This window comes from Myxocyprinus asiaticus, chromosome 22 (assembly GCF_019703515.2).
Source record: "Myxocyprinus asiaticus isolate MX2 ecotype Aquarium Trade chromosome 22, UBuf_Myxa_2, whole genome shotgun sequence".
In the NCBI taxonomy this organism is placed as follows: Eukaryota; Metazoa; Chordata; class Actinopteri; order Cypriniformes; family Catostomidae; genus Myxocyprinus; species Myxocyprinus asiaticus.
Window position 1 is genome coordinate 20,181,524 of NC_059365.1, and position 144,179 is coordinate 20,325,702.

Here is a 144,179-nt window from a genome sequence, read left to right on the forward strand (position 1 = left end):
TATCTTACCTAACACTTTTATTGTAACTAACATGTTAACATATAAAAACAAAACGGTTAATAATGTGTTTATTTACATTAAATAGTATTTAATGGGGGGCCTGGGTAGCTCAGCGAGTATTGATGCTGACTACCACCCCTGGAGTCGCGAGTTAGAATCCAGGGCGTACTGAGTGACTCCAGCCAGATCTCCTAAGCAACCAAATTGGCCCGGTTGCTAGGGAGGGTAGAGTCACATGGGGTAACATCCTCGTGGTCATGATTAGGGGTTCTCGCTGTCAGTGGGGTGTGTGGTAAGTTGTGTGTGGATCGCAGAGAGTAGTATGAGCATCCACATGCTGTGAGGCTCTGAAGTGTCATTCACAGCGAGCCACGTGATAAGATGCGCAGATTGACTGTCTCAGAAGTGGAGGCAACTGAGACTTGTCCGCAACCGCGCCACCACGAGGACCTACTAAGTAGTGGGAATTGTGCATTCCAAACTGGGAGAAAAGGGGATAAAAAAAAAGAAATAAACAAAAAAGATTTTGCTTAAACAAAATCATTATGTTTCTGAAGAACTTTCTCATGCTTCCTCAGAGTACCATTTATTATTACCCATTGGTCAATTTGGCCTTTGTACTTTCTCTCCACCAAAAGTATCGCATTGTTCTGAAAGATCATCTTTTGGCATTGTCATGGGTAGTCATAAACATACAACATTGTCATGCACAGAACCTTTGAAAGGTAAAAGATGCTATTATAACAATTTAAAGTAAATACAGTTTGAATACAGTTCCCATTCAAACCAATGTCCCACGTCAACATGGGAAACCAGATGTTACCCAGTGAAACCATGTTAAAATCACAAATTCATTGGAACAGACATCGACCACACAAAGAGGGTTAATAATGATACCAACATTATTTATTATGTGCAAAATGCCTTTTCTTTGCTCCTTGGCAATTTACATTGAACGAATCTGCTGAAAATGCAAGTAAAATTATTCACGTGCAGGCGCACATCCCCAGTTAACACGATCCCCAGTTGATCCATAACACCAGCTCAAATATCTATAGAAAATGGATCTACAAAAAAATTAAAAAAACTCCCAGATAGTATAACATTTTAAAAATATTTTTAGGACAATAATAAAATAAAATATATCTTGACATATTTTATTTTTCATATATCAAAGAGATAATGCAACAAATCAGGACAAATCTAGAACAGGATTCATTATTTTCACACTGAAATGTCATGAGACGCAACTGGCTGTCAAACACATATAACATGGATACACATAAGTTATAGAAGTATCTTCTCAGGCACTTATTGAGTCTAAATAGATGCACAACTTGCATAATTTCAGTAGTACACACAAAATAACAATAGCCAAATCTGTTCATGTGTTGTACTTGTTATAGTTCACTTCCATGTTGTTTCTTAATCAAATAGCAATGTCAAATGTAATTCAAGTCAAGAAATAGCATGCATATGAAATAATTAAAAAAAATATAATTTATGGAAGTGCAAAAAAACAAAAATAAATAAATAAATAAGAAGAACAACAACTTTTTTTTTTTTTTTTTTTACAGTATTTAGTATAGATAGATTGAAGAACACTAAACAGGAGTGGGCACAACTCCAAAAAAAAAAAAAAAAAAAAAAAAAAAAGGATGAGGTACAGGGGTTGAAATGAGGCCTAAAGACCAGAGGTGTGCGTTCAAGTGTTAATTATATTATTAATAACGTATCAATCTATTAGTTAAATTCTACATACATAGGTTAAAATGTACCAACCAAAAAGCCTTTTTTCATTTCTTCCTAAAGAAACTGGAAACTATACTATAATGATCAAGTACTAACAGAATTAACAGCAATTAAAACTCATTTTTTGCATTGCTTTTAAGATTTTTGAGTCATTAAGGTCTTGTGTGTGTTTAGTGATTTTTTTTTTACCCCTGACTACTTTTTGTTGTTATGAACCGAGCGTTATAAAAATGGACTGTTCATGGTGTTTTGGCGACCCCTTATGTACGATCTCAAACTTCAAGCCTTCTGCTTAACCAGCGCGCCTCAACAGCAGCTGCGCAGGCGGATTTTTTGAATGCAGATCTCAGATATCGATGGAGATACTGAGTGGAACGGAAAGACGCAGGGTGGCGGAAGGGAGAATGGCGTGGGAAGATATTTCGGATGGCGACAATAATCAAGACATGGATTATCAGGAAGTAAGATATACTAAAAGGAATAAGGAAAGCAGCATGGTGATGGATTTGATTGTGAGCAAACAATTAATAAATTGAGAAATATAAGAAATGAAGCCGGTAAGGAGATGGTAGAAAGAGAAATCAAAGTGATTGTTACTTTTGCTAAACAATCAGAACAACAAAAACATCCTGTTAAACTATCAAAAGCAATTGAGAAAGAGATAGGAATAGTGAACGCTGTATCCTGTCTCAGTAACGGAAGAATAATGATCAAATGCAAGGACGAGAAGCAGAAATAAAAGATTCTTAAAAATGAAAACAGTAGCAGGAGATAAGGTAGAACAGAAATAGGCGATAAAACAAGAAGGGTCATTTCAGGAGTACCTCTTAACGTAAGTATGGATGGCATCAAAGGAGGTTTGGATGGTGGCACAGTCATTTCTGCTAGAAGATTGCAGACGTGGAAAGACAATAAAAGGTGTGACAGCATGAGCGTGTTGATTCAATTTGAAGGAAATACCCTACCGACAAAAGTGAAGCTAAGATTTATAAGCTTTTCGATGTGCAAAATGCGGAGGAGAACATGACTGTGGGGGAGGCTATAGCGCTGCGTATGCAGGATGCCCCATACAACAAGAAGCTCGGGAAATACAAAAAATAATGAAAAAATGTAACATATGCAGAAGCTACCCGTAAAATAAAAGGCATAGCAGAAACAAAGAGAATAAATGTGCAAGGAATCAATGTGGAATCTTCCATCCAGAATAATGTAAATCCTGCAAGAAATGAATCAGATGTTCTGCTTGTGATGAACAAAATTGATTTTGTGGCATTTATTTGTGCAGTGGTAAATGGTACAGCTCACAGAAAGGAAATCGGACAAGTTAAAGGTAATTGTAGGATGTGCTAATAAATTCCTAAAGTTAACAGGAATTTCAGCTGAGGAAGTCCATGAGATTTTAAAAGCGAAAGAAGAAACTGTTGCTTTGGACATGACTCAGAGTAACAATACATAATCCTATAATGTCTTTTTATTACATTGGAATGCCAGGAGCTTAATAGCAAATGGGCAAGAATTTAAAAAACATATCACAGAAATGGGAAAAACACCAGATAATATTTGTATCCAAGAGACATGGTTAAATAGCTCCTTGGAATTTAAGATCAATGGATATGTAGTAGAGAGGAAAGACAGAGAAAATGGCAGAGGTGGAGGGTGTGCAACATTTATTAAAGAAAGCATAGCATATAAAAGAATATATAAAAATAGTAATGCAGAAAACATACATATAGAAATAATGGGAATGAATGAAGTAATCAGAATTATACATTTGTATAATCCATGTAAAGTAATAAGTAATACTATTTTAAAAGAGGTGATGGGTGACACACAGAGCAAAATTATTATGTGTGGGGATTTTAATGCAAATAATGGTTTATGGGGTAGTAAAAACACTGATAATAACGGGGAAATAATAGAAGAATTTATAGAAGAATATTCACTGGTTTGTTTGATGGGAAGCCAACAAGAATGGATATAACAAGAGGTAGCACGTCATGTTTAGATCTCACAATAATGTCAGCAGCATTAGCTGGTAAATGTACTTGGACAGTGCATGAAGATAATATGGGCAGTGATCACTGGCCAGTAATATGTGAAATTCAAAATGCAGTACAAAAGCAAAATATTAATCAATGTGTAAGATAGAGATTTAAACAGGCAAGAAATTTTCAATAATATGAAATTGGAAGGAAGTGTTGAGGAAAAATATAATAAAATAGTAGAAGGAATTATCTTTGCAGCAAAACAGTCTATTCCTTTAATAAGAGATAATGGAAAGAAAAAGAAAAGTGTACCATGGTGGTCAGAAGAATGAACAGTGGCAATTAGAGAAAGAAATAAGGCATTTCAAATTTTAAAAAGATTAATAACTCAAGACACAATAGTAGAGTATCAGAAGAAAAGGGCAATTGCAAGAAGGGTAATTCAAAATGCAAAAAGAAAAGCGTGGCAAGAGTTCTGCAATACAACTGGGAGAGAGACTGAAATGCATGTGGTATGGAGAATGATTAGGAAAATGAATGGTATTAATAACTATAAACAGATCCCTGTAATTGAAGAAAAAGTGAAAATGGCCATTACAAATAAGGAAAAAGCAGAAGTCTTAGCTACAACATTCGCTAAAATCCACAGTATTGAAAATTTGGATGATACGTTTTTAAAAAGAAGACAAGAAATAAGCAAAATATATAAGAATGTCCATATGAAAAAACAAGGAGTAGATAGCAATATGGATGAAGATTTTAATTCTTTTGAGTTAAAAATAGCCATTAACAATTCAAGGAATACAACACCAGGGAGAGACATGGTCAGTTACAGTATGTTCAAAAACTTACCAGAGATAGCCATTAAAGCATTATTGGATTTATGTAATCATGTATGGAATGAAAGTACTTTACCCAAAGACTGGAAAAGTGCAATATTGATACCAATAGTTAAACCAGGGAAAGATGCAACAAAATCTAACAGCTATAGACCAATTGCACTCACATCTACATTGTGCAAGGTAATGGAGAAAATGATAGTAAGAAGGTTGAATTACTTTTTGGAGAAAAAAAGAAATATTATCACCAGATCAGAGTGGTTTTAGGAAAAAGAGATCTACAATGGATGCTTTGATATTATTTGAAAATGATGCAAAAAAAAAAAAAGCACTTATAATGAGAGAATATCTTGCTGCAGTTTTCTTTGATACTGAAAAAGCATATGACACTTTATGGAGGGAAGGACTTTTAATTAAACTAAATAAACTTGAAATGGGGGGAGAATGTATAGCTGGGTATTAGATTTCCTATTTGAACCTACATTCCAGGTAAGAATAGGGGAAGAAATGTCAGCACTGTATGATATTATAAATGGGACTCCACTCATCAGTCCAATTTTATTTAACTGAATGATTAATGATATATTTGAAAAAGTTCAACCAAATATTGGAAAGGCATTATATGCCAATGATGGAGCAGTATGGAAAAGAGGTAGGAATTTAAGAAATGTTGTTAAAGGAATACAAGAAACAATAAGTGAAGTTGAAGAATGGTCAATAGACTGGGGATTAAAATGTTCAGTACCAAAGACTCAATATATGATTTTTACAAAGAAAAATGGAACAAATGTTTCTGAAATTATATGATCAACCACTAGAAAGAATGACAGAATTTAAGTATCTTGGATTAATCTTTGATGAGAAATTAACATGGAAGAGACATATTAAGGAAACTGAAAACAAATGTAAAGGTATAATAAATTGCATGTCTTCAATAGCCAAGTATGAATGGGGAGCCAGCAAGAGTTTACAGCAGATTACATGTATATCAAGCCTTAATACGTTCTAGTATAGACTATGGGTGTGCAGTGTATGGGGCTGGATCTAAATCAGAATTGAAGAAACTAGATAATTTACAATCTAGAGCACTTAGAATCTGTTGTGGAGCAATAAGATTAACCCCTTTAGATGCCATCAGGTTTGAAATGGGGGAGATGCCATTAGACTTAAGAAGAGAAAAACTAGCTATGATGTAATGGGTTAACTTGCAAGGAAGTGACAATAATCATTGCACACGCACAGTTTTAAAAGATTGCTGGGAATACAAAAATAATGGAGGAAATAGCTTTGGATGGAAGTATGAACAGTGGGTCAAGGATTGTGGTCTGGAGAATGAAGTCAGCTCCCCTAAAATGCCATTACATGGTGTGCCAGTATGGAACTTTCCTGAACCTATTGTTGAAATGAGATTATTAGAGGCCCGGGAAAAAGCAGAAGAAGGGTATAGTAGTAGTAATGAAATCAATGTTTTCATAAGAGACAAATTTTACTCTTATGCAGATGTTTACAGATGGATCTAAAGATCATTAATCAAAATGTTGGTATAGGAGTATATATTCCGAGATTTAAGACAAAAATAAGTCTAAGATTAACTGATAAATTGTCTGTATATTCCACAGAGTTAATTGCTATAATAGTAGGGCTACAATGGATTGAACAGACTAAGCCAATTAGGACTGTAATTTGTTCAGATTCATCATCAGCTCTTAAAAGTATAATGTCTACAAGAACTGACAGAGAAGATCTACTGATGGAAATCTATACATTATTGTACAGATTGAAAGCAGAGGGTATAACAGTGTACTTTTGTTGGATACCAGCACACATTGGGATAGCAGGGAATTAAATAGTTGATAAGTTAGCAGAAAAAGCATTAAAGAAAAACTTGGTAGATATTAAAGTACACCTGGGGAGAAGTGAGGTAACAAATATGACGATCAACATAGTAGTCTATTTAATAATATAAAGATAGACGGGCATATAAAGATAAATGTCACGGACCTCTTGGGAAAGGGTTTGAGAGATTCTCAGACATATAGGGCTGTTTTAACTTTTTTAAAGAATACAGGACTAGAGCATAGGATATAATGTATGGGGATCGTGGTGCTTCTGCCCATCCTGGAGGTTGAGGAGCCCAGTGTGGAAGCTGGAGGGGCTGAACACGTGAGGCGTGGGCACTGATCCTCTGGGGTGGGTGGGGCATTACATCCTCATATATATATATATATATATATATATATATATATATATATATATATATATATATATATATATATATATATATATGAGATGTAATCCAATTACATCCAATTGGATTACATCCAATATATATGCATTGTTTTCTGCATAAATATATGTATTATATATATATATATATATATATATATATATATATATATATATATATATATATATATATATATATATATATATATATATATATATATAAAATAAAATACAGACGCATCACCCATGTAAGCTATACAGTAGGTGGCGGTAATACTCCTAAGGAGTGAGCGGCCATTAACAAGACAAAGAAGAAGCAGTGCGCACGCCAACGGTCGCAAGTACTTCCGGCGGGTCAGCTTCGCCTTTTCGAGAAGTTATTATTTTCCAGCAGACTTTTCCTCAAAAATAAAACACAAAGCCATCTCTCGAGCAGAAAGACAACGTCCAGCAGAATGTTTTAACACAAACAAGAGATTGCGAAAAGGAGTTGTAAATCCAATAGACTTTGTGCACCGCACAGGACTGTGCTCGAGAGAGAGGAAGCAGTATTCAACCATCTTTCCTCTGCTGGCAATAACAAGAACGGAGAAGAGGGTCCAAGTGGGGGCTACACTTCTCCATTTATCCTCATTTCTCCTTATTCAAACACGGAGTCGTGAGGTTGGACTTTCCCCGACCGAGACCGAGGAATATAAAGCATCCACTCTCGGGATCGTAGCATTAGTAGACTAGCTATTTGATTTAGAATTTCTTTTTTAATGTTTCCAACAGGTTTACCTTCCCCTAATGCCCCACCGCCAGCCCAAGAGCCCAGACCGGCAGCTTCTGATGTTCACATCGACAGTAGCTTAACATCTTCTAAAAAGAGGAAAATAAACAGTTCCGATAAGGAGGACATTGATTCAATAGCTTTGTCTCCTAAAGCCATTTGCAATTCCTCCTCCACAACCACCACGTCCTGCTCTCCCACTTCTGCACAGCAGCACATCCAGAAGAAGTTGAGGTTCGAGGACCCGGTGGATTTGATCGGACTGGATGTGAAGATGGCCGAAGAGTCGTGTATCCCCGCTGCATCGTGTTCAAAAGCGAAAAACTCGTTTCTGTCCGGAGGTGTAGATCATCACTCGAACGGACTGACCAAGTCTGCGGGCTCCGCCACCTTCTCTAATAATAAACCCGGTGCTGCAAAAAAACTTGTTATCAAGAACTTTAAAGGTAGTGAAAGTGCGAGCACTGTATGAATGGTTTCCCTCATCTTCCATGTGGTGTCTGTACCCAACATTTCATCTTTGAAAACACCATTGGCTGTGCTTCAAAACACAGTGAGCTGACTACCTAGACAGCGTTTACGCGCATCGAACCGCCTTTGATGGCCACATATGCTGTCTAGGTAGGTAGCTCAATCGGTTTTGATACACAGCTATTATCGCTTGAATTCAGAAGGCGTAAACAACTTGAATCACAGTTTTACTAAATGAAATGGTCTTGCTTTAACTTTTTTCTGTGTGTAGATTTTGTTAAATAGCTTCTTTTTTTTTTTTTTTGGATAACGTGTTTCTCCTTCATTTATGTAAACAAAAGAAAAGAAAAAAATCAGATTTTCCTGAAGCACACTTTTTATATTTCTTGCACTGTCATTTTTATTTATTTTTTTTAACCACAAATCCCTTTCCTGTAACATTTGTTGTGAATGTGTACTTTATCAGAAAAGCCAAAATTACCAGAGAACTACACAAATGAGACCTGGCAGAAGCTGAAGGAGGCAGTGGAGGCCATACAGAACAGCACTTCAATAAAGTACAATCTAGAGGAGCTCTATCAGGTAGGATATTCATTTAATGTGAATATTGCTGAGATTTTTTTTTTTCTATTCATATTGTCATTTAGTAAACAGGTAAAAGTTTGTGCACCCAAAAGTAAAAGTTCTGTCATCATTTACTCACCCACATGTTGTTACAAAACTGTAACTGACTCAGTCACCATTAGTAGTGGGCGATTTGACCAAAATCTTATATTACAATATGATTAATTTTATATCACGATAATGATATATATCACAACTTAGTACATTTTATGAAAATCAATAAAATCAATAATCAGTTAGAATATGAAATAACGATATTGTACCTATTTTTGGATAATCCAGTGTGTGAATTAAATACTTCAGAATATTGCCTCTTATATAATTTTCTCTTGATTTGGAACTTGACAATCGTAAAAGTAAAAAAAAAAAAAAAAAAAAATAGAAAAAAAGAAAAAAAAACAACTTGGTTTTAAATCATTCTTACCATGATGCTAAATTTCGCATTATGCCACATTTCAGTCTATGTTGTTTGACCAATATTCTTCTTACTATTTTCATAAGCTTATCAAGAAACTCAAGATGTTCCCAAAGCAATGCAACAAAGAATATGTAAAAAAAAATGTATGTATTTAACAAACTACTTACAGAGAAGACACAGTTCAACTCCGCACCGCTTAACTCCGCCCTGTCTGCAGAGCCACCATCAGCTCAGAGTCAGCTCTGTAAACAATGGAGTCGGAGCACACTCTGCTGGACAAACTACGCTATGACACCAATTCTAAAGCATTGTTTTCTGCATTATATTTTCTGAAAAAACTTTTCATATCTGCGCATATTGGTAAACATATGCCGATACCGATATATCGGTGAAAGGCTAATATCAGCCGATAATATCGGCCGACCGATATATCTAAAATTGGAGACAAGTTAGGACTGCAGGCAGGCCAATCTATCACCCACACTCTCTGCTTACACAGCCATGCACTTGAAATCTGGGAAGTATGTGGTTTGAATTTGTCCTGCTGGAAAATGCAGGGATGTCCCGGAAAAGACGGTGCTGGATTGCAGTATATGTTGCTCCAAAATTTTCACATATCTGTCTGCATTCATGGTGTTCTCACAGATGTGTGAGCTACCCATGCCATGGGCACTGTCACACCCCTGGCCCATACAAACACTGGCTTTTGGACCTGACACTAATAACAGCTTGGATGGCCCTTTTCCTCTTTGGCCCGGATAACACGACGGCTTTGTTTTTCAAAAACTTTTTGAAATGTGGACTCTTCAGACCAAAAAACACAGTTCCACTGTTCTACTTTCCATCTAAGATGAGATCGAGCCCAGAGAAGTTGGCAGCGCTTCTGGATAGTGTAAATGTAGGGCTTCTGCTTTGCGTAGTAAAGTCTTAACTTGCATCTCTGGATGCAGTGGCGAGTGTTGTCGACTAACAAAGGTTTACTAAAGTTATCCCAAGCCCATGTTTATTATATACATTACCGATGAATGCCGTATTTAAGACAGTGATATCTGAGGTATCAGAGATCACGTACATTCAGAAGTGGTTTTCGTCTTGCCCTTTACGCACCGAGATTTGACCAGATTCCTTGAATCTTTTAACTATATTGTGCACTGTAGAGGGTGAAATGCCCCACATCCTTCCAATTTGTCTTTGGGGAACATTGTTCTCAAAGTGCTGGATTATTTGCTGAAGCAGTTGTTGGCAAATTGACAAGTCTCGAATGATCCTTGCTCTTGAAAGACTAGGCTGTTTTTGGAGGCTCTTTATATACTATGACACGATTGCTTCACCTGTTCAAAATCTCCTGTTTCACATAGCCTTATTTCAACTCGTCAAATTGTTATTAGTCTAAAATTGCCCCTGTCTCAACTTTTTTGGAGCATGTTGCAATCATCTGATCTGAAATTACTGTACATTTTCAAAAAACAATGAAATTCACAAGGAAAAAAAAATCATGTGTCGTTGTAGTGTTTTCAATATAGCAAAGGGTGAATATAATTTACAAATCACTCCTTTTTGTTTTTATTAGCATTTTTCATACTGTCCCAACTTTTTTGGAATTGGGGTTGTATTACGAGTGATGATTGTTGTGCGACACAGTTTGCAGATTAAATTTTTCTGCTCTGTGTTGACTTTTGTGAACCTCACCACAGATGTCAAACCTGTTTAAATAACAAGCTCCTTCATTTTCTTGACGTATTTGGGAGTTGTCCCGTTCTTTGGAAATGTCAGGGTTTGTCCTGGGTAAAAAAATTGAGTAGCGCGAGTTAACCCGTTCTGTACTCTCCTGTAAAAATGGGGAAACCTGCTGGACTCGTACACTCTTGCGTGCTCCAGAGATAGCGCACTCGACACTCACATGAAACACAGATGACCTTGTCAGATGAGAAGCACATTAAGTGCTTATGAAGTTCTGTCATTAAATTTGCCATAATTTAATGCCATATAAACCCTATCCATGTTTCTTAAATCCTCTCAGTCTCATGTGAAGATCTGTCCATTGATAAGCCCATGCTGCATACATTGATATTTACATATCGCGATATAGCAAAATCTCTGTTGATTGACAGTGTATATCATCCCCATTAAATATATATAGTCATATTGCCCAGCCCTGTTCACCATTCACTTGTAGTGTATGGGAAAAAAAAAAAAAAAAATGCAATGAATGTGAATGGGGACTGAGACTAACATTTTACCTAACAACACCTGTTGTGTTCCACAGAAGACAGTAAATCATAGTGATTTGGGACCACATGATGGTGTGTAAATGAAGACAGAATTTTCATTTGGAGTGAACTATCCCTTCAAGAAGAGAATTATATCCTGTTCACAGGATCTACTGTTTTTATCTTTCAGGCTGTTGAAAACCTGTGCTCTCATAAGATATCTGCCAAGCTCTATAAACAGCTCAGAGTGGTCTGTGAAGACCATATCAAGGCACAGATTGACCAGTTCAGAGAATATCCTTTTAATCATAACTTATTTATCTTGCATTTCTAACAGTATTGCTAAAGTATTCCTTGCAGCATAGCAATTGAACAGCCATGGAAGCAACAAGTAGTAAGAACAGTCCTGCCTATGACACACATCAACAATGAGAACATATGAGCTAATATATGAATTGTGATTGTCATTGATAATATAAATGAAAGACTTTCTGATTATGTAAAATCAAAACAGAAAACCCATTTTTTTCCTCTGTACTGCAACTATTTCTTAACTCTTGCTCTACGGATGCCCTAGACAGTGTACTATTCCTGAAGAAAATAGACAAATGTTGGCAAGATCACTGCAGACAAATGGTTAGTGAAATAATCTCAATATACCTGGTTTAATTTATTTGTTGTGAACAAGTGGGGCATTGAAGAAAGATACTATTTTGTGCCCCTGCTATTTATCTGTGTTCAAAAACGACTTTACTATTAAAAATGAATAATGCTTCTTCACCCGTTTCTCTTTTCTTTTCTTCTAGATCATGATTAGGAGTATATTTTTGTTTTTGGATCGCACATATGTTTTACAAAATTCAATGCTGCCATCAATCTGGTATGTGTCCTTTCTTGCTAATAGAAGTTTGACCTGTATATTGGAGGAGTCACTCCTGCTGTCTTACTACCTGTTCCTTTTTCCTCCTGCCACTGGCAATTAAAGATACACTTGTGTTTCATCTTCAGGGACATGGGTTTGGAGTTGTTTCGTTTTTATATCATCAGCGACCTGAAGGTGCAAAGTAAGACAATTGATGGAATCCTGCTTCTTATTGAAAGGGAGCGGAGCGGGGAGGCTGTAGACCGCAGTCTCTTGAGGAGTCTACTGAGCATGCTCTCAGATCTGCAGGTTAGGTCTCATGCTTTCTCATTTTTGAACAACCTTGGTCTCAGTACTTTTCATAGAGTGAGAAAATGTGTTTTTCATGTGCTTGTACATGATATAGATGGGTTGATTTTTCATTGCCGCAGTTTGGTCAAGAACAGGTTTGATATGTGAGAAGTCTCTTTTTGTGACTTCTTTTGTGTATTTGAATGCATGAATGAAAGTTAAAGCTGATGTATGTAACTTTTTCAGTGTTAAAATACTTCTATTCCAGCTTAAAATGCAGAGACAACAATAGGTAGGCCATTCATAGGCTAATTTTCTTGATAACTGTAAACACTGTCTCTGTGTTTGTTTTGAGAGATCCGCTTAGTCCTGCCCCAACAACGTTAGTCATCCAATGGTGAGAGTTGGGGGCGGGAATAACTGACTATTTGAACAACTGCAGGCGAGGGGCATATTCAGAAAGCTTTTTTAAAGCTGAAGTATATAATTTCTGTGCCAATAGCGCCACCCAATGGAATTGCAAAAGTAAACAATGTTTTCAAAACAGCTTTCTGAATACACCCTTTATCTGCCAATGGTCAAACAAAGAGATAGTCCCGCCCCCTATTCATGCCATTGGTTGAGTAACATTGTTGGAGTGGGTCTAAGCGGGTCGCTCAAAACAAACAGTAGTTTTTATAGTGCCACAGAGGCACAGTGTTTGAGTGCCTCTGTGTTTTCTCACAGTTTTTGAGAAAATTAACCTATGTATGGCTTAAAGTTGTTTCTGCATATTAAGCTGGGAAAGGAGAAAGTATTTTAACACTGAAAAAGTATCATACTTCAGCTTTAAGGAGAAGATTATGAGCATAGTAAAGTAAACCACAATATCTTTATCCAGTTTAATGCCCACGGTTGATTTTTGGGAAAAAATACAATAACAATTTTATGACTGAAATCATTCAACCCTTGAATTATGTCTTCAATACAAGACTATTGTGCACATGGAATGGATGTAATCGCACCTTTGCTCCTTTTTTGACAGATTTATCAGGATTCATTTGAGCAGCGCTTTCTGGAGGAGACAAATCGGCTGTATGCTGCGGAGGGCCAGAGGCTCATGCAGGAGAGAGAGGTGAGTTTTACATCAGGGGAACAGAATGATGTTATGCTTTATCTGGAAATGTCCTCTGTTATCTGGAGCTTCTCTGTGAGCAATTAAGTATCAACGTGTCTCATTAAATGGAAGTAACTGAAGTTTTGCTACAAACCAGACTTAATTATCTGTGTATCTACCTAATTTAGGAAGATAACATTTCAGTTTTTTATGCATAACATGATACATATTGTCTTTGCAGGTGCCACAGTATCTTCATCATGTCAATAAACGGCTGGAAGAGGAGGCAGACAGAGTTATTACATACTTGGACCAGAGCACACAGTAAGTATACAGATAATATGTCTAACATAGAGAAAACAGGGGCCTTATTTTAAAAAGTTCAGTTTGTGAGTGAAGTTTATTGTCTTTGTTTGTAGAAAACCCCTTATTGCCACAGTAGAAAAGCAACTGCTTGGAGAACACCTCACTGCAATACTTCAGAAAGGTATCACACTCATCGAATGAACGTTTGAATAGTTAACGATGCTGTGGTTTGGGGTCCACTTAGCAGTGGTTTTCTTCTCAAATACTAGGTTTGAATAACCTGCTGGATGAGAACCGTATTCAGGATCTGTCTCTGCTGTATCAGCTCTTTAGTCGTGTGAGGGGGGGCGTGCAAGTTCTGTTGCAGCATTGGATCGAGTACATCAAGGTAGGAATGGGACCCGTTTGGTACACCACAGTTCTGGGTGTTGTGTACACTTGGTTTCAAGTCTTTTTTTTAATTTTTTTTTTATGCCTCAGGCCTTTGGAAGCACAATTGTCATCAACCCTGAGAAAGACAAGACAATGGTTCAGGAGCTTCTGGATTTCAAGGATAAAGTCGATCACATCATTGACATATGTTTCATGAAGAATGAGAAGTTTGTAAATGGTATGAAGGAGGCCTTTGAGACTTTCATCAACAAACGGCCCAACAAACCTGCAGAGCTCATAGGTCAGCTATCACACTTTCCCCACCAATAATTGAGTTGTATTGTTCAAGAGCTTGCAGCTGATTGGATCAAGGAGAATAGTGATATTCACTGATGTTGTGATTTATGTTGTATAGCAAAATATGTGGATTCAAAGCTACGTGCAGGAAACAAGGAAGCAACTGATGAGGAACTTGAGAAAATGTTAGACAAGATAATGATCATTTTCAGGTTTATTTATGGTAAGATATTTCAACTTAATGCTCCTTTCCAAAGGCCTAGATGGGTTTCAATTTTTGACTGAAGAAAAACTTTCTCATTTTTCATTTTAAGGCAAAGATGTTTTTGAGGCCTTCTACAAGAAAGACCTTGCAAAGAGGTTACTGGTTGGAAAGAGTGCCTCTGTAGATGCAGAGAAATCAATGCTGTCAAAACTGAAACATGGTAAATTACATTTCAACCTTATGTGATAAATGGGTTTTTTAAACCATCCCATCATGGTGCAGATGCCTCAACAGACTGCACAGTAAAAACTGAATTATCTTTGTCCTTCAGAATGTGGAGCTGCATTTACCAGTAAACTGGAAGGAATGTTCAAAGACATGGAGCTTTCAAAAGACATAATGGTGCAGTTCAAACAGGTAACGATAGCTTTTATTTGTACTTTTTATGTACCTTTTCTATTGTTTTTTTTATTTTATTTTTTTTTATTTTATGGTTAGATTTCTCAAATGTCTCCTCCTTTTGAATCTCCGTCTTAGCACATCCAATGCCAAAATATTCCCGGAAACATCGAGCTGACTGTGAACATTCTCACTATGGGTTATTGGCCAACTTACATCCCCATGGAAGTACATCTGCCTCCAGAGGTCTGTTCTGATCAATTTTGAACACCCAGATCTGATTACTTCATCAAAGCAGTAATAATATTACCTTTTTATCACCCTTTACTCTCCAGATGGTTAGATTACAGGAGATTTTCAAGACGTTTTACCTGGGCAAACACAGTGGGCGGAAACTACAGTGGCAATCAACATTAGGACATTGTGTGCTAAAGGCTGAATTCAAAGAAGTAATGCAGAATTTATTGTGAAAAGCAACTGGCGATGAAAACCTGTTAGCTGATATAATATAAACAAAGATTTTAAGATAAAAAAACTGCATCCTTCCCAAAAGGCTTTAAGAAATAAGTGACTATAAGGGAACATTTTCTTTGTTTTTCCAAGGGCAAAAAAGAGCTGCAGGTGTCACTGTTTCAGACATTAGTTCTGCTAATGTTTAATGAAGGGGAGGAGTTTTCTCTGGAGGACATCAAACTGGCTACAGGCATAGGTATGGATGAATGTGTCAAGCAACCTTTGTCTTAAACATGTAAAGATTATATAACAATTTAATTAAGAACCACTCTTACATTCAATACTGATTTTCAGCATTTTATATGTAATTTATAAGTGTGTGTTTTCAAATATCATGCTAAGTTGAAAACCTCAGGTAAATAATAAAAAATAAAAAATAATATTTGCAGAGGACGGTGAGCTTAGGCGGACTCTGCAGTCTCTGGCCTGTGGAAAGGCACGTGTCCTTACCAAAACTCCAAAGAGCAAAGACGTGGAAGATGGAGACAAGTTCTCATGTAATGATGATTTCAAACACAAACTCTTCAGGATTAAGATCAACCAGATCCAGATGAAAGAGACGGTACTGTCTGGCACACTGACACTTTGATTAATTGTACATAGCAGCATAGAAATCAGGTGTTGGAGAGTTCTTGGTACTCTGTCTCATGTTTGATTGCTGTACCTCACAGGTGGAAGAACAAGCCAGCACTACTGAGAGAGTATTTCAAGACCGTCAGTACCAAATCGATGCTGCCATTGTTCGAATCATGAAAATGAGGAAGACTCTAAGCCATAATCTTCTGGTTTCTGAGGTGTACAACCAACTCAAATTTCCAGTCAAGGTAAGGTCAGATTTGATTGTGAATTTGAAAACACTGATTTTACATAAAAGTTGACAGATAAAACAATATATCGTCTTTAGCCTCAAGCTATAAAGCAATATCACAAATTTGCGAGAGCAGTTTCCACTCCCCGCTCATAATCAGTCCTTTTAAGCTCCAGTTCGGGTTTTCTAGTTCCTACTTGCTGGTGTAAGAAATCCCACTCCTAGCAACTCTGGAGAGTGAACTCCATTCTGGCTATATATATATATATATATATATATATATATATATATATACACACACCGATCAGCCACAACATTAAAACCAACTGCCTAATATTGTGTAGGTCCCCCTCATGCCGCCAACACAGTGCCAACCCGCATCTCAGAGTGGCAGAATAGCAGATGAGATGCTATTCATCTCACCACAATTGTACAGAGTGGTTATCTGAGTTACCATAGACTTTGTCAGTTTGAACCAGTCTGACCATTCTCTGTTGACCTCTCTCATCAACAAGGCATTTCCGTCCACAAAACTGCCACTCACTGGATGTTTTTTGTTTTTGGCACCATTCTGTGTAAACTCTAGAGACTGTTGTGTGTAAAAATCCTAGGACATCAGCAGTTACAGAAATACTCAAACCAGCCCCATCTGGCACCAACAATCATGCCACGGTCCAAATCACAGAGATCAAATTTTTTTCCCATTCTGATGGTTGATGTGAACATTTGCTCCTGACCCGTATCTGCTTGATTTTATGCACTGTACTGCTGCCCCAAGATTGGCTAATTAGATAATAGCATTCATGATTGTTGGTGCCAGACAGGCTGTGAGTGGCAGTTCTGTGGACAGAAATGCCTTATTGATGAGAGAGGTCAACAGAGAATGGCCAGACTGGTTCGAACTGACAAAGTCCATGGTAACTCAGATAACCGCTCTGTACAATTGTGGTGAGAAGAATATAATCATGGAACATGTACTATTCTGAGATGCGGGTTGGCGCTGTTTTGGCGGCACGAGGGGGACCTACACAATATTAGGCAGGTGGTTTTATTGTTGTGGCTGATCGGTGTGTGTGTGGTATGCATGTATGCATGCATGCATGTTTTGAGACCAATACCGATTACAGATATGGTGGCCAATATATTAAATTTTTGAGCTGGAATGAAAACAGACCTTTTCTATGTGGATTTTGCACCGATATGACTATGCAAAGGTACTCAGAAGGCTGCTTTCTTAAACATATTTTTTTATCAAAATATTTGACATTATTATGATACATTGTCAACAAATTCTAGAAATGAACACTGACAAAATAAAAGAATAAATAAAAATACAATAAATAGCTAAATAAACATCAGTACTGTTTAGTATCAGTCAAATGCTGACTATATTAATACTGCCGAGTCAAGATAAACAGCAGCAGTGGTGTTACACCATATTCTGTTATACAAGTTCAGGGGAAACTTTCAATGGTGGAAAACCAGACTTTTAAATATTACATTTTATAAATGCAACGACTGAAATTGTTCAGTTGAAGGGGGTACCAAACTATGATTCCTGAACAAAACAATTTGGTGAATACATGTTTACACATTAGCTTCCACTCAGCTGACAACAATGAAAGTAGCAACGTAATTATCTAGTTAGCTATAAGCTCGTTGACACGGAGAGTAAAAGACAGACGTTGTTTATTTTACTTTCCAGCATTGTGTCTCACCAACTAGGTAATAACATAGCATGAAATCAACACTCATCAGGCACAATCCATCACTGCACCGTTGTCTGATGAGCTGCAAAAAGATGCTCTTATGTTTACGTTTCAGTCTGCTACATTACTGACTGCACTGACAAACTAGCTGGCTAACAGCAAACTGACATGAGTGACATGGTTGTCAGGGACAGGGTTAATGTTATATTAGTTATATTGAAAAGGGAAAATGATGGGGTCATTTTTATAAAGTTTTCAGTATGTATTTAACAGACTAGTTAACTTACCGAGACACTGCTGAACTCCACCTTGTCTGCAGAGCCACCGTCAGCTCTGTAAACAATGGAGTCGGAGTGCGCTCTGCTGGACAAACTACGCTATGACACCAATTCTGAAGCATATACAGTTGTGCTCAAAAGTTTGCATACCCTGGCAGAAATTGTGAAATTTTGTCATTGATTTTGAAAATATGACTGATCATGCAAATAAAACTGTCTTTTATTTAAGGATAGTGATCATATGAAACCATTTATTATCACATAGTTGTTTGGCTCCTTTTTAAATCATAATGATAACAGAAATCACCCAAATGGCCCTGATCAAAAGTTTACATACCCTTGAATGTTTGGCCTTGTTACAGACACACAAGGTGACACAGACAGGTTTAAATGGCAATTAAAGGTTAATTTCCCACACCTGTGGCTTTTTAAATTGCAATTAGTGTCGGTGTATAAATAGGCAATGAGTTTGTTAGCTCTCACATGGATGCACTGAGCAGGCTAGATACTGAGCCATGGGGAGCAGAAAAGAACTGTCAAAAGACCTGCGTAACAAGGTAATGGAACTATATAAAGATGGAAAAGGATATAAAAAGATATCCAAAGCCTTGAAAATGCCAGTCAGTAATGTTCAATAACTTATTAAGAAGTGGAAAATTCGGGGATCTCTTGATACCAAACCAAGGTCAGGTAGACCAAGAAAGATTTCAGCCACAACTGCCAGAAGAATTGTTCGGGATACAAAGAAAACCCCACAGGTTTTTACCCTCAGGAGAAATACAGGCTGCTCTGGAAAAAAGACGGTGTGGTTGTTTCAAGGAGCACAATACGACGATACTTGAACAAAAATGAGCTGCCATAAATTGCCATGATTGAGAAGGGCCAATGTGGGGAATCTGGCCAGGACACCGGGGTTATACCCCTTCTCTTTTCGAGAAGTGTCCTTGGATTTTTAATGACCACAGAGAGTCAGGACCTCGGTTTAACGTCTCATCCGAAGGTTAGAGTGGGCAAAGAAACAGACATTGGACAACAGATAATTGGAAAAGTGTTATAGATCTTAACCACATTGAGCTTTTGTGGGATCAGCTAGACTGTAAGGTGCGTGAGAAGTGCCCGACAAGACAGCCACATCTATGGCAAGTGCTACAGGAAGCGTGGGGTGAAATGTCACCTGAGTATCTGGACAAACTGACAGCTAGAATGCAGAGGATCTGCAAAGCTGTCAGTGCTGCACGTGGAGGATTTTTTGATGAGAACTCTTTGAAGTAGTTTAAGAATTTATTTATTTATTTATTTATTTATTTTTTTTACAATTGTAATAGTAATTTTTCACATTATTACTGTCCTGACTATACATTGTGATCAGTTGAATTGCACTTTGGTGAATAAAAGTACAAATTTCTTTCCATAAGAGTAAAATCTGTACATTATTCCAAACTTTTGGCCGACTGTGTGTGTGTATGTATGTATGTATGTATGTATGTATGTATGTATACATATATATTAGTGCTGTCCGTCGATTCAAGTTTTTAATCGCGATTAATATTTTTTTTTTATAGTTAACCACAATTAATCTCAGATTTGGAAAATGCTGAAATTTGACAATATATACTTCCTTTTCTGTCAAAATGCATTTGTTTCAATCTTGGGTAAGAAAAAAATCAATATTTAATAGAGGTCGACCAATAGTAGATTTTGCCGATAACTAAGGTGGTGGAAAGGCTGATAACTGATTAAACAGAGCAACATATCTACAGTACATAGGTGAGAATATCGATTATTATTGTAGATTGTAGTGTTACAGCTTGTCGAATTTGCCAAACAATAGCGTCATGTCCAGGTGCTACAATGCATCAAACATGTTGTTTTATTTATGCCGACATCACCGTGCAAATCGGTGGATTTGCGGAGGCAGAAACAGCAGCAGCAAAGTTGCATTTAACATCCAGCCTCTCCTAGACGACATGGAGCTTGACACCGAGTAAGACGCTCGTAAGTAACAAAAACAAGCTTATTCAAAAATCTGTGAGGAACTTGCGATTACGTGACACTTATTATTCTCTGCTTTTGACATTGAAATGTAAAAGGGTATGAGCACAACACTTGTGCAGATGTTATATGCCGGTAATAATGCCGGTAATGTTTACATGCAAAATGAAATGGGGGAAGAGGCCAAAAACATTATTTGTTCCGATCGGTTTTTGCTCAGGCCGCTAAGTAATATTGGATTATGTACATTTATCTGAAAACCAGAGTTTTTTTCTTTTTTTTCCATTTTTTTTTTTTTTCACCACTAAATAACATTGAAAGATGTTTTTTCCTTGCTACAGTCACATTAGCTTGATCACTGGGGGATTTAATACACTAAGGCATGATTTTTCTGAAAAGTGCTATACAAATGACTTGTGTAGACATTGGTCTACCTTATAATATTTAACAATATAATGCTTTATTAACATTTTCCAAACAAAGCCATCCTCAGTATAAAGAAAGAAATGCACTAAAATAGCACCAATTCAAGTAACATAACGTAAACGTTTCACAAAGTCTAAGTGGGAGTTTGACTGATTGAAAGAACTAGTCTCCCCATAGGTTGTATATTCATTGCAATGCGCAGTAAATATCTTAAACTCTTATCTGCCACAATATTAATCTTACGGCAGACTGTGGCTATCCGCTTTCCTACAGCAATCGTGAAGTCGCATTCATGATTCGCGTCAGCGTCAAGTGCCGCTTTGAACTCCACATGAAAATCAAACAGAGGGAAACAAACAGGAAAGTGTCCTAGAGCTATTATACTAAATATCAGCACTCTTGGAACTTTGCTTATCCAGTCAAATTAGTGGACTGGAACTAACTGTTCTATAATTTGAAGAAAGTTTTCTGTTTAGCACTAATTAAAAATGGAATTTATCACAGGACTCTGCAGCCTAGAACATTTCACTGCCAATAATTTTTTTTTTCTCCTTCCAGCCTGCTGATCTGAAGAAGAGGATAGAGTCACTAATTGACAGGGACTACATGGAAAGGGATAAGGAGAATCCAAATCAATACAACTATGTGGCTTAGAGAGCGAGAGAATAAAAGGGGTAGATTAGGGATGGAAGAAATGACAGGAGGAGGCTGTTCTCAGTGACGTTGTTTACTTCCCTTTGCACATGGAACATCTTGTTCCAGTTTTTGTTCACTTTACCATCTTCACCCCACTGACCAACAACTGAATCAGTTTTCTCTTCATGGCTTTGTCAGGGTGTCTCCCCCCCCCCTTAGAATGTCATGTCTGATTTATAAAAAACAAAATGATACAAAATGATTTTGTTAAAATGCTTCTAAACAAAAATTTGACTAACTTGAGTGTACAAGGCAACTATTAGAAAAGAAATGTATTTATTTTCAGACATGATTCAGTGGCTTTTTTTTTTTTTGGCCTTTGCCATGTTTTTCCCCCGTCGTTTATCACATGCAAATGTCACCTAGCATATTGGTGTATTGCCTGTACAAAGAAAACCAGAACCAGATTGATCAAAGTCAGTGTTATATTAGGTACCAGTGTATGAACGTTGAAAGTAGGATTTCCTTTGCCAATGTTTGATAAATTTGTACAATGAAAAGAAGATTCAGCTGGTTGGTCACAAGCAATTTATGTTCTGTGAATGTGATTTATTGCTAAATAGAACAATTGAGACTAATTGGAAATGTCACATATTGTGCCAAGATTAGATAAACCAAGCACTTGTTTTGTTGTAGAAATGTTAACGCTGCTAAACACTAACTTGTACATCTTCCTTTTCCCTCCCTGCTTATACCTTTTCATATTTCCTCTTTATTTTGTAAATACATTTTACACACAACTTAAAATTTCATGTTTGACACTTGTCAACTACATTGCAACCGAATTGTTTCTCCAGAAAATTCAAACAAGCACCGTTTTATCCACCTAGTGTTTCCACATTTATATATATATATATTCCTTATGTTCTCAATTAGGCTTATATACTGAGAAACTCCTCTTTGTGGCATCACTGGATCTGTGGATTTTTGGCAGTGGTGTTTTGAGAAATCATACTTAAGTGGACAGATGTCCAGTGTCTGGAAAAAGTATGCCTGTTTTTATTGCCTCAGAATAAACAACTGTATGTGTTTCCATGATCTTGTCCCTCTATTCAATGATGAGTTCGGTACTACTTAAAAAAAAAAGAAAAAAAAAAATCTAAATAATAGGGGTAGTTAGCTCAAATACATTATAAATGGGCAGTAATCACAGCTTGCATGAAGAATAGGTTGAAAAAAATATTTTCGGTAGCAACAACCATGAAAGAAGATTTGTTTTTCTTTTTATTTATAGTAATGAATATGAGATTAGGCTAATATTGTAATTGGATCAGTAATGTAATACTGCTAAAACATGTATGTAAAAATGTTAAGCGAAATCCTGATCAGTAAAATCTATTATAACTCTAGCCAAGTCTTTTCATACTGTTATTTCAGCCATGAGTTTTAATGTAGTTTCGATATCAAATTAAGTAAATACCTGTACTACGCTTTTCAAAACGACTTCTAATTAAACAATCAAACTAATAGCTCTTGCCATAAAACGTTTACCACTGTCGTAATCGTAAACAGGAGTCGCCTGCAGTTGACGGGAAGCGTGGACTTCATTTACCATCTTCAACTGAGTATTTACATTTTATTTGTAGATTCAGGAGATTTTACAGTTTCGAGCTATAAGATCACACCGATAGTTGGAAACGAGCGACCAATAACGACCCGCAAGGATGTTTAAAAAGTAAGCTTGAGTCGTTGTCAACCTTATAAAGACTTGCTAACACAACTTAGCATTGTTACAGTCATTGGAGTGTTCCATTAAACGAGTGGCGTTGCCATGTCAATAGAGATAGAATCTGTGCATTTATGAACTTACCACTTTGTATATGGCATGTTAACTTAATATGTGCTCTATATGAGTCAGCAACCTATTTAGCAACCCTGCTAACTGATCATCAGGTCTATCACAACTCATTTGTATGGTTTATTAATAACGATATACTCTAGCATTTCTTTAAGAATCAAAAGTAACATTTATTCACAATTGTAAGCGCTGGTCCAAAATACTTTAAATATTTCTAACTTGAACAGCTGATAAGCAAACTGAATGTATAACTTGTATTTTATATATATATATATATATATATATATATATGTGTGTGTGTGTGTGTGTGTGTGTATGTATGTGTGTTTTTAATTATGTCAGGTGTGTAAGTTGTTTGACATTAAAGGAACAGAACACGACTATATTTTCAATAATATAACCTTTTTGGGCTATTATGTATTGTTACTACATCAGACTAAAATCTTCGTTTTGCAGTACACCGTGTGCAATACTTTAAAGGAATAGTTCGAATTCTCTCATCATTTACTCACTCTCATGCCATCCCAGATGTGTATGACTTACTTTCTTCTGCTGAACACAAATGAAGATTCTTAGAAGAATATTTCAGCTCTGTAGGTCCTCACAACACAAGTGAATGGTGACCAGAACTTTGAAGTTCCAAAAAGCACATAAAGGCAGCATAAATGTAATCCATAAGACTCCTGTTGTTTTGTCCATGTCTTCTGAAGTGATCCAGTCCTTTTTTTGAGGTGAGAACAGACCAAAATGTAACTTACTTTTCACTATAAAATATGACATCAGCAGTCTCCTTGTTGACCATGATTTCAAGCTCAGTTACGCTTCCTAGCGCCATCTAGAGCTCTGCACATACATCAAGCACTAGGAAGTGTAATCGAGCTTGAATTCATGATCGTGCCTAGAGACTGCAATGGCAAAAAGTACAGTGAAAAAATAATTTAATTTGGTTTGTTGTCACCCAAAATTGATTAGATTGCTTCAGAAGACATGGAGTCATGTAGATTACTTTTATGCTGACTTAATGTGCTTTTTGGAGCTTCAAAGTTTTTGTCATCATTCACTTGCATTATATGGACCTACAGAGCTCAGATGTTCTTCTAAAAATCTTTGTTTGTGTTCAGCAGAAGAAAGAAAGTCATGCACATCTGGGATGGCATGAGGGAGAGTAAATAATGAGAGAATTTACATTTTTGGGTGAATTATCCCTTTAAGAAAAATTGTAAAGTAAAATGGTGTGCATTTATGCCATATAGACTCTTCGAATGTGCTTTCTCTTTGTCAACATAGATTTGATGAAAAGGAGAATGTTTCAAACTGTATCCAACTGAAGACGTCTGTAATCAAAGGCATTAAGAACCAACTGTTAGATCAGTTTCCCAACATCAATGAATGGCTCAACCAGATCATGCCCAAAAAGGACCCTGTCAAAATTGTGAGATGGTAAGAGTTACACCACACTCACAGTGTCATCAGTATTTATTGATATGGACTACCATAATGCAGTACTAATCAGGCATGTGCTGTTTTTATGTTTGTAGTCATGAGCATATTGAAATTCTTATGGTAAATGGAGAGCTGCTCTTCTTCAGACAGAGAGATGGACCATTCTATCCCTCCCTCAGACTTCTACACAAATGTAAGACACTTTTCTCTTTTCATTAATAGCAGTGAGATGTTTTCTCTGCAGTATGAATTTTGGTGCTTATGCTTATGTCAGAAAGTACATATGTTGCAGTTAATTTTTTTCAGGCTAATACCTGTTAATCATGTGCCTGCTTTCTAGTTCCCTTCATTCTCCCACACCAACAAGTAGATAAAGGAGCCATCAAATTTGTTTTGAGTGGAGCCAATATCATGTGCCCTGGCCTTACATCACCAGGAGCTAAACTCTACCCTGCTGAAACAGACACAGTAGTTGTATCTTTCCAACTGATCTATGTCCCCCTGCATTTTCAAATAGTTTCTTATAGTTTTAAAGATGCATCCTGAATAATGCATTCAATTATTTTATTTGAATAGCCTTGATACTTATGTGTTGTATAGTACAGGATGTTGTCCTTAAATATATGTTCTCAGGCCATAATGGCAGAAGGCAAGCAACATGCGCTCAGTGTGGGAGTCATGAAGATGTCAGCTCATGACATGTAAGTGTCTTTATGCATCTCTTGCATTCTGAATCCCTAATTTGATTTTTGAATGCAGAATATACGCATCTATGAATCTACTAAAATGGAACAATTTTCTGTATGTTTGTTTTTTCTTAATTATGTAATTGATGTTATCTGCATGTTATCAGTTTAAAGAGATAGTTCACCCAAAAATGAAAATTATCTCACCATTTACTCACCCACATGCCATCCCAGATGTGTATGACTTTCCTTCTTCTGCAGAACTTTGAAGAATATTTCAGCTTTGTTGGTCCATACAATGCAAGACAATGGTGACCAGAACTTTGAATCTTCAAAAATCACAAAGGTAGCATAAAAGTAATCCACGTGACTCCAGTGGTTAAATCTATATCTTCAAAAGCGATATGATAGCTGTAGGTGAGCAACAGATCAGTATCTAAGTCCTTTTTTTCTATAAATCTACAACTTAACCAGCCCCGACCAGTAGGTGGCGATATGCACGAAGAATGCGAATTGAAAGTGGAGATTTATGGTAAAAAAAAAAGAAAAAAAAAAAGGGCTTAAATATTGATCTGTTCTTCATCCACACCTATCATATCACTTCTGAAGATATAGATTTAAACACTGGACTTTTATGATTTTTGGAGATTACAATTTCTGGTCACCATTCACTTGCATTGTACAGCTAAAGAGCTGAGATATTCTTCTAAAAAATGTTGTTTGTGTTCTACAGGAGAAGGAAAGTCATACACATCTGGGATAGCATGAGGGTGATTAAATGATGATAATTTCTAAGAATGTATACAGTATACTATAGATTTCTCTTACACATAGCATGTATAAAATTACACAAAGCATTGTGCATGAGGTCGGTCAGAGTTTCAGTTTTGTGTATGATTGGAACAGAAATTCTGACTTAAGTTTACAGAAAAAGGGTTTACAGCTATGATGGTTTATTGTAGTGTTATTGAGATAATAATGCAAACTCTTAAAACAATGATTTCTTGTCTCGCTTCACTAAACAGAGAGAAAGTAAACAAGGGAATTGGAATCGAGAATGTTCACTATCTAAATGATGGACTATGGCATATGAAGACGTATAAGTAATGACAGATATGAGGATGTAGTGGAATCATTTGGATCCCGTGTCACCAGGCTGCCCATCTACTGTTTACATGAATGGACTCAACTGTGTACCATGCAGAAAGCTTTAAAAGCAACCCCATTTTAATGCACAAATAAAATCTGCATTCACATCATTCCAAACTTGAAGTATGGTTTGCAAAAATGTTTTCTGTTTAAACAACTGTATTTGTATGTAGACTTCCCTGCTGTCCAAGGCAGACAACTGTTTTGCATTTCCTGAGATGGATTTAGGCTACTGATTCCAAAAAGTCTACTATTATTTTGAAAAAGATGAGCTTCCCCCAAATTCTACCTTCATACAGATGTTCAGCTTTGTCATAACGCACTGAACCGTTTACGGTCCATTTTAAGAAAGTGATTCAAAGCTGGAATCCTAGTCCTGATAACTCTAAAGTGATCACTAACTTATTAAGGTTTCAAATTTATTGTCAAGGCATTGAAAAATAATGTACAATAGCATGACTAAATACATGCCATCAAACAGATATTTTCTCATCTGTCCCATAAAACTGTTGAAAGGTAATCAATTCTTTAAAAATACAACTAAAAAAGCACATGTGAACCCTTTTGTACCATTTAAGGAAACACTATTTCTTTGTATGGAAAAAGTTCACCCCACCAATAATACTGGAACAAATGACCAAGCTTGGAATCAGGTGCACCAGGTCCAGAAGGTTAGAACATTATTAGTAAGTATTTTGGAAAATTGGTTTTAGCAATTGAGGCATGTGGCCCCAACATGCCCAGATCAAAGGAGCTCTCAGAAGATTGTTGAGTCTGGCAAGGGATTCAAAACCATTATAGTACAGAGAAAATATCAGATCTCTAGCAATATATCATCAAATTTAGTTTTTTTCTTAAAAACATTTTTAAACATCCATATAGACGTTTACATTTTATGGGTGCATGTAGGGCTGCACAATTAATCAAATAAATAATCGAGATTACGATTACAGCTACCACAATTAACTAATTGTGAAAAGTGTCAATTATAGCAGTCCATGTAGGTCTGTTGTGTCAAAATTTTCCATTTAATTTTTTATTTTACGTACAGGGATGCAAACAACAACCTTATCGGCCAAAGACACATTTTTAAGATAACACTATGTGACACAATTTTCGTTCCTGGGTAGTAAGTGTTATTTCCTAATTGCTTATACCTCAAAAGTATAGAAAATGGCTATTATTCCCATTTCATTGGAAATAGGTAAATTTCAAAATATCACTGTCCTGGTCACAAAAGCAAAGTTTGTGGGGAATAATAACCATTTTCTATACTTCTGAGGCATAAGCAATTAGGAAATAACACTTACTACCCAGGAACAAAAAAAATAAATAAAAATGAACAAATTTGTTACACAATGTATAATTTGCCCAAATTTTTTTGGTACAATTTTCTGTTCTGAAATCATTTGAAATGGGGTAAGCTTGGACACTTTACACAATACAACAAACCGAAAATACAAGTTAACTGAAAATTTACTCCAAGAACATCTGCTACAACTTTCTCACCTCAAGAGTTTGCATCCCTGTACGTGTTTTTGCAGTGGTTGATCATTTTAACCAATCAGAGACATGTCCATTGCTCACTTCTCTGTATGATTTATTCCAAATTTGAATAACAGCTTAGTTTTTTATGCTTCTGAGAGGGCAAATGTAAAGTTGACAGTTTAGGGAACTAGTCTTGATTACTGATGTATAAAACAGCAATAAAGTCATTCAGGAACACAGTTCTGACTATGATATAATCGACAATTATGATTTTTTTCATGATCATGCAGCCGAAGGTGCATGTACTTATTCACTGCACTACATCATGTGTGTACTGTACTCTTTTATTTGTAAACTTTCCTTTGTCCAGTACTGTTTTAAAAGCAGGTGAGAAAGAACATCTTAAACCTATGAATCCTTCTGAATGCTGATGTTTACATTATGGTGGAACGATATCAAAAATGTCACTAACCAGTATATGATGTAGTAGCTCTAAATTATACAAACAATATTTTGTTGTTTAAATAAATAGACAATTTTCAATTCAAAATTAACTTCATACGTATATTTGGATTACACTTTTAAACCACATTCATACACTGATCAGCCACAACATTAAAACCACCTGCCTAATATTGTGTAATTCCCCCTCTGCTGCCAAAACAGCGCCAACCCGCATCTCAGAATACCGTAGACTTTATCAGTTCGAACCAGTCTGGCCATTCTCTGTTGACCTCTCTCATCAACAAAGTGTTTCCATCCACAGAACTAGCACTCACTGGATGTTTTTTGTTTTTGGCACTATTCTGAGTAAATTCTAGAGACTGTTGTGCGTGAAAATCCCAGGAGATCAGCAGTTACAGAAATACTCAAACCAGCCCATCTGGCACCAACAATCATCCATGTGATTATCTAATCATCCAATCGTGTGGCAGCAATGCAGTGCATAAAATCATGCAGATACAGGTCAGGAGCTTCAGTTAAAGTTCACATCAACAATTAGAATAAGGAAAAATGTGATCTCAGTGATTTGGACTGTGGCATTATTGTTGGTGCCAGATGGGCTGGTTTGAGTATTTCTGTAACTGCTGATCTCCTGGGATTTTCACACACAACAGTCTCTAGAGTTTACTCCGAATGGTGCCAAAAACAAAAAACATCCAGTGAGCAGCAGTTCTGCGGATGGAAACACCTTGTTGATGAGAGAGGTCAACAGAGAATGGCCAGACTGGTTCGAACTGACAAAGTCTACGGTAACTCAGATAACCACTCTGTACAACTGTGGTGAGAAGAATAGCATCTCAGAATGCTGTTCTGAGATGCAGGTTGCCGCTGTTTTGGCGGCATGAGGGGGATCTACACAATTTTATGCAGGTGGTTTTAATGTTGTGGCTGATCGGTGTATGAAGTTTTTTTAACTTTTGCTCTTCACTGTAAATAAGTAATGGAAATAGCTTTTTCAATGCTTGACAAACTACATCCAAACATACTTCATTTAAAAGTTCATCAAAATAATCACATCACATGTTCTGAAAGCCTTTAGATCTCATGATTTAACTCCCAGCTAATCCCTCATTTAAAAAAAGAAAATGTTATAATTAAAACAGCTTAGAATTAAGAAGTAGATTATATACAGTACTCATTGAACATGTTCTTGTATCTTATACATTTTTATTATTATTATTGTTAAAAGCAAGTTTTTAAAACAGCTGGAATTTCATTTGGCATCACAGTGCATATTTGATCCTTTGTGCCTTTCGAAATCAAAGACTTATTTAATTAAAAATACTCCTATGTGCGCAAAATTATCCAGTATGGGCCCCCATGTTTAAATTATGCTCATCTTGAATACCAAACACCAACCTTCAAAGCACATAATCGGAAATAAAGTACATACTTCACATTAAAGCTAATTTAGCCCTGCATCCAGTTTATAAAATACCCATTTTAATCAACATTCCTTGAATTGATCTGTGTAGAACAGTAATAGTCCAAATACAGTAATCATGAAATGAATCAGTCATTGTCTGAGTTTTTAGGAGGCAAAAATGTCAAAGAATCATGGAAGTCATGTCCATACGGTCGAAGTCTGTAGACGCCATACATCATGACCTGCATCTGGCTCGCAGACATGCCACCGAACGTGATAGCCATGTCAGAACAACACGCCTCCACAACATCGGCTGGGTTTTGGTTCATGCTGTCAGAAATCAAGGTGCTAATGCTTTTCTTGTTAAAAAGTCCTTTACCTTGTGCATCCTCTCCATTTTCAGCAAACACCCCACTGTACTTAAGACAGGTGGCAAGCTGCTGCTCCTCAGGCATCTTCCACAAGGCACGACCTCTCTCTGGGCATTTGTCCTCATCTTTGAACATCTCCACCAGCCTCCTCACTGCCTCAAAACTAAACACAATCCCACCGTCATATTCCACGTAGTCCAGCTCTCCAGACTTTTCAGTGTGGCCAATGTAAAAGGGCTGGCTTGGGTCTTTATCCAATACCAAATACTTGAGGTTCTCAATAATTGCAAAAGTGGTGGGCCGTGCCACAAAGAACCAGCGCAGGTCTCCGGCATTCTCGAAGGCATGTTTGATGGCTTTGCGAAGCCTTGCCCACTCGTCCTGTTCCTGTAGGTCCAGTGCCTCTAGAGCTTTGGAAAACTCTGAGGTGTAGAACACAGATTTGTCACAGTGTTTGCTCCACGTGTCGTTGGCTGTCGCCCAATAAACCAGGAGCTTGGGGGTGACCATAATGAGACAGTATACTCGAACCTGCTGGGTGAGGTCAGACATCTGAGCCTCAGATAACTTTTGTAGTTCATCTTTGCTGACAGGTTTCAGATGATGGTGGAGATGCTCATCAAACTTTGAGTGAAGTCCTGGACTAAAAGTTCCAAACAGAGACATCACTAGGCAAAATATGCCCCCTAGAATCATCCCTTTCATAAACGAACTGCCTTCAGACATTGTTCAGCTATACAAACCTGTAATAGATAATAATAATAAATGTGATTAGAATAGAATAATAAAAGCACTGCCTGCTCTAACAATGTCTAATGAAATTGACAATTGCTGCATTATAATCACATATTACAGTATACATTTTTAAGAAACAAACAGCAATAAAAATATCCTATAATAACAAACTATAATATGAGATCAGCATATATAACGATATTAACTGTTTTCACCAATCAGACGGACAAGTTTCCTGTACTTCCTCCGCATTAAGCGAAAAACGAGTTCTTAGACCAACAGGCTGCATCTGCCTGTAAGATCAGAATTTAGTATACAGTTGACCAAAATCTCTTATTCCAGTCATTAGTTATAATTTGATACCTTTCAACAACGCAGAATGTATGTCACATTTAAGACGCGACACCGTCTCATTCAGTTCCGTATACACAACCGGAAAGTATAAAACCTTTTAAAGAGTAGTATCTGTTCTGAAATCAGTTCTACCTGTACTCCTTCAAGTCATTTAGCTTGACTAAAGGTATGAGGACTGGTTGGAGTCCAGCTCAACTGTCCCGTAGAACACATTGCGCAAAAGGATATTTAAACCAGAGATAATTTAGCAGAGACGGGCCACTTCTATTAAAATGAATGGGAGAAATTGGAACGCACAACCACCGGAGCTCTGAACGCCGCGGCCCAACGGTCAACAGCTGTAGAAAGGAAGTCCCGCCTTACAGGTAAAAGAGCCAATCACCTTTTAGATCCAGACATAACCTGTCAATCAACTCTAGAACGCGCATGCGCATTAGCAATAAAAGCCAGGAAAATTACATTTTATTTTATTTATTTTTACGTAATATGAGGTAAAGAAAAACTATTTATGATACCAGTACTGTCAGGTTTTTATTGCTGATTTGAAATATGTTCTTTGATCGTTATCTTGACCAACCGTTTTTTTAGATTTTGGTCTTTCTACATTCAAGTAGATATGAGCTGCACTGGCATGACTGGAAATAGCCTCCCGAGAGTGTTCCAAAGATGGCCGACAGTGCACTGACTTGCTAGACAGACTTTGATTTAAACGGATGTTTAATGTGCGCGAAAGGTTCTATGGGAATTGTAATTCGTAAGGTGTTGAATCGCAAAGCTGCATCCGATGGTAAAAACTACAAGCGTCCTCTTCCTCAAATGGGCAAAGGCGGATATGATTCACGGAAGTCAGAAACCTTCTAACATGGAGCCTACAAGCTTAGCATAAAATAGCATAACGTGGCGCTCCCATAAACATTCTATGGCGAGGAGATAAGAGGCCGTTCTTTTTTAATGGCTTTCTATGGAGTAGATGCTTCAGTACGCTAAATAAACTGCTTTAAGCTCATCGCTTAATGAATTGACCGAATTTCCGCTAATCATCAACATGTTTTACCCTAAATAGTCCATTTGGAATGACCTATGTTTGGATTGAATACGATAAATTGATGTTTATTAAGAGAAGTCACGGACATTTTTTGCGATAGGTAGGTGTCACTTTACGGCTCTTCACATTCATTTGTATGGTATCCGCAAACGTTGATTTACTGTCGTAACACGCTAACAGCGTAACAGAGCCGCGGAGGTTGTTTTGTAATTAATAAAGGAATCTCTGACGGAAGTGGTTGTGAACGGAAGTGATTTTTTATTTATCAAATTTGTTCTTTAACAAAAGTGTTTCTTCACTAGTCAGATTTTTTTGTTGTTGTCTTTTTCGTCATGATTTTTTGATGTTTGATTCTTCTATTTAACAATAAAATGTGCTGTTAAAGCCCGTATCATTTTTAAGGGAAGCACAATACTGCCGCTTACTGGTAAATGTTGGTTAGATCGTTGTACATTTTTCAGTCTCAAAGCTCTCAAATTTGTGTAGGTGCTGTTTTTAAGGTAAATATTTAAAAATATATAAATCTGTTGTACTTTTTAGATGTATCTTTTTAATTTAAATTTATTTGGATAGTGATTTTTATAATACATATTGTTCCAAAGCAGCTTCACAGAGAATAGTGCCTTTACAAACCCAGTAGTAAACAAAGACAACAGTAGCAAGGACAAAAATACATCAAAGTGATAGTTCACCCAAAAGTGAAAATTCATTATTTACTCATCCCCGTGTTGTTTTAAATCCATATGACTTTCTTTCTATTTCTTTACACAAAGGGAGAAATTGTGAAAACATTTTGTTCTCAGTGATGTCATACAATGGCAGTTTAGGGTGACCACCTCTTCAAGCTTCAAAAGGATGCAAATGTATAATTCAGAAGTCTAATAAATTATTCCATTTGACTTATATGATAATGCTTGGTGAGAAACAAACTGAAATCGAATGATCTCCTCGAGCTGGAACATATTTAAACAAATGTCTGCAAAACATAGATGCATATAACACATTTTAGTTTGACCAGATGCCACATAGTAATAATGAACATTGACTTATCTGTGGGCTACCACCTGCTAGTAAGGACTGCCAGTAGTTGATGGCAGTTCACATGATCCACCAGTAGTGGCTACTGCCAGCCAGCAAGGGATTGAACCCCTACTGCTTAATTTAATATGATTCTAGTGACTTCTAATAAAACAGGAGTCCATGTGATATGCAAGAATGTAGGCACTGAAGGACAGACACTGTTTATGGTTACAGACTAAGTCATGGTAGGTGTGGGATAGATGGCACACCAGGGGTGGATCTGGGCATTACAGGAGCTAGTGAACCTCGGGATGGGTGAATAAAAGGAATAAAAGATGTTACCAAGCAGTATGTTGAATATGAACATTTCACATATTTACAAGATTATGTAGATCCTGCTGGCCTCCCTTTCTTTAACATCCGATCCAAGATCAGAATAGATAAATTACTCATACAATTATCACTGGTGCATAAACAGTGGAAAAATACACAGAGCACCTTTTTTAGTTGTACTTGAGCAATTAGATGGAAACAGACAACAATGTTAATCTGGGGTACTCAACCGTACTATTCCTCTATATATCAATTAGTCTATGTTTTATTTGAGGCAAAGTTTTTACCTGTAATTGTTTGAAGAAAAAGTTACCTTTTATTCCTCAGACAATACCGAAACCACTTCAGAAAAGAACGAAAGATGCAGCAATAGCACCAGGTGACATGATATTAATAGGTCAGATTCGGTTTTATTGAAATTTTTTCTTTTCAGGACTGAAAGAAAAACTGAAATGTGTAGAAAGCATAGAAACGCACTATTTATATATACAGTAACACATTTTAATAGAAAATAAATATCATAAGAGACAATAAATATACACTATATATATATATATATATATATATATATATATATATATATATATATATATATATATATACACACACACACACAGTATATTGGTATTATATTCATGCTATATAGCCAGAGGGGAACTGCTCCCCCAGCTGAGCCTGGATTCTCCCAAAGTTATTTTTCTCCTATTAACATTTTATGAAGTTTTGTGTTCCTTGCAATAGTCGCCTTGCTCATTGGGGTCCTAAAGACAAACATATTTAAGGCATGTTTTCAATCGTGTTAAACCGCACAATGAGGAATTTAAGACATTACAGCATACTTTTCTGTAAAGCTGCTTTTAGGATTAGACTATCCTCTATTTTTATTTATTTATTATTATTTCTTGACAGATGGAAAATCTGGAAAATTCCTAAATCAAATAGCACCCAGCTAACAATTTTTGGTAAACAATGTTCTGGGAACATTAGTTTTTGGTTCCCAGAATGGACATTCTAACATTCTCTTTTGGTTTTTCAGTAAAGTTTTAGTTTTTTGTTTTTTAAGAAATACACAACATTCCCTGTAGGTTTGGAGAACTTATCCATAACATTTTCCTAACCTCTATATATCTCCGATATCCTCTCCTACGACCCTGCTGTACGTCAATAATAAATGTACAATTCATTGTCGTTTTCTGATTCATTGTTTAATTAATTTAAGTTAAACACATCACAAACTCCTCAATGTTCTGGGAAGTTTAGTTTGTGGTTATAAAAATAAAACCTAACAATAACCATTAGAATACATTTTGCAGAAGTTCTTTTTAGGATGTCACACAAAAACCTCCCTGCAATGTTCTGGGAACGATAGTTTGGTTATACTAAATGATTATGAAAAATAGAACGTGAATAGAACGTTCCTAGAACGTTAGGAATTGGTTCCCAAAAAATAACCAAGTGAGAATAATACGTGAACGTTAGGGGAACGTTTTGTTTTTATTTATTTTTTTATATAAAACGTGCCTTTTGTTTGGGATTTCTTTAGGTGTGAAACGATCTAAAACATCACGTTAAATTAATGCAGGCTACTCAAAAGTAATGTTCGAATGGTCTGGATATTGGGAGACAACATTTCTTTGTTTCATGTACAGTGAGGCACTGGCCCTTTAAGATGAGACATTTCAATCTAGGCGTGTTTCCTGCTCCCGAAGAGAATCCAGCCCTGCCCGCATCTTACAAGGGAGAAATTGGAGGAAAGATTGTATTCTTACACAAATAATATCTGTATAATCGCCATAGGATTTACTTAATTGAGTTATTGATCTTTATAAGAGGAAAGGGAACGGAAAATCCTATCGGGATAGACGCTTTTTAACCAGCCTAGCCAATGAGATAAATGTCAGTCGGTCAAGGTCCAATCTCCAGATGTGCTTTCAACATGTACAGGTTTATTTAATCTTATTTTGAATCTGAACGGAAACACTTTGTAATTACGTTAAAGTGTATGCTTTTTATAGCCATTATGGGAAATCTTCGCTTCTGAATGAGAATGTTTCGTTTTTGTATTTGAATGGGACTTTAACCATGGGGTTTGAATCCAGGAGAGCAGATGGAGTGACTGACGGATGAATTAAAGACTGAAACACTGAAGATTCATGAGGAAACACACGGATAAACACGGGAGGAAACCCACAAACAAATCTCGCACGTGAAGGAACAATTATACAGAAGCTCTTTGAACATTTTGCACTTCTTTAAATGCTGATAATCGTTCGTGTTTGTCCTCAGTTTATCATTTAGTGGACGCGGTTGCGATTAATTTATTTCAGGTTTCATCGGCAAAAGACTCAAAAGATTTGCTACCATGTCGGCGGTGATGATAACACGGAAGGTTACTCGAAAATGGGAGAAACTGCCTGGGAAAAACACATTCTGCTGCGATGGACGGGTTATGATGGCACGGCAGAAAGGAGTATTTTACCTGACGATATTTCTCATCATTGGAACCTGCTCTCTGTTCTTCGCCTTTGAGTAAGTTGGTTTAAGTCACTGGTGGTTATTACACCTCATCTACGCGACACAACTAGAACGCTGTCATAGAATAACCATCGAGGATGTCCACACTGCGAGTAGTTGATTATAATAGGTGCGTTTTAGTTGGTCGCGTGCGGCGCGAAGTGTGGATGGCTTTTAAGGCCTTTTTAAAAATTATACATTATTTTAGTTGATGCATTCCTTTAGTGAACCGTCAAAGATGACGATAGTTGTGCCACCTGCCTGAAAACATAATAAAAAATGTGAATCAAATGTAGGGCTGAGAGATCCTATTGTTTGGAAGTTATAGGCCATCCCTCAGATATGACAACTGCATTTTGGGGCCACTGTCTAATTTCTTTATGCAGTGGCTTTATTTTAACAGGCAACCTTCAGTCAATCTCTAGAGAAGCCAGTATTGCAATGGGTGGCACATTTTTGCCTCAGAAATATATGCTGGGTTAACTGTTTGTAGGCCTACCCCCTGTGTTTGACCTCAAATTATATGAATTTATGAATAGGATTTAAAAGGAATATTCCAGATTAACAGCATTTGTGGCATAATGTTGATTACCATGAAAATGAATTTAGGTTCGTTCCTACTTAGAAGAAGAAGAAAAGCAAAAATGGAGAATACAGTGAGGCACTTGCAATGCAAGTGAATGGGGCCAATTTTTGGAGGGTTTAAAAGCAGAAATTTTGAAGCTTATAATTTGATAAACGCACTAACATTAAATCTTCTGTTAAAATTTGTGTATTATTTGTGCTGAAAAATTGTAAAATAGGTCTTCATGGCAACGAAGTTGTAAAATTGCATATAACTTTAGACAGAAAAGGTTAGTGAGTGATTTTATTGCACTGAAGTCATGTTAACATGCGTATATTGTTTACGTCTTGGGGCTATTCTTTTGTAACGGTGAGTATTTGAAAGTTTACAGACTGGCCCCATTCAGTTCTATTTTAAATTGCTCACTGTATTTTTTTCAAATTTTAAGTAGAGAAGTCATTTATTTTTGTGGTAATCAGAATCAGCTTTATTGCCAAGTATGCTTAAACATACAAGGAATTTGTCTTCCAGTGTGCAACAGTACAAAAACAGCAGCAAGACATAGATAATAATAAAAATTAAAAAATAGTTATACACATATGTACAGACACACACATACATACATACATACATACACACATACACATACGTAGTGCAAATCTAATACAAATCTGTTATGTTATGTACAGTGCAAATGTTTTGTTTTTTTTTCTTTCCAGAGGAATCAACATTATGCCAGAAATGCTATCAATTAAGCTTAACTTGTATTGAAACTGGAATATTAATTTAATGTTTTAAACCTGACCTCTGGATCTCAAACTATAACATAACCCTCAAAATAACTTTTTACCTTGTAGAATAGATCTGCTGTTGAAAGATCTTTAAAATTACATGAGATATTTCACCTGATGAAATAGATGGATTGGAAACAAATAAGTCCTTTGTGCTTTTTTTTTTTTTTTTTTTCAATGATGCACATTTTCACACAAATAAATGAAATTTGGAGTCAAACATATTTGGAAGTGGCTTGGCGTCCATGTTGATAAAACACATCCTAAGGTGTGCTGCTGCATAATGTATACTGGATGTGTGCTCCCATGTGTGGACAATGACGTGCATGGTCCGTGTTTCCTGAGATTTTAGTGTTGTGCCCTGCCCTTCCCATATCTTAGATTCACCATTGGGCCTGTTCACCAGCGCTCAGAAAGCAGTTAGCCTGCCCCTAGTAAGTGATAAGACTAATACAACTCATTGTCATGTATGGAGCTTAGTCTACGGCACACCATGTTCATAATGCTGATACCCATAATTAGTCCTCATGGGGCAGGCATATTAACATAAAGACTGCAAAAGAGTGCAAAAGCATGATTGCAAACTGTATATTACAGGGCAATGGCGAGCTAACAGAGGAAGTAGACTTTTTTTTTCATTGAAAAGTGCTCCTACTATTTCAGTTTTCCTTTGATTTTGAAGCATTTTCGTTTACCAGCTCTTGAATCTTTCGTTTGGACTGAAACTGAATCTGACATTGAGGATCCATGAATACCTTTATCTTAAACCACATGTTTTTGGAAAAATTTCATTGGTTGCAGAAATGCATTTTTTGTCAAATAGTAGCTGAGTTTTATCAGCTGGATAAAATTGTGGGGATGTGGAGTCATATCATATGGGATCTCATATTTCAGTTACGTTTGTATACATTTAATGTTTAAATTTGTTTGCACTGACTGAACCTTTTTTAAGTAATGCAGAATTATGAGATTGCTTAAGAGATATGAATTGTCTTTGGAAGAAACTTGTAACTGTTCTAAGAATGACTGATTAGACATCTTTCTGCTCATCGGCAGTCTTGATGGAATTGAAACCAAATCATATTGTGAAATGCAAGAATGGATATTTAATTTTTTTTTTGCAACTCTCTTGTTTCATTGCTAGCACTCAGCTCCTTATTCAATAATTTACAGGAATTATTATTTTTATGTATTTTTTTACCCAATTTGGAATGCCCAATTCCCAATGTGCTTTTTAAATCCTCGCGATTGCATAGTGATTCGCCTCAGTCCGGGTGGCGGAGGACGAATCCCAGCTGCCTCTGCGTCTGAGACCGTCAACCTGCGCATCTTATCAAGTGGCTTGTTGAGCACATTGCCATGGAGACTTAGTGTGTGTGGAGGCTTCACACCATCCACCACAGCATCTACGCTCAACTCACCACCCACCCCACCGAGAACTAACCACATTATAGTGATCACAAGGAGGCTACCCCATGTGACTCTACCCTCCCTAGTAACTGGGCCAATTGGGTTGCTTAGGAGACCTGGCTGGAGTCACTCAGCATGCCCTGGGATTCAAACTAGTGAACTAGCGAACTCCAGGGGTGGTAGCCAGCGTCTTTTACCACTGAGCTACCCAGGCCCTAATTTACAGGAATTATTGTTTGAATTTTGTTGCATGCTCACACTACTATGTCCTCATAGTCCTTTCTGTCCCTGGGCCAGGTGTCCGGCCAGTTCATCCCTACATAGAGTTCCAAGTACAAGGCTGATTAGAAGGGCTGGACTTTGCATAGTTCTCTTTAAAGATCTTTGTCTTTTGCTCAGTGATTGTTTACTTGGGATAATCTATTCCTCCTTCCTTCTCCCTCCTTCCACAGCACCCCACCCATTCCTTATCTGTCTTTGTCTGTTTTTGTCTGTGATACCACTCTGGGGATGTGGTAGAGTAATTTCTGCATCAATATATATTAATTTGAGGAACTAGGGCTTGCATAACTACTCATTTTTACTAGTCAGCTAGTAAAAGTAGTCAGCTGGTTGGCGGCTCAATGTTTACCTTATGTAAATGACTCAACATACACAGTTCAGACGTCTTAGCTGTTTTTGGTCCAACAATGCGTTAATGTCTGCACAGCTGAGATGATGCAAGTTAGAAATGAAAGCGTTCATATCTTCATTGCCAGATTTGTGCTGCTTGCATTGTCAAACAGTGCATAAAACAGTCATGTCTCACTTGCTTATAGTTTCTGTCCACCTGTAGGTGACACTCGATTAGCTTCAGAGCGGTTTGCAAGAATTTTGGCTTGTACGTAAACATGTTAAATGGTCTCAGACATCAGACCATCTCTGACATCCGCATCACGACTAAAGTCCAGTGATCCATGACTAGTCGACACAAACTGAATACAGCAGAACTAATTGATTAGAATCGACTGAATGGAAGAACCTCAAAGCATGTGAGCTCAGGAGGTGCTGTCCCTCCACAGGGGTCCTGATAAAATAGAGAGGACTGTAAATACCTTTGTTTTTTTTTGTGTCCCCCTGTTATGCAAGTGTAAAACTGGAGTCGTAGCAAAATTGTCTCTTTCACAAGGAATTAGGATTCTGCTGTTTTTTTTGTTTTTGTTTTTTTGTTAATGCATAATTAATTTACTTCGTGAATCACTCAAATGGGCAAACTCTTTATTTAGAACTAACAGGGTCAGTGCATAAATTTTTCAGCCTTGGCAATGTCACGGTACATTACGACAGCTTTATCTGAGTGACAACTGTCTGTAGTGTTTATGTAATGTACTTTAAGCACACCTAAGGGGGTATTTAAACTTACTATTTACCAATAAGCAGATTCCAATTACACTTGGCCAAAAAATGTGTCTCCACAACACAGATATAAATCTGTTCTTAAATTCCCACACTACATGCTAATAAAATGGAGTTGACTTCTGTGATTACGCTAATACTGGGCAGTGAATTTAAAAGATGTAATTTATTATTTAATTCCAAGTAGGGCTGAGCAATATGGCCAAAAATATTCACACAATATTTTTTATCGTTCGATATCAATATTCATCACAATAGACATTTCATACCATTAATGGGGGAGGAAATGCACTCCATGTTTTTTAGACCTCAAGAATGAATGTAAACATAACTTGTAAGTTTACAATTAAACCCCAGAGGGTAAGCTATCTTTAAAGTAGACTGAGTTTAGAATTAATCCTACATAAGGTGTGTATGACCTCTTTTCGATGAAAAATCACCAATTTCATCACCTTCAGCTAATGTTTGACTTTACTGAAAGACTTTCTTGTGACTCTGCACACTCCAGCTCAGTAGGTGGCATTAATGCACCGTAAGCTGGATTGCCAACTGCAAATGAACATCACCTGAAGAAGAAATACTTTCTTCCCTGTAATAGCACTATGGATCATATTTTTTTTTTTTTACTAAATGGTACATAAATAGCAATTGTGTTGATGTCGGAGCTGCTGTTGTGTTTAGTCAATAATTGTATTGCATTGTCAGTGCTGTCTTGTTTGGTACACAATGATATCATATTAGTTGGATAGCTAGCTAGTGGCTATTTTTCCCCTTGGGCTTGTCGTAGGTAAGATATGCCTATGCGCGTCAGCTGCGCTCATTGTCAATCTTTTATTTTCGGCAGTGATCAGCATCAAATAAATTAAGAAAATTGTTATGTCTGTCCAACAACTGTCCATCTGTTTCTTTCTTTATTATTTACTGCGCAACGCAATCCCAATGCAAATACTTGGTAGCAACTGTTCTAGTTTGCATTTTCCCAATGCTAATGTAGTGCTGTTTGGGCGGATTAAAGTTTACATATGTTGCTTGAAAAACCAGATGCATTTACACTTGACAGAGTTTCGTCTGGAATGCGTGTCAAACCACCTCCGGTGGTGGTTTGAGTGAACGGATTTATATCTGTCTCAAATTCGTCTTGGTGGGCATTTACACTTGGTCTTTTCATGATTGGATAGCTGTCCGATCAGTAGAAACGCATGGAGTGACCAAGTGTAAATACTCCCTAAAAGTCCCACAACACAGAGAAGAGCCACTGACGTCAGATCCGGATTAAAGTTTATTTGTTCTCTTGCAAATCTCTCCCTACTGTGTAATTGTTAACACTATTATTGCATACAATTATTTATTATTGCATTGCAAAACATAAATGAATAAACGAATTATTTGCATTTTGAATGTTTTTCCCAGCATTAGCATGTACTAACTTTTCATTCCTTATCAGTTTGACCTACTTTTTTTTTTTTTTTTTTTTTTTTTGCTTTAATAGTACATACGCAGACATTCTGGGATGGGTGTGTTTCCAAACTGGAACTTTCAAGAGAAAACATTTGCAGTACTTTGAAAACAGTTTACTCTGTATTCATTGCATTTGTAAACATTTTCTGTGGAGTAAAATTAAGCATTGTTTAGTCCAGTAACATTAGCATGCACTATAATAGATACAATTTTTAGGACTGACTGTTTTTCTGCATTTTTAAGTGATGAAATCTGATTCATTTGTTCTGTCAGTGTAGTCAGGTTGCCATAGAAATGACTTGAGCAAGATGTCAAAATACATATGAGAGAAGTTGTCATTGTGGTAAGAGAGAGGATGGAAAACTGGAAATTTTGCCTCTGCTCATTCATAACATTCCACATGCCACTTGTATGTGTAAATGTGTGAATTCATACACAGACGTAGACACTACCGTGCTTTGGGTATGATATTACATACACATTGTGCAAATGACAAAAAACCCCAAAAACAATACCGTGATAAACTAATCTATTGATTTTCATTGGATCTGGTTCACAAAGGTCGTATTTTATTTGGTGTCAAACCCGTCAATTATGCCAAAAAATCTGATTTTTGATGCATGTCTGAACAAAGAATTCATTGTAACACGTGGCATGTAAATCCAATATATAGTCAGTAAACAAATGAATGTGAGAGGTCATTGCACATAAACACAGTACTCGGCATGACAGTTCATGATCCATTAACATGGTTCAAATATATAATGTTGTCATATTTGTTTGAGACTGGACCCGTTTGTACATCAAAAGTCACTACTGATCTATATTTTTTTTCAGCCATTATCCTCCTTTTTATTCTCCTCATTTTTCTTTCCGGTGCAGTAGTGGATCTTTGCTTAAACCTCTATCAGTAATGATGATTGTCAGGCGTCCCTTCCCCCAGTCCTTCAACGATCTCCACCTAGAGACCAGATCTATTGATTTTACAAACACAGAGTAAGGACTTTTCAGACAAAGCCATAAAACTCTGCAGTTGTACTTAATGTTGTTTTAACTGTGGAAAACACTCCTTTTCTCCTTGTTCTCTGTGGAACTGTGTAAGCAGATAATACACCAAGGAAAAACTGAGAAGGCAAACAGAAGGGTGGAGATGCAAGAACACAGTAACAGGAGTGGCTTTATGCATGATTTGAACTACAAGCGTTTGTTTAATTATCCTGATAAAGCAGATTATGAAAAATTGTCTTTACAAAATATTTTATCCGCAAACACTTAAATTTTTCCATTTTGTTTTAAGCAATAAAAGTGCTGACTATGCATTTTCAGGCACAATACATACTGTGTTTATTAAAAAATTTTATGGGGGGGAGATAGAGCCTTAAGGCCAAAGTATACTTCAGGTTCTGCATTGCGGATGGCTCCGTGCACTGTATGTGTGATGCAAATTGTGTCATCAGCACAGCCGTGCGGCTTGACTTCGCGCTGCCTAGATTTTATTGACCCACGCACATGGTCCTCCGCTGTGCGTGTCGCTGATGCATACGGCTGCTATTGACTGTACTAAAAGGGTATCGCAAAGAAGTTGTTGTGGGCATGCGTCAAGTGCGTTCGTTTTCAGTCGCGGTCAGAATAGTATACCAGTGGTCGACCGATATATTGGTTTTGCTGATACTAAAGTACACGTTGTCATATCGTTATAAAGTAAATAATTTGTTGACTAGATGCTGCATTAGTAGAGAACATCAGTATGTTTGCCGACAAGGCTGAGGACGCTAACATTAAAGCTATCCTCAAGCAGTTAGAACAATGTGACCAAAATACACGGAAGTCCTACCCAACTGTTTAAATGTCATGATTGTTACCATCTATTACCATCTTTTTGCATTCATTTATATCCAGCTGGCCACATTTATGCATTCGTTAGCCAGCTAAGTTGCATAATTAAAGCTAGCGATGTGAGAAAGCAAATTCATGCAGCCGAGAGAAACGTATAAACAAATCAGAAACGTATCTGCTTTCAATGCAATTTTTTTATCCTCACTGTAATATGATGACTTCAGATCGATTACATTCTTGTGCTAAAAAGGCTAGACACAGCGCAACAAATACAGTTTAACAGAAAGCAGGTGTCTCAATATGCTTTTAAAGTTCTTTTTAATTAGACACATCATCTAAAAAACAGCACTACTGCATGAGATGCTGAATAAACAAAACCAAAGGGAAAACAAAGACATTTGTCTAGCATGCGTTTACATAGAAAAACAAATGGATTGTTGCAAAAGTGTTCGGTGTGAACAGCCCCTTACAGTTGCTGGAGGTCTCTGGCCATTGCGTCTTGCTCTCTTATAAGCATTTCTCATATTAAGCAATGAGTTGTTTAAATGCTTTGTCAGGAAAGATGTTCAACTTGGAAATATGTTTCTTAAGATTCTCGCGTTCGGTTCCAGTCTGTTGTGTTCCATCTGTTTGAACAGCCCATGGCCTGGGCTCATAGTCTGAGCCGCTTCACCACCATTTTCAGCCAAATACCACTGCTATCTGTGAATATTGCTACTCTACATACAACTGTACTGAATAAAATACAATGTGGTATTTTGCTGTTATTATGAAGCTTTAGTCTGGAGTAGTAGGTATCAGTGTAACACCATGTGAACTGTCTGTTGAAGCGTTTCTCCCTTCATTTTACATTTGAGAATATGGACCAACTAAAACTTCTTATTGATTTATTTTATGGACATTAGTTGAAAACGAAATGCTTTTTTTTTACAGCCAGGATAGGTATGTTCTTTGCAATAATATAACTGTGCTGAATGGTTTATGTATTTATTGCGCCCTCTTGTGGACTAAGGAAACAACGTCAATTTAAAAATCAGCTGACTTTAAAATTAGAATATTAATTCATATATATTAAAGAGCACCCATTATGGTTTTTCAAATATTACCTTTCATGTAGTGTGTTATATAGCTTTTTGTGAATGTAAAAAAGTCTGCAAAGTTTCAAAAATCAAAGTGCACGAAATATGGAGTTATTGACACCCAAAAGAAAGAACCGATTCTGAACACCTGAAACGAGTCGTTAATAATTCCAGATTTACTTCCTGTACTAACCTATGTAATTTGGTAACAAAAAACCCACCTCTGGTCTGTTTACATGTACAGCCAGTGCATGCTGTTAGCCTGTTAGCTGTTAGCCTCTGCTAACCGGCTAACTCACGTTATTGTCATACTACATGTAAACTTACCACTGCTTGCTCAAATTGGTAAGGTAAAACAGAAATTATTTCAAACGGAGCTGAAACTCGGATATGGTAGTGGGCATTTGTTTTCCGACACGTGCTGTAAGCGGAAGACCAATCACAACAGACTGGGACATCTGACCAATCAGAGCAGAGTAGGCTCTCTGAAAGGAGGAGTTTAGAATGAATCCTTTAGAACGGATCATTGGAGTCATTTCTGACACTGGGAAAGAAAGGTGATGCTGCAATTTAAATTATGTGCAAATTAAAGTGTTTTTTGACCTTGGATGCATGTAAATCTCTTGTATGAGACCTTTAAAACAAAATTAGGCACGTTTAAAAACCATAATAGGTGCACTTTAATATATATTTATTTCATTTAAAAAATGTACAATACATTTTCTTGGTTCAGTCAGTACTGTTTATGGTTGTAATAAAGTTACTATTTTACTTTGTGTTATTTTTTCATTCAGTACCAATTTTAAAAACTATCGTTTGAATAATCGGTTATTGGCAGGTACTGCCCAACTTAGTTATCAGTATCAGTAAAATCCACTATCAGTCAACCTCTAGAGTATACTCACTAAGGCAACGTGGTCAAACGGGCGAGCCGATCCGGAACGCGCAAAAATGAAGTATACCTGGGCCTTTAGTGTGTCAGAAGTTGCAATAAGAGGAATCTGCACTTTAATGCCTTTAGCTACTGAATTGGAGGTGTACCTGTGGATGTGTTTTAAGGCCTACCTTCAAACTCAGTGCCTCTTTGCTTGACATCATGGGAAAATCAAATTAAATCAGCCAAGACCTGAGAAAAAAACTGTGGACCTCCACAAGTCTGGTTCATCCTTGGGAGCAATTTCCAAATGCCAGAAAGTACCATGTTTATCTGTACAAACAATAGTATGCATGTATAAACGCCATGGGAACACCATGAGATGCATTCTGTCTCCTAGAGATTAATGTAGTTTGGTGCAAAAAGTGCAAATCAATCCCAGAACAACAGCAAAGGACCTTGTGAATGTTGGGCCTCATGTATTCAGATAGAAGACAAAGGCAGGCCTAACACAGTCGTATAAACATAACTCAAGCCCCCACCTTCTAAGTCATAAATTTTACTGATAAAAATCTCGCCAAAATCAAACAAAGGGAGTCCAAAACAGACTACAGAGCCATGAAGCCTTGCTCACTAAAGGATCGAGCGCTCAACTCCTATTGGATGAGGCACACAACAGAACGTCCCTCAAACATGACATCATCAGGAGTTGAAATAATTCTGAAATGTGTCCAGAATTCGCTTCCAGTGACTTAGTCCACCGAATATGGACGTAGCTTTTTGCTGCTCTCAGGTGCAACCTCGTGGCACAAGGAAGTAATGTCTGACTTGAAACTGTAGCCATACAATCTCCATTTCGCTGGACGAGTTGAGATTACTCTGTGTTCAACTGAACACTCTAACAGATCCGAAGGAGACCGCCGAGCAATTTGCATCTTCATCCGCTGGCCTACAGAAGTGAAGAGATTAAAGATTTCTCTTCTATCTTCAATCAAGTCGACATTTCTGAGTTCTCTGCCAGCACGCCGAGAATCAACAGCTGTACCGCCCGCCGACAGAGTGAGGAAACGGCCTCCCGTCATCACCCGAGCCTCAAGGAACCGGGTCAGGGTTAAAGGACGGAGGAAAACACATTCTACCTGTGTCCTCATGCGATACAAGTAAGAGGTTTACGTCTGGGCAGAGATAGAATATTATAGCATGTTATTCTTGTGCTTCAAGGTTTTTGCTTGTACAGTTTACGGACCGCCATGTCCGCTCATTATTAATACTCAGGGTATTAATTATCACAAATTTGTTTTGCTGTATTGTGGTCCAACCAAATTGGATTGTGCAATTTTGCCATCGCGGGTGAAACAGAAACTGAGTTCATCCATTAAAGAGTCAAATAACGCAGGACTTTTACGAGCCCCGCTCGTAAAACCGCGTCTCTGAGTGATGAACACAGCTGCTTTCTCTCCCGCTATCGCAAAATCAGCTTTCGGGCTGTCACTTAATCATCGCTCTCTCTCTCACTAACCACACTGACACACACACACACACACACACACACTGTCTCACACACACACCTTATGTGTTATAGGATTATTTTTATTTCCATATCTAATCATATCACTGTTTAGTTTGTAGTTGTAAGTCGGAAGTTTATTGACTGCATTGTATTAATTATTAATTGATATTACTGCATAAATAAACTTTGTTTATATTACAAAGAGAAGTGTTTTGGTTTGTTTTGGTTTTGCATACGCCTGTGTCATGCTGACGGGATGTCAGTGATCGGATTCAAACCTTCATTCATTGTTTTTTCCCGAAAATCGATATTCTTCGGATGTCGATTTTCCTAAGAAAACAATCTAATATTGAGACTGTTTTAATATTTGGTTACTAGTCCCTGATTCCAGGGTGGTGCCCCGTCAATGTTAATCGTTATTAATATTCTATTGATTTTTGATAATTGATAATTATCTTTGATGATTGTTGAATTTGAATGATCAATAAGCTAGTGTTAATTTTAATTAATGTTTCATCGATGTTAACAATTGACGATTATCTTTGATAATTGTTGATTTTAAAGGATTAAAAAAGCTGACATTGATTCTCATCAATGTTCTATTGATTTTAATAATTAATAATGATCTTTGATAATTATTAGTTATTGCTAATAACCAAACTTGCTCCTAAACGCAGCACACTACATTTACTGGAGCCCTATATGAGGTTTTAATGAGTTAGATCCTACTAATTAATTTAAATATTAATAACTACAGAAATAATTATTATTTCTGATAGTAACACTGATCTAAACAACCGGTAAAGCCCTACATGAAGATGCTGGAGGAAACAGGTAGACAAGTATCTATATCTACAGTAAAATGAGTCCTTTATCGAATAACCTGAAAGGCTGCTCAACAAGGAAGAAGTCACTGCTCCAAAACCGCCATAAAAAGCCAGACTACAGTTTGCAAGTGCACATGGGGACAAAGATCTTTCTTTTTGGAGAAATGTCCTCTGGTCTGATGAAACAAAATTTGAACAGTTTGTCCATAATGACCATCATTATGTTTTGAGGAAAAAGGGTGAGGCTTGCAAGCTGAAGAACACCATCCCAACCGTGAAGCATGGGGGTGGCAGCATCATGTTGTGGGGGTGGTTTTCTGCAGGAGGAACTGGTGCACTTCACAAAATAGATGGTATCATGAGGAAGGAAAATTATGTGGATATATTAAAGCAACATCCCGAGACATCAGCCAGGAAGTTAAAGAGGTCATGAAGAGGGTGTCTTCAAATTGGTCTTCCAAATGGACAATGGCCCCAAGCATACCTTCAAAAGTTGTGGCAAAATGGCTTAAGGACAACAAAGTCAAGGTATTGGAGTGGCCATCAGAAAGCCCTGACCTCAATCCAATTGAAATTTTGTCAGTAGAACTGAAAAGTGTGTGCGAGCAAGGAGGCCTATAAACCTGACTCATTTACACCAGTTCTGTCTGGAGCAATGGGCCCAAATTCCAGCAACTTATTGTGTGAAGCTTGTGGAAGGCTACCCAAAATGTTTGACCCAATTACAAACCATTTAAAGGCAATGCTACAAAATACTAACAATGTGTATGTAAACTTGTGACCCGCTAGGAACGTGATGATAGAAATAAAAGCTGAACTAAATCCTTCTCTCTTCTATTATTCTGACATTTCACATTCTTAACATAAAGTAGTGATCCTAACTGACCTAAGACAGGGAATGTTTTCTAAGATTAAATGTCAGGAATTGTGAAAAACTGAGTTTAAATGTATTTGGCTAAGGTGTATGTAAACTTCTGACTTCAAATGTATATACATAATAAACACAATGTACAAACTATATAATACACAACAAACGTAAATTATATTATGATCCTTTATTCTCTTGTACTCAAATTTTCTTTATTTTCAATTTAAATAGTTTAATGTTGTGGTCATCAAAGCCAAAGATGATATATTATTTGTACACTTTTTCGGTTCTGGCCATCAATGCTTCATACTCATGCTGCATTTTTTTCTTCTCCATAAATACTCAGCGCAGTGTCTGTCCATTTATCTATTTCTATTTGAAAAACCTAAAATAGCAAGAACTCGACAGATGTTTTAGAGAACATTACTAGTCGGTACTGGCAAGTATCAGCTGTCTGATTAGATGTCTTGACCAATGATAAACGTTTGCTTTTCTGACTCCACCCAAATTGTTCCACTTTGCAGGTACTAAAAGGGTTCCTTGTTTGGTTTAGGTTTTAGTTCCATGTCGAACTAGTTCATGTGGTGGAAAATCTGAGTGGATCAGAAATAGTTCAGGAACTAGGAAAAGTAGGCTAACATAGGCTAAACCAATGCTGTGGGTCTGGAGCAGAATTATCTGTTTTTGGCCGACCAATAGCAGACGGTGGGAGAGTTTGGGAAACCTATTTGAAAACAGTAATTGTGTTTGCAATTCCATTTGTTGACACTTATGGCACAGAAATGATGCACTTCAGCTTTAATATTAGAGCTTCTTTTCTCTGGTATTGATTTTTGGGGACAGAGGTCATATTCTGCACTGGTTAATGTCAGAAAGCTCAGAGCTGTGATAGGAACTGACTTTGGAGCACATCCAGGACACTTAAAGTCATCAGCAGAGATGTGACACACACACACACACACACACAAAGTGTTCTCCATGTTTTGCTCTGCTCTTAAACTGCTTTCACAATAATAAATGGATTTTCCTGCAGCATTCTATTCAAGGATCTGAGCAGTGGAAAGTTTTATCGACCAGCTCTGCTCTGGGTTTTTTTTCTTACTTTTTTATTTTTTCTGATTCCAGAGTTTAAAACTGATCACACTACTTTGACCCATCCCACAGGTAGAATTCCAATGCATTGAAGGCTAACGTATGCTGAAACCAGATTATAATGCACCAGTGTGATGCGTACAGTTGAACTTTGGACCCAGTACTGTATTGTCTGACTGGAAATTATCTTTCTGCTGCTAATTAGTGATGCTTGCTCTGACAAGCAGGACTATTACTATTGCTAAATCTTAGGGTTAGGGATTCGAAAATGTAACTTAACTGCTTTGTATTAAACTTTGGTGTGCAACTCATCCTGTATCATATGTGCTGTGTACTTGAATTATTATTTGGCTTCTTGAGGAGAGGTGTGCGATTAGGTTTCCAAGAGACTGGATATACAAGTTTTGGTGGATGATGAAATGGGGGAAAAATACCTTAGATCTACATTTGAAGGAGGGACCCAAGCCATATCTAGGGACCAGAATATCATTGAGACTTGGGCCAGTGTGCAACCACCTAACAAGTACTTGGAACACCCTAACAACTGCTTGGCAATATGCTAAAAACAATTAAGACCTTAGCAACCACATAGCAGTGCCCTGGCAAAGTGGTAGTGAGTTTTTCACAGACATGCACCGTTTATGTTTTCTTCAGAAATTTAAAAAATCAAGTGTTTCTTGCTGCCTCGCTCTACTATACTATACTATACTATGTGCTGGTATCATAGTATGGTAACAGGCCCTACCCACCGGTGTGAGGAGACAAGCCCACTGAATAGAATGGACTGGTTAAACCAGTGTTCTGGTATGCATTGTTGAAGGATTAATTTGACATGTGTGAGTATAAAAACCTACATGTATCTAGTACAGTGCATTCAGAAAGTATTCAGACCCCTTCATTTTTTGCAGCCTTATGCTAAAATGCTTTAAAAAAAAAAAAAAAAATCACATCAATCTACACTCAATACCCCATAATGACAAAGCAAAAACCAGATTTTTGATAACTTTCAAATTTATTAAAAAGAAAAAACTGAAATATCAAATTGACATAGGTATTCACTTGTTGGAAGGTGAACCTTCGGCCCAGTCTGAGGTCCTGAGCGCTCTGGACCAGGTTTTTATTAAGGATATGTCTGTATTTTGCTGTATTTTGGTATTGTGCAGGTGATGACTGGTGCCTGGTTTCCTCCAGACATGATGCTTGGAATTGAGGCCAAACAGTTCAATCTTCGTTTCATCAGACCAGAGAATCTTGTTTCTCACAGTCTGAGAGTCCTTTTGGTGCTTTTTTATGTGTCTTGCACTGAGGAGAGGCTTCCGTCTGGCCACTCTGCAAATATGCAAAGTTATCAAAAATCTGTTTTTTGCTTTGTCATTATGGGGTATGGAGTGTAGATTGATGTAAAAATAATTTAAAGGATTTTAGAATAAGGCTGCAACATAACAAAATGTGAAAAAAAAATGGAGTCTGAATACTTTCTGAATACACTGTATATCGTCAGGGATGCTTGAGGCTTGAAAGAACCCAATCTCTATGTTTTAAACTTCTCCTCAACAAACAGATGTGCTATAACTTAATGGCGGAACTCATGATTTTTGCCTGCTGGACTATAAAATGTGCAAAAAAATCCCATAGACTTCAAATGAAGGAGTCACCCATGACAGAATATCATAGAGACTTGGGGATGGGCTCTCTTTTGTCTTGGCCTGTAAGCCTAGTACACTCTAGCAACTACCTTGTGGTGCCCCAACAACCGTATAAGAAGAGCTGTGTCCCAAAAGACAGACTGTAAATTATGCCCATCTAGTGTATGAATTTTCAAAGTGTAGTGTTATCTCAAATGGAACATTGTTTCTTACTCATTTTACCATCGACGGAAGTGACAGTTAACACTTGTGATATGTTGCCGCTAGCTGTAGCACATTAGCCAACTTCAGTCCAAAACTGATATTTCAAATAACGAACATATTGTGGCATGAGTGATTGTAAAGCATTCAACTCATATGTGTAAACGGCTGTCTTCACTAAAGTTTTGGTAGTTGCCCCATTACCATTAATTCCAATAGTTTTGTCAGGCCAGCATCACAGCAAGTAACCCCGTCTCTTCCATGAAGTGCATGTAGTGTCCAACATTCCACACTGCAAAAATACATCATCTGGTTACTGGTAGTAAAGTTGGATTTTCGTAGAATAGTCCAGAAATATGCAATTTGAGATGCAGCTAATGTACTCCAAACCACTAAGAACTTGTAAGCAACTGTAGAGCAACCATCCACAACACCCTAACATCATGGTGGCAGTTTTAGCACAGGCAACCACCATTTATATTTTCTTCATAAAATCTAGTTATATTGTAATGTTAGGGCTAGCCATATCTTCTTTCACTGAAGTGTATGGTATTTTGGGCCTCCTCTTCATATACAAAATGTTAAACATAGCAAATTTCCCCCTGAGATTGTATGCAATGTCCCTGTGATGAGGTGTACCATTATAGTGATATAAAAGCTATACATGACCTTCATATAGCTGGTCTACATCGCAGGACAGAGTGGAGAAGGAGAGCCAGGGCGACCCTATTAATAGCTCAATGCAGTGGCCTGTGGAATCCGACAATCTGCTGCAGGCTGAGCACAGGGAGGCACTTTTACTGGACCCAAGTCATCCGCAATTTATGGGAAAAGCCAACTTCATCTCTACATGGCTGTCTGCATGTAGGAATGGAGAAAGCATAGTAGTTCATAGTAAACATCATGCCTGACTGCTTCATTGTTAGGAAAAGAATGTCTTTATGGGAGTGCTGAACCAGACAATTATTAGACACCCTCTTCATCAATGACCTCCCCCTTTTGTGATCAGGGTGAAAGATGGAAAAATTGCCAACTTTTGCTTTATCAAAAACAAACTGAAATGGTTTTATGTTGGACGTAGAAAATGTATAGCCTGAAAGAAGAATGGCAGTCTAACTGATTATAAAATGTAAATTTTTTTAAGTTAAATTCATGTTTATTTATCATTCTCATAATGCTTTAGTGAAATTAATGTCTGAAACTGTTTCGATAAAAAAAAAACACGAGAACTCTTGAGAAGTGGCATATGCACTTTATTTACTTTAGCAGACAGTATTTTTATGTTAAAACTGATGGTTGTAATTTCTACACCACTAGCAAATATTAATGTTCACATTCAATTGAATGCTACGATTTACACGAATGGTTTACAAATCTTATACACCGTAGTACATTGCTTTTGTTTCATGAATGAGGCCCATTGACTGTTTCCAAACATGCCCTTGTCTTCCATTGTTCAAAAACAAACAGACTGAGTTCGAGTGGCATACTGCCATGCTTCTATTACTATTTTTGCCATAGACAGACATGGCAGAAGTAGTAAGAGTAGCATGACATTCCAAACTCACCCATAGTCCTGTCCTGAACTCACACCATTGATTGAACCAACGTTTCTAGGTTGGGCATTTAAATAAAAAGATTGCAGTTTCGTTTAGTGCCTCTAGTGGCACAGAAATTACACATTTTAAATTAAAACTAAAAGTTTATTTCTGTTTCAGTTGATATGCCTATGTAATCGCTGTGCTTTTATTTCCATGTTCACCTTGCTCTGCTTTTTAACCCTTATTGTTTTTCATTTGTCCATTACAGGTGCCCGTATCTTGCAGTGCACCTGTCTCCGGCCATCCCTGTTTTTGCAGTGTTGCTCTTCTTCTTCGTAATGGCCATGCTGCTCAGAACCAGCTTCAGTGATCCAGGGGTGCTGCCGCGGGCACTGCCGGAGGAGGCCAATTTCATTGAGATGGAGATTGGTAAGAGTTTATCTGACTGACTTAAGGAAATGGTATTTGCCATAGTTTGTACCATCAGGGCAACCTGCGGGTGTTTTGACCCAGCGAAGGGAAGAACATGAATAGGATAGCAGGCTTGTTGCGTAAGTGGGACGGTGTTAGCCCAGCTATGCTCATTTATTTATGGTATTGTTGTGCTTTGAGATTTAAAGAGGATGGGTGAGTTCATCCATGAGTGTGGGACATGTGGGAGACCTTGTGTTGTTCTTGACTTCCTTTCATGGTTGAATGGGCTGTATTTAATGGCCAATTCTTAATCTTGCCATCTGGTAAAATCTGGTGTTTTGATATGTTGTTTTACTGTTTTATGATAATAACACAGGGTATCCGTGGGTCCTTAAAAAGTCTTAAATGTACTTTTTAAAATTTAAGGCCTTGAAAAGTCTTAAATATCTTAAATTACAAGAAGTCTTACATTTTGTTTGCTGAGGTCTAAAAGTTTGGGGCATGAATAGAGGACACGCAAAAAACAGCAGAATCTGCGCGAGTCAAAATCGTCTCTCTCTCTCTCTCTCTCTCGTGCATTTAGCAGCTGAAGCTTGAGTTTAGTGTGAGCGCATGCAGGTAAGCACATTTTTACTGAACTTACGATGTTACACATGTATAAACCTTCATAAACCCGTTAATCCAAAATGCAAATGGTGTTATTTTGCGTCTCTAACTGTCGCTCCTGCTTATAATCGACAAAGCAGTCAAAGTTACAGTTTGCAAGCGCGTGAGTTTGGAGCGGTCTTTTGATGCCTTTCAAATCGTTGCACTTCCTTATTTTACATTACCTTTGACAATAATTGTAAAGCTTACAGAACTACTCAGCTGCAGATTTACACCTGTTATATCTCTCATCTCCATCTCTCTAGATGTAGGGCTGCCAACGCAATTGACACTATTCTCACGCGCTCACGCCACACATCCCTTTTCTCATGCAGTGATAACGTCGCGGAGCAAAGAGGACACTGACAGCACACGGACAGACAAGACAAAGCAGCCTGCATGATGCTGCGAGTTATTCAGACCAATCAGGGGGAAAATAACAGCAAAGCGTCTCTCCCACTCCTTCTCTTTCATACTTTAATCTGTTAACATTATCAATACATCTTGTCAAATTTAAACGGCCATTTTTAAGGTAACTGATGAGTTTTTGTCTGAGATATTTCACACAAAAATGAAAATTGTCATCACTTTCCTTCATGCTGTTGCAAACCTGTATGACTTTCTTATTTCAGTGGATATCAAAAGGAGATATTAGGGAGTTTCAGTCACCATTCACTTTCATTGAATGAAAAACAAGATGCAGTGACAGTGAATGGTGACGGAGACTAAACGTTTTGCTTAACGTCTTCTTTTTTTTCCATGGCAGAGAAAAATTCATACAGACTCAAGGGTGAGCAGTGATGACAGAAATTTCATTTTTAAATGAACTGCCCTTTAACTACCTGTTAAAGTATTTGTTAAAGTTATCTGCCTAGAAAAAAAATATAAATGTTATTCAGCACATGCTAGACCTTATTCACAGCAGCGATATCTTTGATGTTTTATGACAATGACAACAAGGCTGTGCGGGATAGATGTACAGTCTCTTCGATGAGATGTACTGCAGTTAAAAGTGTTTTTGGATTGTACTGTGTACAAAACATTGAAAGAATATATTTTCAAGGACACTCAGTAGACAAAAAACTCCAGACAACATGAGTTATGGAAAATCAGATGGGATATTGGAGCTTTTTACAGATTTACACCATGCATGCCATTGAAGAAAAGGTAAGTCTATCCCTCACAGCCTCGTTTCCATTCCCATTAAAAATCAAACATGGTGCTACTGTGAATAAGGTCTATAGACCAATCCTCTTGTTTACAGTAAGTGGTGGCAGAAAGCCCGCTGATTTGTTAGATTTGACAGATTAGAGGATTAAACGAAAGTATAACACAAAACCATCATAAATACAAACATATTCTTAGTGATACAATTACTATAATGATATGAGTTAATAACTAACATGTAATCATGTTTGCTATAAATTTATGCTACAGATTTGTGAGTTGAAATGATCTCCTCAGTCCAGTCAGCTCTGTTGATGATCTTGAAGCCACAGCAGTCAACCAGAGCACTCGGAATCATTTTTCAACAATGTAATCCAACAAAAGTGTATTTTTTACACATGGTTTTTGCCACCACTTCCGTGTTTGACGTAAGTGGTGACGTTGCCAAAGCATTGGTCTATTGCGTCACGTCTTGCTGGAAAGCAAGTGACTAAAGAGAAGGGTCACAATATAGGCTACGTACTTTAGGCTACATGCATTCTTAATGATTTCATTTAGAGTTTTAATGTTGTATTAAGTTATTAACACATAAATGCACAATAAAAGATATAAAAAAACACGTCCAGAAACATTCAAGTAGCCTCCGTGTTTTTGTATTTACCAGCTAATGAATTAATGTGTTTTTTTTGTTTTGCGAAAGTGGTCTTACATTTTTCTTTTATTTGGCCTTAAAAAGTCTTAAATTTCATTCCTTTGAACCTGCAGATACCCTGTAACAGTTATTGAAGAACATTTTAACTAGGGTACTAAAGGAGGCATTTTGTCTTGTAACACTGAGGTACATTTAATTTTAAGATGTGCATTAAAGAAGAGTTTCTCAAATGGGGGCTCACAAACCCCTCAGTGTTTTTGATGGAATTACTGTAAAGGGGTTTCGTAATATAGTGACAGAAATGCTAAACCCGAATTAAATAAAGTAAAAAATGTAAAAAAAATAAATAAAAAAACCTAGAACATTTCTGAAAATGATTCATTTAGTTGTTCTAATAGTTTGTGGCAAAAAAAAAAAAAAAAAAAACTGCATAAAAGTACCATAAAAGCTGTCTATGTGACTGCATTTTATACTTGTTCTTCTGATACTATATGTTCTCTACATTTGTTTAGACCAAAATTAATCATTATTCATGGCAAACCTTCCCCTCCACCATAGCTCTCAAATTTCACTTGCACATGTATATATTCAAACTTGTTGCATCAAAATACATTGCAGCAGTTGTGGCGTCACTAGCCTTGTTTCCACTGTCGGGCCAGATGAGGGCGTGCTAGTGCGTACCAGTGCCAGTTGCGTTCTCACTGTCACTTCTGGGGCTTTTATCTTGCCCCCTCGGGGCTTCTTCGGCCAAGCGCATTTGGCCTGCTGATTACTCTTGGGCCAACAAAGGCCAGCTGTGGATTGAGGCGGGGTCAACGTCAATGCCGGAGTTTTGATGAGTGAGGTCAGAGGTTTCGGCACCAAGATACAAATTTCCCAATTTTTCATATCTAGCTATCATCTTACCTCAACAGATCAATGGAGAGTAGACAAAAGTCAGTACTGGTCAGTAGACAGGGCTCTTCTGAATATTTTGGCTGATGAAAATGTGCAAAGGCAGATCAACGGCATCTGCCAAAACGAAGATGTGATTAAGTTTATTGTTGCAGAACTTCCCAAGTTCTGTTTCCAGCGCACAACGGTACAGGTTTGGAAAAAAAAAAAAAATTGCATGCACAGAACAAACAAGTTTTAATTTCAAGGGCTAGCTTGTCTCCTGAGTCTCAGTTTGATTTTTGCTCTTGCTTGTGAAAAGGGTGGAGTGTGTGACGTTGGCACCAGGGCAGAGTATTAAGTGCGGGTTTTAGGGCAATGCTGTGGGGCTATTGGCCCGATGGTGGGAATGCAGATCATTTTCCCTTTTCAATATAACTAATATAACATTAACCCTGTCCCTGACAACCATGTCACTCATGTCAGTTTGCTGTCAGCCAGCTATAGTTTGTTAGTACAGTGTGTAATGTAGCAGATTGAAACATCAGAGCATCTTTTTGCAGCTCAGCAGACAATGGTGCGGTGGTGGATTGTGTCTGTTGAGTGTTGATTTCACATTACGCTGTTACCTAGTTGGTGAGACGCAATGCTGGTCCATCTTTTACTCTCCGTGACCATGAGATTATAGCTAACTAGCTAACCACATAGCTACTTTCATTGCTTGTCAGCTGAGTGGAAGCTAATGTGCAAACATGTATTCACCAAACTGTTTTGTTCAGAATTCACAGTTTGGTACCCCTTTCAACCAAACAATTCCAGTCGTAGCATTTATAAAATGTAATATTTAAAAGTCTGGTTTTCCACCGTAGAAAGTTTCCCCTGAACTTGTATAGCAGAATACGGTGTAACACCGCTGCCGCTGTTTTTCTCTTGTCTCGGCAGGTGTAAATACTTCTCCTTTTACAACATGACCCAATTGACTGGCAGTATTAAAATAGTCAGCATTTGACTGATACAAAACAGTACTACTGATGTCTATTTAGCTATTTATTTTATTTTATTTTATTTTTATTTATTCTTTATTTTAATGGTCAGCATTTGACTGATACTGAACATACAGTACTGATGTTTATTTAGCTATTTATTTTATTTGTATTTATTCTTTATTTAAATGGTCAGCAACTGACTGATACTGAACATACAGTACTGATGTTTTTTAAACTATTTATTGTATTTTTATTTATTTTCTCAGTGTTCATTTCTAGAATTTGTTGACAATGTACTCCACCTGTCAGATATTCTTTGATAAAAATGTTTGTTTAAGAAAGCAGCCTTCTGAGTACCTTTGCATAGTCATATCGGTGCAAAATCGGTGAACAATTTACACAGAAAAGTTCTGTTTTCATTCCAGCTCAAACATTAACTATATCAGCCAGCATATTGGTAATCGGTGAATTTTCCCTCTCTAAAATCGGTATCGGTCTCAAAAATCCCATATCGGTCGGGCTCTAATTTTGGGTTAATTATTCCTTTAATTTTTAGATGTGGTGCAGTGGTCAGGCTTGTTCTTTCAACAGGTTAGACTTGAGGTGCTCCCGGTTTGAGTCCAACCCACAGTGTTTCCTATCTTTTAAAGGTATAAAAAGCCCATAAAATGTAAAAAACAAAAACAAAATGTGTATCCTCCACATGGTTGAAAATGGGACACACCCACACAATATCAAATATCAACTCCCTTGAACAGAAAGCAGTATTATGACTATTCTGAAGGAAAGTTTTCTGCAGGGGTGTTTGGCAGCAACTATTGAGCCTCTTTCAAATCTAAGAATGTTTCACTCGAAACATTTATCTGTTAAAAACATTATTCTTTTCAAATAGCAAGGATTTTTTTTTTACATGAAAAATCTGCTCAAGCATTCATTCTAGAATAGTGAAAGAAAAAGCCCTACCCTTTGTACATCCTCATCCACATTGAGAGAAGTGATTTGCAATAATTAGTTTCTGTAAGGATATAAACACACACTTAGCCAGCAAATACAACTTTTTTCGGTGGGTTGGAAAAAATACAAAAGAAAAGTGAAAATAGAGTATTTATAGGTGATTATTTTGTCGCAAAAGCGCTCACTGTATCAATGCAGAACCTTCTGAACGCAACTCCATCAAGGAGTGCCATCAAACCAGCCAATGAGATTTGTGCTGAGTGGCTTGAGGAATAGTTTTCCAATTTTGTGTGCTATGTGCATCAGATGGTTAGAGCACTAACTGTCTGATGCTGAGACTAGCTTTTTGCTAACTTGTCCATTATCCTTCGTGAATGTCACGAAGAATAGTGTCATTGCATCAAACTAACTGAAATAGATTAACTTGATGAGCTGCTCTCATTTTGCTAATTTTACTTTTAATGATTAGTTTGTGTGGTCCTGGCTCACTTGTCCCTGTGGAAATGCCTGCTGCAGTTCAGTCATCAACCGTTCCATGTACTGAGTATAAGATCTCAATTACAGTAAAGATGAGCTCAGTTCCCTTCATGTAGCCCCCTCCTCTCGCCACCTTCTTATTCCTCAATTTTTTCTGTCCTCTCTCTTCCTTTCATCTATTTTCTCGCTCCCATTATCATTTAAATGAGAGCACCACTGTTATACATCAGCACTATGACTAACGCTCAGATGTGCCGAGGGGTGGTGCTGCATTTGTTATTGCTGAGGTTTACTATGCCAGAACATAATTTTCTCTAATAGTCCACCTGATAAACCAGAGTATTTTCTGATGTCATTAAATGTCCACAAACCCTTTTTTTTTTTTTTTTTTTTTTTTTTTTAACAGACTCTTGTTCAACATAGGCTAGCTCTGTTCCATAACCTAACAAGCTGCTTCTCTGCCTACTGCCTACTTAGGCAGCTGGCTTTTAAGGCAGCATCCTAACTGTCATGGAACATCATAAGTGGATGAGTTGGAATGTTCTACATAGGCAGCAACTCTGCGTGCCAAACAAGTGTGCCTATGATGCTTTAAACAGGGCTTAAAAACAAAATATTTGTCGTTTCGGTTCATTCTGAGTATAACTGTATTTTTTTGTTTCGGATCAGAAGTTCCGCAGCCTCCTTTCCAAATGGTAACCGGTTAGAACAAAATTAAAGAACAATTAATAACATTATTTTAAAAATAACAGTACTCTGCGCTAAGGGGTGGGTGATATACCATTTGCAGTGTTGCCAGATCTTGTAAGAGAAACAAGCAACCTGGTCTGGAAAAACAAGCCCAAAATAAGCAATTTGCCTCCCCAAAATAAGCAAAAATAATTATCCACAACAGGCAATTAGGCAAAGAAATGTGTGATGCAGCAGTTTCCTTCAGGATCAAAGCACATGTTTGATTATTAATTTTTTTGGGCAACACGAAGGGATGGCGTTACAGAAATGTACTTTGGTTTTCACTCCGGAACAATTGAAGATCACTTTATTCTCATTTTTGGTTACATTCAGCAAAAAGGTTAGTTCATTTTTGGTTTTCGTTCCTTGAACTGTTTTTAATCCCTGGCCTTAAAATGCTGCTTTCATAGGCTACGTTTACGGGCACCCTCATAATGCGATTATAATGTGATTAAGGTAATACTGCGATTTAAACTATTGCTCATGTAAACAAAATATTGCGATTATGCTTATAATCAGAGTAATAATAACCGCAGTAAGATATGTGAAGTACTCCTATTTTAATCACTTTATACTGGCATGTAAACGCTTTAATCACATTTCCTCTATTCTGACCCAAGTGCGCCTGCACCAGTGCTGCAGACGGATCATGTTCCACTCAAGCACAGGTTTGAAAACATTGCGAAAAAGAAAAAGCTGCACTTATTTTCGGCTTCATGTAAAACGGCAGTTCCATGCACCGTTTTCCAGCAGTGGTGCTCCCCCATCTACAGCTCCACGGCAAAAGAAAACATATTTTCCCGAGTTGTGAATGTCCGTTTGCAGTCTGAATTGAATGTTGGAAAGATAAAAAGACCATATGCCGCAAAATAATGGGAAGGAAACATGTCTTTGAAATGAGTTTGTGCATCCATCGGGTGTATTCCGAGTCTCACACACAAATGACTCTTATGAACCAATTGTTTTTAGTGAATCAATAGACACAGCAACCAGTGTAGTCTGACAAACAAAGGACTCTTATGAACCGATTCTTTTAGTGAATCAAAACAGACAGCGCATCCAGTGTACTTCAAAATGACTCTTATGAAGAGGTTCTTTTAATAAATAGTTCAAAAAGACTCACAATCTGACTGACTGATTTTCCTTATGCCAAGCTGTATTTAAAGAGACATATTTGCAACAAGTTGTTTTTTGTAATAAATATTCATTTATAAAAAAGCATTAAAGCATCACATTTCTCAGCCAATATCCGAGTAATGCCAAGTAGCATATAAACAGGATTGAAGGGTTGGCCCAAATTATGTAAACATCTAAATCTAATTATTCCTTATACTATGATTATTGCAATAATCAGAGTATTGGTGTACATGTAAACATAGCCATAGTCAGCTCACTAGGTTTTGGAACAGAGCAATTGACATTGATCTGCAACTCTGTCTAAAAAAAGAGCCATTATGTTTGAGTACTGCAGCAAGGCATAGATTGATTTTTCTATACAAATTTCCTCTTCCGTCTCTGCCCTGTTTCAATATCCCAGCTTTAATATGCTATTTTTAGATGAATGTATGTTTGGCTGAAAAGTGGTTGATGCTGGATTAAATGCGAGTACAGATGTGCCATTTTAGCCAACCCAGGCATGTGGATTAAGAGACAGCTGTGTGGTTCTGCCCTGTGTGCCTTTTGAACACATGCTAATGCATCTCTCTGGAGACAAATGTAAGGAAATGAGTTTTTTCCACAGCATGATGGAATTAGAAACTTGTGTTTTAAAGAAGCACCTTGACTAAAAATCAGAGGCCGTGAAAGTGAGTCATTTTGAGCAAACATGAACAAAGAAGAGGATATAGAAATGACTAATTGCCCATATCAGCATTTTATGTCTTTTATATTTGTGCAACCATATTCAAATAGACAAAAAACAAAAAAATGTTAAGGAGTTAAAAGAGTTAATTAAATATTTAGGTGATAACAATAGCCACTGGTTTGGCATTTTCTGAAGGACCTATCTGGACTTGCAAGGCAGCAAAATATTTGGGTTTTAGGTAAGTTTTAAGGTAGTTTTTAGGTTTTATAGGCTTTGGTTCTGCACACGTGTATGACAATCAACACAGTCACTGTGCAAAATGCAAAGAAGACAAAATTAATCATAATTTAGTATGCAAATAGATATAAAAAAGAAGACCGGTCGCATTCAGTATGCAAATATTACGATAACGTCATCGCTGACACATTTTGAAAGCTGACCGTTCTATCATTGTAAGTAAATGGGAGATATTCAAACTTAACACTTGGAGATTTAAGCCTAATTAATTGCAGCAGTTTATAAAATGTAGGGTTGGGGTTTAGAACAAAACAGAATCTTTTAGGAATATCAATACAGTGGTGCCTTTCAAGCACTGTATTTTTTCCCCATCTAGAATGCCTGAAAGAATTTGAGCACATAAGCATATTTGCAATTTTTAGGGGGTAAGAGGCAGGCCACACTGCAAGTATGTTTCTAAGAAATTCCTTTTATAGTCTGTATTTAAGTATTAGACTGGAAAGAAATCAAAACGGGTTCCCCTAAAAAGAGAATTTTAATCTCAGTCAACATATAGCATCATATACTGACAAGGTGAGACCTTTAATGCCAAAATCTTTGATACATTATAACAGCACCACCAGAATCACAACAGGTGATCATAAAAAACTATTCTGTACATGAGGGTGTGACCTCTTTTGACAAAGCCACACAGTCTCAAAGTTCATGGTTCTGATTTATTTTTGTGTTATTATTGTGTCATTAAGACATCACCTACTGCATGATGTGGCCTTGAGTGGCTGTGTGTCATGCATATGAATCTTAATCGACGAGTGGCTGCCGGTTGCCACGCTGACTGGTTCTACCCTTCTCTTGCAGAGGCAGCCAATGGGAATGTCCTGGCCGGACAGCGGCCTCCCCCCAGGATCAAGAATGTGCAAATCAACAATCAGATCGTCAAGCTGAAGTACTGCTACACCTGCAAGATCTTCAGGCCCCCTCGTGCTTCCCACTGCAGCATCTGCGACAACTGTGTGGGTGAGTGTGTGTGTCTCACTGAACTCCACCCGGAGCTCAGGGAAGACTCGTTGTGCTTTCACCTGTACAATTTTTCTGCATTTAAGTTGAGGGCCAGTAAGCAACCACCCAGAACACTATACAAACCACATAGCAACCATCAAGAACACCCCAGCAACAACATAGCAGCATGCTAAAAACACTCAGAAGACCTTAGCAACTGCATAGCAATGCCCTGGCAACCACCTACAACACCACTGTATGGTGGCGGAGAGTGTTGCATGGGCAAGCACCACTGATATTTTTTTTTTTTTTACAAAAATGTCAAAATCTAGTTGATGTTTACAGTTAGTTGTTTTGTAGAGCTGTTATAGTTTTTCTCAGTTTACTCCTCACTTCTATACATATGGTTAATTGGAGGTTTGTGGCATTATTGATTGAAATTTCTATTGGTTTTGGATCCATAAGAATAATGTGCTGCAGTTAAGGTGGTTGGGGGGAAATTTTACAGATATTCCTGTATAATAGTGAATTGCTGAGAGATGAGTCAGACAGCAGCCAGCATTACACACACACACTACAAGGTTAGTGAGATACATATGGTGATATTAGAGAGTTCACTGAGGCCTCGGCTTGCATGGTCATCCTGAACACGGGCGTTTGGGCGGCCCTCACCTGCTGTAGATGGTCTGCCACACACACATGCCCCCCCCCCCCCATGAGCTCTAGTTTAGTATACCATCTCCCTCTTAGCAGTTAAAAATATCTACCTGTTTGTGCCAAATAGATCCACACTCTCCAGTTAGGGGCTTCGCGATATACTGTATATCGAATGTTCATGAAATATACTGTATTCTCAATGATTTTGCTGGGGATATACTGTAACATTAAGCAACATTTGGAATATTGCAAAGATTTTTAATGCACTTTTTATTTGGCAATTAGGTGTCCTAAACAGCATGACATTAGACTTGTGACTCTTGATATGAGAACATTAAGTGGGGAAAAAATCGCAATGTGGCATTTTCAGTCAATTAAAATGGTTTTTCTAAACCATATATAGGTAAATATTGCTGTTTGATATGACTGTGTTGTTATATTGGTGTATATAAATGGAAATGATTCAATAGTATTCTTTTATTGTGTTAATTAAGTGAAAACATTGTGGAAAACATGACTTTATTATTTTTAACTATATTTTTACTGTATTTTACTTCTTGCATTAAATATATTAAATTTACTTGGCAACAATGGTTGTTGTTGTTGATGTTTCCTCTATATAGACATAGATATACATCGATCAGCCTCAACATCAAAACCACCTGCCTAATATTGTGTAGGTCCCCCTCGTGCCGCCAAAACAGCACCAACCCGCATCTCAGAATAGCATGCTGAGATGCGATTCTTCTTACCACAGTTGGACCATAGACTTTGTCAGTTTGAACCAGTCTGGCCATTCTCTGTTGACCTCCCTCATCAACAAGGCATTTCCGTCCACAGGACTGCCACTCACTGGATGTTTTTTGTTTTTGGCACCATTCGGAGTAAATTCTAGAGACTGTTGTGCGTGAAAGAAATACTCAAACTAGCCCATCTGGCACCAACAATCATGCCACGGTCCAAATCACTGAGATCACATTTTTTCCCCATTCTGATGGTTGATGTGAACATTAACTTTAGCTCCTGACCCGTATCTGCATGATTATATGCACTGCACTGCTGCCACAATATTGGCTGATTAGACAATCGCATGGATGATTGTTGGTGCCAGACGAGCTGGTTTGAGTATTTCTATAACTGCGGATCTCCTGGTATTTTCACACACAACAGTCTCTAGAATTTACTCAGAATGGTGCCTATAACAAAAAACATCCAGTGAGCAGCAGTTCTGCGGATGGAAACGCCTTGTTGATGAGAGAGGTCAACAGAGAATGGCCAGACTGGTTCAAACTGACAAAGTCTATGGTAACTCAGATAACCGCTCTGTACAATTGTGGTGAGAAGAACAGGTTGGCACTGTTTTGGCAGCACGAGGGGGACCTAAACAATATTAGGCAGGTGGTTTTAATGTTGTGGCTGATCGGTGTATATCAAAGTCTGAAAGATATTGATATACAATTTTCTTTTGCTACAGTATATAGCCTAGCCTTAATAGAATGTAGAAACTGACTTTCCCAATTCATCGTGAGAATGTTTTTCCACCTTCTTATTATTCATTCATAAAGTCTCAATTTTCCTCTTATCTTTCCATCAGACCGTTTTGACCATCACTGTCCCTGGGTTGGAAACTGTGTAGGAAAAAGGAATTACAGATACTTCTACCTGTTTACACTCTCCCTGTCTCTGCTCACCATCTATATCTTTGCCTTCGACATCGTCCATGTGGTTTTACGTAAGTATCAAGGCAAGAAACGGCTTGTAGTTTGATGCAACAAAATGTTTAGGAAACTTGTATGGGCCATGTGCCCTTTAATAACTGGGAATGTAATGCTACTGACATATGTGTCTTGTAATTTTTTTATTTTTGTTTATTTTTTTCCCCTTTTTCTCCCAATTTGGAATGCCCAATTCCCAATGTGCTTTTAAGTCCTCGTGGGCGCGTAGTGATTCACCTCAGTGAAAACTGGGATGATGAATCCCAGTTGCCTCCGTGTCTGATACCGTCAACCCGCTCATCTTATCACGTGCCTTGTTGAGTGTGTGGCCACAGAGACATAGCACGTGTGGAGGCTTCACGCCATCCACCGCGGCCCAACTCTCCACGCGCCCCACCGAGAACTAACCACATTATAGCAACCACAAGGAGGTTACCCCATGTGACTCTACCCTCCCTAGCAACCGGGCCAATTTGGTTGCTTAGGAGACCTGGTTGGAATCACTCAGCACACCCTGGGATTTGAACTAGCGAACTCCAGGGGTGGTAGCCAGCGTCTTTTACCACTGAGCTACCCAGGCCCCCGTAATTTTTTGGGAACATATGCATCTGCACTAATTATGTCCTTTTTGTCTTGTATTTGTGGATATCAATATTTAAAATGTGTTTCTTCACTGTTGACATAAAGAATCAGATTATTTGAAAGAGGAAATTACATTCATGTTATCAGTACCCAATTTAAAAGCACAGATGGTCCACAGTTTAATGACCATGGCATCTGGGAAAAGCTCAATATGTAAGTGAATGCTGGAGCTAGTATGAGTTCTCTCAGGCGTGTTAAAGTCAGAGAGGTTCAGGATGTTGGATGAGCCATTATGGTCATAAACAGTGTTGGGAGGATTACTTTTAAAATGTATGTAACTACAGAATACATGCTTCAAAATGTAATTTGTAATATATTCCGTTAGATTACTTAAGGTCAGTAACGTAATCTGAATACAGAATTACTTCTTCAGCACAGATTTTTTTAAAGGGATAGTTCACCCAAAAATGAAAATTCTCTCATCATTTACTCACCCTCATGCCATCCCAGACATGTATGATTTTCTTTCTTCTGCTGAACACAAATGAAGATTTTTTTATGAAGAATATCTTAGCTTAGAATGACATGAGGTTTAGTCAATTATGTCAGAATATTCATTTTTTGTTGAATTATTCCTTTTATTTTAAAGCAGGAACCTTTTTATAACACTGTGGTTGATAAGGTGCATATAAATAAAAAAGTGCAAACTTGTCAGCTCCGGCAGAGTGTGGGTGGATGTGCGAAAACCTTGTGAACATTTTATGTAATGATGGGGGAGAAAGAGAGAAGCATATCTGATGCAGTGTGTTATATGTTGGAGCATTTAACAAATCTTATGTGTTTTATAGGTTCTGTGGACTCAGGATTTGTGAACACTCTTAAAGATACTCCTGGAACATATCCTTACATCTGAACTTCAGAGCCAGTTGTTCAAGATTCAAAAACAAAAAGAACTTATCATTAACCCGTCATGCTGTGAATGATTGTATGAAAATCTAGTCTACAGCAATAAACTGATATGTTTGTTAACATTACACATACTGTAATTTGATTACAGGCACACAGCTATTATTGTTTAGACACGTGTATGTATATAGTAGCAGGTTGAACCTTTTATATCACCAAACAAGGCCAAGACTCAAATTTTAATATTTATTCTGTTGTCATAAAATGGTAGCTGTGTTTTGGAACATTGTAGCTAGTTTAGGATGATCCAAACTGGAAGACCATCTTAGACCAGCAACCATCCATCTGGTCTTACAAGCTTGAGATGGTCAATCTGGTTTTTGGAACATGTATCTTGTCAGCCAGCCAATGACCAGCTTGTACCACCTAGAAACCTGTTACCATGTAAAAACTGGATTTTCCAGCTGGGCAGATTGATAGTACAAAAACAGCTCAAAATAGAGAGTGACACCTATAAAGCTAAAAAATTTGAACAGCAAGTAGTATTTGATTGAAATATGCTGTTTAGAGCATGTTGTGTCCTTAACTCTCCATTTCACTGTTTTGGAGGTTCTAGTATGTTTCTTTACCCTCTGGTCTGTGGTGGGATTGACTGGCTTCCACACCTACTTGATCTCCCTCAACCAGACCACCAATGAGGACGTAAGTCTGTTTCTTACATGTCTGTTCCAAAGTCTTACTATCAGTTCTTCACTCCTGCTGCTGTCACATGGCTGGAAAGATAAACACATGCCCTAGAGCATTTCAGCACACTAGATCCAGCAGTCACCTTGGAAACAGTGCAGTCTCTGTGATAAGCAAGCAGAGAGGACACCTTAGAATGGGTTTTATGTAGCTTATATACAGTTTATAGGTTCAGTATCAAGCACACATGCTCATACACACACATACATATACTGTATGTAATGCACTGTAAAAACATATATATATATATATATATATATATATATATATATATATATATATATATATATATATATATATATATAGGCATATATAGTCCTCAGATTCTCTGCAGCAGCTAGAGTTATTTATGCTCTGATTTACTTAGCACCAGATCTACAGATTGTGCAGTCTAATATGTTAAGGCACATTCACACCTAACCATAATGATTCATTTACAGCACTTTCTTTCCAGAATTGGCCTCTGGCCCTTCTTTTCCTGGTAATGATGAGAGAGAAAGGGAGTAGGTGTAAGAGAAAGTTGCAGATGCTACAAGTAATTTGGTGTGACACAATGGTTTGCCTGTGATTAATCTAAATTTGATCTTGCTTATTATAGACATATCAATACTTGCAGACATAGCTGCCATTCAAACTCAGACACAACTGAACTAAACTTCTTAACTAAAGCGGTGTAAGTGATTGTTTTGAGATACCATGGATGTTTGGGAAACCTGTTTGGATACAGCCATTATTTTTGCATTTACGTTCTTGCTGCCAGAAATCACTTACAGCAGCTTTAAACTTATAAATAATAAAGTGCAGAAACTTTAGATGAGAATTTCTTAATCTGATTATCATTCCTTTTGATGCATACATTTCTATGTAGGAGCTGATGAAACAGCAAAGGCAGAGAAAGCATGTCTTATCTTCTTAAGATGAAGAACCTTGAAGTGCTTGACTGATCAAGTGAAACCCATGGGGGAAGAATGGCTAGAACTGAAGCTACACATTTAAATAATGGATAACATAGAGATTCTTTCTTTTTATCAAGATCCCATTAAATAACATTAACAAAATCAGAGTATAAGGAAAAGAGCCAGTAGAATGTTGGAGTTTAATTCAAATGGTTATAGTCAGTGGCAGTTCTGACATTTTGCATGTTTCATTTTCGAAGTTCTAAGTGTCCTTTATCTCTACTGCACAGATTAAAGGCTCGTGGTCAGGAAAGAACCGTGTCCAGAACCCATACAGTCACAAGAACATCATCAAGAACTGCTGTGAGGTTCTGTGTGGCCCTACATACCCCAGGTAAGAGCTTTATTGTAGTTTTCCTTTGTATAAAGTTGCCCAAAAAGTATTTGGATGCTTAAAGACCGCACAAAATATAAATGAAAGTTTTTCTGTTTCAAATCGATATCTATTAACTTTAAGGTCATCTATGTGCTAGTGCAGTGGTTCTCAAACCTGTCCTGGAGGCCCCTCAACACTACACATTTTGGATGTCTCCTCAGTCAAACACACCTGATTCAACTCATCAGCTCGGGTGTGTCAGAAAAGGGCGACATGCAAAATGTGCAGTGCTAGGGGGCCTCCAGGACCGGTTTGAGAACAACTGGGCTAGTGAACTTCTAAACATTGACAAAATTTGTTTTCAGAAGATAGAAGCCTTTAAATCTGCAGTCTCTCTCTTCTAGCTAAAAAGACTGAGGAACATCCATGATGTCACATAGAGGTTAAGAAACCTTGTCCAACCATATGCTTTCTAGAATGAGAACACAGCCTCCTCCTACAACTGTTCAGCTCATCTGGCTGTGTTCTAATAGTGCTGATCATGCCTTAGCAGGGCACTTCGAAGTGAGCACAATCCATGCTGTAGGGTCGTTCCAAACAGAATTTCCGAAAAAGATTTAATCTATTTTTGTGTATTTTTCATACTAAATTGTTTTAGATCTTCAAACAAGATATAACATAAAGGCAACCTGAGTAAACAAAATACAGTTTTCAAATATATATATTTTTTTATTGAAGCAAAAAAAGTTATCCAACATCACCCATGTTATAAACTAACTGCCCCCTTAAACTTAATAGCTGGGTGTGCCACCTTTAACAGCAACAACTGCAACCATATGCTTCCAATAACTGGAGATCAGTCTTTCACAAGCTGTGGTGGAATTTTGACCCACTCTTCTTTGCAGAACTGATTTAGTTCAGCCACATTGGAGGGTTTTTGAGCATGAACTGTTCGTTTAAGGTCTTGCCACAGCATCTCAATTGGGTTCAAGTCAGGACTTTGACTAGGCCACTCCAAAGCTTTAATTTTGCTACTTTTGAGCCATTCAGAGGTGGATTTACTCCTATGCTTTGGATCATTGTCTTGCTGTATCATCCAGTTGCGCTTGGACTTCAACTCACGGACTGATGACCGGACGTTCTCTTTTAGGAGTTTCTGGTAAACAGCAGAATTCACGTTTCCCTCAATTATTGCAAGTCACCTTGGCCCTGAAGCAGCAAAGCATCCCCACACCATCACACTATCACCACCATGCTTGACCGTAGGTATGATGTTCTTTTTGTGGAATCCTGTGTTTGATTTATGCCAGATGTAACTGGACCCCTGTTTTACAAACAGTTCCACTTTCGACTCATCAGTCCACAGAACATTCTCCCAAAAGGTTTGAGGATCATCAAGGTGTTTTTTCGGCAAAATTCAGACGAGCCTTAATGTTCTTCTGGGTTCACCTCGCCACTTCCATGGATGCCATTTTTGGCCAGTGTCTTTCTGATAGTGGAGCCATGAACAGTGACCTTTATTGATATGAGAGAGGCCTGCAGTTTCTTGGATGTTGTCCTTTGCTTTTTTGTGACTTCCTGGATGGATCGTTACTGTGCTCTTGGAGGAATTTTGGAAGGTTGGCCACTTCTGGGAAGGTTCACTACTGTGCCAAGTTTTCTCCATTTGGAGATAATGGAGTATTTCAATCACCTTTTCCCTAATCATTTCTGGAATTTCTTTTGACCTTGGCATAGTGTGCTACTGGGTGAGACCTTTTAGCCAACTTCATGCTGCTGAAAAAGTTATATTTAGGTGCTGATTTGATTAAACAGGGCTGGCAGTAATCAGGCCTGGGTGTGTCTAGTCCAGCTGAACCCCATTATGAGTGCAGTTTCATAGTTTTAGATTTAGTAACTTATTAGGCAAATACTTTTTCACACAGGCCCAGTTGGTATTGGATACATTTTTTGCTTCAATAAATAACATTATTATTTAAAAAACTGTATATTGTGTTTGCTCAGATTGCCAAAAACTGAAGAAATCAGGCAAATACTTTTTCACAGCACTGTATATTGTGATTCAAAACATGGATTTATTATGTTTTAAGCCCAAAGTAAACTTCGTTTTTGACACGAACACTTTGCATCTGCGTACAGGTGAACACTAGCCTTTCAAAGTATACTTCATTTGACGCTGCGCATACACAGGCGGTTGCCACAAATGCTCTACGACTGCTATAAGATACTAGACGATTTCTTTATATTCCTTCAGACTTTAGTTATACAAATGCAGGTCTTTCCAGACCTTCTCACACACACGATCTTGACATGCACATCCACTGTTGTTGTTTCTACCTTACTTTAAGCCAGACTTAAAAATGAATGCATGACATTGCATTACATCAAAAAATATCAAGCCAAGTTGAATGTATTTTAAAGAAAGATAGGATTACATGTGTTTTTATATGTCTCTCTCTCTCTCCTTATAGTGTTTTGGACAGAAGAGGGGTGATGTTGGAAGATGCATGTAACTCCATCCCTTCTGATGCATCTGTTGCTCCTACCACTAAAAGCAGCAACCCTGCATCACAAACCACAGTAAGACAGCAATTATTAAGAGTGTGTAAGTGAATGAGTGATTGTAGTGTATGCTTGGCCCAAACATTGTTACTGGCTGCAATAGAGTGCATTGAGTCGTGAGTCTGCAAGAAAGATCCTAAATCAATTACTCTGAGAGCTGGGAAGTGGAGAGGGGGAGGGACAAGAACCATGTGGAGTTAATGACTGCATTAAGTTGTTTTAGCTTGATGTGGCTTTCATAGTGCAAATGGTCATGCAGAGAATTGGACTGTGTCTGCTATAGTCTGTGTGTATCATAACTGTAAAGACTTGAATATTTATATTTGGTCAGGTGTATGTAAACTATGCTGAGAGTTTCCAAGCAAAACATATTGGTTACAGTAAGGCTCTTACAATTGAATTGAATGGGGCTAGTCCATAAACAATAAAAAACACAATGCTTCGAAAGTAGAGCCACAAGACATAAATGTTATTCATGTTAACATGGATAATGGAACCCAGAAAATTCCTTTGATAGAGTGGGTGTGCTTTCTCTCCATTTTTAGTATTGGGTTGTATGTTTTATTTACACGTTTATAGCACACCTCGATGAGGTAAAAGCTCTTCTGTGCTTTCTGAGCCTCACCATGGTGTTAAAGGGATAGTTCACCCAAAAATGAAAATTCTCTGATCATTTAATCACCCTCATGCCATCCCAGATGTGTATGACTTTCTTTTGCAGAACACAAATTAAGATTTTTAGAAGAATATTTCAGCTATGGAGGTCCATACAATGTAAGTAAATGGTGACCAGACCTTTCAAGCTGCAAAAATCAGATAAAGGTAGCATAAATCTACACTTTTACTTTCAAAATGTGAAAGTGAAAGTGGAGATTTATAGTAAAAAAAAAAGGATTGACATATTGATCTGTTTCTCACCTATACCTATCATATCGCTTCTAAAGACATAAATGTAACCACTGGAGTCATATGGATTACTTTTATGCTGCCTTTGTGATTTTTGCAGCTTGAAAGTTCTGGTCACCATTTACTTGCATTGGTATAGACCTATAGAGGTGAAATATTCTTCTAAAAATATTTTTTGTGTTCTGCTGAAGAAAGTCATACATCTGGGATGGCATGAGGGTGAGTAAATGATGAGAGAATTTTCACGTTTGGGTGAAATATCCCTTTAAGATGTTTCTACTAGTGATAAGATGATCTACCATCCATGTCAATGATTCCTCAGGATTCTGATATCTAATGGTGGCTTTGTACCTCTTGCAGAAACCCACAGCTCCTTTGATCCCTAATGAACACACTCCTGATGAAGCAAAACCTGGCATTGCTGCAGGCACCCAGAAGTCCAGCAGCTCCCCTAAAGAAGAGAAACCTCCCTCTTCAAGAGACACTCTATCAACATCCCCCAATGCCGTTGCCCCTGCGGTCATCAAAGAGTCTGCCCACTAGCTTTGGCAGCATTCTCTAGATTTCTCAAAAAACCTCTGAATGTGCTTACATTGAGGAACACGCACAGAAAAACTGTTCATGTACTGCAGGGCTGTTTGACACTGATGTTCAGAACAGGGGCTTGTGTTCTCTGCTACTCTCACAGAAATGGGGCCCCTCTGCCTGGTTCCTGCGCTAACACTCCAGAAAACATCTGAAGGTCTTGATTACTCTCCTCTTTAAATCAAAGCATGATGAAACTCACAATGAGGGAAATGCGTAGAGCCATTGACTGAATCGGTTGTTGACAAGAATGGGCTACCAAGACGCCTAATAAGGAAACTCTTTGTATTAAAAAACTTGTAAAATGTTGGTGTTTTTTTTTTTTTTTCATTGTGATAGCCTGTTTCTGAATATCCTGATTCCATTATTGTGTACCCTACAAAACACATTTCTGGCTTCTGTAGTCGTTGGTGCAAAAGGACCTTTGGATTAGATTTTCTTTTGTTTTCAGAATGTGAAGGTGCGGCCACACTAGGCTTTGATTTCTGATTTGATTAAATAAATAATACATTCAAAATATTACAATATTCTATCTATTCCACAACCATGCATGTGACATTTAGATCCTCTGTTGGTCACATGTCTATTGCTCAGGGGCGGAGCCAGGGGCCACCCCACTCACAATTGCCGTTTTGGTCATTTTTTGTCTTGGGCACAATTGAGTTTTTAGAGGTGAAACAGGACATTTAGCATGTGCGCACACCAAGGTTGCCGCACCTCTCCGTCCCGGGTGTCACTGTATCCACTTCCCTCCGTTTTTGTATCCACGCGCTTCTGCTTTCAGAAAATTTCCGTGCCACCACAGACTGATCGCTGGCCCCTGCTCGGCCACCCCTGTGAAAAACTTCTGGCTCCGTCCCTAGTGTCGCTATACAAATTTGCAAGTCAGAGCTTTTGTACACAGTAATAAAACTTCACATGCTTGCATTTACCCACACTCAAACGTCTTTTCGCTATACAAATTTTCAAACTTGATCTATTGTACACAACAGAAGATGAAAATTCAAAAGTCAAGTGTTTAGCCATCCCTTCGTAGTGTGTAGCGACGTAGTTCGTTGTAGTGACGAACTGCCATTGATGAACGAAATCCCATTACCTGATTAGGCCCAACAAAACGGCTTTCTTCTGCTGATTTCCCAATCAGTTCCATTGAGTCAGTAAGTTGCAAATGTGATTCAACAGGAAGTTAAAGGGATAGTTCTCCCAAGTATGAAAATACTGTAATCATTTACTTACCCTGATGTTGTTCCAAACCTGTATTACTTTTTTTCATGGAGATGCTAGGCAGGGGACTGAGGATTTCAGTCCCTAACATCTCCCTTTATCTTCCATAGAAGAAAGACATACATGTTTGAAACAACATACAGTAAATTTGAGTAAATAATAACAGAATTTTCATTTTTGGGAGAACTGTCCCTTTTATGTCTGACAGACAAACTGTTTATAAAGTCAGTGTGAATGTTAGAAAGCAGGTCAGTTCTGTTTGTGGTGGAGGCTGCTCTTACACATGTCTATAGTCTGTGTGAGTATGTTTTCATGTTTTAATTCATTTGTTTGCGTGTGTGTGTGTGTGTGTGTGTGTGAAGGTAACTACAGGCCAATCTGCTATTGACAGACGTTAGTAAGAGTGCCTTACCTATGCTCTACTATTACATACAACCAAGGCCATCTACAGAGGACCCCTAAAATTCCATGTCCTTATACTATCCATAATACCCTATACATTTTAATTCATTTTTATACAATACTAATGATGTATCAGAAAGCAAAAAATAATTCAAGCCATTGAGTAAATGTATATAATGTAAAAATAACTGAAAAGCTGCAAATTCTCTGTAAGAATTGGGAAAAACTTGCCTGATTTATTATTATTATTTTAATCTTGAAGTTATAACATTCCCTCCATACTGAATATTTTAAAGAGGTCACTCCACTACTGCCTCCTATATTCCAGCATTATACTAATGCCGAGTCTCTCGTCTGTAGTCACAACCCAGGGAAGTTCTCTTTCCTTCCTCTCTTTTCTTTCAAATATTTTTACTCGAGGTCAAATGTCAGCAGCTGAGGGGGTTCCTGTTGTGGGCAGAATAAACTTCAGTTAAAATTGTTTAACATCATCTGAAAAGCTTAAGGGATAGTTTACCCAAAAATGAAAATGAATAATTTACACTCATGTTGTTGCAGACCCATCTGACTTTCTTTATTCTGTAGAACACAGAAGATGTTAGGCAGTATGTTAGCCTCAGTCACCATGCACTTTCATGGTAAATGATGACAGAATTAGCATTTTTTGGGTGAGATGTCACTTTAACCTTTCTGTTGTTAAGTACCTATTAGCAGTCAATGACATTTTAGCATGTTTTTGCATTAAATTATAAAATATTTTTAAATCATACTTGTATATTTTTCTCACACATTCTTTTCACCATGTTTAAGGTAAGGCAACTTGCCCAGGTGTATGTTTAAAAGAATGTGTTGTGTATTGTAAACAACTAATGGTCACCTTTACTAATTTCACTTTGGTATATTGATGGTCACTTGTAAGGGAACACTGTTTATGGACAGACTTAGACATCTGGGACCTATGGACTCGTGTGTGTGTGTGTGTGTGTGTGTGTGTGTGTGTATATATATATTTTTTTTTACATGAATCTCTCAAATTATAACCAGCTATATATTTATGTTGTGCGTATCAGAGGAGAAGAATTTGGCAGTATTGTTTTGTGTAAAAGAGGTGTGGGAGTGAAATGTAAGAAAATGATTTTGTCTCTAGTTAAAGGAATAGTTTACTCAAAAAGACAATTCTCTCATCATTTACTTATCCTCATGCTGTCTCAAACTGATATAACTTTCTTTCATCTGTGGAACACAAACAAAGATATTTTCATGGAGATATGATGTGTTCAGATCCATACAGTGTAAGTCAATGGGGACCAACAGAGCGCGTGCACAGCGCTCTGCACATGCGTCTAGCACGAGGAAATGTAATAGAGCTTGTTATCATGATTGTGCCTTGGAGACTGCAGATGTCAAGATTAATAGTAAAAAAGGAGTTACATTTTGGTCGGTTCTCACTCAAAACCGATCATATTGCTTCAGAAGACATGAATTAAACCACTGGAGTAAACTTTATGATGCCTTTATGTCCTTTTTGGAGCTTGTAAGTGTTGGACCCCATTGACTTGCACTGGACAGATATATTCACATCATATATCTTTGTGTTCTTCAGAAGAAAGAACATTTTGAGATGGCATGAGTAAATAATGAGAGAATTCTAATTTTGGGGTAAAAAATGCCTTTAATTTGGATTCAACTTTATATTGTTGCCAGTCCAGTGCCATCCTTCAGCAGGTTGAAATGTATAAGCTGGAATGCTTGTGAGATATGTTGATTTACTGTAGTTTGATTGATTGTTAGAACCTCTTTTAATGTAGAAGAAAGTGAAGAAAGAGGGAATGATTCAATTATTGCATAAACTTTAGTGCTATACTAACAACTAACTGTCCTTCCTCAGAATGTGCTTCTATAAAATCCTTCTTAATTTTAAGTAAATGGGATTTCAATGTGAACAACTGTGATAATGATCGATTGTGTATGGAAGATGTGAATATTTATTTGATAGGCTGAAGGTATTACTAAATATATATAAAAGTTATTTAAAGTTGTTCTTAATTAATCCCAACATTCACATTAAAAAAATAAAATAAAAATAATTTTTTATATATATATATATATGTACACACACATTTACCATAAAACTGTGTCATGTTATTGTGCAGCTTATGTGCTGATATACCAATTGAGGCTCAACAAAATCAAAATATTTAATGCCAAGTCAGTGTAGAAATGTGTTTTCAATATTAGAAAATGATGGTCTGCTCTAGATATGTGGATACGATGCATAACATCACAAACTGAGTTATGTTTACTTTTCTTGGTAACAACACTGTGATCCTGTATATCTCATACTCTTCACTTTATACTTTAAGGATTAGTGTGTGTGTATGTATGTTCATGAAATTATATATTGTATTACTACAAATTCTTTTTGTGATGTAGTTTCAAAGTGTTAATTAAATATTTAAAGTTAATTTTGGTCAAACATTTCTTTAAAAAATGTAACAAAATTAATACAAATACAGTGACAATACAACTGAGCAAGACTGACATCAATACAAAGACGAACAGGCTAAAAACTGATTAAAATCTACAACAATGGCTTGGAAAACTAAATTAACATAACCATAACCATATTGGTTAACCATAACCATATTATAACCATCATTACCGAAAACAAAAACTATAGAAGCAAAATAATTTGCAAGTACATTACTTAAAACCTTGAGTTAACCAAACAATGTGGTTTTCCCACTTTGTGTCTCACCTTTTTTTTTTTTTTTGAGTGCACTAGTTGTGTATTCCTCTGTACATTCATAATGACAAAAAACAAACTAAAAACAATAGAAAAGTAATATATGCTACTTCATAGCTAAATCAATGATGATGAACCTTCTCAGATATTAGAGAATCAAAGTTTGGTCATACATAGAGTACATTAATTATTTAATACTTACGTATTGAGAATAAAATCAAATCTTTTGGGTATCACCATACCTTTTTTATTTTATTATGTAAAAGAACATAGCTACAGGTTTAATCCAATATCACTTTATGCAGTTTATGATTATGGATCATTTCAAAGTAGTTCTGAACAATCATGTAAAAGATAATGGATATGTCCAGCATGAACTTTGTACCTTCAATCATTTGTGCCAGCTTCTAAGAAGACCTGTTGGCTTCTTTTGTACATTTGAAATAATTTCTTTTCATGGATTTGGTCCAGCAAAGGGCCATGACAAATACCCCTCAATCCATCAGTGTGGTTAAAAGAGTTTACAAGTAGCAGGATCAAAGGAACATTCTGTGGTCTTCACTCTGTTTGGCTCTCCGGACTCTCCTCCACCTTCATCTCCTCCAGCTGCTGCTGAACAGCATTTACATCTGTGTCAGGATCTATCTCTGCCTCAGTCTGGGATTCCGCCTGGGGCTCCCCACGCCCATTTGTCAGATTCTCTGTGCTCTCATAACAGCCTGAATCCCGTGGCATTTCAGTCTTTTGCTCAGATTTGTCCTCTTCATCGGATTCGTCCTCCGCTGGAGAAGAGAAAGGATGTTAGTAGGCCAAACATCATTATTTTGATAATGAACGTCTTCAAAAGGCTGCGCCAATTATCATTAAGTGGGACACAAAGACAAATCAAACAATAGTGTGTTAAATAAGAAGAGAAGCATAGTATGCCTACATCACTTTAAGACCTGTGTGAAAAAGAAGTGGATATATAGTAACTGTTTTTCCCTCACACTAAAAGGACTGTCAGTTTTGATTTACTGCATAGATCCATAACTCTCATTATAGTATTTTGTAGTTGGCACAATCAGGGCTTCATGGATTTTTAGATACTACATGGACTTACAGTCATGAATCAGTTCTGTAGCTTTCAGTATCTTGGCACAATGTTCAGGGTCTGTAATGTTTAACTCGTTCAGGTGGGACTCCTTTAGGCCACTAAAATCCTCCAAACTCTGGAAGCCATGCATGGACAGGAGAGATCCCAGCTCCTAAAGTAGGTACAAAGTGGAGTCAATCATCAGAAGTTCACTACATTTGAGTCATCATTTTTCTCAACAGTAAATCAACTGAAACAAGTATGGCACTTTAATCTAAGTAGAATTCATACTATTGTACTTTAAGGGTCTTGAGAACAGGTGCGAAGTGTGGCAGAGAATTTGTATTACACACTAAAGAAAGTAACAATAAAAGAAAGTCAAGGCTTACAGTCAGGCCTATTCTCTCTAGAACTTCCTCCAAGCTTTTTAGTTTGGGTTTGTTCTGGCGACCCTTACTGGGGCATCGTTTCCTCTTTGGTGGCGTGTCCTCCTCTGGTAGCACAGTGACGTAGATGAATTTAAAGGAGCCCACTTTGTTATTAAGTTTACCAGTCCAGGTGCCTACTGGTGGCTTCTCAATAATCTGGATTATATCCCCTTTCTGTGTGATAAACAATATGTCAGAGTTTGCACTACATACTGCAAGTATTCCAAGTTTCTGAAGTCAACATGGATGAAGATAGTAGTATTCACTGGTTACGAAGCCAAGCATCACTATTAATATTGCTCACATTTAGGATTAAGTTTAGGGTAAGGGCTACATTAAGCTAGGTTTAGGGTTTGAGTTGGTAAGGGTTAGTACCAAAGTCACATCTATGGACCAGAATATCATGAAGACTTGTGGGTGGGTTCTTTTGACTTGGCTAAGTAAGCACCCAGAACACCCTATCAAACACCTAGCAATGCCCTGGAAACCACCCAGAAGACCCCAGCAACTGCATAGCAATGTGCTAAAAACCTCTCAGAACACATTAGCAACTGCATAGCAACAAGCATTGTGTCCACAACTTTTGGAGTGGGCAAGCATCACTCCCATTTTCTTCAAAATTTTAAATAAACCCATTTGACCAGTACAGATGAAAAAAATATTATTGACACATTGACCAAAAATGGTTCAGCACTGTGGGTAGAAAGGCCTAACCTGCAGTTTTAGGGATTCAATGTCATATGGGCTGGGGGTGAAGTCAGTGTGGACTAGGGCTCTACCACAGAAGGGCCCTGTGTAGGTGCTGTCCTCCAGTCTCATACTGTCTCTCTGGCTAAAGCCACTGTCCAGACTCTGTCTATCAGCACCTGCACATCAGTAAAAAAATCAATCAGCCTTATCATCTCAATAACGCCTCAAATTGTACAGGTCTGAGATTATAAGGGTGCCCAGGCTTACATCCAGAGAGCTGGCGTGAGAGAGGGCTGTGTATTGTGTCTTCTGAGCTGTTGGAGCACACAGATGTTCTGTTCCCAGCACAGAGATCTGGCATCCAGTCACTTGGAGACATGGGAGACATAGAGCCATCCTCACCACTCTCATTCTGAAAATATTTTTTTTAATGAGTCATTTTAATAAATTTCTGCAGGAAACATTTTGTGACAATTTGTCTAACCTTCCCCCCACATGACAAATGCTGACTGTATAAAATATTCTATTTCCATCCACAGGGGGGAGACATATTCAATGAAAAAAGTGTTTTGCTTTTGACTCATTATATTGTTTGGTTTCTTAGAAGTGGAAGAAATGTTAATCAACAAATCTATACAAATAGACAGGCTTTTGATTGCAATAATACAGTATATCTGGAACTGTGGAATTGTAGCAGGATTTTTACTATCAATTTCAAAGTGAAGTGTCTCATTTCTGTGCCACTAGCATAAACAAATGGAATTATAAAAATAATTCATTTTCAAACATGTTGCTGAACACACTGCCCATCTTCAGTTGGTCAGACAAAACAGATAGTGCCATCCAAACTCATGTCATTGGCTGAGCCTGAGTTGCCATGTCAAGCTGGTGGGAATGCTTAACCCTTAAATGCATACCTCGGGTCTTTAGTGACCTAGGACCTCATTCCACCTACTTTAACTCATCCATTTTTGGTAGACATGCCCCCACCTCTTTAGTATTCCACAACTTTTATTTTATGAATAGTGTAACAATAATAATAATAAAACAAATGGCAAAATATTTTTTCTCTAATTGTTGAATTACCAAAAGTAAACAGGGTCTTTAGTAACCCGAGATATGTAATAGTGTCATAATATATATTTCCACTTCAATAAATCATATTTTTTATGATTATTCCATATCTATATAATTTTACTATCACAAGATTTTTATTTCTTTGTTTAATACAAGGCAAATTAATGCTATATACAGTACAAATTAATACTATATTATGTCGATTTTCTGCGCAATGGTTGTGAATTATCTGTATCCCATATGAGTGCACACACATATTAAACATGCCATTTGTTACTCAAGGTGGTGCTGTTGTTTCAGTGATTGACTTGATTTACATTTGACGTTGCTATCTGACGAAGAAGCAAAATGGAATTAAACTATAGCAAGTACAACACATGAACAATATGATATGATATTTGGTTGTACAACTGAAATCCGGTAAGTTATATGTCTATTTAGACTCAATAAGTGCCTAAGAATATACAAATGTGTAACTTATGCGTAGCTTATGTGTTAAGTGCAACTCAGTATGGTTTTGGCAGCCAGTTGAGTCTTATAAAATTTCAGCATGGAAGAAATGAATCCCGTTCTATCTTTTGTTGCATCATCTCTTTGATATATGAAAAATAAAACAGCAAAATTTGACAGAATATATTCAATTCAATTATTTTCTAGTCGTATTAAAAATGTTTTGAAAATGTTATACTATCTGGGCATTTTGTAGATCCATTTGTGATAGATATAAGTTTGTTTGGCAAAACGGCATGCATTTAAGTGTTAAACAAACAGGGCAATGTTTTGATAATGCCACAGAGGGCTTTGTTTACATTTATCAGACAAATTATTCTACAAATAGCTTACATACTTATATCTATGCATTTTAAATTTTGGGATAGGGGAAACTATTTTAACATTGAAAAAAAAAAACAAACAAAAAAAACATACATCACCTTTAATCAGTGAATTACATGTAAGGTATCTAATATTTTGGCCCTATGTTTTTTTTTTTTTTTTTACTTACCCCTTCCTCTGCAAGGGCTTTCTGTACCATCTTGGATGTTTTACGGGACATTGTGCGAGTTATGACGTTTCGCCATCTCTTTCCCAGTTTCTCATTACTTTTTCCAGAATTCTCTGGTGGTGCCCCTTCCAGCTTCTGAGAGATTTTTCACAAAAACAGAGTGGATTTAGGCATTTTGACCAGCTGTCTTTAATATGTTGCTCAGTGGCTACTAAATTTGTCTCATCATCTCAACAAACTTCCTCCTGTCTAAAAAGGTCTACAGACAGTGAATAATTGTTGCTATGTTACTTATTCTCATTTTTAGACTGGTTACTCTGTGCAAATCTTATTGCAGAACAGTTAAATGAATGGCTGTTGATGTTGGACTTTTGCTAGAACTATACACTGTAAATAATTTAATCCCACTACAATTGATAACTGAAGTTTAATTGCTACTAAAATTCAAAGTGGTGCCAAAGTTACAAACTGCAGTTATAAGTATGTTGAGCCTTTTTGACCACTTTGAATTTAATCATCAGTGAAGACCTAGTAAAAAATCTAGAAGTAAGTAGAAGTTGACGATGGACATAATAATGATATTGTTATAACATAACAATTGTAACTGCCTTGATTTACCAAGGATCTATTGTGACCATAATAAGACTTTTAGTAATATTTTAGCTTATTTATTTATTATATTTTTATGTATTATTTTGGACAATTCTTTGGTGTGGTAATCATAATCCATTTCTAATATGCAAAGTCATTTCAGGGCCTTGTCCCAGCTGAGCTGCATCAGCTCATATCTGTTTGTAATATGATCACAGTACAGACAGTGTTAGTTTTCAGGCACTGGGCTACTGTGCTCAGGAAGAGTTCCAGTAAAGTCTGTGACAATGGTTGATGTGTCATTACCACATGTGACTTCTCCTCTCTGAGCTGTAATAGAAATGTCATATGTTCTTCTTTTTACTGTGAGCGAACAACGTATGCTGTTATCAAAAACACAGACAAAAAACTACCTCTGAACTTCAAGGGGATTTTACGTCAGTCTTTGTTAGATTACACTTGCCTGTATACCTTAGCAATTCACTTAACACTAACACAGAAGGCTATTCCATAGAAAACATCAAGAAGACATTCAACTTGTTCATCGTGAAAGATGACATTGATTTTTTTTAATTTTTTTTTTTAAATAAACACATTTGCTATGCATACCATGTCACACATTTGTCTACATCTGTTAAAAGCAGACAGATTGTTAAGTAGGCTCTCTGCTTGAATGGCTCATGAAAGAATGACATCCTGTCTTGATATTTTTAAAACACTGTGGTTTACACATGAATCCGTTTTGAGGCCTTATTTAAGCATTCTAAGCTTTAAAAATGCTTAGAAATTATGCCAAGAGTGACCTCCCAGAATGATTCTGATGATGCTGTTATTTTTTCCTCTTAGCCAACAGATATTGGTCAAAAATGATCAAATATTTTGATACCTATAGGAGAGAAGTCAGTTAAAGGTTGGGAATAGCCACTTCATCTCTGTAGTTAGCAAACCACACTTACAGTTTCATCCAAGATGGCCTCACTCACAACAGGTGACGCTGGCTTTGACTTCATAAAGTCTTTGAAGCTACTGGACCTTTGCAGTGACAACTGTGAACACAGAATAGCTTTTAATCAGGGAGACATTATAATAACAGTAAGGGACATTTTTTCCCCCTGCATGGACCCACTATTCTCTGGGCCCAATGTGTAGGAGAACCTTCGTAGGTCCCTGGCTCCATAGTGCCCAGGACAATGTTCCTGGCTGACCCCCTGGTTGAACATAATTGTTAACAGACATTGTTCAGTTGTTCAGTTTATAATACATTTTGGTTAATCATTCTATTCACACTGTAAGAATACTTCAGCTTTTGCAATATGTAATATTTTCCCATTACATAAGCAATAAAACTACCCTGTAAAACTAAATGTTGAAGAGTTAATTAAACTTACAGTACATTAATAAATGACATACCTTTTGGTTGTCATATTAACAATTTCATACTACATAAATACACAGTTAATTTCAAGAAAGTCATTCCGATTTTAATGCATTTTTAACTAAGAAGATTTTTCTTTTAACAGATTCACTGTCTACTGCTTATATTTTGTGCTCTACTGTTGTACAATCTCTTATTATTGCTCATGACCTAAAAACTTGTTGATTTGATCAGCCATGTCATCTAGCACTGAGCTGTTGAAATGTTATCACTGTGCAACACTAAAAGTCCATTTTAGTTCAAATAATAGCTCATCTCAATTATATAATGACCATAAATGTTATTGTAGTGCCATAAGCATATGTTTTAATCAATATTTATGATGCATTATCAGGCCTCAAGAGTAAAATCTGAGAAATAAATGTTATCCTTTTCAGATCCATAGACTGGACAAAATAATAAGCATCATGGACTTGCTTCAACAATGTGACACATGAGAGTTTTGTAGGCTGGAACTTTTAGTATTCTTTATGAAAAACAGGCTGTCATAGGATTCCACAGACCTGAAAAATGTCAATGTAACATCTTAATAGCACAAATAACATGTAAGTACAAGTTATTTCACAAAATAATTGCATATTAAGTGCATGGTGCTCATTTGTATTATTCAGTACTTGGTTGTTTATTTACACTGTAACATAGACACTGCAATGCAAAATGTATAGGACATTAAATGGAGCCAAAAAGAGTTAATTCATAAGATCAGGGTACTTTTTATTAAAGCTACGATCATTTGTGTGGGTTCTGTGGGCTGCTTTGTAGAGCATCATTTTATCAGTTTGACTTTTCTTTTATCTGAACTTTTCACTGTGCTACTTTTCTTTAGCACAGGAAGTGGGTCTGTCAAACCCAACCCTAAGTATGCTACGAGCCAATCCCTGCAGAGCTGTGCACTATCTTGATAACAGACTTTCTCTGCAATCTGCTTAAACAACCAAATTCAAAAAGAGATTGTTCTTCTGTACTTCATGCTTATGAATTTGTTACATTCATCCTTTTCACACTGTAGGAAGACTAGCTTATCTAACATGAGCTGTAATAATAGTAAAACTAAAGTATTTGCTCTTCTTTTAAATTTAATTTACTCTTAGTGTTGTAGAAAACAGATAACATGTCACATTTCTAATTAACAAACCATTATTGCAAAATGTATCCCCATCTACTGTATTTAAAAACCTTCCCATCAAACTCTATTAATTACCCCAACACAGGGACAAAATTCTGTGCCATAGGTATATTTTCAAATATGTTCAGTTTTTGACCAAATTCGACTGAAATTATAATTCACAATCTCAACCATGACTGTAGAGGAAACGGCAACTTTTAAGGTGATTTGAAAAAGTATATTCATTATTCATTTATGAGAATGAGAATCTGGATGCAACACCCTACCCTGGATAGGGATGTGAGAAAAGTACGGTTTTAAAAAACAGACATCAAAGTAACCATGATGCACAACAGCCAAAATTTTCATCTCTCATTTCTCTGGGTTTGCAGACCCATATAAATGCCTTCAGTTTCAGAGAGGAGAAATATTGAAACTGTTGGCTATTACACACAAGATGTAAATCAAATGGAAAATAAGTGTAAGACTGTTAAGCATGAGTGAAGCATTTAACCGCTAAACAAAAATAACTGGAGTAGCGTGGGCTGTGAAGACGCAAATGTCATTTTGTATTCAGGAGTTGGATACTTTGCTCTGATGAGGTATAAACAGCTTCATGATGTATGATGAGATCTGAATTGTCGCTACAGGAATTTTCAAACAGAACAATAGAGTTTCAGTTCTTTTGCTCATTACAAGTCTCAAGCCAAATGTGACATATTACAGTCGTAAAGTTAATAACATAGATGAATGACAACATGTAAAAAAACTTCTCAAAGAACTGCTGATTTCTGCTTTAACTGGTAGAGCATGGCCCTAGCAATACCAAAGATATGGGTTAAAATCCCAAGAAAATACAATGTAAACCCCAAATGCACTGTAAGTCGCTGACCTCTAATGAACATACTGTAGCATCATTGGATCTCTTGTATCCTTGCTCATTAACTGCTCTTTAAACCACGGTAACACATGCAGAATGACACCAAAACTCTTACCTTCTTCTTTTGCACCTGGGGCTGCTCCTTTTCTGAGGCATTGGATGGTTTCCGTCGTAACATGTTGATCCTGTGGTGGGTGAGCAATAATATCCTGAGGACCACAACTACACCTGTGGCAGTGTAAAAGTTGGCTGTGCTACACTAATGGTTGTCACTTTTACTGCCACAGTGCCCAAAATCCACTAGAAGAGGAAGAGGTAGAAACAAACTCTGATCGGTGAAGTGGAGAACTAAATGCTTGAGGAAGTCACATGACTAGACAGGAACTTTTTTTAAGAGGTGGTTTTGGTTTAAATGGTTTATCAGATATGAAAAAAACAAACCTGTAGAACAACAGTTCCAGGGATGCCCTAATATTTACAATGTACGATATAGTACATCTCAGGGACATATACAGTACATCTTCAACCAGAAGCTTTCCAACAGTGTGAATTGATGATGAATGACATTACATGTAATTATTTTATATGTGCAGCTTGAGCATGAGTGAAGCATTTAACCGCTAAACAAAAATAACTGGAATAGCGTGGGCTGTGAAGACGCAAATGTCATTTTGTATTCAGGAGTTGGATACTTTGCTCTGATGAGGTATAAACAGCTTCATGATGTATGATGAGATCTGAATCTGAATTATTTTATATGTGCAGCATAAACAATATGATGATAAGTCATGTAGACTCAGAAGCATGTAAATATTGTAGTGTTTAAAAACATTAGTCCTTCAGTCTTCCACATAATTAAGGATGGATTTAAGGTTTTGACATTTGAACAAAAATGTAACAGCAAACAGATCAATAACAGTTCTTAATGGTGATTGGGCAATGATGCATCTCAGTAATTACTGATAAATATAAAAGTCACAATGTCCTGAGACCAAAAACCAACTTAGCAGGACTTTGCCTGTAAAATCAGCCAGACAGTAGAGGAAGTTTCTCTCTGTTTGTGTGTGTGTGTACTTTTGATTTCATACAAAAACTGATGCATTAAATAATAAGCCATTTTTTAAAGTGTAAAAACAACAACAAATACACTCACCTAGCACTTTATAAAAAACACCTGTACACCTATTTCATGTGGCAGCAGTGCAATGCATAAAATCATTCAGATACGGGTCAGGAGCTTCAATAAATGTTCACATTAACCATCAGTATGGGGAAAAATTTTAATCACAAGTGATTTCGACCATGGTATGATTGTTGGTGCAAGACGGGCTGGATTGTGTATTTCTGTAACTGCTGATCTCCTGGGATTTCCATACACAACAGTCTCTAGAGTTTACTCAGAATGGTGTCAAAAACAAAAAACATCCAGTGAGCGGCAGTTCTGTGGACAGAAACATCTTGTTGATGAGAGAGGTCAACGGAGAATGGCCAGACTGGTTCGAGCTGACAGAAAGGCTACAGTAACTCAGATAACCGCTCTGTACAGTTGTAGTGAGCAGAATAGTATATCAAAATGCACAACATGTCGAACCTTGAGGTGGATGGGCTACAAGACCATTTTGGGCACTTTATTAGGACCATATTATTCCAAATAAAGTGCTAAATTTAGAGTATGTAAAGTAAACGTGTGTGTGCATGTGCGAGCTATTTTTGCTTTAAATCACATGGCAATAAGATTCTTGACTTTTTTTTTTTTTTTACCCGGTCCAAACATGAGACTGTGTGACAGATGTGAAATATTTCAACAAAAATAAAATTGTGTTTGAAACAAATCTTTGCTGCCAGTAAGGCAGTAAATGTTTGTACATGAGAAAAGTAATTCCTCTTGTGCATGCAGTGGTCATGCACACAGAAAACTGTAATGAGCTCATCGTTTTCAACACCTCCTGTTGCTGCAGTTCCTCTTTAAGCATGGACCACACCAACCATGGTATGAGCCTCAAATAAAACACTTTTTATAGTGTCACATCTTTCAGTCTAGTTTTGAAAAGATGAAGGATATAGAACAACCAAAAGCCTAAAGACAGAACTTTTCCTCTTCACATGTTCAGAGTTTGTTTTCAGCTGAAGAAGAACAGCCAAACAAAAGAGTGCAGAGAGAGAGAGAGAGAGAGAGAGAGAGAGAGAGAGAGAGACAGAGAGAGAGAGAGAGAGAGAGAGAGAGAGAGAGAGAGAGAGAGAAGGAGCGGACGTCTCTGAAACCACACTCGCACCTTACTGCGGCTCTGACGGAACTGTTGCCAAGCAACAGCACCTCTACAGGCATAAAACCTTCACATACGGCAGCGCTGTTGACAGAAGCTCACTTCAGGCCTGTGACAATTTAAGGGGATTGTAAAAAAACAAATTGTTTTCTCAGAAAGCACTGTTATGATATGTGTTTGCTGTGAGATGTGATATCGCACTGTGAGAGATATGACAGTACTTAGCAGGGCTCCAGACTAAAAAAAACGACTTAGGATCCATTGGCTCCTAAACTGAAACATTAAGGAGCCAAATGACTGTTTGTTCGCCAAATCACAGAATTGCTCAATTTAGATTGCTGTTCAGAAACAAGATAGAAAGCAGAAGAAAAGGAAGACAGCTGATAACCTATTAATCGGAGGTTTAATAAACACTATACAGTATATAGTTGAGAAGATAAGTTTGCATTCCCTTTTGTCTCATAAATGATCACACCCCTTTCATAATTTTTACAAATATAAGAGATCAAAAATTTTTTATTTATTTAATACTGCTCTTCACAATCTACATTACAGATAATTACATAAAGTATAGTATTATCGTTCAACCATATACAGTTAGTACAGTACACAGTGAATCGAGACAATGTTCCTCCAGGACCATGGTGCTACATAAAACAACATAGGACAAACACAGAACCACATGAGACTACACAGACTGAATAAGACCTACACATTCCTACATAAAGTGCACGTGCAAACGTGTGCAAAAAGTACAGGACAGTACGATAATTACTAAAAAGGAAACAGGACAATAGGCACAGTAAGAGACAGTGAGAGACAGTGCAGCACCGACCAGTACACATTTCTAATCTGAGTAGTGCAAAAAGATGACACTTTCTAAAAATGGCGAATGTAAACATAACTTACTATGAAATAGTGTTCTATGGACATAGCCGTTACTGAGGTAGCAGCCAGGTATAAAGTGACAATGAATTAAGTGCGACTCTGGACTTGTGCAAAAGTTGGATGGTGTACAGGTGTGTGTGTGTGTGTGTGTGTCAGTCCAGTCTCTTAGTACTGAGGAGTCTGATGGCTTGGGGGAAGAAGCTGTTACACAGTCTGGCCATGAGCATCTTCTTGAGCATCAATGAATGTTTGCACACACACACACATATATATATATATAGTTTTACAACAAGACCATGACCTTATTTACTCTAGCGCCATCTTTGATTTTTAATGGAAATGACAACGAGGCTGTGAGGGATAGACTTACCATCTCTTCAATGGGCTGTACTACAGTTTAAAGTGTCTTTGGATCATTCCGCGGACAAAACATTGATAAAATATCTGTCCAAGAACATTCTGTATACAAAGAACTCCAGACAACATGAGTTCACAATCAGATGTGATCTAGGAGCTTTATACAGCTTTACACTGTTCGTGCCATTGAAGAGACGTCTATCCCTCGTAAGTCTATCCCTCACAGCCTCCTTGTCATTCCCATAAAAAAATCAAAGATGGCGCTAGCGTGAATAAGGTCTATTGCCTTAGTCTTTTACTGTTACCAGATGGCCCAGACACAGAGACTACAAGAGTGCATATTGAATGAAATCCCAGATGCAGTTTATTGTGCTACTCCAATCCCATTCGATAATTACCAGGGAAAAAAGTGATACACAATACAGGACTTTTAAATATAAAAAAGCCCGAAATACACGTGGGACTCTTATTTTGAAATGTCTGCACTCCCAGTCGCTGAGAAAGTGAATCTGATTCAAACTGCTAATCTGAACTCCTGAGTTCAAAACCTCAGTTTTTCCGGGTGATTCATGAAAAAGCTCCCGTTCAAAAGAGTAATTTGGTCACGACTCTCTCGCGCTTGGTTTGTTGTTGCGTGAGGTGCAGCGAGCTCGTCAAAAACTGCACGGGCGAAAAGCGGCGCGAGACACACTGGTGCACGCTCTATACATGTACGCAATCACAAGATATCTGACGAAACCGCATATAAACGCAAACAACCCGACTGTCGCCAGTGGCGACTAGATTTTAAATTATAGTCGCAATAAATTATTTTTGGTGGCATCTGCGACCATTTTATTCGCAGTGTGGAGCCCTGTTTAGGGTACTAGGAGGGTGGTGTAATGCTCTAAATTGCGCACACCTTTAAGGCCAACACACAAATTAAATTAATAAATAAACAAACGGGCCATGACTCTTTTAGATAGGAGTGGTCACAAGTAATTTCCCACTGAACACTGTCCTTCAGTTTGCTCTGGAAAGCAAGATTTATGTTTTTAATCAATTGCTGACCGAATCTAAATAAATTAACTAAATACAATTTAGATGCAATTGTTGCATCTGACATCCTATCAATGGCGTTAAAAGTTACATTTGGCAATTGTTTTATTAGTTAAAAAAGGATGACAGGTGGCCTTACAGCAAACAATGAGAGGTAATAAAGAGACTGATTTATGGTTTGGCTTCATTAAGAATAGCTACTGAAAGCCAATAAAAGTGCAGACAGAAGAGAGAAAAAGGCTGTAATTAGTTTAACACTATAAATTATGCTAGAAATACCTAAAATCTTCTGGTGGATTAAATGATTGATGACTACAAGTGATCGATGATTACAAGTATCCATTAATTTGGATACATTCCCATAGCCACATGTACTTTACACATTATAACCACATTGGATTTCACTGGGACACTTTAATTATACATACTTTAGTTGTTACCTTACCATACAGTCTTGCAATCAATAAATGTTATTAGCCTTTTCCAAAACACAGGCAGGTAATGCATGATGTGTTTGTGCTTACACAAATAGGTGATAGTTTCAAACCAATAGAGTAGGCCTATGGAATATTCCATGAATCCATGCATTGCGTGGATGTATTTCGGAAATTTTTTTTTCTTTTTTTTTGGTTGACAACCAATAATGAAGTGCATGTGCTGTCTTGTAATTGCAAGCAGACAGATATGACATGACATCAATCTGTTTGTTAACCAGATGTTGTGATGTAATATGTGAATATCAGCAGTCAGCAAAACATGAAAATTATCAAGAATAAACCAAGAAGTGCCAATAAGAATGTGGTGCCAGTAAGACTACGTGTCAGGTTAGGTGTTGCTGGTGTCTAGATACTATTCTCTCTAAGTGGAGAAGGATACCTGCTATACATTTGGCACCTATAATATGTGGTATTAATTGTGGTAACACTTTACAATGAAGTTCTATTTGTTAACAGTAGTAAATGCATTAGTTATCATGAACTAACAATGAACAATACTTTCACCAGCATTTATGCATTCAAGTTAATTTATAAAAATACAACTGTTTATGATCAGTTCATAAAGCATTAACTAATGCTAATGTTGTTTTGCACAAAGGGTGAGAGAAGGAAATCAGGACCTATTAAATGCGTCTTTTGCTGTTCGGCAAGGTGATGCAAGATGATTTAAACTGTAATGTGTATGTTATGTGCTGAAGGGCCGCCTATAGCCATAGAGTCCCCCCCCAAACGCTGAAAGAGTAGCGCTGTTTTTTTGCAGTGAAGCGCTATGGTGCAAGGAAAAATTGCGATTTCATTAATTCAGTCAATCATGCAACCTCGATAGATACCATATCGATGTCTCAGCGGTCCAAATCTGCAGGTTCCAGAGTGTGTTTTAAATGGGTTTCCCCTTATCGTAGAGTAAGTGCTACTTATACTGTCACTGCTACGTTTGTGATGTCGGTTTTTCCACATATATGTGAAAATGACAATAAATAAAAAAAATAAATAATACATTTTCTCTGGAGTGCCAACCCCTCTACATTCTGTGGATATTATTATTTCTGGACTGTGCATTTAAATTCACAGTTTTGACCAAGTGTGTGGTCGCACTACTTTTTCTCTGTGTCTGATTTAGAACAAGCGAAGCTGTAGATCTAATGGCCCTTAGATAAATTAACCATTATTTTATATTCTTCCCTTAAAAATTTGCGCTGTAAAAAATCTATGACAGCTGTAACTAATAAATTCTGGCAAGTGACCATGGTATAAGCGGGAAGTGCATATACATTTTATTAACGCACACCTAGCCGTGGATTATCCCTTACTTAACAAGTGTTGTTCATTGTTAGTTGATGTTAACAAATGTAGCTAACTAATGTTTAAGAATTCAACCTTATTATAAAGTGCACCATAAATGTTAAGATGGAAACTGAATACACAAAACACAGAGAAATCAAAGGTAGAAGGGATAAAGTAGTTCTAAAGTAATCTTATTTTAATAAATTATAAATAAACAATAATTGTCTCTGATACATTGATCATACTGTATTTCCAGCATACAAACACATGCAATTTATTCATTCCTAATCTTATTCTTATCTTTGTTAATTTGATATGAGCAAAAACTCTATGCTATAAAACATACTATACAATATTAACAAAAGTTCAAACTTAGGTCACAAAAAAACTGTGATTGTGTTATGTCAACTTTCCTAGTCATTTGCATAATTAAAAAATCCAATCTGGTCTGGTCAATCTGTAAATTAAAACAGCTTGTTGAAAAAATAACCGGTCAAAGAGAAGTAATGGTGGAGAGAAAGAAAGAGAGAGAGAGAATACAGTTTATGTTAGGCCGCATATTCAGCAGTGGAGCTTTTCTGTTCGTACCTGGCCTACCAGCACACAGTAGCAGCAGAGGCTATAGTTTTGAGCAAAGTGGAGTGTCTTAAATTCTTCCATCACATGTCTTTTAAAGCAGAAGATACAGTAAGGCAGAGGGCAGAGCTGTTACTAACAGTGTAACTGAGAAGATGACAGCTGAGGATTCAGCTATAAGGAAGGGTGATGTGTGCTTCATCATCCAGGCATGCTCCTCCTTCAGCCCCTGCTTTTCCAGCTCGGGACCAACCACACTGCGAATGGTCTCATAGTATGTGTTCAACCAGTGGAGCTGCAAGACAACACAACAAATTAAACATGGTCCGCAGAGACGATCTGCTTATTTTTTTTATCATTGCCATGTATTGGACAATTTAAAAAATAAAAATTAAGCAACTGTATGTGCAGACATGTGCTAACCCACAACCTCCCGCACAATTCAAGATGTAGTTCCACTGAAATGTATCTGTGGGGACTTTTCAAATGAAAGGAAACCAACACCAGCATACGTGTTTGCTCTGCAATTCAACGCTTCACACAAAGATCTTATTAGAGATGAAAATGATGTAGTTTTATTACCTGCTCAGGGCTAAGGAGAGATGTGTCTATTAGGTTTCTGTCATAAGGCACCAGTGAAACGGTTTCAAAAGTCAGGTAATTGTTGCCATGCTAGAGGAAGAAGATGAAAAAGGGTTTATTACAAACAGGTAAACTGGTGAATTTAAGCATTATTTCATAACATCTCCTTTTGTGTTTCACAGAAGAAAGATAGTCATACGGGTCTGGAACAACATGAGGGTGATAAAATGATGCCATAATTTACATTTTTGGGTGAACAATCCCTTTAATATTTAATTAGGCACTGTACTTGGCTAGCTGCACTGAATGTCATAATTTACAGAGTTTTGGACTCTAAATATTTCGATATACCTTTGTTGTAGCTGGAATAGTAACAGTGATGTCCTCTATCCGTATACCAAAGTCATTCTCCTTGTAATAACCAGGTTCTACAGGAGAGTTTTTCAGTGTAAGACTTTCACAGAGATTTATTATCATAATAAGACAATCATAATGAGCTGCCTAATGACACCTCACCAATTGATGTAAACATTCCCTCTTGAAATGGAATATTATTGGACTGAAATCCCACGGGCCCTATGAGAGAAAACAATGAATAAAATAGATAGGTAAAATTTGTCAAGACAAATTTCGACGCTTGAAAGTTGAAACTAGTTTGATGGTTATACAGACATTGCAGTGAGACAAGGAGCTAGCTAGTTAGCTAGAGAGATAGTCAGACAGACCATCATATAGAGAGCCAAACAGATAAACATCAGCCAGATATATACTTAGATCTGTCTGTTGTGTGAAAACGGTAAGTCCGATCAGTTAGAAGAGACATTGCAACCCGAGGCAGAACAGTCTGCTGGTCTGTGCTAAATTTGGAGGATGTAGCTTGACAGTTCTAGGTGGAGTTACAATTGATCATTTTGGTCTGGGTTTAGAGGTAACCATGTCTGTAGAATAAAGGTATGCTGGCGTCAAGATGAAATAATAAAGAACAATAGTGGTCAATTGAAGACTTTAAGGTGAAGCGTGCAATTTCAGAGCCTGTTTTTAAACAGGTTTCCTGAACACTTTCCTGTCTCCCATTGGTTGTTCAAACAAATAGTCCCACCCCAAACTCATGCCACTGGTTAAGCCAATGTTGCTATATACGACTGGTCAGGACAGTCAAACAAACAGAGCAATGTTTTAAAAGTGCCACATAGCCACAGTGTTTACATTTTATGGGTGAATCAACCTACTAATGGCTTACTTATTGTTGTCTCTGCATATTGAGCAGAGATAGGAGAAGGTATTTTAACACAAGAAAAATTAGACACTTCACCTTTAAGAAGTTAGTTTGAGTGCAGTCACATTAGATGTAGAAGTTCGGGACTATTGCATCAGTGACGGAATTAAAGAATGACCAGTCGATAGTTCCAGTCTTTACTTGTTTTTTTACTTTTAGATCAACACAAATCCATCAAGATAGCAATATTACTGGGACAAAAAGATAATGTTACAGAATCAGTCTTACATTCATGGACTCCAAAGTAGTTGCCCACACCATGACCTGTACCGTGACCATAATTTAAACCGATTTCCCACAATGCCCTTCGTCCCAGCATCTCCATATTCACACCTAGGATGGGGTTTAAAAACACAAATGAGTGGCCGGCACACCACATGTTCTTTCGTGGAAAATCTGCTGCAGATAGGGGGCCCTCTTGTGGAAGAATTATAACATGGTTGTGTGTTCCTGAATGGAGATTGTGATTGAAATGTAAAAGATCTTACCTCTAGTTCCAGCAGGAAAGATGGTTCTTGAAATTTCAATATTTCCCATGAGCACCCTTGTGTAGGCCTCCTTTAAGAGTAAGACAGGGAGAAAAAAAGAGTGTTCTTCCTAGTGTTCTAAATTTAAGCCTAATAATATGCTCTGCATAATCAGTATCTCCCTATGCCTGCTGTTCAGTACCTTTTGAAAGTCAGTGGGTACACCCCAGTGCACAGTACGTGTGATATCCGTAGTACCATCCCTGTAAGGCAAAATGAAATTTCTGATTCAGTTAACATAGATCAGAGAGAATGCTTGCATGTGCTTCATCTGTATCATGTTTTGCACAAAAACAATAATACCATGACACTCACAGATACTGTCCTCCAGAGTCAACAAGATACATCTCATCCACCATAAGCTTTCTTGCAGTTTCATTAGATGGACTGTAATACATTTAAAAAAAGACTTAAAAGGACTAAACGCATGACTACAGTATGTAGTAGCATAACCTATTTAATAAAGGTGGGGGAAAAATAATTGCAAAATTTTGTGAGAACTCAGAATGAGCTAAGAATGTCTAAAACTTGTTTCATTTGTAGGATCTCTGATATAGTGTAACATTGCCAGGTCCCTGCTGATTCCTAACTTTGCCAATATTTCCTTGTTCATTCAAATAGTAAAGTAAAACATTATCAGAAGGATGGGAAAAGACAAAAAATTAAATACCTATAGTGGGCAAGAGCAGCATTAGGTCCACTTGCAGAAATGGTCTCAAAACTCGGTCCTCTGCTGTTCTTCTGCTTACTGCCAATACAGAGTAAAGGGTGTGCGTGTGTCAAAAATCAATACAAAATTTAATTAACTTAAAGTGCTGTAATATAGCACAAAGTGATTTACACATGTAGGATATGTTCCTGAATCAACATCCTTTGTTGATCCGAGAACAAGTTCTACTCTTGCAAATTATGTTAGGCCTGCAGTACAAGCTTAGCAAGATGACTAATATTGAAGGAACAGAAACAGTTTTTCTGTTTGAGCGGTATCATCAGTGACGTACAGTTTAGCTCAGCTGTTCTGTACCTGCGACACTGATCGACGAAATGTGCTGCCGTAAGCTCCGTCTCTTTGCCCTCGGGGACTTTCTTCTCAAGCCACAGCAGAAGCTGCATGACTGCAACTGCGTCCCTCACCTGCGGGGAGCCAGAGAGGATGTTCAGCCATTGCAGCTGATAAGAACAAAATCACTGGCTAGAGACCAGACGGATGCCAGACGGGGGGTTTTAATCAAATGCAGCCAACTGTGGTCTGGCTATAAAACATCCGAACAAAGATGTTTGTCCCTGCTAATTTTATCATTAACAAAATCTAAAACAAATCCTAAATGAAAACATTTTCTAAAACTAACATACAATATGTGTTAAAGTGCCATTCAATCTAGAAATTACAATGATAAAAGATTAGTATTGGAAGCCATCAGGTTTATGAGCATCTCACAAAAGTCATTTGTGGAGAATATTGTGTATGTGTCCTCTTACGTGAGCCTCTTTGAGAATACGCTGCTCTGTCGCATCTTTCACTGCTTTTGTGGTCAGCACTAGAGAGTAAGTGCTAGTCAATAGTTTCTCCTTAAAGAGATAAAAAAAGTTCAGTGGTCCAATATTATGCACACTTTATCTGTTCATAGTCTAAGTTTGGTGGACTGACAAAGTTTAGATGTAAAAACTTTAATAATAAAAATTGGGATTAAATTGTAAGCGGCACAGTTGCATTGGGTCAGCAGAGCCATGTCAACTAACATCTATGTTACAGTCTGAGTCATTAGCCTACCCAAATATATCTGTTTATGTGCTGTATGAGTATCTAAGCTAACATGGATAAACCCTGGGGGTCCAAAAGTAGCCTATGAGACCTAATTTAAAATCTAGGCTTACAAATCTAATTTAAAACCTTGAAATACACAGCAAATTTTAGGTTATTAAAAAATGTAAAACAAAGAAAAAAATTATGATTTTGCAAGATTTCAAGGTCACTAATCAAATAAGCAAATTTTGACACTGACCATGTTAACTCGTTTATATGAAAGGTCAGATTGCTTTGCTTCCATTAAAGCACACAAAATGCTTTTTCTGTTTGGAACATTCTCAAATCATGCTGGGATAACATGGATCCTAAGAAACTGTGGAATTTATGTAAGCTTTTCACTCTCTTTTTAAATTGTTATGCTGATAATCTAATTGGCAAGAAATCGGATAGCATTAGAAAAAAGCAAAATAGCATTTTCACTAGTGGTCTAAGACTTCTGGCCCACACTGCACCAGTACTCTATAATTTGGATTCCAGTCATACCTCAGGAGTAATGAGCTCATATAGGGCCTGGTTGGTGTACTCTGTGCCCACCCACACCCTCACATTGGGTTTAAGTAGATAGGTCTGCAGATATGTGCGCACAGAGCTGTACTCAAGCAGCTGCACACAGTGGGCCTGGTAGCACGATACATTCAGATACTCCTTCAACTCGTCTGTTATTCGCTCAGTGTGCACAAAGATCCTGGGAAAGGAGAATAGTTAACACTACACAAACTACAATGAAGAAGTTGGGCACTTTGGGACTCTTAAGTCACAATTAAAAGTGTCTAAATTTGATTACAATAGATATAAAATATCAAACCATGGGGTATCTGCAAGTTAATGATGCTAGAGCTTTTCCAGAACTGACTTAACCTTTCTGAGCCATTTGAGCAATTAAAAGTTTCACCAGCTTGTCCCAAAATGTTCTCTTCAAGTTCTCCTCAAGTTCACAATGGTGTCCTAGGAGCTTAACCACAGGAGTAGTTCATCACATTAACTATGGACCTGTTCCACTAAATTGACATCCAAAATAATTAAAGGACCAGTTCACCCAAAAATGAAAATTCTTTTGTCATTTCCTCACCCTCATGCCATCCCAGATGTGTATGACTTTCTTTCTTCTGCAAAACACAAACAAAGATTTTTAGAAGAATATTTAAGCTCTGTAGGTCCATACAAAGCAAGTGAATGGTGACCAGACCTTTAAAGCTCCAAAAATCACATAAAGGCAGCATAAAAGTAATTCAAATAACTTTTCAGAAGTGATATGATAGGTGTTGATGAGAAACAAATCAATATTTAATTCCTTTTTTACTATAAATTCTCCACTTTCACTTTCACAACGTTTCGCATAAGTGAAAGTACAAATAGTAAAAAAGGATTGAAATATTGATCTGTTTCTCACCTAAAGTGACTGCATCGCTTTAGAAAACATATATTAAACCATATGTCCTGTGGATTACTTTTATGCTGCCTTTATGTGATTTTTGGAGCTTCAAAGGTCTCGTCACCATTCACTTGCATTGAAAGTACCTACAGAGCTGAAATATTCTTCTAAAAATCTTTGTTTGTGTTCAGCAGAAGAATACACATCTGGGATGGAAAGTCAGTAAATGATAAGAGAATTTAAATTTTTGGGTGAACTGTCCCTTTAATTTTGAACAATACATCTATTGATTTATTTGAGACCAAACTATTTTTAGTGAAATGTTCTGCTATCTTTCTTTAAAATAAATAGGACTTGGTTTGATATTTTTGGTGTTTTGTTATGCAGAGACATTTATACAGCTTTAATTCCTTAAGTGTCTAAAGGCTTTTTAGGCCAATATAAGTGCTTTTAATATGAAACAGAGGAAATTTGAACTTGCCATATTTCATCCATTGTTAGCAGAGTGTAAGAATAGAAGAATGGATTGAAAGGGATGTCGTTGCCTCGTAGATTAAACAGCCCTGAAAATAGAGGCACACGTTTAAATATTTTGATCCGAGAATCACCTCAGGACATTGACAGACAGCCTGCGTGAGGTAACGTTGTTTTGTAATGTGGGACGCTTACATGCCGTCTCATCCAAAGCTGAAAGCAGCACAGCGGTGGGCTTGTATGGATTGTCATTTATTTGGGCCCGTATCTGGTCAACCTTCATCTGCCAGGTCCTCTCTGAACAGCCGAACAAACACAAGCATGCACACAGTTATCTTCCATGACTTTAGTACCTTAGCAATGCTCCATTAACTTACATCAGATTGGAATATCCCCTCTGCCTACAGCCATCACGGTCATTAATATAAGTTATATCTTGTCATTAAAGATTAAATAAGAGCTTTATTATGGTACTCTGTCCTGCTTGCTTGCACTTATCAGTCAAGTGATGGTGATAAGACATGCACACACCGATGATACTGTCAGGTAAGCGTGTGGGGTTATCAGGAGGCAGAGGAGGCCGATCTGTCCATATTTTATCAACCAGGTTATCAGGGATTGACTTCAGGATCCGGCCCGCTGGAGCCAGGTTGGTGTTGTAGACGGCAAATGTGTCTGCGGCGACAAACAACAGTGACCTAAGTCTTTGAGACTTTGTTATTTGATCAGTTTATTTCACAGACCTTGCATCTTATGCCATAATTTTCAAGAAATAATAAAAAAAAACCTTACTTAAAGGTGAAGCGTGTAATTTCTGTACCACTAGCGTCACCAAAAAGAATGGTAAAAATAATGACTGTTTTCAAAAACTTTCTGAACACTACTCCATTTTCCATTGGTTGGACAAACAAATTGTCCCACACTAAATCCATGCCATCAGTTGAGCCAATATTGCCATGTCGAACTGGTTGGGCTGCTTACACAAACAAAGCAATGTTTTGATAGTGCCATAGAGCCACTCCGTTGACATTTTCAGGGAAATAAACCTACGAATGGCTTACATAAGAGTTAATGTACTGTCAGTCGGGCATTATCGTAAAGTCCAGTGTCTGATAATAACTGGCTGACATCCGATAACAACTGGCTGTATATTATTCTGTTTATTACATGGCTATTTACAAAATTATTAAATAATTGCATATGAAATATTAAATTTAGTTGAAATTATTGGATTTTGTGAAAAGAAAGAGACAAGAGAGTGCAACAAGACATGGAACTAGCATATTGATTTATACTGAATAATTTATATTGCATACTGAATTTAGGTCATTATAAAAAAACATTTGACTACGGAATGCTGTGATTGACCAATCTGAATCAAGTATTCCATAGTGCTATATAGTCTACACAGTTAACTTGGATAGAAGACAGTATTTCAGCATCTAAAAAATTACACACTTCACTTTTACTACATTTTATGAAAGATAGTGTTTCATTGGCTGTGCTTACCTACAGAGAAGTGGAATGGGTCGAAGCCAACCTGATCTCCCTCAGGGATCTCTTTGATTAGCCAGTTGGTTATGCTGCGAATGGAGACTATGATCCAGTAGAGTTAGACCAACAAATTGTTAAAGAATCAGATAGCAGTTAATGTGGATGTCAGTTTAGACAAAAAACAGAAGAAAATATCATAAAACAAAGTTTTTTTTTTCATCAATGGAAAAACCTTTTTTCAATATTCTTGGAAGACATATTTCAAGATCTTTGCACTTCCTTGTTTTACTTTATTTAGACTAGTATGAACTACGTATTTGTCAAAATCACTGATTTCCCTCCTGAAAAGACAAGCTTAGAACTGCATAAATTCCCCTGCTTGTTTAGGCTGGTTTATGCTGCTTAGTGCTGGTCTTTCAGGTGGACAGACTGTGCACCAATAAACTGTAGATGGTGAAGATGGCTGACAAAGGAAGACTTGCTGGTTAAGCTAGTTAAGAAATGGGACAACAGCATACCAGCATCCAAAACACAACATATACTGGTGACCAGCAATGCTAGTCTTTTCAACATGGTTCTCCCTAACTGTTTGATCTCATAATTTGCTCCTCACCATCTCGCTTTAGCTCCCAGTTACAGTCCATTTGTCTCTCTGCCTGAATCCAGTAGCGGCTGTCAGTCCACAAAACTGCTTTGCTTTGAGTAACAACTGCTGTGCCTAGGAGAGACAGACTATTGTTAGTTATAATAGATGGCAGGAGTGAGTCATTTGTCAATGACAAATAAAGTGACAAACATAATGTGCATTCTGATACAGTTACAGTATATTATGGTCAGTTGGCTGTGAAAAACACCTGCAGAGCCAGTGAAACCAGACATCCAGCTCAACCTCGCATCTCTGGGGGCGATATACTCACTCTGCCAATAAAGTCACAATAAGTTAGTGCGACAAAGGTACTGTCTGAGAATAGAATAGATTGACAGAGAAGAGATGTTTTGTACCAGATGAGCATCTGTCGCAGGTATGATGTAGGCAGAGATACTCAACAGGCTCATGGCTGCCCTGAGATCACAAAGCCTCAGTGTCGTGTTTACAGCTGTTGGTGGCAGATACTGCAAAAATAGGCATTAACCATTTAATCTAACCATTACTGAACACTAAATGTATTTACTGTAGCTATCATAATTTCAGAAGTGCTGTTTTTAAATATTTCACAAAAAGGAATTTTCAATTATATTCAACATATTCAATGAATACTATAACCCATTTACATCAGTCAAAAGATTGGACACACCTAATTGTTCTTTATTATTATTTTTTTCCACATGCCAGCATAATAGTTAAATCACCAAAACTATGAAAAAACACAAATGGAAGTATGGCAATTATGCAGTGACCAAAATGTTAAACAAATCAAAACTATTTTATGTTTTAGCTTCTTTAACCTCCTGAGACCCGAGTGTGACTGCTGTGTGCATTTTTAATTTCCCTTTTTTAATTTGTAATTAGTAGCCCCTACAAACATACAAAAAAAAAAAAAAAAAGAAGATTTTTAGAGCAAAAGGTTTTCTAAAAAAATGTATGTCCACATATGTGGACAGTGGGATTAAGCTGTGACATTTTAAATAATACCAAGCTATAGAAAGTTTTCTATATATTTTTTTTTTATAAATCATATTGTTTATTATGTTTCCAGGAGTGTTGGTTATTCATGTTTTTGAGACATTACAGACATTACTTTAGAAATTTGCTTAAATAATTCATATTCAAAGTAATGACCAGCATCATCCAATCACTGCCAACCATGTTAAAATAAAATTATACATGATACATTCTGAATCTATGTACTGATTACCATTGTCCCATGTCTGCCAAACATGTTGAGTGGTCCAAACATCATCTGCAGCCTAAAACTGAACTTTTGACCTGATGTTAGGAGTGAATGCACTTGGCTGCATAGGAAAGCTATAGGATGCTCCCTTGCTCCCTAATTAGGGAATTACTTAACCTCCAGTGTGCTTTCTGTCTGCGCTGGTCTCAGAACAGGTTAAAATGCACCTTATTTTCATCCTAAAATGCATTCTCAATGGGATAATGCTCAGTGAATATGGGATGTTTTAAGTAAAATTAGCCTATAGCCCACATACATGGTCATTGAGGTGGTGTGGTGTAGTGGGCTAAAACACAGAACTGGTAAGCATAATATTGCTGGTTCGATCTCCACTGCCACCACCATTGTGTCCTTGAGCAAGGCACTTAACTCCAGGTTGCTCCAGGAGTATTGTCCCTGTAATAAGTGTACTTTACTGTAAGTCGCTTTGGATAAAAGCATCTGCCAAATGCATAAATGTTTAACAGCGTGCCGTTTCGCGATAAATCGATTACATTTTTAAAATGGCATATTACATATAACTAGAGACTCTACTCTTTTGACTCAAACAGATTTTAATGTAAAAACTTAATAAGGTTGTAGATGCATTTTTTTTGCCCTTTCTCCCAAAAAAAAAAAACTCCGCTGAGATCAGTGGCATGTTGTTTTGTGACATTACTCAGTGTGTCGAAAGTTTAACCCTTTAATGACAGCCTAGAGTCTCCTGAACGGAGGTCAGTTGGTTTAAATGAAATTAAGTTATTCATAGCCTATAGCAAAGCCAAAACGTAATGTCCACACATGTGGACGTGGGGTCTCAGGAGGATAAAGCAGCCCTTTTTGCCTAGATTTAAGCTCTGCACACTCTGGGCATGAATTCTCTTAACCAACTTCATGAGGTGCCACATGAGATGCTTTGTATCATTTTAAACAAAACTAATTTTAAGCATTGAATTATACGCCTTTAGATCGAAAGGTTTTTAAGATCACGAGAAACATTTATTTAGTGAAGTTTATCCAAACTTTTGACTGGTAGTGCATAGAGATTCTCTAGGTGGTTTGGAATCCATCAGGATACACATTTTACTCAAACTGAAGTTTACTTCATTTAATTAATCAAGATAAAAAAATATATTTACAAGCAAGTGAAAACTGTTATTAATTGTGTTCTCTGTGCAGCAGAACAAGAAAGAATGTCCACAGGGAAAACACACACTGCACTGGAATCAGATTTTGATGTGTGCATGCATGGCCTAAAAACTGTGCTCTTATCAGAGGAGATAATCTCTTCGTTAAGAGGCCAGATTATTTTCTTTGTGTACTGTTTCCTGATTGCTAAAGATGGATCCTAGCAGTGTGCTGGCTCAAGAAACAAAGGCAGAGAAAGAACATACAGTAGTAAGAATACATTGGGATAAGAGTACCGGAGGAATTGCAGAACAGTTCCTCTCGCTGCCTGGCCCTTCTTCAGCCCGAACTGCATGTCTGCTGCCTGCAATGAAATGTGAGAAGAAACACACAAATGACAACACTGTAAATGTTCTCACTCACTGTCAGCACATTTGGAGATCAAAGGTGAACACTCTTGGCTAAATAATACTCTCACTCAAGCCAAGATGACTGTTGTCACGTGTCAGTGTGATTGAAACTTTCCAAGTGGAACTACACTAACAGCTGCATAATAACAAACATGCATACAGTTTTCCAAAACAATATATGAACAAGCCAAATACAGTACACACAGTGTATATAATCATACTCTGAATAAATGAACATTTTTAAACATAGTCTCTTAAATAATCATAGGTACACACATTTGTTTTATGTCATGTTTTCCAGTATAAACTTTTTAAAAAGTTTAAAAAAGCTTAAATTTACTTGAGAAGCAAAATTGTGTAAAGATAATAAGACTTGTTTTCTTCGAAAATATCTTTTTAAGTTTATTAAGTTTATTTTTCTTACCCCATTAGCAAATAGTTTTTTTTCTTGTTTTAAGTATAAATCGTACAAAATTTTGGTATGTTTAAATTTAGGAAATGAAGTTATGTCTGTTTTAATATCTTAAGCTATTGTGCTTCTCAAGTAAAGTTATCTTGTTTTAAGGATGTTTAGATACTGTATTTGTACTGGAAAACAAGTCAAAATAATGATTAAGAAAATTATTTTCGATTATATATTAAATGAATAGCAAAACAGCAAACAAATTACATTTCGCTGCTGAATTCATCTTCAGACTAATGGCATGCAAATATATTTCCTTGAATAAACCAACATGCATGACACAACAACAGATGGTGAATTCAAACTGCCTTAATGAAAGCCTTCCTCAGACAGTGCATGACACTCTCATTCACTTTCATAGTTACACCATCAAGATGACATTGCCATCACACAGATATAGACCTATATATACAGTGTATATATATATATATATATATATATATATATATATATATATATGTTTTACCTCCAAGAACCACAAGACACACAGCCAGTATCCAGCCTAAGAAGCTCATTTTAGACCATCTGCTCCAAGCACATCCACACACAGAGTGTGACAGCGGGGCACGAGTGTCTCTGTTTTGTATGTGTGTGTATATGAGGGTGTGTATACCCTATCTAAAACTACATGCATTATCTTGAGAATGCTGAGCAGAATCATGTGCAAAAAAAAGAGGGGGAGGAACTTTAGCTGCGACTCTCATCTTTACTCCTGCAATAAAATCATGGTGTCTCTCTCTCTCTCCCCCGTCTTTCTCTATATGCTTGTTTAAATTTACAGTGCACTTACCCAGGCATGGCAAAGCAACTGCAGATCACATAGTAAATTATAGCCAACATCTCCTGTAATATTACGTAGACTGAATTCTGCAACACTGCCCTCTTCTTCTAACTCATTCTGAGCTCACAAAATGAGGCTCACTCCACCTTCCAATGCCAGACTAGGTTCTGCAATGAGATCAGGAAGTTTTTCAAGAAAGTCCAAAGGCCCTTTTGTACATGTATCTCACACTATTGTGTACTCACTTAAAGAGACAGTTCACCTTAAAATTTAAATTATATCATACTTTACTCACTCTCATGTCATTTCAAACATGTTTGACTTTCTTCTGTGGAACACAAAAGGAGATGTTAGGCAGAATGCTGACACTGTTCATTTTCATACAAAGAAAGTAAATGGGGACAGATGAATCTGAAGCCTTAAAGGGATAGTTCACCCAAAAATGAAAATTCTCTCATCATTTACTCACCCTCATGCCATCCCAGATGTGTATGACTTTATTTCTTCTGCATAACACAAACAAAGATTTTTAGAAGAATATCTCAGCTCAGTAGGCCCATTTATTGCAAGTGAAAGGTGACCAGAATTTTGAATCTCCAAAAATCACATAAATGCCACATAAAAGTAAGCCATATGACACCAGAGTTTAAATCCATGTCTTCAGAAGCGATAGATCAATATTTAAAGGAATAGTTCACCCAAAAATGAAAATTTTCTGATAATTTACTCACCCTCAGGCCATCCAAGTTGTATCTGAGTTTTTTCTTCATCAAAACAGAATTTTTTTTTTTTGGATTTTCCCCCTTTTTCTCCCAATTTGGAATGCCCAATTCCCAATGCACTCTAAGTCCTGGTGGTCGCATAGTGATTTTGCTTCAGTCCAGGTGGTGGAGGATGAATCCCAGTTGCCTCCGCGTCTGAGACAGTCAACCCGCGCATCTTATCACGTGGCTTGTTGAGCGCGTTGCCACAGAGACATAGCGCGTGTGGAGGCTTCACGCCATCCACCGCGGCATCCTCGCTCAATTCACCATGCGCCCCACCAAGAACAAACCACATTATAGCAAGCACGAGGAGGTTGCCCCATGTGACTCTACCCTCCCTAGCAACCGGGCCAATTTGGTTGCTTAGGAGACCTGGCTGGAGTCACTCAGCACGCCCTGGGATTCGAACTAGCGAACTCCAGGGGTGGTAGCTCAGTGGTAAAATACACTGGCTACCACCCCTGGAGTTCGCTAGTTCGAATCCCAGGGCGTGCTGAGTGACTCCAGCCAGGTCTCCTAAGCAACCAAATTGGCCCGGAATTTAAGATTTTTAGGATTTCATTTCAGGCCCCCTCCTCTAAACAATGCAAGTGAATGTACTCCATTTTTTGATGCATATTTAGAGTGCATCAAAATAATCCACACGACTCCAGTCGACAAATAAAGTTCTTCTGAACCCAAACGATTGATTATTTTTAGAAACAAAACAATACTTCTATACTTTTTAACTACAAATGTTCACTTCCATACATCTCAGTGACGCGCGCTCATGAGAGGTGACGTAAGCTTGTTGGTAAGGTCATGCGTCACGTGGAGGAGGAGTCAGGAAGCACGTCATTGTTTATATTTTTATTATTATTATTATTATTATTATTATTATTATTTGGAAATGTGTTTTTTTTTATATTGTTTTGAAATTGTTTAGGACTGTTTTGGTTTGCGAACTGCGCTTGGTCTGTGCTCTGTGCAAGTTTCTCTTGTAAACAATGACGCGCTTCCTACCTTCTCCTCCACGTGACGCATGCAACGAGCTTACATCATCCCTCTCATGAGCGCACGTCACAGAGATGTACGGAAGTGAACATTTGTAGTTAAAAAGTATATAAGTATTGTTTTGTTTCTAAAAATAATCAATCATTTGGGTTCTGAAGATCTTTATTTGTCGACTGGAGTCATGTGGATTATTTTGATGCACCCTAAATATGCATTTTGGACCGTCAAAAAATGGAGTACATTCACTTGCATTGTTTAAAGGAGGAGGCCTGAAATGAAATCTATTCTGTTTTGATGAAGAAAGAAACTCAGATCGAACTAGCGCCTGAGGGCGAGTAAATTATCAGTACATTTTCATTTTTGGGTGAACTATTCCTTTAAGTCTTTATTTTTTATTTTATTTTTTACCATGAATCTCCACTTTCACTTTCACTTTTACATTCTTCTTTTGTTTTTTGTCAATTCACTTTTTTATCATATAGTTTTAGAAGATTTGTAATATAGTGAACAAGGTACTTTAATACTTTAATAGGGCTTTTTTTTGTCATTCTTGGAGCTTGACAGCATCTATCACCATTCACTTTCATTGTATAGAAAAGAGCAGAGTGGACATTCTGCCTAACATCTCCTGTTGTGTTCCATGGAAGAAAGAAAGTCACACGGTTTTGCAAAGACATGTGCGCAAGTAAATAATGTCAGGTCTAATGTGTGCTCTCAGGCCTATTGTGACCAAAAGTCATCCCTTTTTGATTTTACACACCCAACTGTGAAGAAAATTTCTTTGTTTTCATCTCTAATAAGCTATGCAGAACTCCGATGAATGAAATGATTCTCCATTCCACTTGATGATCAAAAGGCAATGATTGTCTAGACAGAGATGATTACTGTGCCACAGTCAGACCCATTCCTACTGAACAGCTGAGATGCACGCCTGGCTGTTCCTCTGCCACCAGACTAATTACTGCATAGCAACAGTGTCATGTGCAGACTAGGAGAAATACCTCATTGCTGAGATAAAATAGTCTTAAGTTAATACTGTATTGTATTACTAATCCAAAATCACAAATTACAGTCTACATAAGGTTCCTCCACATGATGAATAAAGGAATAGCTCATCTAAAATGAACATTGTCATTATTTACTAACCATGTCCAAACACAAAAGTAGATATTTTTGAAGAATCATTTTGCAGTTCTTGTCATACAACAACAGTTTATGGTTATGTGGGGAGGTAATTCCCCAGTAATCAAAACACACAAGTACAACCCCTCCAATATTTATACCATGATAAATGGAAACATGTAAATGCTTCACGCTGCACCCCACCCCCCCTTTCCCCCCCCAGTGTTCAAGACAAATCTATGCCCTTGGTCACCACCATTCACTGTACTTCCATCTTTTTTTCCATACAATGAAAGTAATTGGTCCACATAAAAAATAAGAGCATACTAGTTTGAAATGACATGTGGGTGATTAAACAGTAACACTTTTCACTTTTGGGGAAACTATTCTATTAAGACAGAGAATCACAAAGAGGCAGGAGCTGATTGGGTGAGCTTGATTGACACCAACAGAGAAACAAATGACACTTCCACTGACACCTTACATCAATAACAGCATAACATTTTGTAACCAAATAAAATAAAAATTAAAAAAAAAAAAAAACATTTGTTACAAATTAACACCAAGAGTGAATATATTCACATAGTATAAAAGACTGAATAGCCTTGAGCTAAATCAACATACTTATGTGTTACTCATTTACCAGCAGGGGGCAGGTTTGTTACATTAATTTTTCACAGCTTTGGTGACCCAAACTTGAAATTGTGATATAGGGGCAAATATTGTTTGCCAGTGTTATTTAAAATTATATCAAACCCTAATTTCTGTTTTAGTATGCAATACAACTGTGAATGTTGCTAAGCTGAAAGTGCTTGGTGCCAGCAATGCCAAGGTCATGGGTTCAATACCCATGATTCTGCCAAGTTGCATACATCTAAAATTAATCCAAGCAGTAAAAGGTAAGAAAAAACAGAGGAACTGTACAATAGACAAGATGTAGCTATAAGGCCAATGGAAGCAAATATACTTAAAAATCGCTTTCATTACAGCTACAAAACATTTTCTGTTGGTTTTATTTGCCTGGTTGGTAATTTAAAAATGCTGCTAATTTGTACATGGATGCAATCATGTTTAATGGCACATACTTTGTGCATTTTAAAAGCAATTGCACCCATATTTACTCATTGTAGACATATAGAAAGACTCATTAATGTCCTATGCACATTAAGTATGCAGATTTGCCAGTGAACCCTCTCCTGGAACCAGTGGCTTTCTTCATTATTTGCTCAAATGAGCACAGTGCTCAAAGTTATAGATAGATATTAATAAATGGTAGCCCTGGCAACCATTCCCTGGTAATGTAGAGCAGCAATGGGAGCCACAAGCAATACCTGCACTGACACAGAGCAGCAGAGTCCAGCACGGACTCTCACTCACATACGTGGAGCACTGATCTTAGATCTGAGTCATACACAGCATTTCCACTGAATGCCCAGTAATAAGTGCCTATCTAGTAATGGGATTAGTGCCAATGCAGACTTCATAGCGACTTGTAGCTAAAATTTCTGAATTCACTCTCTTGAGGCAAGTGCTGTTGAACAGGTATGAAGTGGTTTTTGATAATAACCCCCCCCCCCCAAAAAAAAAACATCAGTCCAAAAACACTCCTAATAATCCCAAAACCTGAAACAGTGACAAGACAACATAAAAATCTACAATTACGGTAGACTGTAGAGAGCTACATAATCGAATATAATGTTTTTTTAACATGTATTCTAGCAGTGATCATTTCATATATACAGTTACATACAGCTACTTTTATAGTTGATGTTAATCATATTTCATAACAGCCATAATTAAATTAAATGATTTTTAAAAAATGTAAGTATTTGAAATAAATGGGATGTGTGCTTTTATATTGTTACAAAAATATGCCCCCGTAAAGGTAAAAATGCCCCTGAAAATCCATTGCTGGGGGGCAAATATTGCCCCTTCATAATAATAAAAAAAGCTACCATACATATTGAATTTAGAAACAGTTAAAAATACTGCCACCACTGGCCAAAGCTGGAAGTGTTGTTGAATATATGGGCACACGTGAACACCAGTTTCCACAAGTAGGTATAGCTGCAGACCAGAGATCTCCAAATGAGGATGGAATCTCCAAAATAAGGCGGGGTTACTCTAAAAGGGGGCGGGGTAACTCCAAAAGGGGGCGTCACTTCCACTCAAGGTTAAGGTTAAGGAAAGGATAAGGTTAGGGGCTCCCTATATCTTTAATGGCGATTTGGAGCTCACGCCCCTTTTTGGAGCAATGCCTGCAGCTGTACCCTTCTCAGTTTCCAGGTGAAATGTCTGCAGAGTGGTGACAAAAGCAAGTTGTATTATAATGTAATGCAGTCAATGTGAATGCATATTGTAAATGTAAATGTAGTTACTCTACCCCCTAATCCAAACCCCCAACCCTAAACCTAATCGTCATGTAATTTAAGAGTGAACCTTCAAATCATACTCACCATTGTTTATGTGAACATGATTACTTCCATGTTCCCCATGGGACCAGAACCCATTTTGGGGGGGTTGCTCACTCTAGGGCTATCAGTAGCACTAGGGGACAAGTATTTATGCTTGAATTGATGCAAAAATGTCTGATGGGGAATGGTGCTTTTCAGTAATTTGGGGTTGATTTCAGGGTAGAAAGCAACATGCAACATGTAGGTTTCCTGTATGATCATGCAACACAATCACATGGGAAGTCTGCATGATGTTTCTAAGAGTTCCAGTACCCTATGTTCGGCCACATTATGCCGACTCACTGACAAGAGCCATCTCCCATCAGACATTTTTGCATCAGCTCAATCACGTTTACATTCCCTTGTGGTGTGACCGGAAATGCGTTGGGAGACCAGGGATTGGATCCTGTGTTGAAACCAGGAAGTAAATGCGATCACATAATCAGTGACAAGCGTAATTGGGAGGTTGCATAAGGTTGCAAAAAAAATTAATAAATAACAAATAGGTATCCTTTAACAGTCTTATTTTTGTCTGCCAACTTTTAAAATGCAAAGGCCCTTTTTTGCACCTCTGTCCTTTAACAATTAACTTACAAAGTAACAAGTAAATTATTACAAAGTAACTGTCATATCACTTACATTTTGTGTGACATGATTATAGAGATTCAATACACTGATCACCATTTTTAATGACATTGGGCCTTATTTATGAAACATGAGCAGAACTCATTTTTGTGTAAATCGTTCGTAAAGCCGGTTTGACGTAAATTTTCAGAATCATGAAAGTTTTCGTATTTTCTAAACGTTAGTTGGTACGAACAAAATTTACACCTGCTCCCGAACATGTGTGTAAATCTTGTGTAAGACATCCGAACGTGTTAGACAAACTGCCATGACTACCTTTAGATTAATTTAAAGTAAAATTAAATAAGTAATACAAATTTTTAATAATTAAATAAGTGAAATTAACCTTTTTTTTATATATAGTTTTTCCCCAACTCTGCTCATTTCCAGCAGAAGCTCTTGATATGGTTTGCGTTTGATTTAAAAAAAAAAAAAAAACAAAGAAAAAAAGAAAAAAGCCCAATAATGTGACTGGCTGGACATTTTTTTAATTTGATATAAGCTCTATTATTTAGATTTCATAATTTAGTATAGGCATTGGTAAATCGCATTCAGCTGATTTATTGTCAGTGGTAAAACCATAAATGAACATATCGCGGGCAGGTGCAAAAACAATACAATGGGAAAAAAAAAGAAAGCCTGCACACTGTATAGCTCTTAAATCCGTAATATCTTACAGCATCTCGGTCAAAGACCTTCTTCAGGCATTCTTTCAATTTCTTTGAAGGCTGTTCCTGTTGCAAGGGAAGTATATCACTGTACAGTCTTAGATTTACTCGAGAAGTTTCTCCAATGATGCTGGCGATGCATTCAACCGAACCAAAGAAGGTGGTGAACGTCCTCCTGTCGACATGAACTGACATTTTTTTACACTAAAACTTCATGTCAAACCATTTCATTGACCTCTTGGACTGTTTCATTCACTTTCTTTTTAGGTACAAGTGTTTGCTGAATCAATATTTTATGATGTGAATGCACTCCATTAAAAAAAAATATATAGATCTGCATATATGCAAGGGCGTAGATCTGGCTTTAGGGGGGTTGCAGCGTGAAGCATTTATATGTTTGCATTGATAATTGGGGGGCTGTAATTGCTTGTATATTCCCCCCCAGAATCTACACCCCTGCATATATGTTAAACGCTTCCTATTCCCATTTACAAGTCTGAAGTCTGAAGCCTTCCTTATATGACATTTCATGGGCGTGGATTATGATAATTGTGAATGAACGTGCAAGTGCACTCTATTTATGAACATCTGGAATTCACTAACATACACAAGTATTATTAAAAAATCTGGGGCGTTCATATTTTTTGCTTATAAAACATTGTTTAAAATGTTTTATTTGCTTATAAAATATTGTTAAAAACAATGCAACAATTCAAAACTGCCGGGGGTTCAGTTTTTAAAATATGCATTCCGCTTTACTGTATTACATCCTGTACAGATACAAATCTCTTTTGACATCCCTCCATGGACATTTCACCCGGAAAATTAAGTATGTATAGCTGCAGGTCGGAGATCTCCAAATGGGGGGTGGAATCTCCAAAAGAGAGTGGGGTTACTACACAAGGAGGCGGGGTTACTCCAAAAGGGGGTTGTGCCAATTCCAAAAGCGGGCATCACTTCCACACATGGTTAGGGTTAGGGTTAGGGTTAGGGAAAGGGTTAGGTTAGGGGCTCCCTATAACTTTGCTGGTGATTTGAAGCTACTGCCCCTTTTTGGGGCTCTGTCTGCAGCTATATCCTTCTCCTGAAAATGGAACGCTCATGTGCCCATACACCAGAGGTGGGTAGAGTACCCCAAATCTTTACTCAAGTAAAAGTACAATTACTTTAAAAAAAATTATTACTCAAGTAGCACTAAAAGTAGTAATGTCAAAAACTACTCGAGAAAGAGTAAGAAAGTATCCAATTAAAAGAATTCTCAAGTAGCGAGTAACTAATTACTTCCACATAAAACATAATGGACGATTATGCCCCAATATTCCATTACATAATACATATTCAACATGTATTACAGAATAATAATAATTATACTACTGCTACAACTACTACTACTAATAATATTAATAATAATAATTATTGTTAGAAATTGTTATCATACACCCTCATGTTATTTCAAACCATATAACTTTCTTCAATGCAACACAATTAAAGAGACGTCAGACAGAACGTTAGCCTTATAGTCACCATTTACTGTCACTGCATGTTTTTTCCTCCGTATTTTAAGAGAATGGTGACTGAGACTGTCAGTCTCTAACATTATGTTTAATATCTTTTTTGGGTTCCACAAAATACACAAAGTCACACGGGTTTTGAACAACATGAAGGCGGTAAATTATGACAGAACATTATGGTTGAATTATCACTTTAAAGTGCACCTATTATGGTTTTTAAAAGTGCCTAATTTAGTTTTAAAGGTCTCATACAATAGATTTACATGCATCCAAGGTCAAAAAACACTTTAATTTGCACATAATTTAAATTGCAGCATTACCTTTTTTTCCCCGTGTCAAAAACGACTCCTTCAATGATCCGTTCTAAAGGATTCATTCTAAACTCCTCCTTTCAGAGAGCCTACTCTGCTCTGATTGGTCAGATGTCCCAGTCTGTTGTGATTGGTCTACCGCTTACAGCGCGTGTCGGAAAGGAAATGCCCACTAACATATCCGACTTTCAGCTCCGTCTGAAAAAATTTCTGTTTTTCCTTACCAATTTGAGCCCGAGTCCGATAGTGATGCATCGGAAGATCAACCCGAACCACCATCGCAAGCACGATGAGAATAGGATGTTTCTCAGTGGTAAGTTTATATGTAGTTTGACAATAATGTGAGTTAGCTGGTTAGCAGAGGCTAACAGCTAACAGGCTAACAGCGTGCACTGGCTGTACATGTAAACAGACCAGAGGCGGGTTTTTTGTTACCAAATTACGTAGGTTAGTACAGGAAGTAAATCTGGAATTACTAACGACTCGTTTCAGGTGTTCAGAATCGGTTCTTTCTTTTGGGTGTCAATAAATCCATTTGTTGTGCACTTTGGTTTTTGAAACTTTGCAGACTTTTTTACATTCACAAACAGCTATATAACACACTACATGAAAGGTAATATTTGAAAAACCATAATAGGTACTCTTTAAGGACGCTTGTCAGATTTGGATGAATCTGTCAATTAGAAGAGAAGTTTGGAAATCAGTTTCTAGTAATTATTATGGTGAAAATGTGAACAATGTCCCACAGGCCCAATTAGGCTATATGTAATGCTGAATAAAATGAAACAAGATCATGTTTATTAATGCCTACTGTCACTATTTTAAAAGTCCTGTCGCTTTTTAAAGTCCTGTATGGATACATAGGTCAGTGTAATTACAGTCATTTCAATCTCGAAAAAATGTAGATAATTAGTTCTGTACACTAAGGGAAAACTGCAACTTATCTTTTTATTTGGAAGCGTGTTGGGTTATTTAAAGGAGACCTATTATGCCCCTTTTTACAAGATGTAATATAAGTCTCAGGTGTCCCCAGAATGTGTCTGTGAAGTTTCAGCTCAAAATACCCCACGGATCATTTATTATACCATGTTGTAAATGCCTCTTTTTGGGTGGAATCAAAAACACGCTGTTTTCATGTCTCTTTAAATGCAAATGAGCTGCTGCTTCCCGCCCCCTTTCCGGAACAGGGCTGTGCCTTTACAGCTCGTGCTTCGGATACTATAGCAACAACAAATCAGAACCAATAATACTGACACCGTAAATACCAGAGTGTTTTTCAGCCATTTAGCAACGATGAATGAGCAACACAAAAATATACTGTAATGACGTTAGCTCTGCGCTATAACGAGACATGACATTTAAGGGGGTTGTCTTGCATCATGCGATTTACAAACATTCACAAAATATAAAGTGCGATACTTACATCTTCAGGATATAAAGCTGGAACACAAATAGTTGGTACTGATCCATGCTTGAGAATCAAATATTTAGAAAAGCCTGCTTTATATTGACCCTCATTCACAAAGCAGTCCGGTGTAAAATGATTTGCTCAAACATACGCGAATTTTGGTATGTTTTGGGGAACATTTTCTTTAAAAACAAAACTTGTCCACTGCGTGGCTCTGTTGCCGGGAGTACATGAAGATTCTTATGTTCACATTTACAGCCTACAACAGAACACGTATGACGCTTATGAAGTTGAGACATTATTCTTCTCACTGTAGCTGCTCCAGCGTGGAAAAAAATGGCGGACTGTGTGTCGATCACTCAGGGGAGGATCTATGATAATAGGGTGGAGTCCGTCACCAGTCGTGGCCGAGGCCTGCTCTAAAGTTACCTCACTTTAGAGCGGGTACCAAAACCAGTCATTTTGAGACACTGTTTTTGATTAATAGAAACATAAGAAAGAGGAGTGGATGGACTTTTAACATTGTAGGGTGGTTGTGTACACACACTGCCGACTCACATTTATGTTCAAACACCATGTAAAATTGAATTTTGCATAATAGGTCCCCTTTAAGTTCAGAGCTTGTTTTTTTGTTGTCCATGAGAAAAAAGCGCCACATCTGTCAAATGCAGAAATGCTTCTGTCAGCTCGTGCTCCAGAAGTCAAGCACGCGATCTGCAAAGCATAAGATATTTACACTTAACGCAGATGTTTACATGAATTTAGGAACTGATATAGTGTATCACTGACATAAAAATGTATACTTATAAACTGAGGTCATAAGAGCCCATAGTTATAGAATCACCCAAGCCCACGTTATCATAATCGCCAAAACTTAATGCGCTGCAATTTTAATCTTGAAATATCCGCTTGTCTTGGTGTAAAATGAAAGCACTGCATGATAAAACTACTCTTTCTCATGGCGTGGAGCGAAGACAGTGTTTATTTGGCGCGCTTGCTGCTGCTGCAGTAGTGGACTCGACTCCAGTGAGTAGGGCTGGGAATCAATTCCAACAAGAATCGACTCCTCGATTCTGAGGCATTGGGAATCGAGAATCGACTCGAAACGTTGGAATCGACTCCAAAGCTGGAGTTGATTCCTTACGGGGAAACCGGTTGATATTTTCGGACTGTTTATTTCCTTGACCACTGAACTACTACACATTTCAGAAGCCTAACAGCACTAATACAATTTACAAAAGTCTTATGAAATGACTGCATCTTGAGTCTTCTGTAGTCCATCAGTGTCTGTAAATCCGCTCCGTTTGTTCATCTGTATGAAGCAATCACACAAGCCCTTCAACACACCTGCTTTCCAGTATAGTCTGCCGGTATTTTACTTCGGATCAAACTTATAATCAATTAACATGCCAAATTTGTGACAGTAAATTGGCATACAATAAAAACTTCCCCAATATTACAACACAAGTCTGTAACAAGGAGATGGCAGAGTTCAGTTTTAAATACACGTTATAAAATATATATTTTTATATCGTTTGAAATAAACCAGTACAACAACCTGGATTGTTAAATAAAACTGAAGTGTAATGTTTGGACATTTTATTCCGTGTACAATAGGTAGTGGACAATTACTGTACATTATAATTTAAACCTCTTTCTAAACAAGAACTCTTGAGTGGTAACAGACAATTTCAATGTAGGTTAAATGGTACTTTTAAATGATTTGTGGTAGTTCTTCAAAATACAGACACACCTACTCAAACTTCTCTCAAATTTATCTCATGGGATTGAAGTATCTTGCTTTGGTATGTGTATATAGGCCCTGATTTAATTTTAGAATGGACCAATTAATAGTAAATGTTGTTCATGCTGTTATATATAGTGCAAAGAACACTTTGTAGTGAGCTGTTTATTATGAGATTGAACTTTACCTCCTGTTTTTTTGGAATAAAAAAAAATGTGTCTGGAATCGACTCTTGGGAACGATTCCATCGATTTCAAAACCAGGAATCAGAATTGGAATCGATTCCCAAATTTCTGAAATCGAACAACCCTACCAGTGACAGAGTGCAGCTGTAAAGTTCCACTGTCTTAAAAGTCCCTTTCAAAAATCTCTTAATAAATTACGCATTTATTTACACTTATTAAATTAAAACCAGTAAATATACTCATACAAATATTTTTTTCCCAAAAAGTTATTCAAGTAAATATAATGGAGTAAATGTAGTGCGTTACTACCCACCTCTGCCATACACCCAACAACACTTACCACTTTGGCTGCTGGGGGCATTGTTTTGAATTTCGGTAAGCACACAGCTAAAAAAAAAAGTCTGCTGTTTCCTATTTCACTGCAAGACCTGTCTGAATCTTGTTGACTGGTCTTAATGTTGTCTTGCATGATGTTGACTGTGTCCCTAACCTGCTTACTATAATGCTTGTTCAGTCAATTATTATCTTTGATGTGACTGCAGTAGAGACTGGCAATGCCTGGAGGTCCTGTATGTAAATTATAGATGTCAGCACTCCAATTTAAAAAGAACGCACTGCCAATTAAAATTTGCTGTATGGTATCAAATGGAAAGGAGAGAAAGAGAAAGGAAGAAAAAGTGAGACAAAGGGAAAAAACCCCAACAAAAACAAATTGAGAAGTGTGGAGAGGAAATCCTTGAAGAGTGGTGCATTCTGTATAAAACCTAAGAGAGCTGTGTGCTGGGTCAAGTAATGCAGTGTATACCTCAACTTCAGACTCTGCAGGGTCTCTGAGTGGAGGAAACAAAATCCACTCCAATATAGAAGCCATTCTGTCAACATCAACATTTTCAGGTCCCAAAGTCACAGACTATGAATGCAATTTCCTTTTAGATTGGATCGATTACACTGAGTTTTTGGCACCAACAAGCAGAAATTTATTTTTCTAAATGGTAATTGCTGCAAACTTTTCTAAATGTGAAAGATTAAAGCAGGTGAAATTTTTGTAAAGTTTGAAATGTGTTTGAAGTTATCTTTTAAATATTTGGGTGTGGTAATACTATGCAATTCAGCCCTGATTGCACTTTACTGCCCCTGAGAAAAAAAAAAAAAACATGTAGTTTTATTTTTTGGTAACACTTTACATTAATGATCCCATTGTTAAGGGTTTATAAAGGGGTTTATTAATAACCAATAACATACTTACAAAGGCATTATAAATCATTGACATGCAGTTACAACAACATAAATAAAAAAAATAAAAAAACGACTGTCATACAATACTTGCCACTTTAACTGGTATGTTATAAATGCTTAATAACACTTATTTAACATTAATAACCTATGGAAATATAGCTTAATGTGACATGGACTCATATGAAGAATTTATAAAGGAGATACCAACATTAGAAACCGATGTATATAAAGTTCTGTAAGCTTTACTGGCCATCAGGCTTTATTAATGTATGTCGTGAATGAGCAAGTATACCTGAAAAGTGTTTTTCCAGAGAACTTTGGTAACTAGGTAAGTTGGGACACCACTCGGAGTAGCACTATTCTTTTGACATCAACATGACATGGAAAGTGACAATGCAAGTGTGCCAAGACTTTACGGTAATTAATATAAAAAAACAATATAACAATCCCTCCTTTTAATCTCACTCTAATAATCCAGTTTTGCTGCATCGTGACATAAATCATGAAATAGGGCATTTTATGTTTTTGGAAAAAGTGTGTATATTAAGGATTTATAACATTAGCATGCTCACTATTTGGCAATTATTGCTTGAAAGTCACCTTTTTAATTCATGTTGTTATACTCCTGTAACAATGATTTATAATGCATTTGTAAATGACTTAATAGTCATTAAAGAACCCATTTATGAAACTTGAATAAAGGGATCATTAATGTAAAGTGTTACCCATATATTTTATGCATACAGTAGCTGAAAACATCCAATGGCAAACATCTTTGGGGGAATAAAAATGTCATCATTGAGACTGAAATTCACTCCCAATATTTTTGTAATATACAATATAATATGCAATATAACATTTTTACAGCTATAAAAGGGAAGAATCAAACCATTATGCATGGGCTGCGATACACTCAGTCCAGATTGCACTGAAAGAAGACAGCAACTTAAAGACAACACATGTAATAGTATGTCTGAGATTGGTCATCGGCTGTGTACGAGCACACCATACAACACAATAAATTCATTTTCATGTCATGCAACCCATATGCACGATTACATACATATTAGAATCAATTAAGCAAAGCCTACATTTATTCTGTCATGAACTACATCCATTAATCTACCTGATATTCCTGGGAGTCCATTGGGCAAATATATTAGATAACCTGAGTGTCTAGATGTGAGAATTTGAAGTGGATCTCTGGCATCGTGCATGATGGGAAGGAGAGAAGGGGGTGGGGTGGGTATGGAGAAGGTTCCAGCAGGCCATGGGAGCTGTCAGATGCCAGTCAGAGTGACTGATGATCAGAGTTGGTGTTCGATGCCGATGCTGGTCCCTGATCTGTGTAATCATAACCTGAGAAATGGCGGGATTAGTTGGGTCAGACAGGGTCAGGAGAGATGGATGTTGAACTTCCCTCTAGGCTGTGCTTAGACACTCAGAGGCGGAGGAGTTTTACATAATCAGCGGGTGGTCTCCAGGGCGCAGGAGTAGAGCTGTACTAACACACATACACAGTCTCACACTCCACACATCCTCAAACACACCCCATGCTGCTTGCACCAGAGGAAGAGTAGTGCACCACTGAGTAGAGCTCTACTCCTCAGAATTAATGAAGGTATGTGATATTGCTCTAGTTTTGAATAACAGAGAGTTCTGCGCTTGGTGCTGCTCAAAAGGAGGAAGACATTGTGTTTGTGTTCTGTTCAAACAAATGTAGATCACTATCTTCGGTGATTTTAGGGTTTCTGTGTATTTTTATATACTTTCAAATGAAAGTGCAATTTATTCTCTTACTGTGATTGGCCCATCACATTAAATCACAGATGCCCTAATAAAACTTCTCTCCCTTCACTCCCTTATAAATATTTATGTGAGAACGAGGGTGAGGGGTGCTCAAAACAAAGTCCAGTCAAGGGTCTTTTGCAGAGGGAGAGGTGAAAGTGAAGTTTCTATTAAAGTCCACTCTGTTAAATATTTATGGGTCAAGAGTCTTTGGGTGATACCAGAGAGCACAATGACAGACTGACTCTGAATAAACTTACAGGCTACCCGAAAGACTGCCACAAGCGCTCTGTTCCTCATACACTAAAACAAGCATCAAGAAAACAAAGAACAGCAAAACCTTTGTTATGCTGAAGCTCAGATTTTCCCTTAGAATGTCCTCACGATATACCAACAGAATCAAAAGCAGCTGGACAATCATGTCATTACAGTGTGTGATGTGAAAGTGGAAGGGAGGAAAAAGCAGAAACTGTTCTTTACACTGATGAACAGAAATAGCTGTTCGACCAAAGAATGAGAACAACTCTCCTCTCTTTATTGCAGTCATATATCCGCCTGGTATGAGATTCATCTGATTTCTCTTTCCCACAGACCAAAATTGGCATACTTTAAATAAACAAATGAGCATCTAAATGGCTGCGTTTCAAAATGTAATGAAGTGCCTACCTAGACAGCATTTTTAGGCATCATGTACAAGTGATTGGAATATCTATTGGAATAAGTGCCAACACAAATTGTGTTGAGGCAGCTGACTAGGTTTTGAAATATATTTTACTATTAGCAACTAATTTTTATTATTAGATTCCACATTTTAGAAGAATCGTAATCAAAACTAAGAAGCTCTGGATACAGCTCTGCACACTCTGGGCATTCTCTCAACAAACTTCATGACATATCCACCTGGGAGGCTTTTTAAACGTAGAGTTCCCATGTATGCTGGGCTTTTTAAAAAACAAATATTTCTGCTTCTATAATAATAATAATAATAATAATATTTTTTAGACATTTTTTAAAGCCTATTTATTTGAGAATTTTTAGCTTTCTAAAAAGTATTTCTTCTACTACTACTACTACTACTGCCAGGGGCGGACTGGCCATCAGGAGAACCGGGATTTTTCCAAGGGGCCGGCTGTAAAACGGGGACGAATGGGCTGTGATAAGCTGAAATTAATAAAATCCCAGGCTGATTTCTCTTCCCAGTCTGCCCCTGACTACTACTACTAAGACGTTGTTTTCCTCCTGCCAGGCTGTTATTGTAAATAAGAATTTGTTCTTGCCTGGTTAAAGGTGTAAGATTTTAGCAAGGATTTAGCTGGCTCTTACTCATCCCATTGGTCCCGGAAGTACTTGCGGTTTTGGCTATCCTCTGTTTTGTTACTTTTAGTCTGTGTTTTTATCCATCTCATATTACACACATCCCTGTAATGGACATTCTTCTCCAATCCAAATGAATTTTCGTGCTTTGTTGCACGCCGGACTGTGATCGGACAGCCTAATATCCGTGATCCGCGCCGTGAGAGCTACAGGTCGTTGCTGTTTGTTACATCACTCCAGCAGGGACCTCTTGTTTGGACATTTTATCTTTTGACTTTTATTCATTCTGTTTGGATGGTCTGATTGATCACACTCCTGTTTATCAATACCATCCCATCATTGGTGCCATTGATGACCATTGCATGACTCAGTGTCATGTTTTGTCAACATGGCAGCGCCCATAAGAGGGCAACCTTCTCCATGTAAAATTAAACAGCTTTTATAGGGTTTCTGATATGACTGAAGTCTTCATCTCATGTGAGTGTACATCATTTTCAACATAGGCCTATTTCCAGGGCTCGAGTTGAGAGAGGATGTAAAAGGATACTACCCCCTTTTTGCAAGAAATATCAGAAATCATCCCCCTTGTAAAACCACCATCCCCCTTACCATCCCCTTTAGAACAATTGTGTCATGTATTACTTAGCACTAATCATGCAAGTAAAATATTAAACTTTCACGTTTGATAAATTACAGACTTTAAATAAGGGCGATTAGCCGGTCAGAATTAGATTTCGACATGTGTGGGGTTGCCAGATTTCTACAGGTGAAATCCTACAATTAGATCTTCACACTTGAACAGTTTGACTAAAATCTGCCAGGGTGACGTTTTAGTCACGCAATCTGACAACCTTGAGCATGCGAGCTCTCTCTCCACGGTGAAAAGATGCGGATTTCTGAAAACACTGACAAACAGGTATGTCGGAGTTTAGCCATGCGTCGATTTATCCTTCCTAGTGTTCACATGAAACTTACGCCACTGAAGGTAATGCAGATTTCCAAAGGTTTTGAGCAATTTCAAAAATGGCCAAGAGAACAGCTCAAGAAAATATTTTGTCTTTCATTAAAAAGAACAGAACAGAATGTAAGATATTGCTATGACGAGTGTACAGTTACAACATGTACATGTTTTTAATTCAACCAATTTTCAGGGTTTTGCCCATAAAACACTTTTGTGTGTAGAGCAAATTTTTTACACCTCTGTTCAAGCATTCTTCATAGAAACAGCCCAAACTTCCTTTACTAGTTCAGTTATTGGTGTAGAAAAAAATGCGTGTCTGTGACAATGGGCGAGCAATCTAGAAAAAAAAAACTTTTTCATGATCATAATGTGGATTCTTTTCACAGAATGAATCATGAAATACAATAACAGAGGGTAACAGGTGCATATTATGGCCATGTGTCCTAAGGGTCAATGAAGTGCTGGTCATTTTTGTCCATATTTTTTAAATTACTAAATACATTAAAATATATATCTATATATATGCAATTCACACAAACTATTTACTTGAATACACCTCTTCTATGATGAGCATATTTTCAATTTCTGAGTTTAAAGTCATATTGATATTTTTTTCCTGGGGCTTAAAATAAAAAAATTCATGTGGTGTCCAGAGACAGTAAAAAAATTCCTGAAAAAAGAAATGTTGGCATGACTAGTGCAGAATAATCTTTTATTGTTATTTCTTAAAAAATTAAACAGTGAAACAATTGTGTTCTAAAATATAATTCATATTTAAAAATTCTTTTGTCCACCAAATCAAAGTCATTGGGTGAAATCAACATTGTAGCCATTTTTTTGTTTATGTTGCCCATAAAAACCATTAAACAGAGCGGACACCTTTAGACCCTCAGGACTGAGCATGAAGTTTAAAGAAAACATCTGATATTCATTTTGACATTTTTATGAAAGGGCACATTTTGTTCAAGTCATGTGGCGTAACCCTGAGAAATATTCTTGACTCAGAAATTCATAATATTTATAAACAATATTTTTTTTACCTTGAAAAATGTGTTTGAAAACTTTTTTGGAAATTAAGGATAAAGTTGTTTTTACTCTTATGTATTCAAGGTGTATTGAATAGTATTATTATACTTTTTACTTGATGGTTTTTTTTTTGTAGAAAATGCTATAAAGTTTTTAAAAAATGTATGAAACCAAATTTGACACAAAGATTACATTTCTGAGAATATGACACAAGTGTTTTAAACTAGATTTTTAAAAGAAAACTTTTGAAATTAGCAAAAACTTAGTGCACCTTTACATTATGGTGAAACAAATAAACTACTATTGTTATTATTATTATTAAAATGTTAGCTTTCTTAAAAAAACATATGTAGGCACAATTTAAATGTCTATAAAACTAATTTCAAACATTTAAACATGAGCCCTTAATTACCCTGCAGTTGCCGCTTAAGTTGGGCCACATGAAAAGTGAGTCTCTTCATATCTACCACTCCCAGAGTGACACAATACGATGCTCTGAGAGAAGAGTGGGGCGGTGACCTGTCACAGTTTTTAAGTGTTTACCAGAGGGAGGAAACTGCACTCATTATATTTACAAATGGGGTCAGAGTGGTTAGTTGGACATACTGTATAGTGCATAACAGTATGTCAACATACACTGTGATAAAATTAAGACATACATGCACTGTCACACACATTCAAGAACATTTCTTAAAGAGTACCTATTATGGTTTTTCAAATATGACCTTTCATGTAGTGTGTTATATAACTGTTTGTGAATGTAAAAAAGTCTGCAAAGTTTCAAAAATCAAAGTGTATGACAAATGGAGTTATTGACTCTCAAAAGAAAGAACCGATTCTGAACACCTAAAACGAGTCGTTAGTAATTCCAGACTGACTTACTGTACTAACCTACATAATTTGGTAACAAAAAACCCGCCTCTGGTCTTCATTGGCTGCTCGCGAACAGCTTTGACCTGCCCTCAAACACTACATTAAGCGGTAGACCAATCACAACAGACTGGGACATCTGACCAATCAGAGCAGAGTAGGCTCTCTGAAAGGAGGAGTTTAGAATGAATCCTTTAGAACGGATCATTGAACGAGTCGTTTTTGACACTGGGGAAAAAAAAGGTAATGCTGCAATTTAAATTATGAGCAAATGAAAGTGTTTTTTGACCTTGGATGCATGTAAATCTATTGTATGAGACCTTTAAAACAAAATTAGGGATTAAATCCCTTAACCACAAGAGGGGCATATTAGTGGGTGAACACTGTTAATGTGTGCAACCCGCTATGCATTACCATTACGGGACTTATCCACATCCCTGGATGGCAAGTTTCAGTGTCCATAACCAACAGACTATACTGTATGTGAAGGCACTCATCACATCTAACAGATGGCTTTACTGGCCAGAGACCTGTGACCTTAATTGGGTTCAAACCACACTGCATCAGAGAAGTCCAGACATAAGGGGTCAGGAGGTCATGGGTGATAAGATGGAAGGATTTTCAGGAAATATCTAATCTGAATGATACTTAGACTGTAAAAAGCAGACAAAGAACGGACATACCATGATTTGAAGAGGCAGTATGTTGCTTCCAGCTGAACAGCAGCTATTTGGCATCCAAACATATTTGTTCAATACTCTAAATCAATTCAGGTTGGGAAATGAAATGTCTTTCCACTTATTAGTTAACGCTTTTTTCTGACAGTTACATTTGAAAGCATTGTGTTATAAGGGTCAGGTCAGTTGCAAACAGATATAAATTAATTGCTTTAGAACTTTTAAATGGCATTGTTTAATTTCACAACACAAGGGCGGAAAATCACAGCCACTTTAAATCAAATGGTCACGCCATGCGTGTGTGCGATATTTTAAAGCAAAAATCTGCATCTTATTGACTAACCCACAATCCAGTTTAGCCAGTCACTAAATGTGTCGAAATATATACTAAATATGATGAAAAAGCGCTGTGAGTATTCAAATTAAACATTCAAATTAGGCTTATTAAAGATGGTGTCTTATTCACAAATCTAAGCGCTATTCGGCTGGTGCAATTAACAATGCTCTATAACACTGTGCAGAAAGATTTTTTTTTTTTTTAAAGAGTGGTGTTTGTATACTTTTTTTGTTCATCATGTTAGCAATAATTCATCAAATAATTATTAAATGATGAAGATCACTATAACTGGGCATATATCCAGATACCATTTAGTCAAGTGCACTTTCAGCATTTTAAAGAGCTGATTCACAGTGTGGAGTGACTTTGTACTCAGTAAAGTATGTCAGATGGCAGCAGTCTGCTGCATCCTTTACAAATGAACACTTAGAACTGATGTGCAAGATCGGGAATTGTGGCATCCAAGTTGCATTTAGCTCTAAAATTTTATGACACGTTTGTGGCATTACCTTGTTTGCATAATTCCTTTAAAGAATGTGAAGAGACCCTGCTGCGCAGGCCATCTTAGGACAGCAAAGCTGGTCTTTACAATGGGAAGCAAGGATGGAGGAATGGAGCAAGATGTGACTTTAAAAAAAGCCAAAGGCAAAATCAGAGGAAATTTCCAAACAATGCACTGCACACCAGACTCCATCAGACTTCCCGGAGTTGATATTCTGAGCCTTTTAATGATGTCCGGCAGCCAGACAGCAGCGATTAAGTCAGGTGAGTGCCTGCGCACCACGGGAAGATATCGACTCGGGGGACTAAAGGAAAACATCCAAACAAGTGCGCAAGCAGGTTGGTAAACAGGAAAATACATGGAGGAAGGGACGATTTTGAGTGCATGCTGATTTCAGGGACAGGACCACACTCCGGCCGCTACTGTCCTCGTTTCCTTTCCACTGGCTTAAGCTTCCCCTCTCTCTGGCATCCTGTCTCTTGGCTCATTTGAGTAAGTGTTTGTGTATATTTGCATCTCTCTTTGTTAAATGATCATGTAATTAATTGGCTCTTAATTTGCCATTGGACATTTTCCACTTTAATCACAGAGGATGTTGCTGTACTCTCAGCTGGGGAATTTTGCAATGTTTCATGGTGATCCTAATCAGACCAACTGCTCCAACATGAACACACACATACATGTCTCGCTGAACTGAACCGTATGGAGGTGCTCAGCTGGCCAAATGGACCCTACAGCTTGATTATGGCAAGATATTTTTAAATTCCTCTTTCTTTCCCCAAAGCCTAATCTTGGATAAGTGATTGCATATCCACGGGAATAAGCATGTTAGCATGACTATCAATAAGGCGAAGGTGCCCTTTAATTCACAATTAACTGGTTTTCATTGAGAGACACAACACACAATGTGTGCTATTTTTCACCAAATAATATTTCTCAATTAGAAATAATTAAAATAAATAGTTTGCATTGTGTGCAACAGCACAGAGCTTGATCCATGTATTCAGTGAACAATAATTAGCTTGAAGAGGGATTTGCTTGCAGCCTAAATCGACCTTTGTAAACTTTGAGTAATGGCCTGAGAATTCTACTATCAGACGGCACAAGCAGAAAAAAAATCCACTGTTGAAAGACAAACTGAATTTTTTCTTTAAATTCCCCTGGGGGACTTTCATGAGAGTTTCCCAACTGGCCACAGCCCTGACATAATAGAGGTACAAGACCCCAGGACAGCCAGTCAAGATGAGACTGCAACTGCTTGAAAGCAGTTCAAAGAAATGTGTGTGTGTGTCAGGTTGTGCCTTCGTTGTGGGGACCTAATGCCCATCATTAATGAATCCTTGTTTTATGTTTTCATTTACGGTGTTATTGTGTGCATTACATAGACATACTATTGTAGTATTATGGTTCACTTGCATTATCAACTGAGGCTGTACAATGTAATATAAAAATATTCTTCCATTGAACTCGTATCAGCCATATCATGAGTTTCACCTCTAAAATTGAAAAGTGTAGTACAATACAAACATTAATAGTAGATAAAACACTTGAAAATCATATAAAAATATACTGATGGTGATTGAGGTGATAGAGTCCCATGTTCTCAATGTAAAAGTGCTCTGAGTGTAGTGTCAGAAAAGCATCGGTGTAAAATTAATTCAAAATATGTAAATAGGAGTGTTTTTTTTATCTTCATCAAAACAAGTTATATTTCAGTTTTAAATGTTTAATTGTATAACATAATACCAACATGAAAATAGCATGTTATGACTCAAGGCCAAAGTATACTTCGGGTGTGCGCTTTGCGGATCACTCCACACACAGTATGTGTGATGCAAATTGCATCATCAGCACAACCATGAGGCTTGACAGCATGCCTCCTAGATTTTCTTGAGTCGCGCACGCGGTCCTCGACTGTGCGCATTGTCTGTGCATGCGCTGGCCATTGACTGTTCTAAAAGAGTGTCACAAAGCAGTTGTAGTGTGCATGCATCAAACGCATTCCTATTCGTTCGCGGTCAGAAAAATATACTCAGAAAGGCAACGTGGTCGGCCGGGAGCGATCTGATCCGGAATGCGGATTCAGGCTCTGAATATCTCCCAGTCATGATCACACACAGGCAATGTCCAGGTAAGCTCAAATCATGAGATTATCCACCAGAACAGCAGTGCCGAAACACAACTGACATAAAGTGTTCTTGCGCAATTTTAAGTTGCAACAACTAATGTCACTAGAGAGCACAATGTTACACTGTGCAGCTTTAAGTCTTGTTTTCAGATAAATCTATCAAAATTTAGTGAGGCTTATGTTTAAAACAACAAAAAACTCTTTGTCAATGGGGTAAGAAAAATATACTTGTTTTCTCATTGAACCACGTTTTTTTCTTTTTTTTTACTTCATTGGCAAGTAGTATTTCTTGTTATAAGCATAAATGTTAAAAAATTTTGTTGTCATTTGGCTTCTCAAGTAAATGTATCCTGTTTAAAGAATGTATAGATATTTTTACTGGAAAACATAGTTCAATAGTTCTGACCTATCTCACACTTTCTTTCCACTCATCTGGTGACAAACTCTATTTTTAGGCCATTATAATCCTGGCACTCATATACTTCACCTATCAGTTTTCACTCACTCAGTTAACATTTAAAGACACATTAAACATGCCCTTCTTTCTCTAGACTTTTATTTAAAGGACATAATCCTGTGTCAGTTTAATATGCAGAGACAACTACTGTAAGTAAGACATTCACATAGGCTGATTTCCCTGAAAATTGTAAACACAGTAGATCTGTTAAAATATTGCTCCATTTGTTTGAGTATCCCATCCAGCCCAACACAGCAACATTGGCTCAACCAGTGGTATAAGTTTGGGCCGCCTGTTTTTGTTTCAATGGAAGACGTGGGGAATGTTTGAGAAACCTGTTAAAAAGTCATTATTATGGTGACGCTAGTGGCAGAGAAATTACACACTTCACCTTTAATCATCTCATACACAAATATGTTTGATGTTTGTTTAAAATTAAAACCATAAAAACACTTTCATAGCACGTAGGGAGAGGTCATTGGCAGATTGGCAAACAGATTCTGTGCGGTCTGTTTACTTTTAAGTGTTGCATTAGTTTTCAGGCCTTAAGGGCTCCTCAGAACATGCTAGGTTAAAGTAAACTGTGGTGCAAATGGGCCATGGCGAGATTGCTGCGTTGCCCTGACTGTTCCTTGGAGAGTCTGAATCACGCTGATTAAAGATGATTGAACCCCTTCAGCCTGAGCTCCCATACTCTCAGACACACTCTTCTGCTGGGTCCAGCACTTCAGATTTAAATTAGAACAAGTATGTTTATTGGTTTGCATGAGACTGAGGTAAATTTTGACCAGCCCCATCATCCTGAGGGCCTCATGGTTACTCAGTAGGGAACAGTTCGCATGTCTCTATGTACTGTATGTCTCTTGTCTTTGGACAAATGGTCAAAGCAGATGACTGGTCAACAGAAGTGTCCCTCTGATGCCTGACCTCCTCTCTCTGCTTGTTGATTCAATATCTCAACCTGCAGTCTCTAAAAGACAAACAAAACAAGAGAAAAGAGAGCTCTCATAAATCTGAGGCTAAGCCATAGGGTTTCTGGGCAAGACGGCACTGCTGGGTGCCGTGTTAGTGCAGGAGGAAAAGGAAAGCTCCATCATGGGAATACAGATAGGTAACCAAGGTCATCAAAGAGAATTTCCTGATTGTACGTCTAACCTGTCAGCACCTCCTCCTGTGACCTAGAAGCTGCCTGGCAAGGGACAAAGATTCACCTCCTGATGACCATAACTAAAGTTAGGGCTAAAGAGAGGATGAGCACACCATGAGAACATTGACCTGGACTGCAAACAAACCTGCCTCTATTTCTGCTCTGTGAATGAGAAAATATAGTAGTCAATATTTTTGGTCACACTGTGATTCAGAATTTCTTTAGAACATGACAAAATTAAGACTCTGGTGAACTGCAGGTACATAGATACTAGATATGCCCATAATACTGATTCACAATGTTCAATGAGCCATTATAAAGACACAGTATTAAAAATGACTTAAAGGGATAGTTCACCCAAAAATGTACATTCTCTTATCATTTACTCACCTTATGCCATACCAGATGTGTGACTTTCTTTGTTCTGCTGAACACAAACAAAGATTTTTATAAGAATATTTCAGCTCTGTAGGTCCTCACAATACAATATTTTTTAAGCTCCAAAATTCACAAAGGCAGTATAAAAGTAATCCATAAAACTCCAGTGGTTAAATCCATATCTGCAGGTAGGTGTGGGTGAGAAACTTTCACATTCTTCTTTTGTTTTTTGCGATTTGCATTCTTCATGCATATCACCACCTACTGGGCAGAGAGGAGAATTATTGGTAAAAACGGACTTAAATATTGCTCCGTTTCTCACCCACACTTATCATATCTCTCCTGAAGATATAGATTTAACCACTGGAGTCTTATGGGTTATTTTATGCTGCCTTTATATGCTTTTTGGAGCTTCAATAGTTTACTACCCATTCACTTGCATTTTGAGGCCCAACAGAGCTGAAATATTCTTCTTAAAATCTTTGTTTGTGTTCAGCAGAAGAAAGAAAGTCATACACATCTGGGATGGCATGAGGGTGAGTAACTGAAATAATTTTCATTTTTGGGTGAACTATCCCTTTTAACAATGTAAAAAGAGAATAACTCATCCAATTTATTCTTAATTTTTGGGTGAACTATCCCTGTAATTGAACAAAGCAATGAAGGCATATTATTAATGGACACACTTTTCCATTATAAGCACACCAAAATAAATACATAAAAAAAATCAGGCAAACCCCTTTTAACTGATAAATTGAGTACATAAATAAATAGGAAAACACAGATTACTACAGTACAACAAAATAAAAGAAAGTAATTGCAGATTAATTGCAAATCCAGTGGCCAATGAATCATAATAATACAAATAAATAATATACGTACATGTATAATATACATTTATTTCCCTGCTGAAATAAACAGCTTACACCAGCCTGAGGTGGTTTATAACTGGTTTAAGCTGGTCTAGCTGTTTTCACAGCCTAGCCAAGCTAGTGTTTAGCTGGCCAGCCAGCTGGTCTCCCATCCTGACCAACTAAAAAGTGCCAAAACCATCAAATCACACTGACCAGGCTGGGAGAACAGAAAACGACCTATAGACTAGTTTAAGCTGTGTTTTGTTTTAATTTTTTTTTTTATTCAGCTCGGATATTTTTGTAGGTCCAAATCTACCATTCTGGCCATTTTTTTCTGAGCATCTTAAAAAAGAGATAAAGCCAGACACAAAACAAATGAGGGAAAATGAAATGGCCCCTTGATCTTTTGGCTAAAGCTTCAAGGAATAAATGCCTGGGAGAATGTCTGGTGCTTAGATTATTAAAGATGTTCATTAACTTGTTCCACTGACATCAATATATGACAAAACATGTAAGTCATGGACAGTTGGACATCTTTGAGACTTAAAAAGAACACAATAGTTCTTGAGTCATACACTGAAGCTAACTATGGCTCTTGCAAAAGCAAAGATCCTGCTGTGTTTATAACATGATAATCCTTCAGCTGTATTTATGAAGGATAATGGACTCCATCACAAAGATGAGTTTGGAATTTCTTTCTCATAGGAATTGCATTTAACTTCTTTCTCATAATCGTATCAGACACAAAAAATAAATGCACCCAGAAAAAGTACTTAATAAAGTGCAGAACATTCACAGGAATTCATGAGAAGAAAAATGATTTAAGAACTTATGTATGAGACCATGTCCCCAACAACTACTGATTTACATAGAATGGAGTGAAAGAGTTCCACATTAATGGCCTACAGTTCCAGTAACCACAATTTCTGTAATTTGAACCAAGAAACAAAGCACTGAGAAGAAATCAACCATGTGCTGTTTGGACATCTTTGACTTTGTGAAGGCTGCCAGTGTGCCGTTCTCTCTTCAGACCAGGGCCTCTGTCAAGTGCCCTCTTTGCTCATCGTGTCACCAATTATGCATTCTGCTGCCAGTGAAGCACTCCTGGCAGTGCTATGCAACTGTCAAGGACATTCAGGCTGGCCTCTGTCAGATGGGGCACTTGTCATGCTGCCAGTGCACCCGGTGACACTACCCTTCACAGCACACTGTCAGCTGTCTTAATGGCTGACTGCAATGAATTAATAAATAAACCAAAACCACCCATGAGTGTTAAACTCTAGTTATCATGGAAGAGGCAGACCTCATAATCTCCCTCTTTGACTGCCCCATCAAAACAAGGGGAAAACCATCAACAAAGGGACCAATGAATTATATGAAGTTTACAGGTGTTTATATTAATGATTAACGGCACGGCCATTCAAACAATGCCGAAATTCTTGGCTACAATGGAGGATATGGAAGCCATGATTGCACTGACATTCCTGGCTATTTCCTCGACGCACGCATTGCTGCCTTAAGGGTCTTCAGCCACTTGCATACTTTCCAGATCTCGCATCCTCTGTGCCCATGCACAGGGATTCCACAGGTCTGGATGGACAGCATGTGTGAGGCCCAAGCAGACTTTCCAAGGATGTCAAGTCAACAGAAGAGCCATTACTGCTCTTCCCGTACATCTGAAAACAAAAGCACTGGAATTCAGGAGGATACATTCTTACATGCCTCTGATTTTAAAGATAGGTTCCTATGTGCCAGATCCTGACTGCTGTGCCAAGATATTGTGTACAGTCATTTGGGGGAATTTTTTTCATCTGCTTGAAATAAACAGATAACTGTACTAGTCTAAGAGGGATCTTGCAGTGGTGTCCTTGAGTAGATTGCAAAAGAGAGAGAGAACAATGGAAGTGAGGAGAAGGAGCGAAATATGGAGTTGATTTACAGGTTACATGTAAGGGATAATGTGTTCAGGCAGTCATAATTGATTTTGCGATAACCGTGCATTACAGTAATTTTACCACTGATAAGGGGGATTCTTAGGCACGACGGCTTTGAACAAGGCTCATCTAATCCGAATTCAGGGTTGGAACTAATTATAAATAATAATAATAATTCTTATTTATATAACGCCTTTATCCATGCTCAAGGTCACTTCTGTTTTATAATCAAAAAAAATATTTCACAGCTGAATGTCATATTTGACTAATCAGAATCAAATACTGATTCAGAGAGCCATGTAAAAAATCTACATGGTAAATCCGACTTTTCCAGTTCTGTTCAGATGAAGGAACATTTGTGCACATTGAAGTCCTCCTGTGTGTTTAATCACATTTAAAATATCACCATGGTGATTATGGGAGATGGGCTTAAAAGTAGAAATTACACATAATTGGTTCTTTCTCCGCATGAATGCTTTCTCAGAAGGCATATGACACTGGGCCAAACAAATAAGCCCACAGCATGCATAAATGGCTGTGATAACAGAAAAAAAGCAATTTCAGATTGATTACATTTTTCTGCAAATGTATTGAATGGGTTGATGCTGAGTGGGAAACAGCAAAGTCATTCAAATCAAAGCTTTATGCCACAGGAGGTACAGAGCACATGTGTACTGTCCTTTCTAATGTTAACCAGGAAAATAATAATTATAAAAAAAAATAATAATAAAAAAAAATAATTATTTCTTAAAAGATTGCTTAAACATTGGTTCAAGATCACAAGTAATTATACAATTAAACAGACAAAGAAACAAATAACAATCAATAGAGTAAATAAAAATGAACAAAGATACAATTTCTAAATATATATATAAGTTGGACAGCATGCAGGTACTGAATTGAGTTGGTAATCAGTTTTGCAAATCCTGCAGAAAGACTGGTATTGTTTATTTTTTTTATTTTTTTTTTTTAAACCCTTCCTCCCAAACATTAACCACCCCACCCCACCACCCAACACAAACAGATACCCCAGTGGTCAAATACAATTGACAAAGACACACAAACATACAAACATTAAAACAGAAGAAAATATTTAGAAATACATAAAAAAAAAAGTATATGTTCAAAAACAAAAAGGCTACAACATACACATTTAAAACAACACGTCTCCCTCCACTGTCCCTCCCCGGGAGCCCTCCAAAAAGGCCAAATAGCTGCCCCACCTACTGATGAACATATCCATGTTGCCCAGCCTTCTATATGACAACTCTTCCCAAGCTGCTACCCTGCCCATCTCCTCGCACCACTCACGAAACGAGGGGGCTCCAGCTGACTTCCATCCTCTAAGGATAATCTGTCTGCCCATCATAACACCGGCCAGGATCCAATTCTTCATGTACTTATCTCCTACATCAATGACCACCCCGTCACCCAAAATACAGAGCCTGGGGCAAAAGGAGATCCAAGTGCCCAATACGTCGGCCATAAAATTCTAGACCCTCAACCAGAACTCCTGTATCTTACGACACCCCCAAAAAACATGGTTGGTGTCTCCATCTTCTCAATGTCCTTAAGACCAAGTCTATACAATTTAGAAGGGGTCCAATAAAATCTATGTAGAATCTTAAATTGCATAAGGCGCACCCTTGCATCTCAAGATGCAGACTTGACTTTTTTAAGAATCCTAGCCCACACTCCCTCCTCCAAAAACAAATTTAAATCTTCCTCCCATAATCTTTTGAGGGAATTTAAAGCTCTGTCCCCCATACCCTGAATTAGCAGGGAGTAATACACTGATGCCTCATGACCTTTTCCAAAAGCAGTAATCACCACTCCCAGAGTATCTGCCGCACTAGGGGGGTGCGTGCCACTCCCAAAAATAGTGCAGAGTAGGTGGCGCAGCTGTAAATACGTATAAAATTGAGATCCGGGAATTCAAAAATTTTGAACCAAATTTTCAAAAGGTCTCAATACTCCACTCTCATATAGGTCACCGAGTGTATTAACCCCCCTCACAATCCAATCTGACCAACAGAAAGGGGACTTATTAATACATAGTTTAGGGTTCTGCCTATGCTCAAGGCTACATTTAAATTAATATCCGAACTAAACACCCTGGACACTCTTTTGTCCATATTGAGTGTAAATGCAAAATAACAGGGTGTAACTTAACTTCTCTGGTTAGTTTAATAGAAAGGCTTTGCAGAGGCGAGAATGGGGCAAGAGCTTCCTTTTCAATACAAAACCAGGGAGGGGCTCTCTCAGGTGGAAGCAACCAATGAGCCAAATGTCTGAGACCGAATGCATAATAAAACAAAATCTTGGATAGGCCTAACCCACCTTTGTCAATCGGCCTATGTAACTTATTGAAATTTAACCTGGCACGCTTACCATTCCAAATGAAGGACTTCGCTATGCTATCAAATTACTTGAAATAAGAGAGGGGGTCATCTATAGGGAGAGATTGTAACAGGTAGTTGAATTTTGGAATACAATTCATTTTAATTACATTAACCTTCCCAATCATCAATAAGTGTAATGTAGCCCACCTGTACACATCATTTGAAAATCTTTTTATTAAGGGTTCAAAATTAACTCTGACTAAATCAGACAAATTTGCTGGGAATAAAATTCCCAAATACTTAATGCCCTGTTTGGGCCACTGGAAGGCGCCCGGCTGGAAGGCCGTTACTGGACAGTACGCTGTCAAAGCCAAAGCTTCGGATTTAGACCAATTGACTTTAGATCCTGAGGACTTGGAAAAGGAATTAATAATTCTGTGGAGGCAAGGCATAGATCTAGTGGGGTCAGAGACGAATAATAAAATATCATCTGCGTAAAGCAGAAGCTAATGCGCCACACCTCCCGCAATCACCCCGGGAAAATCATCCTCCTTTCTTATCACGGCTGCTAATGGTTCCAGGGCAAGACAGAACAATAATGGGGAAAGAGGGCAACCCTGCCGAGTGCCCCTATCCAGAGTAAAATTATCTGAAATTAATCCATTTGTTTGTACTGCTGCTACGGGGTGTTTATAAAGTAACTTAATCCAACCAATAAATGTACTCCCGAACCCATACACTTCCAAAATCTTAAAAAGATAATCCCATTCTACCATATCAAATTTTTGGTGTCAAGTGAGATGGCAGCGACCGGAGACTGATCATAGGAAAATAATTATTAATGGAGCACCTCTGTGTTTGTTTGGCACAGAGTTTGAAAAAGTATTGCTGGTAGACAAAAGTAAACTCCAGCAAAAACAACATGCTTTAAATATCAGACTTTGGTTCTGATTAACAGTAACAAACACTAAAGTGGTATCCAACATTCTAACAGGAATATAACTTTCTGGAGTTTAGTCTCTATGCTACACTGCTTGATTTCAAAAATAATTTTTATAACTAAATAATTTTTCTTTGGATGTTTGACTAGGATTTTCTAAAACAGATTTAAAAGAGACACTAGTGTTTTGGAATAAGAATGTAGAAGTCTTTACTTTTTACTAAAAAAATAAAAAAATAAATTGGGTTTGCATATGCTTACACAGTATATACAGCACAGCAGTGTACATGAAACAAACATGTGGACTCAAATGAACTAAATGCCATGTTGTCTTAATTTATAATAAGCTTAAATTATGAATATTTCTATAAACTAATATACAATGTTAAAATGATTATATACAATTATGTATATATATATATATATATATATATATATATATATATATATATATTTATACAGTATACCATATATATATACATATACACCATTCAGCCACAACATTAAAACCACCTGCCTTATTTTGTGTAGGTCCCCCTCGTGCCGCCAAGACAGCGTCAACCCGCATCTCAGAATAGCATTCTGAGATGCTATTCTTCTCACCACAATTGTACAGAGTGGTTATCTGAGTTACCGTAGACTTTGTCAGTTTGAAACAGTCTGGCCATTCTCTGTTGACCTTTCTTATCAACAAGGCGTTTCCGTCCACATAACTCCCACTCAGTGGATGTTTTTTTGTTTTTGGCACCATTCGGAGTAAATTCTAGAGACTGTTGTGTGTGAAAATCCCAGGAGATCAGCAGTTACAGAAATACTCAAACCAGCCAGTCTGGCACCAACAATCATCCATGCGATTATCTAATCAGCCAATCATGTGGCAGCAGTGCAGTGTATAAAATCATGCAGATATGGGTCAGGAGCTTCAGTTAATGTTCACACCATCCATCAGAATGGGGAAAAATGTGACCTCAGTGATTTGGACCATGGCATGATTGTTGGTGCCAGATTGCCAAAGTCTACGGTAACTCAGTTAACTACTCTGTTCAATTGTTCTGGCGGCAAGAGGTCCCCTACACAATATTAGGCAGATGGTTTTAATGTTGTGGCTGATCGGTGTATATACACTGATGAGCCAAAACATTATGACCACACACAGGTTAAGCAAATAACATTGATCATCTCCTAACAAGGCCACATGTCAAGGTCTGGGTAGATTAGATGGTAAGCGAACAATCAGTTCTCGCAGTCAACGTGTTGAATGCAGGAGTAAAGACCTGAGCGACTTTGACAAGGGTCAAATTGTTATGGCCAGATGACTGGGTCAGAGCATCTCTGAAATGGCTAGGCTTGCACCAAGGCTCATCGATGCGCAAGGGCAACAAGTCACAGAATATTTTTATGATGTTATGGAAGGAATATGTCACAACATACAGTGCATTGCACCCTGCTGTGAATGGGGCTGCATAGCCGCAGACCAGTCAGAGTGCCCATGATGATACCTGTCTACCATTGACAGAGCCTACAATGGGCATGCGAGCATCGGAACTGGACCTTGGAGCAGTGGAAGATGGTCGCCTGGTCCGATGAGTCCTGTTTTCTTTAACATCAGGTCAATGGCCGTGTACTTGAGGGCCGTTTACCTGGGGAAGTGATGGCACCAAGATGCACTGTGGGAAGACGACAAGCTGGTGGAGGGAGTGTGATGTCTGGGCAATGCTCTGCTGGGGAGTCTAAAATTATATTTCCTATTAAAACACTAAAACTGGAGATATAAATAATCTTAAGACAAATTTTTGTGAAAGTAAATGCCTAAAAATTTTGCACAGTAGTGTACATAATAAAAAAAAAAAAAAAAAAAAAAAAATATATATATATATATATATATATATATATATATATATATATATATACAGGTGCATCTCAATAAATTAGAATGTCGTGGAAAAGTTCATTTATTTCAGTAATTCAACTCAAATTGTGAAACTCGTGTATTAAATAAATTCAGTGCACACAGACTGAAGTAGTTTAAGTCTTTGGTTCTTTTATTTGTGATGATTTTGGCTCACATTTAACAAAAACCCACCAATTCACTATCTCAAAAAATTAGAATATGGTGGCATGCCAATCAGCTAATCAACTCAAAACACCTGCAAAGGTTTCCTGAGCCTTCAAAATGGTCTCTCAGTTTGGTTCACTAGGCTACACAATCATGGGGAAGACTGCTGATCTGACAGTTGTCCAGAAGACAATCATTGACACCCTTCACAAGGAGGGTAAGCCACAAATATTCATTGCCAAAGAAGCTGGCTGTTCACAGAGTGCTGTATCCAAGCATGTTAACAGAAAGTTGAGTGGAAGGAAAAAGTGTGGAAGAAAAAGATGCACAACCAACCGAGAGAACCGCAGCCTTATGAGGATTGTCAAGCAAAATCGATTCAAGAATTTGGGTGAACTTTAAGGAATGGACTGAGGCTGGGGTCAAGGCATCAAGAGCCACCACACACAGACGTGTCAAGGAATTTGGCTACAGTTGTCGTATTCCTCTTGTTAAGCCACTCCTGAACCACAGATAACGTCAGAGGCGTCTTACCTGGGCTAAGGAGAAGAAGAACTGGACTGTTGCCCAGTGTTCCAAAGTCCTCTTTTCAGATGAGAGCAAGTTTTGTATTTCATTTGGAAACCAAGGTCCTAGAGTCTGGAGGAAGGGTGGAGAAGCTCATAGCCTAAGTTGCTTGAAGTCCAGTGTTAAGTTTCCACAGTCTGTGATGATTTGGGGTGCAATGTCATCTGCTGGTGTTGGTCCATTGTGTTTTTTGAAAACCAAAGTCACTGCACCCGTTTACCAAGACATTTTGGAGCACTTCATGCTTCCTTCTGCTGACCAGCTTTTTAAAGATGCTGATTTCATTTTCCAGCAGGATTTGGCACCTGCCCACACTGCCAAAAGCACCAAAAGTTGGTTAAATGACCATGGTGTTGGTGTGCTTGACTGGCCAGCAAACTCACCAGACCTGAACCCCATAGAGAATCTATGGGGTACTGTCAAGAGGAAAATGAGAAACGAGAGACCAAAAAATGCAGATGAGCTGAAGGCCACTGTCAAAGAAACCTGGGCTTCCATACCACCTCAGCAGTGCCACAAACTGATCACCTCCATGCCACGCCGAATTGAGGCAGTAATTAAAGCAAAAGGAGCCCCTACCAAGTATTGAGTACATATACAGTAAATGAACATACTTTCCAGAAGGCCAACAATTCACTAAAAATGTTTTTTTTTATTGGTCTTATGATGTATTCTAATTTTTTGAGAGAGTGAATTGGTGGGTTTTTGTTAAATGTGAGCCAAAATCAACACAATTAAAAGAACCAAAGACTTAAACTACTTCAGTCTGTGTGCACTGAATTTATTTAATACACGAGTTTCACAATTTGAGATGAATTACTAAAATAAATGAACTTTTCCACGACATTCTAATTTATTGAGATGCACCTGTATATATATATATATATATATATATATATATCAACAGATTATAATTATAGTATAGGGTCATTACTTAAATTTGTGTTGTTGCTGCTTTGATACCTTAATCTTATGGAATAAGGGTCTCTTTAAGTATTCAAGCTATAAAATCTTCCTGTTTGTGTCCAAACTGGCAACCTTGAGTATCGTTACCATGAATCTTGGTGTGTTGTCATGGTGTTTTAACAGGCTGCATTAACTGATGAGTCCATTACTGTAGTGCTCCTTGCAGTATGTCCAGCTAAAACCAGACCAGTGGTTGTTCTGTCATAGGATGTCACTTAATTGTTTGCATTAGCGGAAACAAATACATTTGCAAAACAAACAAAAAGAAATACCTTCCACCTGACAACTTCCTGACAATAACAAAAGAAGCTAGCTCGCTGCATGCAGCTGACAGGCTCGTCAAGTGTTGATGACGGTGGTCAGCCCAGTTCCTTTGGATTGTCATCTTTCTGAGGTTTTGTCCTGGGGATACACATTGAGGCCAGGAGATTGGTGTATACATTCAAAGAATGTATGTGAAGAGGAAGAAGAGCTTCTGAGCAGCTGCTCTTTTGTAGCATTGACTGGTGATGCTTAGTGTTCTAGTTCAGATATGGGATCAGAGACAGAGCACAAATACAACAACAAATATGGTTTGTGGAAATCAAGGTTTACCATATAATTATGCTGCATGCTCTAAGAGCCACACACAGCATGGCAAGCCTCTATAGATCACATACATGCACATATACAGTGGCCCAAAAAAGTACTGACACTCAAGCCACACTTAAAAATGAATGCCATTGCATGAACAAAAGTGATAAAGTGTCATCTTTTTTTTTTTTTTTTTTAAAGAAAGATAGCACAAATAGATTTTATAGCTAAATAATTTCTATATATTGACAATTGACAAATATTGACAAAAAATGTTTTGTTAGGTTTCAAATGACAAAACAATAGATACATGGTTTTAAGTTTAGATCAAAAATATCTGGACACTTTCTGGTTGTCCAACATTAGTGGAACATGTCTTTTTCTTTTTCAAACGAAGTACAAATTATCTTATGGAAATAAACAACATCATGTCACAAATGCTGTTGATTAAGTTGAACTTGTATTGAAACCAGAACGTTCCTTTAAGAGTAATGTAGAGCAAGTATCACAAAGTGTCAAAATACTTTTAAGGGCTACTGTACATGTACACAAAACCAAGAAACTTCATAACAGACAATAAAATCTCCATAGCTTTAGGGAGGAAAATTACAAGCTGGTATGTTGGTAATTACACACACACACACACACACACGCATAAACGTACGCACACAGAGACGAACATACCAGACAGAGGCAGATGTTTTGCTGTTGTCGTGAATAACAGCAAATAGAGGTTCAGTCAGAGGGTCACCTAAAAAGTTTAGCCCAAAGACTGAGAGCAGAACTGGCAAGCTTGATCTTGTAATTTCCCAGACCATTTCACTTGCTGTGTGACCATGACTTAGATAGTGTTTGAATTTCCATTGCAGAACTAAGATGGAATTGTAATACAGAACAAATCTGCTTTTACAGTTCATTTGTTGTGTGCGGTGTGTATGGAATGAGAAACTTCCACTTGTCTGGTAGGGCCATTGGTTCCAACTCTTCAAATGCAGTAAATCAGAGAGGTCTAGTCCATGGGGATTTATCAGATAGGACAGAGCTCACTCTGTGTAGCTTTTCAGGAGGTGTGCGTGTGTGTTAGAAAACCTCATGGGACTGGTTGTGAGAATGTTAAGGGCTGGTTGTGGGCTGGATTGATACAGAACACAGCACGCCATCAGAGGTCCACTGAAATGGAGCCATAAAACATTTACCAACCTGCAATAAATTTTTTACTTCGAGAAAACTTGAAGTGGTCCAGTAAGCGAGAAGCACGACAGGAAAAGAGGTTGAAACAGTGGGGCATTTGAAATCCTGATGACGTACAAAGCACCAGACGACTAGAGTAAAACCACACATGAACCTAGTACTTAAAGGGATAGTTCACTCCAAAATGAAAATTTCATGTTGGTCCAAACCTGTATGGCTTTCAAAAAGTGTAACACAAATGGAGATGTTAGGCACCATGTTAGTCTCAGTTGCCATTCACTTTCATTGCATCTTTTTTCCATACAATGATAGTGAATGGTGACTGAGACTGTAATTCTGCCTAACATCTCCTTTTGTGTATTACAGAAGACAGAACAACATGGTAAGTAAATAGTAACAGAATTTTCATTTTTGGGTAAACTATGCCTTTAACTGATGCCTTCAGAAGCATTTAGATACAGTGCACAAAATGTTAATTGTACATAAATAAAACAGGAAATTCTGGTTCTTTTTCATTTGTTAACAACAAAGGAACAAAATATGTCTGAGAGGTGAAATATGATTTCAAACTATAATTAAACTTCTCGTTTTAGTCATGGGATTATTAAATTTAAAACCAATTTAGCTTTGATGGTGGCTCACACTTCATTTCAACATTTACTGGTCAATTTAATGCACAGTTGATAAATTGAATAGGAACAAATCTGACTTTTTTTATTTTGGTCACAGATGGTCAATACAATCACACAGTTCAGATCACAAGAACAATCACAGTGCCAATGGAATTCTTTCTGAAACATGTCCAAATGTAAAACTTGGCATTAATATCATAAGTGACGAGGAAGTAGTATAGAACTCCTGCTGAGGAGGATTCATGATAGATGAAACTAAAGAATTGGCAACCTTGTTGAACTTTTCTCAATGCCTGGGCACCTGTTTTATGTAAACAGCATCAAACACCTGCACATCACTCTACATCATTACAATCCATCTACTCATTCCCCTCTTCCTGGATAAATCTCTGTCCCCAAGGAATTTGGAGTCCCATCACAATCCCATGGATCCTCTTCTATAGATTATTCCCATCCTGTGCAGTGGCTTTTGGGTGCCAACGAGCCGCAGCTGTGCACACATATGGGAGCATAGCCCTGTGATAGCTTCCATATGTCACAGTGCGCTTAAGAGGGGGCTTTTTTATTTTTTCCTTTTCTTGTTTCTGCTTTTGCTCCATCTTATCTTTCTCTATTTTTCTCATCAAATGTTTTGTTCAATGAAGAATAGATGAGTATACCCAGTGACAGAAGTATGCAAAGAATCAGAGTCAAAGAATGCCCGTTTCTTTAAAGGGATAATTACCTTACTCTGATTTTGTTCCAAGCCTGCAAGTTTGTTTTTGTTCTATAGACCACAAAAGGAGATGTATGGCAGGATGTTCATGCTGCTCATTATCATTCAACAAAAGTAAATGGTGAACCCATCTGAACCCATACACTTTGTGAGAGGAACGGATTGAAATTTTGAGAGATTTGAGAGCTACGGTGGAGGAGAAAATAATCTGTGAATAACAACTTACATTTTGTTATTTTTTCAGCCTGATCTCATGAAATTTAAGTGACAATGGCAACATTTTTGCAAAGCAAAGTTACATGCATCATTACACTTTTGGCTGCAGTTTCCCTGTGGTCCAGCGGTGGGAGCCAAAAGCGAGTGAAATGATGTAGTAATCAGAAAGGTTTTTAGGGAAAATATTAGATGGATTTTTTAATGAGTAAAACGTACCTCCCTAACCTAAAACTTTAACCTAAACCTAACCAATAGTGTCTTAAAAGATAAACGAGAGGTGATCAAAACAGACATCCTTACCCTAAACCAACACCTAAACCTAACAGATAGTGTTTTAAAAGCAAATTCGACATTGAAAGCACATTTACTGAAGCAACCATGCCTTTCGTGTCGCTTCTATGACACTTCTGCTTCATTTTCATTCTGAGCGTACTTGGCTGGGCTTGAGGCTTGGTCTCCAAGTCCAAGATCCAACAATCTATCAGGTGAGCTACCGCAGAAGTTAATCGCATTGGAATAAGTGTGTAAATGTAGGTGGGTCTGTAATACAAGCGTTAAAATGTATAGTTTTTTTCAAATGAAGCATTATAAGTGTTTTGATATCATAACATAGCAGTGTGAATAATAGAGTGAAAAACAAGTGTTTATAAGGTCATAAACAGCCACAGTACCCGTGATTTGAGTGAAAGTGACAACACACAGATGGTGCGCCTCTAGTGTTAATTTCACCAAGAAATTGCATCAAAACGTAAAACTCAGTGTGAAAAATGTAGTTATAGAAACATTCATTCTAAGAGAATAGGTTGCTTTTTTTCCCTCACAAAGAAATTGTATGGCTTCAGAAGACTTGAAATATAGAGCATGAGTTATATGGACTTCTTTAGTGTTGCTTTTTGCCATTTTTGGAGTATGTCAGCCCCTGGTTACCATTCACTTTCATTGTATGCTAAACTTCACCTTTTGTGTTCAACGGAATTAAGAAAAATAATTGAGGTTTGGAACAACATGAGGGTGAGTAAATTATGACAGAATTTAATTTTTGTGTAAATTATTAACACAGGCTGTGCATTGTGGATCTAAGGTGTCTCTCTCCACTGGCATGATTAGTTGAGTTAAGCCCTTTACAAATCTATGAAAATAAATTTTTAGGCTTTGCAATTGATGCTGAAAGCTGTGATATGATGATCTGGTTCTCTGGGAGGCCATGCTGTGCCTCTAAGTTCTTGCAAACATGAATAATCTGTTTAGCATAATTTATCTGTAATAGGCTGTTTTAAGTCACCCCTGGGAGGCTGTGACATGGATCTGTATGGTTCTATGGTAAATAAGAACAGCGAGGAAGCACAAAATATCCTTTTGACACCACAAGCCTGGGAGGTTCGCTCATCTGCGCTGACACATATGGTCAGTAATATCCCCACTCCGATTATAACCCTTGAAGTCAACCTCATTAACCAGACATCACACTGAACCCTGTCTGAAAAGAGGCAGAGAGTTTTGCCTGTCAATCAACACCAACTGGATGAAAA

General features: G+C 37.4%; 6 protein-coding genes across 9 annotated transcripts; 3 read left to right on the forward strand and 3 right to left on the reverse strand.

Annotated features, from left to right (window-relative positions):
* The first annotated feature begins 7,108 nt into the window (after window positions 1-7,108).
* LOC127412560 (cullin-4B-like) lies at window positions 7,109-22,583 on the forward strand. The gene is made up of 20 exons (XM_051649010.1): window positions 7,109-8,020; window positions 8,512-8,627; window positions 11,488-11,591; window positions 11,864-11,933; window positions 12,104-12,177; window positions 12,306-12,468; window positions 13,475-13,564; window positions 13,788-13,870; window positions 13,966-14,033; window positions 14,122-14,240; window positions 14,333-14,525; window positions 14,640-14,744; window positions 14,836-14,946; window positions 15,058-15,143; window positions 15,264-15,371; window positions 15,461-15,574; window positions 15,729-15,834; window positions 16,028-16,200; window positions 16,310-16,462; window positions 21,410-22,583. Exons 1-20 carry the CDS (start codon window positions 7,564-7,566, stop codon window positions 21,503-21,505), a joined length of 2,589 nt encoding a protein of 862 aa, XP_051504970.1. The 5' UTR covers window positions 7,109-7,563; the 3' UTR covers window positions 21,506-22,583.
* A 461-nt stretch (window positions 22,584-23,044) lies between these two features.
* LOC127412570 (malignant T-cell-amplified sequence 1-like) lies at window positions 23,045-26,740 on the forward strand. The gene is made up of 6 exons (XM_051649026.1): window positions 23,045-23,222; window positions 24,633-24,785; window positions 24,884-24,981; window positions 25,129-25,262; window positions 25,422-25,489; window positions 26,500-26,740. Exons 1-6 carry the CDS (start codon window positions 23,212-23,214, stop codon window positions 26,579-26,581), a joined length of 546 nt encoding a protein of 181 aa, XP_051504986.1. The 5' UTR covers window positions 23,045-23,211; the 3' UTR covers window positions 26,582-26,740.
* On the reverse strand, window positions 26,500-31,709 carry LOC127412567 (C1GALT1-specific chaperone 1-like). 3 transcript variants are annotated; one of them, XM_051649022.1, is made up of 2 exons: window positions 31,574-31,709; window positions 26,500-31,095 (listed from the first exon to the last, which is right to left on the reverse strand). In XM_051649022.1, exon 2 carries the CDS (start codon window positions 31,076-31,078, stop codon window positions 30,128-30,130), a length of 951 nt encoding a protein of 316 aa, XP_051504982.1. In that variant the 5' UTR covers window positions 31,079-31,095; window positions 31,574-31,709; the 3' UTR covers window positions 26,500-30,127. The 3 variants fall into 3 exon arrangements, with proteins under 3 accessions (XP_051504982.1, XP_051504981.1, XP_051504983.1); XM_051649021.1 differs by having other exon boundaries at window positions 31,451-31,614; XM_051649023.1 differs by lacking the exon at window positions 31,574-31,709 and adding an exon at window positions 31,303-31,443.
* A 3,795-nt stretch (window positions 31,710-35,504) lies between these two features.
* On the forward strand, window positions 35,505-73,624 carry LOC127412565 (palmitoyltransferase ZDHHC9). 2 transcript variants are annotated; one of them, XM_051649017.1, is made up of 9 exons: window positions 35,505-36,368; window positions 53,715-53,875; window positions 63,246-63,404; window positions 65,638-65,775; window positions 67,189-67,235; window positions 67,844-67,948; window positions 69,177-69,280; window positions 71,734-71,842; window positions 73,091-73,624. In XM_051649017.1, exons 1-9 carry the CDS (start codon window positions 36,202-36,204, stop codon window positions 73,271-73,273), a joined length of 1,173 nt encoding a protein of 390 aa, XP_051504977.1. In that variant the 5' UTR covers window positions 35,505-36,201; the 3' UTR covers window positions 73,274-73,624. The 2 variants fall into 2 exon arrangements, with proteins under 2 accessions (XP_051504977.1, XP_051504978.1); XM_051649018.1 differs by lacking the exon at window positions 35,505-36,368 and adding an exon at window positions 45,728-46,921.
* Window positions 73,625-74,864: 1,240 nt separating this feature from the next.
* LOC127412566 (SAM and SH3 domain-containing protein 3-like) lies at window positions 74,865-86,313 on the reverse strand. Its single transcript, XM_051649019.1, has 8 exons — window positions 86,087-86,313; window positions 83,508-83,597; window positions 81,961-82,095; window positions 80,148-80,292; window positions 79,905-80,056; window positions 79,152-79,364; window positions 78,790-78,934; window positions 74,865-78,469 (listed from the first exon to the last, which is right to left on the reverse strand). Exons 1-8 carry the CDS (start codon window positions 86,147-86,149, stop codon window positions 78,246-78,248), a joined length of 1,167 nt encoding a protein of 388 aa, XP_051504979.1. The 5' UTR covers window positions 86,150-86,313; the 3' UTR covers window positions 74,865-78,245.
* A 6,161-nt stretch (window positions 86,314-92,474) lies between these two features.
* On the reverse strand, window positions 92,475-104,881 carry LOC127412561 (xaa-Pro aminopeptidase 2-like). Its single transcript, XM_051649011.1, has 21 exons — window positions 104,746-104,881; window positions 103,703-103,770; window positions 101,410-101,520; window positions 101,262-101,325; window positions 101,021-101,125; window positions 100,423-100,509; window positions 99,445-99,588; window positions 99,109-99,210; window positions 98,921-99,002; window positions 97,551-97,752; window positions 96,740-96,829; window positions 96,285-96,394; window positions 95,931-96,008; window positions 95,576-95,647; window positions 95,403-95,463; window positions 95,222-95,291; window positions 94,962-95,066; window positions 93,974-94,033; window positions 93,809-93,885; window positions 93,458-93,547; window positions 92,475-93,170 (listed from the first exon to the last, which is right to left on the reverse strand). The coding sequence occupies exons 1-21, from the start codon at window positions 104,792-104,794 to the stop codon at window positions 92,970-92,972; spliced, it is 2,028 nt and encodes a 675-aa protein (XP_051504971.1). The 5' UTR covers window positions 104,795-104,881; the 3' UTR covers window positions 92,475-92,969.
* Window positions 104,882-144,179: the final 39,298 nt, after the last annotated feature.

What these genes read in the sequence shown, in the direction of transcription:
- LOC127412560 (XM_051649010.1), top strand. Translation starts at nt 7,564, where the DNA reads ATGTTTCCAACAGGTTTACCTTCCCCTAATGCCCCACCGCCAGCCCAA. An exon ending in AAGATCACTGCAGACAAATG is followed by an intron (nt 11,934 to 12,103) that starts GTTAGTGAAATA and finishes CTTTTCTTCTAG; the next exon opens with ATCATGATTAGGAGTATATT. An exon ending in ATTGGATCGAGTACATCAAG is followed by an intron (nt 14,241 to 14,332) that starts GTAGGAATGGGA and finishes TTTATGCCTCAG; the next exon opens with GCCTTTGGAAGCACAATTGT.
- LOC127412570 (XM_051649026.1), top strand. An exon ending in CCTCAGACTTCTACACAAAT is followed by an intron (nt 24,982 to 25,128) that starts GTAAGACACTTT and finishes CCTGCTTTCTAG; the next exon opens with TTCCCTTCATTCTCCCACAC. An exon ending in CTGAAACAGACACAGTAGTT is followed by an intron (nt 25,263 to 25,421) that starts GTATCTTTCCAA and finishes ATATGTTCTCAG; the next exon opens with GCCATAATGGCAGAAGGCAA.
- LOC127412567 (XM_051649022.1), bottom strand. Translation starts at nt 31,078, where the DNA reads ATGTCTGAAGGCAGTTCGTTTATGAAAGGGATGATTCTAGGGGGCATA.
- LOC127412565 (XM_051649017.1), top strand. Translation starts at nt 36,202, where the DNA reads ATGTCGGCGGTGATGATAACACGGAAGGTTACTCGAAAATGGGAGAAA. An exon ending in CATCGTCCATGTGGTTTTAC is followed by an intron (nt 65,776 to 67,188) that starts GTAAGTATCAAG and finishes TGTGTTTTATAG; the next exon opens with GTTCTGTGGACTCAGGATTT. An exon ending in ACCCTGCATCACAAACCACA is followed by an intron (nt 71,843 to 73,090) that starts GTAAGACAGCAA and finishes TACCTCTTGCAG; the next exon opens with AAACCCACAGCTCCTTTGAT.
- LOC127412566 (XM_051649019.1), bottom strand. Translation starts at nt 86,149, where the DNA reads ATGTTACGACGGAAACCATCCAATGCCTCAGAAAAGGAGCAGCCCCAG. An exon ending in AAGCCCTTGCAGAGGAAGGG is followed by an intron (nt 80,293 to 81,960) that starts GTAAGTAAAAAA and finishes AAATATTTTCAG; the next exon opens with AATGAGAGTGGTGAGGATGG. An exon ending in CTCACGCCAGCTCTCTGGAT is followed by an intron (nt 80,057 to 80,147) that starts GTAAGCCTGGGC and finishes ACTGATGTGCAG; the next exon opens with GTGCTGATAGACAGAGTCTG.
- LOC127412561 (XM_051649011.1), bottom strand. Translation starts at nt 104,794, where the DNA reads ATGAGCTTCTTAGGCTGGATACTGGCTGTGTGTCTTGTGGTTCTTGGA. An exon ending in GTGTCTTGTGGTTCTTGGAG is followed by an intron (nt 103,771 to 104,745) that starts GTAAAACATATA and finishes ATTTCATTGCAG; the next exon opens with GCAGCAGACATGCAGTTCGG. An exon ending in GACTCTGGAGGACAGTATCT is followed by an intron (nt 95,464 to 95,575) that starts GTGAGTGTCATG and finishes TTTGCCTTACAG; the next exon opens with GGATGGTACTACGGATATCA.